Source organism: Pseudophryne corroboree, chromosome 3 (genome assembly GCF_028390025.1).
Source record: "Pseudophryne corroboree isolate aPseCor3 chromosome 3, aPseCor3.hap2, whole genome shotgun sequence".
In the NCBI taxonomy this organism is placed as follows: Eukaryota; Metazoa; Chordata; class Amphibia; order Anura; family Myobatrachidae; genus Pseudophryne; species Pseudophryne corroboree.
In genome coordinates, this window is record NC_086446.1 from 746796793 (window position 1) to 746940971 (window position 144179).

General features: G+C 46.8%; 1 long non-coding RNA gene across 4 annotated transcripts; it reads left to right on the forward strand.

Moving 5' to 3' along the window:
• The first annotated feature begins 3237 nt into the window (after positions 1 to 3237).
• LOC135056759 (uncharacterized) lies at positions 3238 to 102708 on the forward strand. 4 transcript variants are annotated; one of them, XR_010244066.1, is made up of 7 exons: positions 3238 to 3605; positions 10825 to 11006; positions 33056 to 33203; positions 36156 to 36237; positions 41261 to 41709; positions 43668 to 43843; positions 46221 to 46803. It is a non-coding gene; the product is annotated as an uncharacterized LOC135056759 (long non-coding RNA). The 4 variants fall into 4 exon arrangements; XR_010244065.1 differs by lacking the exons at positions 41261 to 41709; positions 46221 to 46803 and adding an exon at positions 102453 to 102708 and having other exon boundaries at positions 3248 to 3605; XR_010244064.1 differs by lacking the exon at positions 41261 to 41709 and having other exon boundaries at positions 3249 to 3605; positions 46221 to 46802.
• The last annotated feature ends 41471 nt before the right edge of the window (positions 102709 to 144179 follow it).

Consider the following 144179-nt stretch of genomic DNA (forward strand, 5'->3'; position numbering starts at 1 on the left):
TCAGAAATTGGTCGATCCTAGATTTAATTTTGGGAACCGGATTGGTGGTTAATTTCTGGTAGGTCATATCATCTGATAATTGTCGGTTGATCTCAATGTCATAGTCTGTCCATTATATGGATATATGGGTCGCACTCACGTTTAGATCACAATCCATCCGCTGGGGTGTCATCTCACGAGCATCCAATTGTAGAAAGCAAATAAATGGAGCACTCACCAGTCTTAGTCCTTAAACATGCACCAGATTTATTGACAGCATAATTCAGCTGTACCTTACAGCATATAGGGTATCTCGAACGTTTTCGGTCCCACACAGACCATCATCAGGAGAATATCAACCGTTGTCAGAAAAAGCTGTCTTATCCACACCCCAAGTCATCAGCTGCATATTTGGCCATGCCTCACCGGCTCCTTAAATACCCTAAACTTCAAAAAACGCGCCAAAAGGCGTCATAATGACATCACTATATGGGCGGAGCCACAAAGCCGCACTCGTTTATTACCAGTCAATATGTTAACCCCATCTATTATGTATCACCTACTACTTACTGCACCTCACATTACCCTTAATCGCGTGGCTAGTCCACATACCAAATGTGTATCCACCTTACCTCGTGGTGCCACGCTCGTCCATGGATGCCTGAACAACTCGCCGGGGATCGCGTAGCTACTTCCTATACCCAATGAACCGCAACACGTGACCTTCGGGTCACGTGATCACGGAAATGACATGCCGCGATAGGTTGCTAAGCAACCACCAGCTGGGTATGAACAAAACGACCCAGTCTATTACTACTCAGTGTCACATGACCATTGGGGATACATCCCCTACTGGTCACAGAGCAAACCCTACAACGAGATTAACAAGGATACATTCAAGGCAATGCATCTTATCCATATAATACTGGAAGGGAAATCCCTTTCATTCATTGCACGGGGTTATGATTTTAAATGCACAACCTTACTTGGGACTATATACCCCAATTGTTATTCCCACGGGCTATCTAAACAATAAATGTGCGGGTAAGGAGCAATGTCAGGACCTCAAATAAAGACAGTTTAAATTTTTTGTCTAAGCTTTTAAGAAAATTTTTATTATTTTTTATATATATAAATTTTTTAAAAAAATCTCTTTTTTAAAAAAATTTTTACTTTTTTTTTACTTTTTTTACTTTTTTTTACTATTTTTACTACTATTATTTTACTGTGCATTGGTCCTAAATGTATTATCTCAAAAAGACCCCTAATGGGTTATTTTCATTGAGTCCATGCATGAATATTTATGCATGAATATGAGTCAATGAATATTCATCCTAAGTTTGGTTGTAAAATACAATATTATAAAAGATTTATAGATGACATATTCCTCTTATGGAATGGCACCAAGGGAGAGTTTTTTCAAATGTTAGATGAGCTCAATTCTTTAGAGTCTACAGTTCGGTTTACTGGGGCATGTGACTCCAAATCCATCAACTTCTTGGACGTGACAGTCTTCCGTGTAGGAAAGAGACTGGGTACAACTTTATTCCGAAAAGAGACTGACAGAAACACGTTCTTGCATGCAACCAGTAATCATCCACCCGCCCTTAAAGCAAGCCTTCCAATATATCAGTTCATGAGGGTACTCCGCAATAACACGGATCCAGTAATGGCCGAGTTGCAGATTACACAGATGAAGGTGCGGTTCCTTGAGAGGGGATATAAAAAGAACGTCATAGAAAGCTGTCTTAATAAAGCACGGAAGAGACTTACTCAGAAACGAGATCGTCAACAAGGACGAATGATCTTTGTAACGCAATATGACAATATGTCTCCCGTGATCTCTAAAACCATTAAAAAACACTGGCCGATAATTCAATCTGAGCCGAGGTTTAAGGGCACTATGAATAAACTACCAATGATGGCCTACAGACATGGTAGGAACCTTAAACAGATTTTGATGCAACCGGCAAGATCTTTTGTACCACGAGAGGACAGCACATGGTTAAATTCCAGAAAACCTGGATGCTTTAAATGTGCGGGATGTATAACGTGTCGATCATTGTTGCCTGGGAGTACATTTCCACATCCACATACTGGCAGATCTATACAGATTCGATACAAATTGCATTGCAGACTGAGTTATGTAATTTACATGCTCTTATGTCCCTGTGGATTAGCATATGTTGGAATGACGACATGTAGTTTCAGAGAACGAATGGCGAACCACAGGAGTTCAATCCATCAGGCAATTCTCTCGGGACGGACAGATAAACCTGTCGCCCAACACTATCTGACAGTAGGGCATCAGGTGTCTGCACTTAGATGCAGATTGATTGATTGATTGGGTACCGGACCCTATAAGAGGAGGTGACCGAGCGTTGATCCTGAAGAAATTGGAGGCCAGATGGATCTTTAGGTTGGGGACATTGGCCCCGCATGGACTCAATGAAAATAACCCATTAGGGGTCTTTTTGAGATAATAAATTTAGGACCAATGCACAGTAAAATAATAGTAGTAAAAATAGAAAAAAAAAAGTAAAAAAAGTAAAAAAAAAGTAAAAAAAAAAAAGCGAATTTTTTTTTAAATTTATATATATAAAAAATAATAAAAATTTTCTTAAAAGCTTAGACAAAAAATGTAAACTGTCTTTAGATAGGATATTAGACAAAAAATTATTTTGTTTAACAATGTGGAATTTTATGTTATGTGTTATATGATGTCCGCGATGTTTCACCGGCTCCTTGCCCTTTATATAGTTGAATTAGTATATGTTTACCTGATAGTATAGGCTATTTGAGGTCCTGACATTGCTCCTAACCAGCACATTTATTGTTTAGATAGCCCGTGGGAATAACAATTGGGGTATATAGTCCCAAGTAAGGTTGTGCATTTAAAATCATAACCCCGTGTAATGAATGAAAGGGATTTCCCTTCCAGTATTATATGGATAAGATGCATTGCCTTGAATGTATCCTTGTTAATCTCGTTGTAGGGTTGCTATGTGACCAGTAGGGGATGTATCCCCAATGGTCATGTGACACAGAGTAGTAATAGACTGGGTCGTTTTGTTCATACCCAGCTGGTGGTTGCTTAGCAACCTATCGCGGCATGTCATTTCCGCGATCACGTGACCCGAGGTCACGTGTTGCGGTTCATTGGGTATAGGAAGTAGCTACGCGATCCCCGGCGAGTTGTTCAGGCATCCATGGACGAGCGTGGCACCACGAGGTAAGGTGGATACACATTTGGTATGTGGACTAGCCACGCGATTAAGGGTAATGTGAGGTGCAGTAAGTAGTAGGTGATACATAATAGATGGGGTTAACATATTGACTGGTAATAAACGAGTGCGGCTTTGTGGCTCCGCCCATATAGTGATGTCATTATGACGCCTTTTGGCGCGTTTTTTGAAGTTTAGGGTATTTAAGGAGCCGGTGAGGCATGGCCAAATATGCAGCTGATGACTTGGGGTGTGGATAAGACAGCTTTTTCTGACAACGGTTGATATTCTCCTGATGATGGTCTGTGTGGGACCGAAAACGTTCGAGATACCCTATATGCTGTAAGGTACAGCTGAATTATGCTGTCAATAAATCTGGTGCATGTTTAAGGACTAAGACTGGTGAGTGCTCCATTTATTTGCTTTCTATATATATATATATATATATATATATATATATATATATATATATATATATATATATAAAGAGTCTGTTTGAAAGAGATTTATCAAAGCTTGGAGAGAGATAAAGTGGAGAGAAAATAAGAATTTACTCACCTGTAATTCTATTTCTCGTAGTCCGTAGTGGATGCTGGGACTCCGTAAGGACCATGGGGAATAGCGGCTCCGCAGGAGACTGGGCACAACTAAAAGAAAGCTTTTGGTCTAACTTGTGTGCACTGGCTCCTCCCCCTATGACCCTCCTCCAGACCTCAGTTAGGATACTGTGCCCGGAAGAGCTGACACAATAAGGAAGGATTTTGAATCCCGGGTAAGACTCGTACCAGCCACACCAATCACACCGTATAACTCGGGATACAATACCCAGTTAACAGTATGACAACAACTGAGCCTCTCAACAGATGGCTCAACAATAACCCTTTAGTTAAACAATAACTATATACAAGTATTGCAGACAATCCGCACTTGGGATGGGCGCCCAGCATCCACTACGGACTACGAGAAATAGAATTACCGGTGAGTAAATTCTTATTTTCTCTGACGTCCTAAGTGGATGCTGGGACTCCGTAAGGACCATGGGGATTATACCAAAGCTCCCAAACGGGCGGGGGAGTGCGGGTGACTCTGTAGCACCGAATGGGCAAACTCTAGGTCCTCCTCAGCCAGGGTGTCAAACTTGTAGAATTTAGCAAATGTGTTTGACCCCGACCAAGTAGCTGCTCGGCAAAATTGTAGAGCCGAGACCCCTCGGGCAGCCGCCCAAGAAGAGCCCACCTTCCTTGTGGAATGGGCTTTCACTGATTTAGGATGCGGCAGTCCAGCCGCAGAATGTGCAAGCTGAATCGTACTACAGATCCAGCGAGCAATAGTCTGCTTTGAAGCAGGTGCACCCAACTTGTTGGGCGCATACAGGATAAATAGCGAGTCAGTCTTTCTGACTCCAGCTGTCCTGGAAACATGCATTTTCAGGGCCCTGACTACGTCCAACAACTTGGAAGCCTCCAAGTCTTTTGTAGCCGCAGGCACCACGATAGGTTCAGATGAAAAGCTGATACCACCTTAGGGAGAAACTGGGGACGAGTCCTCAATTCTGCCCTATCCATATGGAAAATCAGATAAGGGCTTTTACATGACAAAGCCGCCAATTCTGATACACGCCTGGCCGAGGCCAAGGCCAACAACATGACCACTTTCCACGTGAGATATTTCAATTCCACGGTTTCAAGTGGCTCAAACCAATGTGACTTTAGGAAATCCAACACCACGTTGAGATCCCAAGGTGCCACTGGAGGCACAAAAGGGGGCTGAATATGCAGCACTCCCTTAACAAAAGTCTGAACTTCAGGTAGGGAAGCCAGTTCTCTCTGGAAGAAAATCGATAGAGCCGAAATCTGGACCTTAATGGAACCCAATTTGAGGCCCATAGTCACCCCTGACTGTAGGAAGTGCCGAAAACGGCCCAGCTGAAATTCCTCTGTTGGGGCCTTCCTGGCCTCACACCACGCAACATATTTTCGCCAAATGCGGTGATAATGGTTTGCGGTCACTTCTTTCCTAGCTTTAATCAGCGTAGAAATGACTTCCTCCGGAATGCCCTTTTCCTTCAGGATCCGGTGTTCAACCTCCATGCCGTCAAACGCAGCCGCGGTAAGTCTTGGAACAGACAGGGCCCCTGCTGCAGCAGGTCCTGTCTGAGCGGCAGAGGCCATGGGTCCTCTGAGATCATTTCTTGAAGTTCCGGGTACCAAGCTCTTCTTGGCCAATCCGGAACAATGAGTATAGTTCTTACTCCTCTTCTCCTTATTATCCTCAGTACCTTTGGTATGAGAGGAAGAGGAGGGAACACATAAACCGACCGGTACACCCACGGTGTCACTAGAGCGTCCACAGCTATCGCCTGAGGGTCTCTCGACCTGGCGCAATATCTTTCTAGCTTTTTGTTTAGGCGGGACGCCATCATGTCCACCTGTGGCTTTTCCCAACGGTTTACAATCAGTTGGAAGACTTCCGGATGAAGTCCCCACTCTCCCGGGTGGAGGTCGTGTCTGCTGAGGAAGTCTGCTTCCCAGTTGTCCACTCCCGGAATGAACACTGCTGACAGTGCTAACACGTGATTTTCCGCCCATCGGAGAATCCTTGTGGCTTCTGCCATCGCCGTCCTGCTTCTTGTGCCGCCCTGTCGGTTTACATGGGCGACTGCCGTGATGTTGTCTGACTGGATCAGTACCGGCTGGTTTTGAAGCAGGGGTTTTGCCTGACTTAGGGCATTGAAAATGGCCCTCAGTTCCAGAATATTTATGTGTAGGGAAGTCTCCTGACTTGACCATAGTCCTTGGAAGTTTCTTCCCTGTGTGACTGCCCCCCAGCCTCGAAGGCTGGCATCCGTGGTCACCAGGACCCAGTCCTGTATGCCGAATCTGTGGCCCTCTTGAAGATGAGCACTTTGCAGCCACCACAGCAGAGACACCCTGGTCCTTGGAGACAGGGTTATCAGCCGATGCATCTGAAGATGCGATCCGGACCACTTGTCCAACAGGTCCCACTGAAAGGTTCTTGCATGGAACCTGCCGAATGGAATTGCTTCGTAGGAAGCTACCATCTTTCCCAGGATCTGCGACACCTGTTTTGGTTTTAGGAGGCCTCTGACTAGAGATGACGGCTCCTTGGCCTTCTCCTCCGGGAGAAACACTTTTTTCTGTTCTGTGTCCAGAACCATCCCCAGGGACAGTAGACGTGCCGTAGGGACCAGCTGTGACTTTGGAATATTTAGAATCCAGCTGTGCTGTTGTAGCACCTCCCGAGATAGTGCTACCCCGACCAACAACTGCTCCCTGGACCTCGCCTTTATCAGGAGATCGTCCAAGTACGGGATAATTAAAACTCCCTTCTTTCGAAGGAGTATCATCATTTCGGCCATTACCTTGGTAAATACCCTCGGAGCCGTGGATAGACCAAACGGCAACGTCTGGAATTGGTAATGACAATCCTGTACCACAAATCTGAGGTACTCCTGGTGAGGATGGTAAATGGGGACATGCAGGTAAGCATCCTTGATGTCCAGTGATACCATGTAATCCCCCTCGTTCAGGCTTGCAATAACCGCCCTGAGCGATTCCATCTTGAACTTGAATTTTTTTATATATGTGTTCAAGGATTTCAAATTTAAAATGGGTCTCACCGAACCGTCCGGTTTCGGTACCACAAACATTGTGGAATAGTAACCCCGTCCTTGTTGAAGTAGGGGCACTTTGACTATCACCTGCTGGGAATACAGCTTGTGAATTGCCTCTAACACTGCCTCCCTGCCTGAGGGAGTTGTTGGTAAGGCAGATTTGAGGAAACGGCGGGGGGGAGACGTCTCGAATTCCAGCTTGTACCCCTGAGATACTACTTGAAGGATCCAGGGATCCACCCGTGAGCGAGCCCACTGATTGCTGAAGTTTTTGAGACGGGCCCCCACCGTACCTGGCTCCGCCTGTGGAGCCCCAGCGTCATGCGGTGGACTTGGAGGAAGCGGGGGAGGACTTTTGCTCCTGGGAACTGGCTGTATGCTGCAGCTTTTTCCCTCTACCTCTGCCTCTGGGCAGAAAGGACGCGCCTTTAACCCGCTTGCCCTTATTGGGCCGAAAGGACTGTACCTGATAATACGGTGCTTTCTTTGGCTGTGAGGGAACATGGGGTAAAAATGTAGACTTCCCAGCTGTTGCTGTGGAAACGAGGTCAGAGAGACCATCCCCGAACAACTCCTCACCCTTATAAGGCAAAACTTCCATGTGCCTTTTAGAATCTGCATCACCTGTCCACTGCCGAGTCCATAACCCTCTCCTGGCAGAAATGGACATTGCACTTATTTTAGATGCCAGCCGGCAAATATCCCTCTGTGCATCTCTCATGTATAAGACTGCGTCTTTAATATGCTCTACGGTTAGCAATATAGTGTCCCTGTCTAGGGTATCAATATTTTCCGACAGGGAATCTGACCACGCAGCTGCAGCACTGCACATCCATGCTGAAGCAATAGCCGGTCTCAGTATAATACCTGTGTGTGTATATACAGACTTCAGGATAGCCTCCTGCTTTCTATCAGCAGGTTCCTTTAGGGCGGCCGTATCCGGATAACGGTAGTGCCACCTTCTTTGACAGGCGTGTGAGCGCTTTATCCACCCTAGGGGATGTTTCCCAACGTGACCTATCCTCTGGCGGGAAAGGGTACGCCAGAGGATAGGTCAGTTTCTTATCGGGGGAAGCCCACGCTTCTTCACACACTTCATTTAATTCCTCAGAGGGAGGAAAAACTACTGGTAGTTTTTTCTCTCCAAACATAATACCCTTTTTTGTGGTACCTGGGGTAACATCAGAAATATGCAACACATTTTTCATTGCCTCAATCATGTAACGTGTGGCCCTATTGGAAGTTACATTAGTCTCATCGTCGTCGACACTGGAGTCAGTATCCGTGTCGACATCTGTGTCTGCCATCTGAGGTAGCGGGCGTTTTAGAGCCCCTGATGGCTTTTGAGACGCCTGGGCAGGCACAGGCTGAGAAGCCGGCTGTCCCATATTTGGTATGTCGTCAAACCTTTTATGCAAGGAGTCGACACTGTCGCGTAATTCCTTCCACAAAACCATCCACTCAGGTGTCGACCCCGCAGGGGGTGACATCACATTTATCGGCATCTGCTCCGCCTCCACGTAGGCCTCCTCATCAAACATGTCGACACAGCCGTATCGACACACCACACACACACAGGGAATGCTCTGACAGAGGACAGGACCCCACAAAGCCCTTTGGGGAGACAGAGAGAGAGTATGCCAGCACACACCAGAGCGCTATATAACACAGGGATTAACACTATAACTGAGTGTTTTCCCTTATAGCTGCTTATATCATATATTGCTGCGCCTAAATTTAGTGCCCCCCCCTCTCTTTTTTACCCTTTTGTGCTTGAAACTGCAGGGGAGAGCCAGGGAGCGATCCTTCCAGCGGAGCTGTGAGGGAAAAATGGCGCCAGTGTGCTGAGGGAGATAGCCCCGCCCCTTTTTCGGCTGACTTTTCTCCCGCTTTTTTTATGGATTCTGGCAGGGGTATTTATCACATATATAGCCTCTGGGACTATATATTGTGATTTTTTTTGCCAGCCAAGGTGTTAATATTGCTGCTCAGGGCGCCCCCCCCAGCGCCCTGCACCCATCAGTGACCGGAGTGTGAGGTGTGCATGAGGAGCAATGGCGCACAGCTGCAGTGCTGTGCGCTACCTTGTTGAAGACCGAAGTCTTCTGCCGACGATTTTCAGGACCATCTTCATGCTTCTGGCTCTGTAAGGGGGACGGCGGCGCGGCTTCGGGACCGAACGATCGAGGTCGGGTCCTGTGTTCGATCCCTCTGGAGCTAATGGTGTCCAGTAGCCTAAGAAGCCCAAACTATCTCCAGTCAGGTAGGTTCGCTTCTTCTCCCCTTAGTCCCTCGTAGCAGTGAGTCTGTTGCCAGCAGATCTCACGGAAAATAAAAAACCTAACATATACTTTCTTTTCTAGGAGCTCAGGTGAGCCCCTAGTGTGCATCCAGCTCAGCTGGGCACAAGATTCTAACTGAGCTCTGGAGGAGGGTCATAGGGGGAGGAGCCAGTGCACACCAGTTAGACCAAAAGCTTTCTTTTAGTTGTGCCCAGTCTCCTGCGGAGCCGCTATTCCCCATGGTCCTTACGGAGTCCCAGCATCCACTTAGGACGTCAGAGAAATACAGGGGTCTATGTACTAAGACTTGGAGCATACTTGCCTACCTGACCCTCTCCATGAGGGAGAAAATGCTCTGTTCCTGAACTTTCCTGGTAATGTATGATTGCCATCACCTGTGGTGAGCTAGTTAATTGATAAGAAAGGTGTTTCTCCACAGGTGATGGCAATCATACATTACCAGGAAAGTCCAGGAACAGAGCATTTTCTCCCTCATGGAGAGGGTCAGGTAAGCAAGTATGCTGCACAGCCTTGCTGCGTAGGCAGGTGGATTAGTTGCCCATACCTCCCAACATGACCCTCTCCAGGAGGGACAGAATGCTCTGCTCCTGAACTTCCCTCTTAATGTATAATTGCCATCACCTGTGCTGAAACACCTTTCTTATCCATTAACCTGTTCAACACAGGTGCCGGTAATCATAGAGAAAGGGAAAAGTCCAGAAGCAGAGCATTGTGTCCCTCCTGTAGAGGGTCATGTAGGGAGGTATGCGTTGCCATTTTTTCTCAAGATAGGCTGAGTGTGATGTCACGTAGCTATCCTGAAAACGTTCATGACACGCCCCTGTTTTGCCCACCACGCCCCTTGCAGTGCCATGTCACCCCCTACCCAACAGCCGCCATTTTCAATCACTGCAAAGTGTAGGGTCTGCTTTTCTTCTCTAGGCTAAAGTATTCTTTTCTTAGCCGCTTGAATAGTTGATATTGCAGCAAGTTATATTTTCAGCTGCCTCTCGCTAAGTATAAGTACACCAACACCACCCACTACTAATTTCCCTTTCTGTTCCAGGTTTATTAGTTGTATTTATGAACTGCCAAATCCCAGAGAGGGGTGGGGGGAAGGGGGGGACTCTTACTGAAAACGGTCCCTTAATATATAGCCTATAAAACAGTAAGAGCATAGGCATAGCAAGTGACCTGTCAGGATCCTGTATACTGACCATAAAACAAGCAGCCGGGACACAGTGAAAGCGAGGGCTCATAAATTATACTTGTGTGTGTGGCAGGCAATTAAGGAGAGAGATGAGAGAGACATTCTGTCAGTCACAGGTTACATAGTATAGCATTAATGACACCTACAGCACATACATTATGTATAAAAGCATTCCTTATGTCATTATGCCATGGTGGGTTGTGTCACCGTTACAGACCCATGTGAGTATCACTTTACTTCATATCATCCACTTATCGGCCAAAACTTGGTTTCCACTTATATTGTTTCTGTAATCCAGACTGACTATTGTTTATATGCAACGTTATTCACAGACATTAAAATGTCTGGGATTTTTTGGGGGTTCTTTAACCACTTAAATGACGATTATTCCCTTCAAAATTGTTAACAACATTGTTTTTTAAAATGTATTTTATTTAATAAAGTTGAAAAAGTATTTTTTAAAATATTTAAACATTATATTATGCACATCTGCAGAACGGATCTCCTCGTCAAAAACGTGGGGACAGGCTGGGACGGCGCAGTTGCATGAAATCTGACCATGCCAGTTAAGTGAGCCAAGACACCGCAACCCCAACCTCTGGCTAATTTTATTGCCTGGGAGTTATTTATTTTCTTGGATGCCCTTTGAACACCGATCTCACATAAAGACTAACCAGGTGACATTGGAAAGCTTGTATACTGTATTTATTGGGGAAATGAAAAGACACCGTATCGCTGCAGATGTTGTATAGTTCACAGTGTTGTGCCCTCGGAAAATAAGATGCTACTTGTATTACTTTACCAAGCAAGGCTGTGGAATTAGGATGAGTGAAAGATAAGAGATAAATGTTTGTTCCTTGCATCTTATTTGTGAACTAACATAAGCTTGGTACTTTATCTCTGTCCACTTTATCTCTCTCCAAAGCTTAGTACATAGGGCCTCATTCAGAGATGGATGCAGATCTTGCTTCCCAGCACCACCTCACGATGCATCTGCAAATTAACTGCGGATGCATCGATCTGAGGTTGACCCCTGGTTGCGCACGCAGGTGATCCGTTGCCATTTTTTTCCAGAGTGTCTGCGTGTGACGTCACGCAGCCACCCTGAATATACTCCTAACATGCACCCACAATGCCGTGTCGCCGCCTCCCCGACGTAAATGCAAACGCAAAAATTCCAGTTGAATCGCGATTTGCGATCCAACCTGGATTAGGCCCATAGTGCATATTTGTGATTTTATTTGACACGTTTAACTGACATTTCCATTCAGCGAGTTATCTCAAATGCTTCTTGCTCCATTTCACGGATTCTGATACAAATCAACGCTGGCGCATATTTAAAAAAGTGCAGCTTGCATTGCAATTGTATATGCATATAAATCTTATTCATAGACACTATGTGGTTTCAGTGTATTTCAAACTGCCAATAAAAGATACTGTACAGGCGAACACCGAAATGCTAACACACAGTATTAGCAAATGAGGAATATATATAATGCAGTGGACAACTCTAATTATATTCTTTCTTAAGTCAATATGTCTTCTTTTGTAAGCGTTCCTTGTTTAACTTGTTGGGATACTAAGCAGTGATTGGTGCACCCGCTGTTTTATAATACTATATAATTTTTCTGATTACCGTCTTCTGCTTTCACTTTCAAGTAACACGCTCGTTTAAAAATCCTATAATTCTTTCTGAATGGAGCTTCTGCAGAGTTTTATCACAGCCATTAGTCATACGGCAATTTCACACGGAATCGCTGGCGTAGAAGGTCATCCATACATAAAAAATAGTAGTTTCACATTCTGAAAACAAAATATCCATCAAGTCTGATTTTAACTGTGTTTCTTCACGGGTAGCAGTCACATCCAAATACATGGCGATTGTATTCAAACAGAATGCTAACACATAATGATTGCTGATTTAAAGGTATTGCTGGCCTTGGATAAGCTACCAGAAATATCGTTTTGCATAACAGCCACAAATATTAAGACTTTTGTTGATAATACTGGAAACTGTAATTAACTTCTCTCACAAATGGAATTACTGCAATTTTAAGCTTTCCCGACTTTATTTGTGATCAAACAATTTGAGGAAACGCAGTAAGAATGCAGGTGTGCATGTAAAGACGCATGCATTAAAAAGTGCAGTTCATATGTTCAGTCGGATGCATCCGAAAGTAATACTTGCCTACTCCCAATTTTTCTAGCAGTCTCCCACACCTACATACTGTACGAGTGCCCGCATCTCCCGGATCCAGCAAAATGAGATTATACAGGAAGCTTGCATTGCCACATGGAGGAGGCGGGGTTAAACGATGCAAATCTCCCAGCATCATCTAACCCCTCCCTGTGCCTCGTGAATCACTGCAATCGGTGGACGAGGCCTTGGGACCTGCAAGACAGTCCTGCCCCTACCAGAAGCAAGCAGCATCTCCTCTTCAGGCTTCTCCTGCAGAGCCGGCCCTAACCAATATGATGCCCTAGGCAAGATTTTGGCTGGTGCCCCCTAGCACCACCGCTAGTTCCGCCTCTGACCTTGCACCTCTTTCCCAGCACCATCACCCCTCATCCATAGCAGTCCTTATTTTGGGGTTTGTACACCTTATTTCTCTATCGTCCTAGTGGATGCTGGGGTTCCTGAAAGGACCATGGGGAATAGCGGCTCCGCAGGAGACAGGGCACAAAAAGTAAAGCTTTCCGATCAGGTGGTGTGCACTGGCTCCTCCCCCTATGACCCTCCTCCAGACTCCAGTTAGATTTTTGTGCCCGGCCGAGAAGGGTGCAATCTAGGTGGCTCTCCTAAAGAGCTGCTTAGAGAAAGTTTAGCTAGGTTTTTTATGTTACAGTGATTCCTGCTGGCAACAGGATCACTGCAGCGAGGGACTGAGGGGAGAAGGAGTCAACTCACCTGCGTGCAGGATGGATTGGCTTCTTGGCTACTGGACATCAAGCTCCAGAGGGACGATCACAGGTACAGCCTGGATGGTCACCGGAGCCGCGCCGCCGGCCCCCTTGCAGATGCTGAAGACAGAAGAGGTCCAGAATCGGCGGCTGAAGACTCCTGCAGTCTTCTAAAGGTAGCGCACAGCACTGCAGCTGTGCGCCATTTTCCTCTCAGCACACTTCACACGGCAGTCACTGAGGGTGCAGGGCGCTGGGAGGGGGGCGCCCTGGGAGGCAAAATGAGTACCTATAAAGGCTAAAAATACCTCACATATAGCCCTAGAGGCTATATGGAGATATTTAACCCCTGCCTGATTTCTCAAAATAGCGGGAGACGAGCCCGCCGGAAAAGGGGCGGGGCCTATCTCCTCAGCACACGGCGCCATTTCCTCTCACAGCTCCGCTGGTCAGGACGGCTCCCAGGTCTCTCCCCTGCACTGCACTACAGAAACAGGGTAAAACAGAGAGGGGGGGCAAATTTATGGCGATATTTTTATATAACAAAGCAGCTATAGGGGAGCACTTATTATAAGGCTATCCCTGATATATATATATATAGCGCTTTTGGTGTGTGCTGGCAAACTCTCCCTCTGTCTCCCCAAAGGGCTAGTGGGTCCTGTCTTCATTAGGAGCATTCCCTGTGTGTCTGCTGTGTGTCGGTACGTGTGTGTCGACATGTATGAGGACGATATTGGTGTGGAGGCGGAGCAATTGCCAAATATGGGGATGTCACCTCCTAGGGGGTCGACACCAGAATGGATGCCTTTATTTATGGAACTACGGGATAGTGTCAACACGCTAAAGCAGTCGTTTGACGACATGAGACGGCCGGACAATCAATTAGTGCCTGTCCAGGCGACTCAAACACCGTCAGGGGCTGTGAAACGCCCTTTGCCTCAGTCGGTCGACACAGACCCAGACACAGGCGATGACTCCAGTGGTGACGGTGACGAATCAACCGTATTTTCCAGTAGGGCCACACGTTATATGATTTTGGCAATGAAGGAGGCGTTACATTTAGCTGATACTACAGGTACCACTAAACAGGGTATTATGTGGGGTATGAAAAAACTACCTATAGTTTTTCCTGAATCAGAAGAACTAAATGACGTGTGTAATGAAGCGTGGGTTGCCCCTGATAAAAAGCTGATAATTTCAAAGAAATTATTGGCATTATACCCTTTCCCGCCAGAGGTTAGGGAGCGCTGGGAAACACCTCCTAGGGTGGACAAGGCGCTAACACGCTTATCTAAACAAGTGGCGTTACCCTCTCCTGAGACGGCCGCACTTAAAGATCCATCAGATAGGAGGATGGAAAATATCCAAAAAAGTATATACACACATGCAGGTGTTATACTACGACCAGCTGTAGCAACTGCCTGGATGGGCAGTGCGGGGGTAGTTTGGTCAGAATCCCTGATTGAAAATATTGATACCCTGGACAGGGACAATATTCTACTGTCGTTAGAACAAATAAAGGATGCATTTCTTTATATGCGTGATGCACAGAGGGATATATGCACACTGGCATCACGGGTAAGTGCTATGTCCATTTCGGCCAGAAGAGCTTTATGGACGCGACAGTGGACAGGCGATGCGGATTCAAAACGGCATATGGAAGTTTTGCCGTATAAGGGGGAGGAGTTATTTGGAGTCGGTCTATCAGATTTGGTGGCCACGGCTACAGCCGGGAAATCCACCTTTCTACCTCAAGTCACTCCCCAACAGAAAAAGGCACCGACTTTTCAACCGCAGCCCTTTCGTTCCTTTAAAAATAAGAGAGCAAAGGGCTATTCATATTTGCCACGAGGCAAAGGTCGAGGGAAGAGACAGCAACACGCAGCTCCTTCCCAGGATCAGAAGCCCTCCCCGGCTTCTACAAAAGCCTCAGCATGACGCTGGGGCTTCTCAAGCGGACTCGGGGACGGTGGGCGGTCGTCTCAAAAATTACAGCGCGCAGTGGGCTCACTCGCAAGTAGATCCCTGGATCCTGCAGATAATATCTCAGGGATACAGGTTGGAATTAGAGACAGATCCACCTCGCCGTTTCCTGAGGTCTGCTTTACCAACGTCCCCCTCCGAAAGGGAGACGGTGTTGGAAGCCATTCACAAGCTGTACTCTCAGCAGGTGATAGTCAAGGTACCTCTTCTGCAACAAGGGAAGGGGTATTATTCCACTCTTTTTGTGGTACCGAAGCCGGATGGCTCGGTAAGGCCTATTCTAAATCTGAAGTCCTTGAACCTGTACATAAAGAAGTTCAAGTTCAAAATGGAGTCACTCAGAGCAGTGATAGCGAACCTGGAAGAGGGGAACTTTATGGTATCCTTGGACATCAAGGATGCGTATCTCCACGTTCCAATTTACCCCTCACACCAGGGGTACCTCAGGTTCGTTGTACAAAACTGTCACTATCAGTTTCAGACGCTGCCGTTCGGATTGTCCACGGCACCTCGGATCTTTACAAAGGTAATGGCCGAGATGATGATTCTTCTTCGAAGAAAAGGCGTATTAATTATCCCATACTTGGACGATCTCCTAATAAGGGCGAGGTCCAGAGAACAGCTAGAGATGGGATTAGCACTGTCTCAAGAAGTGCTAAAACAGCACGGGTGGATTCTGAATATTCCAAAATCCCAGTTAATGCCGACAACTCGTCTGCTGTTCCTAGGGATGATTCTGGACACGGTTCAGAAAAAGGTTTTTCTCCCGGAGGAAAAAGCCAAGGAGTTATCCGAGCTTGTCAGGAACCTCCTAAAACCAGGAAAGGTGTCTGTACATCAATGCACAAGAGTCCTGGGAAAAATGGTGGCTTCTTACGAAGCGATTCCATTCGGCAGATTCCACACAAGAATTTTCCAAAGGGATCTGTTGGACAAATGGTCAGGGTCGCATCTTCAGATGCACCTACGGATAACCCTGTCTCCAAGGACAAGGGTGTCTCTTCTGTGGTGGTTGCAGAGTGCTCATCTATTGGAGGGCCGCAGATTCGGCATACAGGATTGGATCCTGGTGACCACGGACGCCAGCCTGAGAGGCTGGGGAGCAGTCACACAAGGAAGAAACTTCCAGGGAGTATGGACGAGCCTGGAAACGTCTCTTCACATAAACATTCTGGAACTAAGAGCAATATACAATGCTCTAAACCAGGCAGAACCTCTGCTTCAGGGAAAACCGGTATTGATCCAGTCGGACAACATCACGGCAGTCGCCCATGTGAACAGACAGGGCGGCACAAGAAGCAGGAGGGCAATGGCAGAAGCTGCAAGGATTCTTCGCTGGGCAGAGAATCATGTGATAGCACTGTCAGCAGTGTTCATCCCGGGAGTGGACAACTGGGAAGCAGACTTCCTCAGCAGACACGATCTTCACCCGGGAGAGTGGGGACTTCATCCAGAAGTCTTCCACATGCTGGTAACCCGTTGGGAAAGACCAATGGTGGACATGATGGCGTCTCGCCTCAACAAAAAACTGGACAGGTATTGCGCCAGGTCAAGAGATCCGCAGGCAATAGCTGTGGACGCGCTGGTAACGCCTTGGGTGTACCAGTCGGTGTATGTGTTTCCTCCTCTGCCTCTCATACCAAAAGTATTGAGAATTATACGGCAAAGAGGCGTAAGAACGATACTAGTGGTTCCGGATTGGCCAAGGAGGACTTGGTACCCGGAACTTCAAGAGATGATCACGGAAGATCCGTGGCCTCTACCTCTAAGGAGGGACTTGCTTCAGCAGGGTCCCTGTCTGTTTCAAGACTTACCGCGGCTGCGTTTGACGGCATGGCGGTTGAACGCCGGATCCTAAAGGAAAGAGGCATGCCGGAAGAAGTCATTCCTACTTTGATTAAAGCAAGGAAGGAAGTAACCGTGCAACATTATCACCGAATTTGGCGAAAATATGTTGCGTGGTGCGAAGATCGGAGTGCTCCGACGGAGGAATTTCAACTGGGTCGATTCCTACATTTCCTGCAATCAGGATTGTCAATGGGTCTCAAATTGGGATCTATTAAGGTTCAAATTTCGGCCCTGTCGATTTTCTTTCAAAAAGAGTTGGCTTCAGTCCCTGAAGTCCAGACCTTTGTTAAGGGAGTGCTGCATATACAGCCTCCTGTGGTGCCTCCAGTGGCACCGTGGGATCTAAATGTGGTTTTGGACTTCCTAAAATCTCATTGGTTTGAACCACTAAAAAAGGTGGATTTGAAATATCTCACATGGAAAGTGACCATGCTTCTAGCCCTGGCTTCTGCCAGGAGAGTGTCAGAATTGGCAGCTTTATCTTACAAAAGCCCATATCTGATTTTCCATTCGGACAGGGCAGAACTGCGAACTCGTCCGCATTTTCTCCCTAAGGTGGTGTCAGCATTTCATCTGAACCAGCCTATTGTAGTGCCTGCGGCTACAAGTGACTTGGAGGACTCCAAGTTACTGGACGTTGTCAGAGCATTAAAAATATATATTGCAAGGACAGCTGGAGTCAGAAAATCTGACTCGTTGTTTATATTGTATGCACCCAACAAGATGGGTGCTCCTGCGTCTAAGCAGACGATTGCTCGTTGGATCTGTAGCACAATCCAACTTGCACATTCTGTGGCAGGCTTGCCACAGCCTAAATCTGTAAAGGCCCACTCCACAAGGAAGGTGGGCTCATCTTGGGCGGCTGCCCGAGGGGTCTCGGCATTACAACTTTGCCGAGCAGCTACGTGGTCAGGGGAGAACACGTTTGTAAAATTTTACAAATTTGATACTCTGGCTAAGGAGGACCTGGAGTTCTCTCATTCGGTGCTGCAGAGTCATCCGCACTCTCCCGCCCGTTTGGGAGCTTTGGTATAATCCCCATGGTCCTTTCAGGAACCCCAGCATCCACTAGGACGATAGAGAAAATAAGATTTTACTTACCGATAAATCTATTTCTCGGAGTCCGTAGTGGATGCTGGGCGCCCATCCCAAGTGCGGATTATCTGCATAAGTTGTACATAGTTATTGTTAACTAATTCGGGTTATTGTTAAAGGAAGCCATCTTTCAGAGGCTCCGCTGTTATCATACTGTTAACTGGGTTTAGATCACAAGTTGTACGGTGTGATTGGTGTGGCTGGTATGAGTCTTACCCGGGATTCAAAATCCTCCCTTATTGTGTACGCTCGTCCGGGCACAGTACCTAACTGGAGTCTGGAGGAGGGTCATAGGGGGAGGAGCCAGTGCACACCACCTGATCGGAAAGCTTTACTTTTTGTGCCCTGTCTCCTGCGGAGCCGCTATTCCCCATGGTCCTTTCAGGAACCCCAGCATCCACTACGGACTCCGAGAAATAGATTTATCGGTAAGTAAAATCTTATTATTTTAAATAAGAACAGTTCGCACATTTGGCGCACAGCCCAAAAAGTGTTTTTGCTGGCAAGGGGCATGGCAACACAATAGTAACCCCAATTCCAATTACGCCACACAGTACTGCAACTTTATTCACATTTAATCATGCGATAGTGTCCATAATTCATATTACATCCCACAGTAGAACCCCTTATTCACATTACATCACACTGAATTGCTCCTTATTCACATCAGACCATACCCTATTGCTCTACATTATTAATGCACTTATACACATAATGACACACATACTGTAGTGCCCTCTACACATTTGCTGCACATTATTAGTGCCCCTATACACATAATAACACACATACAATAGTACCGTTACACATATTCTGCACATTATTAATGCCCTTATACACATAATGACACACATAGTGCCCCTTACACATATGTTGTACATTATTAATGCATTTTTACATGACACACATAATGCTTCTTACACACAACACTCACACTGCCACTAACACTGTGACCTCTGCCACTGCTTGGATACAGATGTGTCCTCATAAATCTTGCCTCAATGCTAACGTTGGGCACCTTTTTTATGAAAATGCATCTTATTTGCATTGCTATGTGGCTAGGGTGCACAAGCAGCTTCTGCTGATTAAAATGATATGCAGCATGCCTATATACTGTGTGAGACTGTGGCTGTATCTGCATATGAAATGCTACACATAGAATATAGGCATGCCGCATATCATTTTAATCAGCAGAAGCTGCTGATGCCCCTAGGCATATCAAATGCCCTAGGCAATTGCCTAGTTTGCCTATGCCTATGGCCGGCTCTGTTCTCCTGGAAAGGAGACTTTAAATGTAGGCAAGTATGCTAAGTTGTGGCCAGATCTACAACGCCAGCCAGTGGCATAACTACTGTGGGTGCAGGGGGTGTGCGATTGTTACGGGGGCCTGTACCGCCAACAGGGCCCGCCTCCCTCTGCACCTTGTTATACTGTCGAATAGAACACAGGGGATTGCTGGGACCAGGGCCGCCATCAGGAGCTTCACCTATATGTGACAGCAGCCTCCAGCGGTGCTTGCTTTGCCGGAGTCTGTGGGATGCGGTGCTCCGGCCATGAAGCGGGTACGTGTGGTTATGCATGTGCTTGAGTAGGCGGTGAGGTTATGGTTATGCCCTGAAGTTTCCGACTGCGCAGCGGTCAGAGCAGGAGGACGCCATCAGACTCGAAGCCTGCGGTGCAGTGGCATGACTGTTGGGGGCGGAGCTTTGGGTTAGTCAGCGGTGGCTCCTGGAGACCTGTTGTATATGGGGGTGAGTGTCTCCACTCATGTATCTTACAAAAAATAGGTATTCAGTGTGTGCTGGGAGTGAGACAATGAGTGCTGAGAAAGGGTCATCAGTGCATGCAGGGAGAGGGCTGATGAATGCGGAGAAGGGGTTAGTTTGTGTGTGTGTGTGTGTGTGTGTGTGTGTGTGTGTGTGTGTGAGGGGAGCAAAGAGTGCTGAGAGGGTCAATTCATGCAGGGAGAGGGTCTTGAGTACTGAAAGGGGTTTGTGTGTTTTGAGAGAGGGCGGTGTGTGCTGGGAAAGGGGGGGGGTGATGAGTGCTGAGAGCAGAGCCAGATTTAGGGGTCAGGCCGTTTCTAGGGACAATGATATTGGCCTCCTCCGTCCCCCCCCAGGACAATGATAATGGCTGCTGAACATGCAAACTCCCCCCCCCTCCCCCGGCTTAATAACTAACTAGCTGTACCTTTGCTGGGGTGCTCGGTGCTTCTACAGCCATTCCTCCTGACCTGCGTGTCCATCTGCCCTCCATCCACTGCTGCTCTGATGTGGAGAGGGGGGGCGGGGACTGCTGTATACACATTGCGCCAGGTAGCTTCTTCTACACATCGCACCAGGTTGAGCCGCTTATACACGCTGCACTAGGTAGCCCCTTATACACGTTGTGCTAGGTAGCCCCTTATACACATTGTGCTAGGTAGCCCCTTATACACATTGTGCTAGGTAGCCCCTTATACACATTGTGCTAGGTAGCCTCTTATACATGTTGTGCTAGGTAGCCCCTTATACACGTTGTGCTAGGTAGCCCCTTATACACGTTGTGCTAGGTAGCCCCTTATACACGTTGTGCTAGGTAGCCCCTTATACACATTGTGCTAGGTAGCCTCTTATACATGTTGTGCTAGGTAGCCCCTTATACACGTTGTGCTAGGTAGCCCCTTATACACGTTGTGCTAGGTAGCCCCTTATACACATTGTGCTAGGTAGCCTCTTATACATGTTGTGCTAGGTAGCCCCTTATACACATTGTGCTAGGTAGCCCCTTATACACGTTGCACTAGATAGCCCCTTATACAGTATGTGTGTGTGAGTGTGTGTCTCGTTTCGTTCTGCGGACAGTTGAACACTATCAGAGGGCCGGATTTCCGGACAGCGGGGGACATACAGCATAACTCCCAACTTGTGAATCAGTGCAGACGGGATCTGCCGCTCCCGAAAAAGGGACGGGCATCAAAAGAAGAAGTGGGACTCATCCGACGGGGGCTTTACAGCACGACCCCGTTTTTGCCATTTTGGGGGGTGTGCCCAGTGCTCCTTGAGCAGCTGGGCAGCTTCCGCCTCACTTCATGCGCTGTTTAGCATGTGCACGGCATCGAATTCAGTGATCACTGGCTACTTTGCGCCAGCCTTCCCCCCACCCGCGGGACACTGCGACCTGCAGGTGGGACAGCGGGACAGTGTCCGAATAACGGGAATGTCCCGCTGGAATCGGGACTTTGGGAGGTATGATACAGCGCAGCCTGCGATCCTGACGGATGAATGCTACGACCTCATCACTGGCCGGAGTACGGATTTCGGACAGCACGAGACAGCCTCTCGCTGCCAGCCAGACTGTGTAACAAACAACTCAGTGTTCACACCGCACAGAAGCCCCGCCGCACGTGCAACACGAAGGGGTGGTGGATTCTGTGCCGCCTCCAGCAGGCGTGCTCTGCAGAAGCACTGTAGCACCTTAGAAGTAGACAATAATAATAATATGTAGTACATTTTCAGAAACTTTTTTTTTTTAATGATGTCACTGATTTATTCCTGTTTCAGGAACTAGTAACAAGTAACACAAATTTTAAGTTACACCAAAAAAAGGTGCCAGTACTATTGTATGTACCATTATGTGAAAACATCAGCAATGACTGCCTATTTTTGCACACACAGAGGCATGCGTGGCCACACAAGGGGTGACGGCAGCTACCCAGGTCTGGGTAATTAGCACACATCCCACCCCTCCCCCCTTCCTTGCAGGCTATGTTTACCCACTCCTGCCCCCTCTGCAGTTGTAAAGAGTCATTAGTGTAAGAGGCGACCGAATCTGTATATTGACTTATTCATATGGAAAATATATACGTTAAGTACAAATAACATACTAAAGTACTACTCCACATGAACCCCAACGTGTTCTCAGTTGCGCAGAGAGTTGAGGGGAGCGGGTACAATTTACCCGGGCCTGTTGGAGGGTCCCGGGTCTATCTGCCCCCCCCCCCTTTCCCCGATGTAGACAGTGTCGGCATGAAGCCGGGAGAGAGAGGACACTGCTGTGTGCTGCGCTGGGGAGAGAGGCAGCTGCAGCAGTGCCCTCTCTCTCCCTGCTTGACGTGCGGCACCCAGCAGCCCCCCAGGAGCTGTCCCTTCCACCCCCTGCTGCTCACCCAGCGACCCCCTCTCTTTCTGGTCTAGCTTGTGTTTCACAGTCGCACATAAACTTTATTTTTAAAGAAGGGGGGTTGGCCACACCTCCTTGCATTGACTACGCCCCCCACCCTTATATTACCTAGGCCCGGCACAGTTGCGGCGGGTGCTCCTGCATTGTCCTTTATACATTCCACCTCCAGGCGTCCTCACAAGGTGTATAAAAAATGAGCACAGCTGCTGATCAGTCAGATCACTGCAGAATGCACTATACAGTATATGCATACCTCCCAACTTTGTCCTCCTATGAAGAGGGACACACGCGCGGCGAAGCCTCCCGCGCTCCCGAAAGGGGTGTGACCTACAAAAAGGGGCGTGGCTTCATGGGAGGTCCCCGTTTTTGTCACTGAGGGGGCATGCCCAGCGCTCTGTGAGCTGCTGGCATGGTAGCGTCTAGTTTACCTTCGTGGTGAGGACCTTTCCCATAACCCCCTGGGTCCATGTCACAATCTATTTGGAATAGTAAAGTGTGGCGAGCGAAGCGGAGCGGTGCAAGACACCGAGCCCGAAGCGTGGCATGCGAAGCGAGGGTCCAATGCTGCATAGAATTTTTTTTTTACCCCAAACGAACGGAGATCGGAGAAAACATTTAGGTGCTGTAAGGGCGGAAGTTCTTTCCTGCCCTCCCGTTTTGTCACTTCCAGGTCCTGAGCACGAAGGTAACATAGACACAACCCTGCTGGCTCCCACTGTCTGCTCTGAATAGACTCTGCTAAGCAGAGCAGCGAGTGCAGGAGCCTCCCAACTGCCCCCACCGTGGGACACTGCGGCCCGCGGGTGGGACAGCGGGACAGTCCCAAAAAAAGGGACTGTCCCACGAAAATAGGGACAGTTGGGAGGTATGTTACTGGCACATGTGACTATATACCGAATACTCCTGAACATTTGCCTGGCGATCATGACTTAGCGGGAGATATCCTTCCAATAACATTATTTAGAAACTATTTATCCCGTGTAGCCACAGAAGACACTTTTTAAAGCTCTTTTTCCCAGGCTTGCTCAGCCAAAACCTTTGAGCTTGTGATTAACACATTTGTGCTTACACAAGGGTATTCCAGAAACATGTCAGGCGGCAGGCGGCCACATGCCGGGACCTCATAACACCTGCTACAGTATATACGATTTCACAGACTGATACGCCATGGCAGAGCTCAGTGAGCTGTCAGCTCTCACTTACGCTTATTGGGCAAGTTGCTAAGTGCGACAGATCGTACAGATCCTCTGTAAATATTCCATGGAAAAAGCAAAGTGAATAACTCAGACTATTCTTTATTACATTGCTCTATGCTAGTGCTCGTGATAATAAATCATTTTGTTATACCCCATACATTGTTCCATGTGTTTATTTCATGTCCATATGATTTATGATGGTGAACACTTCACATCACCATTGGTATAACGCCTAAGATAAGGCTGGATAAGGCGTAATGGTGTACATATACTTATTGGAATCCAGCTTGCAGAACAGAGTTTTTGATACAAGCGCCAAAGTTTTTCCTATTCAATTGCCAGGGAGAAATACAACTGCTGTAATTTTAATAAGCGTTAACGCCACTTATTTCTCGCAGCAAAAACACACACACACACACCCCACCCACTCCATAGGTCCAAAATAATTGATGCTCCCCATTTTTGTATTTAAAAATGCCAGGAACATGTTAAGTACACCCCCCCCCCCCCCCCCCCCCCCCCCATGGCTAATTAGGCAATTGGAACCGAACTTCCCAATCTGGGCGGAGATCCGAGTCCGGCTCGGGTTTTCCCATCTGATTCGGATTCCAAAACAAAAAAAAACGTTATCCTCTCGCTGTCAGATTTTTGTGGGTTTTGGCTTCTATAAAGGTCCCCAGTGATCTCACCATGCCACTATGGTGTTACACCACCAAGAGCAATTGTCACTCCACCATGATGTCACACCACCAAGAGCATTCATCATACTACCATGGTGTTACACCACCAAGAGCAATCGTCCAACCACCAAGGTGTCACACCATTATAGTGTCACCCCACTAAGAGCAATTGTCAAACCACTATGATGTCACACCACCAAGAGCATTTTTCATGCTACAATGGCGTCACACCACCAAAAGCAATTGTCACACCACCGTGGAGTCACACCACCAAAAGCAGTTGTCACGCAACCATGGTTAAATAAGCAAACAGAAATCCCAATACAGAAAATTAAAAATATTTATACAATTGTAGCTGAGTTGTTTTTCTGTATTAATAAATAAATACATTAATTAATTAATTAATAAATACATAAAATAAATTAGTTATGATGAAGCCTAATTTAACTTTCATGACCTCAACACTAATTTCTGTAGCGGTTCTGGAAACACAATCCCAACAGAATTTTTTTGTGTCACCAAACTAATATTGAGTTTCATATAGCTTCCCAACTAACTGTTTTATATTTACCATGTCAAATCCAATTTGTAATCACATTTTGGATTTCCAAGTTTCTTTCCAATTCCCTTCCTAATTTTCCATTCGAAATTCCAAGTCCAAGTTTCTTTTTTTTAGCTAATAAATCATAGATAAAATGCAGAAAATTGTCTGTGCTCTTAGTAAAACATTTTCTAAGAGTTATTATAGAATGATACAAGAATTAATTTATTATTATTTATTAACAGTTTCTTATATTGGGGGTAATTCCAAGTTGATCGCAGCAGTAAATTTTTTAGCAGTTGGGCAAAACCATGTGCACTGCAGGGGAGGCAGATATAACATGTGCAGAGAGAGTTAGATTTGGGTGGGGTGTGTTCAATCTGCAATCTAATTTGCAGTATAAAAATAAAGCAGCCAGTATTTACCCTGCACAGAAACAATATAACCCACCCAAATCTAACTCTCTCTGCACATGTTACATCTGCCTCCCCTGCAGTGCACATGGTTTTGCCCAACTGCTAACAAAAATCCTGCTGCGATCAACTTGGAATTCCCTCCATAGTGCAGCATATTCCGTTGCGCTTTACAATTGGAACAACAGTAATAGAGCAGAACTGGGTAAAAACAGGCAGGAAGGCCCTGCCTGCAAGCTTGCAATCTATAGGGTCTAAAGGGGGGTACTCACGGAGCGATATTCTAAGCAATCTGACTAGATTGCTTAGAATATCAGCATGATCGCTCCGTGTGTAGCCCCCTCAGCGATAGCGATGCGCGGCCCCGCACATCGCTATCGCTGCTGCTAGATTGGCCTGCATGCAGGCCAATCTAGCGGGTCGCTCACTTCACCCGCCGGGTGAAGTGAGCGGCCCCCCCGTCTCCCCCCGCACGCTCAGCACAGATCGCACTGTGCTGAGCGGCAGGAGAGATGTGTGCTGAGCGGTTCGCTCAGCACACATCTCTCCTGCATCGGCCCGTGGGTACTGGGCTTTAGGCATTGATACACAAGGATAGATGGATGCTACCTATTGCATAATGGCCCTCATTCCGAGTTGTTCGCTCGGTAATTTTCTTCGCATCGCAGCGATTTTCCGCTAATTGCGCATGCGCAATGTTCGCACTGCGATTGCGGCAAGTAAATTTGCTAAGAAGTTTGGTATTTTACTCACGGCATTACGAGGTTTTTTCTTCGTTCTGGTGATCGGAGTGTGATTGACAGGAAGTGGGTGTTTCTGGGCGGAAACTGGCCGTTTTATGGGAGTGTGTGAAAAAACGCTACCGTTTCTGGGAAAAACGCGGGAGTGGCTGGAGAAACGGGGGAGTGTCTGGGCGAACGCTGGGTGTGTTTGTGACGTCAAACCAGGAACGACAAGCACTGAACTGATCGCACTGGAAGAGTAAGTCTCGAGCTACTCAGAAACTGCACAGAGAAGTCTTTTCGCAATATTGCGAATCTTTCGTTCACAATTCTGCTAAGCTAAGATTCACTCCCAGTAGGCGGAGGCTTAGCGTGTGCAATGATGCTAAAAGCAGCTTGCGAGCGAACAACTCGGAATGAGGGCCAATGATCCACCAGATTGCTAGGTTCTTAATGGGCTGTATGATATGGTCACCTAGTAAAGTTGGCCAAGGGTCAGGAGGGTGTGAAAGTGAAGAAAGATAAAATAAGATTTTACTTACCGATAAATCTATTTCTCATAGTCCGTAGTGGATGCTGGGGACTCCGTCAGGACCATGGGGAATAGCGGCTCCGCAGGAGACAGGGCACAAAAGCAAGCTTTTAGGATCACATGGTGTGTACTGGCTCCTCCCCCTATGACCCTCCTCCAAGCCTCAGTTAGGTACTGTGCCCGGACGAGCGTACACAATAAGGAAGGATCTTGAATCCCGGGTAAGACTCATACCAGCCACACCAATCACACCGTACAACTTGTGATTTGAACCCAGTTAACAGTATGATAACAATGAAGTAGCCTCTAAAAAAGATGGCTCACAACAATAATAACCCGATTTTTTGTAACAATAACTATGTACAAGTAATGCAGACAATCCGCACTTGGGATGGGCGCCCAGCATCCACTACGGACTATGAGAAATAGATTTATCGGTAAGTAAAATCTTATTTTCTCTAACGTCCTAGTGGATGCTGGGGACTCCGTCAGGACCATGGGGATTATACCAAAGCTCCCAAACGGGCGGGAGAGTGCGGATGACTCTGCAGCACCGAATGAGAGAACTCCAGGTCCTCCTCAGCCAGGGTATCAAATTTGTAGAATTTTGCAAACGTGTTTGCCCCTGACCAAGTAGCTGCTCTGCAAAGTTGTAAAGCCGAGACCCCTCGGGCAGCCGCCCAAGATGAGCCCACCTTCCTTGTGGAATGGGCATTTACAGATTTTGGCTGTGGCAGGCCTGCCACAGAATGTGCAAGCTGAATTGTACTACAAATCCAACGAGCAATAGTCTGCTTAGAAGCAGGAGCACCCAGCTTTTTGGGTGCCTACAATATAAACAGCAAGTCAGACTTTCTGACTCCAGCCGTCCTGGAATTATATATATATATATATATATATATATATATATATATATATAATTTTCAGGGCCCTGACAACGTCTAGCAACTTGGAGTCCTCCAAGTCCCTAGTAGCCGCAGGCACCACAATAGGTTGTTTCAGGTGAAACGCTGACACCACCTTAGGAAGAAACTGGGGACGAGTCCGCAGTTCTGCCCTGTCCGAATGGAAAATCAAATATGGGCTTTTGTAAGACAAAGCCGCCAATTTTGACAATCGCCTGGCCGAGGCCAGGGCCAACAGCATGGTCACTTTCCATGTGAGATATTTCAAATCCACAGATTTGAGTGGTTCAAACCAATATGATTTGAGGAATCCCAACACTACGTTGAGATCCCACGGTGCCACTGGAGGCACACAAGGGCTGTATATGCAATACTCCCTTGACAAACGTCTGGACTTCAGGAACTGAAGCTAATACTTTCTGGAAGAAAATCTATAGGGCCGAAACTTGAACCTTAATGGACCCCAATTTGAGGCTCATAGACACTCCTGTTTTCAGGAAGTGCAGAAATCGACCTAGTTGAAATTTTTTTCCGTGGGGCCTTCCTGGCCTCACCCACGCAACATATTTTTACCACATGTGGTGATAACGTTGTGCGGTCACCTCCTTCCTGGCTTTGACCAGGGTAGGTATGACCTCTTCCGGAATGCCTTTTCCCTTAGGATCCGGCGTTCAAACCGCCATGCCGTCAAACGCAGTCGCGGTAAGTCTTGGAACAGACAAGGTCCCTGCTGGAGCAGGTCCTTTCTTAAAGGCCGATGCCACGGTTCCTCTTGGAACAGACATGGTACTTGCTGAAAGCAAATCCCTTCTTAGCTCCCGAGGCCATTAGTCCTCTGTGAGCATCTCTTGAAGTTCCGGTTACCAAGTCCCTCTTGGCCAATCCGGAGCCACGAGTATAGTTCTTACTCCTCTATGTCTTATAATTCTCAATACCTTGGTTATGAGAAGCAGAGGAGGGAACACATACACCGACTGTTACACCCACGGTGTTACCAGGACGTCCACAGCTATCGCCTGAAGGTCTCGTGACCTGGCGCAATACCTGTCCCATTTTTTGTTCGGGCGGGACGCCATCATGTCCACCTTTTGGTCTTTCCCAACGGTTCACAATCATGCGGAAAACTTCCCGATGAAGTTCCCACTCTCCCGGGTGGAGGTCGTGCCTGCTGAGGAAGTCTGCTTCCCAGTCGTCCACTCCCGGAATGAACACTGCTGACAGTGCTATCACATGATTTTCCGCCTAGCGAAAAATCCTTGCAGTTTTGCCACTGCCCTCCTGCTTCTTGTGCCGCCCTTTCTGTTTACGTGGGCGACTGCCGTGATGTTATCCCACTGGATCAATACCGGCTGACCTTGAAGCAGAGGTCTTGCTAAGCTTAGAGCATTATAAATTTGCTCTTAGCTCCAGTATATTTATGTGGAGAGAATTCTCCAGACTTGATCACACTCCTTGTGTGACTGCTCCCCAGCCTCTCAGGCTGGCCTCCGTGGTCACCAGCATCCAATCCTGAATGCCGAATCTGCGGCCCTCTAGAAGATGAGCACTCTGTAATCACCACAGGAGAGACACCCTTGTCCTTGGATATAGGGTTATCCGCTGATGCATCTGAAGATGCGATCCGGACGATTTGTCCAGCAGATCCCACTGAAGAGTTCTTGCGTGAAATCTGCCGAATGGAAGCGCTTCGTAATAAGCCACCATTTTTACCAGGACTCTTGTGCAATGATACACTGACACTTTTCCTGGTTTTAGGAGGATCCCGATTAGCTCGGATAACTCCCTGGCTTTCTCCTCTGGGAGAAACACCTTTTCCTGGACTGTGTCCAGAATCATCCCTAGGACCAGCAGACGTGTCGTCGGAACAACTGCGGTTTTGGAATATTTAGAATCCACCCGTGCTGTCGTAGAACTACTTGAGATAGTGCTACTCCGACCTCCAACTGTTCTCTGGACCTTGTTCTTATCAGGAGGTCGTCCATTTTCTTTGAAGACGAATCCTCCTTTCGGTCATTACCTTGGTAAGGACCCGGGGTGCCTTGGACAATCCAACGGCATCGTCTTGAAACTGATAGTGACAGTTCTGTACCACGAACCTGAGGTACCCTTGGTGAGAAAAGGCAAATTTTGGGACATGGAGGTAAGCATCCCTGATGTCCCGGGACACCATATAGTCCCCTTGTTCTTTGCTATCACTGCTCTGAGTGACTCCATCTGGATTTGAACCCTTTCAAGTGTTCAAATTTTTCAGATTTAGAATAGGTCTCACCTAGCCTTCAGTACCACCATATAGTGTGGAGTAATACCCCTTTCCTTGTTGTCGGAGGGGTAATTTTATTATCACCTGCTGGGAATACAGCTTGTGAATTGTTTTCAATACTGCCTCCCTGTCGGAGGGAGACATTGGTACAGCAGACTACAGGAACCTGCGAGGGGGGAAACCTCTCGACATTCCAATCTGTACCCCTTGGATACTACTTGTAGGATCCAGGGGTCCTGTACGGTCCCAGCGTCATGCTGAGAACTTGGTAGAAGCGGTGGAGGGCTTCTGTTCCTGGGAATGGGCTGCCTGCTGCAGTCTTCTTCCCTTTCCTCTATCCCTGGGCAGATATGACTCTTATAGGGACGAAAGGACTGAGGCTGAAAAGACGGTGTCTTTTTCTGCAGAGATGTGATTTAGGGTAAAAAACGGTGGATTTTCCAGCAGTTGCCCTGGCCACCAGGTCCCATGGACCGACCCCAAATAACTCCTCCCCTTTATACGGCAATACATCTTTGTGCCGTTTGGAATCTGCATCACCTGACCACTGTCGTGTCCATAAACATCTTCTTGCAGATATGGACATCACATTTACTCTTGATGCCAGAGTGCAAATATCCCTCTGCGCATCTCGCATATATAGAAATACATCCTTTAAATGCTCTATAGTCAATAAAATACTGTCCCTGTCAAAGGTATCAATATTTTTAGTCAGGGAATCCGACCAAGCCACCTCAGCTCTGCACATCCAGGCTGAGGCGATCGCTGGTCGCAGTATAACACCAGCATGTGTGTGTATACTTTTTAGGATATTTTTCAGCCTCCTATCAGCTGGCTCCTTAAGTACGGCCCTATCCGTTGATGGTACCGCCACTTGTTCTGATAAGCGTGTGAGCGCCTTATCCACCCTGAGGGGTGTTTCCCACCGCGCCTTAACTTCTGGCGGGAAAGGGTATACCGCCAATAATTTTCTATCGGGGGAAACCCACGCATCATCACACACTTCATTTAATTTATCTGATTCAGGAAAAACTACAGGTAGTTTTTTCACCTCACACATAATACCCTTTTTTGTGGTACTTGGAGTATCAGAAATATGTAACACCTCCTTCATTGCCCTTAACGTGTGGCCCTAAAAGAAAATACGTTTGTTTCTTCACCGTCGACACTGAAATCAGTGTCCGTGTCTGGGTCTGTGTCGACCGACTGAGGTAAATGGGCATTTTACAGCCCCTGACGGTGTTTGAGACGCCTGGACAGATACTAATTTGTTCGCCGGCCCTCTCATGTCGTCAACCGGCTTGCAGCGTGTTGACATTGTCACGTAATTTCCATAAATAAGCCATCCATTCCGGTGTCGACTCCCTAGAGAGTGACATCACCATTACAGGCAATTTGCTCCGCCTCCTCACCAATATTTTCCTCATACATGTCGACACACACGTACCGACATACAGCACACACATAGGGAATGCTCTGATAGAGGACAGGACCCACTAGCCCTTTGGGGAGACAGAGGGAGAGTTTGCCAGCACACACCAAAACGCTATAATTATCCAGGGACAACCTTTATATAAGTGTTCCTTTTATAGCATTTTAATATATATACATATCGCCAAATCAGTGCCCCCCCTCTCTGTTTTAACCCTGTTTCTGTAGTGCAGTGCAGGGGAGATCATGGGAGCCTTCCCACCAGCCTTTCTGTGAGGGAAAATGGCGCTGTGTGCTGAGGAGAATAGGCCCCGCCCCCTTTTCGGCGGGCTTCTTCTCCGGAGTTTTAGATATCTGGCAGGGGTTAAATACATCCATATAGCCTCAAGGGCTATATGTTATGTATTTTTCGCCATACAGGTATTATACATTGCTGCCCAGGGCGCCCCCCCCCCCCCCCAGCGCCCTGCACCCTCCGTGACCGCTGTGTGAAGTGTGCTGACAACAATGGCGCACAGCTGCAGTGCTGTGCGCTACCTGATGAAGACTGAGAGTCTTCGGCCGCCTGGTTCCGGACCTCTTCATCTTCAGCATCTGCAAGGGGGGTCGGCGGCGCGGCTCCGGGACGAACCCCAGGGCGAGCCCTGTGTTCCGACTCCCTCTGGAGCTATGTCCAGTAGCCTAAGAATCCAATCCATCCTGCACGCAGGTGAGTTGAAAATCTCTCCCCTAAGTCCCTCGATGCAGTGAGCCTGTTGCCAGCAGGACTCACTGAAAATAAAGAACCTAAAAACTTTTTCTAAGCAACTCTTTAAGAGAGCCACCTAGATTGCACCCTTCTCGGCCGGGCACAAAAACCTAACTGAGGCTTGGAGGAGGGTCATAGGGGGAGGAGCCAGTACACACCATGTGATCCTAAAAGCTTGCTTTTGTGCCCTGTCTCCTGCGGAGCCGCTATTCCCCATGGTCCTGACGGAGTCCCCAGCATCCACTAGGACGTTAGAGAAAATATGTGAGGTTATGTGTGGACTGTACAGAGAGGATGAAATTAGATAGGGAAGCATTGAAGGTTATGTGGGTGGGTCTGGAATTTGATAGGCTTGCCAGAAGAGGTGAGTTTTCAGGGAACGTTTAAAGGTTTAGAGAGTAGAGGTGAGTCTTACTGTGTGTGGGAGAGCATTCCAGTGTGGGCACAGCTCGGATAAAGGGGGTCTTTCCGACCCGATCGCTCGCTGCAGTTTATCGCAGCACAGCGATCGGGTCGAATCTGCGCATGCTGCGCCGGCGCATGCTGGACGGCTGAAGGCCATTGCACTGTAGCGATCGCCTCTGCCTGATTGACAGGCAGAGGCGGTCGCTGGGCGGGAGGGAGCGCAGTCCAGCCAACGCAGGCATGGCCGGACCGTTGGGGGAGGCGGGCCGTGGCGGTTGCGTGACGTCACACGCAGCCGCTGTGACCCGGGCAGCGAAGAGGTTCTCCCGGCCAGCCGCAGGAGCTGCGCTGGCAGGGAGTTACCCCTGAAATGCAAAAGCATCACCGCTGTGCAATGCTTTTGCATTTCTGCAGGGGTAGGGGGGGGGGGGGTGCGGTACTGACATGCGGGACGGGCTAGCCTTGTAGTGGCGAGAGCCTATGTTTGAGAAGACCGGTCAGGAGACTATTACAATAATCAATGCGGGAGATAGTGAGAGCATGGATCAGAGTTTTTGCTGTGTCTTGTGTAAGGTATGATCGTATTTTGGATATGTTTCTTAGATGCATGTAACATGACTTTGAGACAGACTGAATGTGGGGAACAAAGGGTTGATTTTTATCAACAGTAATAGAGATATCAGGTTGGTAACTATTACTGGCCAGTGGAAATAAAATAAATTCTGTTTTGGAAATATCAAATATTTATGATAACCCTTGGTGGTCAAGCTATCAATGTATAATTAACTGTATGTTATATTTAGCAGATTCTTAAAGGCTAATTATATTTTATCCACTAGTTGCAAATGCGTTTTGCAATGCCGTCAAACATGAATCTAAAATATTACTTATTTGGGGTCCAGATTTCCACCCAATCATTTTCCGCCAATGCTCTCTTTGCTTTGAGGCGTCCTTTCCATGAAGGTAGAGTTTGGTTGACGGGAGTATTTCCGGACGGTGGCAGACATCGAGCATCCTGGCATTTAAGGAGGAATAACAGATACCAGATAAGTAATGATCTATAGATATGCCTGTCTTACGGAACTCCAACTAAAACCTGCTTACATATTCTACCATCTTTGTTTCACATATTTACACCATATTTGCACACAACCTAGCATTGTGCTTCTTATTGCTCTAGGCTGCTAGCACTGGCATTTCTACAATGGGTGCAATATGTGCGGTGCACACAGGCCTCTGGGTCCTGTGGGGCCCACACCGCACACATTGCACCCATGCTGTGTTAAAACTTACCTTAGGGAGTCCAGCGCCGTGACAATCCACCCCTAAATGGCCGCCGCGCATGCTCAGTAGCAAATTAGTTTTCGGAACATGGCGGGCGCCATGTTTCCAACTTTCCGGAGACTTGCGCATCCGTGGTAGACTCCGGCACATTGCCGGAGCCTACAGCGCAGTGGAGAGGAGGGGCCCTCCTGAAATCTGCACACGGGCCCCCTCCTCTCATGAAACGCCCCTGGCTGCTAGCAATGAACAATGATTAAAAGTATACTTGCCGACTCTTCCAGAACATCAAGGAGAGTCTCTGAAATAGTGGAGCAGTGCATTCCACTACAGGGCTTGTGTGATGAACTGCAGGAACCTAGAAGAAAGGGTGGCGTTATAGGGGGCCATTTAAAATGCTAGAAAATAGTGCTGCATACTGCTGTACTGTATATTTTAATGCATAGGCCGGGATATTGGCGTCCAAGTTTGCCAGAGGTGCGGCATGCCGGCCAAACTCTCATTTTTTTAAAGGGGCAATCATGTACTAAACCACGGTCCACAAGCCACCCCAACGGTCCAGGTTTTAGGTATATCCATGGCAGGGGCGTCTCTAGAGAGGAGGGGACCCGTGTGCAGACTCCGTGTGTGGGCCCCCTCCTCTCCCGTAACCGTCGCGCCGCTGATAGCGCTCTGAGCGCTGTTGACTCTGGCACAGTGCTAGAGTCTACAGCGCATGCGCAGGACTCTGAAAAATGGCCGCCGAGCCATTTTTTCTGAGTCCTGCGCATGCGCTGTAGACTCTGGCACTGTGCCAGAGTCTCTAGTGGTCAGTGCGCTAGCAGCGGCGCAATGGCTACGGGAGAGGAGGGGGCACGCACACAGTCAGCGATGGACTCTGGAAAGGTAAGTATAGGAGACATGGGTGCAGTGTGTGCGGTGTGGGCCCCCTGGGACTCAGCGGCCCGTGTGCACCGCACACACTGCACCCAGTATAGAATCGCCAATGATCCATGGGCTAATTAAGTCACCTGTGGCCAAGCATGGATATAACGTGTGCAGAGAGAGTTAGATTTGGGTGGGGTGTGTTCAAACTGAAATCTAAATTGCAGTGTAAAAATAAAGCAGCCAGTATTTACCCTGCACAGAAACAATATAACCCACTCAAATGCCACGGTGGGAAATAATATTGAGGCAGCTTTTGCGGTAGTTCCAGGAGACTCATGAATTTGGGGGAGAGTCTCCTCGCTAGTGGTCTTGCATACTGCAGGCCATTAACAAAGAATATGTGATTGAATCATCGTGGCACCGTCCCCATTACCACAAAGCTAGGAATAACGGCAGAACCTCACAGGGAGTGCAGGTGCTCCCAGATGGAGACTTGCCAGAGTCAGTAATACCGCATTCAGACCGCAAATGCCGGATCCTACCCGGTAAGACAAACGTGTACTTACCGGGTGGGATCCGGCATTTGCCCTTTTTTGATGGCTTTCTGACCCGGCAATATACCGGGTCGGTTGCCATAGCAGCGGAGGGAGCAGCAGCAGCGGGGGTGGAGGCGGAGCCGGGAGATGAGCTCATCTCCTGCGCCGCCTCTCCCTATGCTGTGAATGGGAACCGTGTCGCATCGACACGGCTCCCATTCACACAGCACCTGACCCGGTAATCAACCCGGGTAAAACCCTTCTTTTTTACTGGGTTGAATTACCGGGTCAGGCGACCCGCTAAATCGTCAAAGGACCTTTCACATCGCACACTGACCCGGTTCGACACGGCAATATGCCGTGTCGATACCGGGTTATTTGTGCGATGTGAAAGGGGTATAAGTATAACCTGAGTCAAACCCAAGTTGCATTCAGCTTGTTAATCAAATGATTCATGTACAGCAGGGCTGGCCAAACCGGTCCTCGAGATCTACCAACATTTCATGTTTTCCAGGCCTCCTGGGGATCTGTAGAATTGTCAGTTAGGAATGAATGCAGCACATCTTAATTAGTAATGACTACACCTGTGCACTAGCTAGGTTGTCTGGAAAATGTGTACTGTTGCTAGATCTCGAGGACTGGTTTGGCCAGCCCTGATGTACAGCATTGATTCTTGTGAGGCTTCCCCTTACAAAGCAGTCACCAGCCGATGAAGACGTCTGTCTCTTACTATGATGCTATAACACAGTGACAAGAAGATGCTCTGCATGCGCAGTACAAGGTAAGGGAATGAAGCTCCCTTGAGGACCCAACATGTACAGGGAGTAAATTTACTAGGATGGGAGTTCTATTTAAGATGGGATTTTGGCCATAGCAACCAATCAGATTCCAGGTAAAATGCATGGAGATAATGTACCAGCCAACCAGCTCCTGTCATTTTTCCCAGCCTGTGACCTGGTAGTTAGGAGCTGATTGGCTGGTATTTTATCTCCATCCATTTTATCTGCATCCAAGGATTAGTAAATAGACTCCATTATTTACTAAGGTGGGAATTCTATTTAAGATGGGATGTTGCCCATAGCAACCAATCATATTCTAGAAGGTGCTAGATAAATGAGGAGTAGAATCTAATTGGTCACTATAGGCAACTCCCATCTTAGTAACTTTATCCCCAGTATGCGCAGTAGCACTCATCATCTTCAACATTTTTAAGTATTGTCATAAATATATAATATATATATATATATATATATATATATATATATATATATATATATATATATATATATATGTGCATCTGGTTTGTTCCTAATTTCAGATGCTCCATTCATCTTGGGTGCTTCCAGGTCTCTCGCAGTGCACCCACGCTTTCAGGCGTACTCCAGACGCTAATGACAAAGGTACGTTAATGGGATAGAGCCGTAGCTAGACTTGCGTATGCGACCAACTCTTAATAGGTCGCAAAAAATCCACTTTTCTCCAGACACATTTTGCAATTCAGTTTGTGTCCAACACTGAATAATTCCTGGGTATGGAGTCTCTTGTTTGTGCTGTACAGAAGCTGCGTCTGCTGCTAAACAGAAGCTGCACTCCTAGGCCCTGCTGGCAGATGCTATTGTCTCTGTGTATGATATTTCCTCCTATTGGAATGTTCGGATTACAGCTGCCAAGGAGAATGATTTTCTGTCATTCAGAATTAAATCTATTCTTTTCTCGTTGCTTAGTTTACTTATAAAACCCAGTTTTCAATTCAGATGCCTAAAGGGCCCTACACACTTGGCGATATTGAAGGGCGATATGAACGATATCATTCAAAAATTAACGATAAATCATTCATATTGTTCAGTGTGGATGCATCAACGACAAACAATGCGCATCCCTACAGTCGTTCATCGTTGGTTGATCATTGTTTATTCATACAAGCCAATTTGGATGATATCTATGTAATGTAACGTCATATCGTCCAAATCGGCCATAAAAATCGTTGATGAAAAATCGGCCAACGATAATATCGTTGGTCAACAAAATCGGACAAATTGCCAAGTGTGTAGGGCCCTTTAGTCTTCTGTTCATGGCCATATCATAGACTCCACTATTTTATTGCATATATTCTGCGTCTCTATTTCAAAGTGGCAAACAGAAGATGCTGATTTAATGATATAACGCCTTCATAAACACCCTAGCAGCAGAAGTCAGAACCATCATCAATACAGTAAAACCTTTAACCTTAACTTATCTAAAATAAAGACACAGACAATGGGATGGCATTTAAAAATCAGCCAGCGGCCTTTATTTAAATATCAAAGAATAAACTGACCCTACTGGTGGCGGAGAGATAGGACGGCACTTGACAAGTGGCTACCATGACTTATGTCAAACCTCTATCCTCCACCATACTTGCAGGGCCATTTGCCCTTCTCCACGGCTGGTAATACTGGGGTCACCACATCTCCTACCAATACACGCAAATGCCTGGCCAGTTAGTCAGTGCTGTGGGCCCCATTAGGGTGCAATCAGCCTACCACTGTATTGAAACAGAGCACAACCCAGATGAAAATTAAGCAAAATAGCCACTGTACTGCCGCTCATTCCAGCCACATCCATCCTCCTACCACCACCAAGATGAGCCACTAGCCTCAAACCAAAGTCACTAACACCTTGAAACACTCTCTAGGAACAGAAAATTACCCTCATGTGTCAGGTGGACACCGTCAGGACAAAACAAATTCATAACTCAAAAATGAATCAGAGGGTGCTTGACAACCAATCCACCCATCTCAAAAACCTTCTGAGACACCAGAGACTTCACCTTTTGTTTATCCTTATCCATAATAACCACTGGAACATACTCCCACCAAGAACGCGGAGGAATAACAGCTGACCACACAAAAGGATACCATGGCCACCAACCAAAAATTGTCTCAATGTCGTGAACCATCGCATACAACTCAAATCCAAAGATGAACTAAATCCTATGTCATTCCCACTTAAATGCACCGCCAAAACAGCCAGGGTACTAAACCTAAGGGGTGCCTCATATAGACAAATAAGAAGCGAATTCCATAGCATACCCTGCTATCCGAGTCAATGAATGTGGTCAACCACCACAAACAACTCAGGGGTCTATTTACTAAGCCTTTGATGGAGATAAAGTCGCTGGAGATAAAGTACCAGCCAATCACCTCCTAACTGTCATTTTTCAAACCCAGCCTGTAACATGGCAGCTAGGAGATGATTGGCTGGTACTTTATCTCCATCCACTTTAACTCTATCCAAGGCTTAGTAAATAGATCCCTCAGCATCATATGTACAGGCCAACTCAGAAGCCCAATGCACATAGTAGTGACCCGCGAACCAAATTGAGCGACAAGATATAGCACTGAAAAATCTTCCAAAACTGATATACTGTCAATGGAGAACCATCGCAATCCATCAGCCAAGAGCCTGCAGAAGCAGGCCAACATGCCAGGTAGTCCTCAGTCAACACAACCGGACATACTCTAGAATCCGCGCATGGCACCAGTGACAACCAGCGACCCCGTCCCAGCTGATCTGTTTTTGAGCGCCATATCTTGAGTAAAACTCAATCTGACACAAGGATATGGGTTTGCAGGAGGAACGTACGGGAAGCGACCAACAGCTAGCTGACATAAAAGGCTCCATGAATGGCCATAGAAAACACAACCAGAAACACAAAGCTTTCATAAGAAGACTGACAAACCGACAGGAAGAACCATAGCTAAATGATCTAACAAACCCAATGTAAGAGGCCAACGTGGGTAATCAGGAAAGGGTGCCAACCTGGCCCAGCCTGTAATGGATCACTATACTAAAAACCATGTAATTTCCAGATGACCCTGCAAGTGCAAGAAAAATGACACACCAGCAGTCACGCTTTCCACAACCGTCCTGAACTTACCAAAGACATAAAGCCCCCAAACAAAAGATAAAAACAGCTGGTAACAGGTGCTTACCTCTGCCATGGTTTCATGAAAGAAAAGCTTCCCACCTCCTCCAAGAAGATTGGTGTGACCACAAAGTCCCAGGGACTAATGACTGCTGAGCTAACCCCTCCATTGTGGACAAATAACCTGCCAGCAATGAGCCACACAAATGTCACCAATCAATGCAGTAGATGGTGCGCTGACGTAACCATTAATAACTTTTCATATTGACATAATCTGTCATATCGGCTGGTCAGTCGTGACACCTCCCTTACTGTCCCAATTTTGGCAGGACAGTCCCATTTTTTGGACACTATCCCAGGGCACTGGGCATGCTCCCACAGTGGCAAAAGATAGGGGGCGTAGATTGCGGTTGTCCCTACTGATCGATGGAGCTGGGAGGTATTCTTCTCCATGTGCATCTACATCCACGTTGTCTTTCTCCGAGGCTTAATGCATACCCCTGATTGGATGGTACTTTATCTCTCTCCAAGATTTGATACATCTCCCCCTTTAGCTGCTTACTGCTCCCCTCTCACCCTCACTGCTCTCTCTGTCAGACACTGTGATGCTGCTGCTCCACTCAATGTGCTTGTCTCTTCCCTTTATCTTTGCTTCCGCTGCTGTCTCTTACTGCCTCTGATGCTTTCTCTGTCTCTCCTGCCTGACACCACCACTTACTGCCTCTCCTCTGCCCTCACTCTTCTTTCTGACCAATTTCCTCCGGCTTTCAACTACCACTTACCACCCAAGTCCGCCTATGTGCTGTCCTCCTGACGTCTGAGCAGCTGGAGTGTCTGCCAGGACTTTTAGTAAATGGTCTGTCCATGTGCATTCGCTAATGCTGCCATATGCGATGCATAGTAGTTATATTTGTCCGTCAGGGTGTGATGGTATGCAACAAAATGGCGCTTGTCTCCTCCATTTTACTTTTGCTGTTCTACTTTTATGAGTTTGTTTTGTCTGACATCCACACACAGACACGACTGTAATGTCCCATGATGCTAAGTGTCTGCGGTGTAATGGAACATCTTTCTGTTCCACTGGTACTTGCACCTGCTTTGAGATTGCTTTAGTGACTGCTAAAGATGCTTATCCAATTATATGCTTACGATCATGTTTATACCTTATATGTATGTGGTATCCGGGCATTGGTGGTCATTTCGAGTTGTTTGCTCGCTGTCGATTTTCGCAGTGCAGCGATTAAGTGAAAAAATGGCAAAAATGCGCATGGTACACAGCGTGCATGCGCTAAGTACTTTCACACAAAACTTTGTAGATTTACACAAGCTCGAGCGACGTTTTTTCATCGCTCGAGTGATCGTAGTGTGATTGACAGGAAGTGGGTGTTTCTGGGCGGAAACTGGCCGTTTTCAGGGAGTGTGCTAAAAAACGCAGGCATGCCAGGTAAAAACGCAGGAGTGGCTGGAGAAACGGGGGAGTGGCTGGCCGAACGCAGGGCGTGTTTGTGACGTCAAACCAGGAACTAAACGGACTGAGGTGATCGCAGTCTAGGAGTAGGTCTGGAGCTACTCAGAAACTGCAGGGAATTATTTAGTAGCAGTTCTGCTAATCTTTCATTCGCTATTCTGCTAAGCTAAGATACACTCCCAGAGGGCGGCGGCCTAGCGTGTGCAATGCTGCTAAAAGTAGCTAGCGAGCGAACAACTCGGAATGAGGGCCATTGTTCTCTGAGCTATATAAACTAGGGAGTTACACCAGGATGGGGTTGGCTAAAAGAGCCTCAGCTTTGTGTATCTTGGTGTGCAGCACAGCCGTCCCATTGAATGGACGTTCGTACTGCCAGTATCTTGCTGTATCAAGCTCATTTGTGCAGATTGAGGATGGGGTTCCTGGATGCCAGTGTCTAACTGAACCTATGAGTGAAGTGAAGACTACCGTTTGAAGCTAATGCCCTTATTTATCAATGAGTGATACATTTCACTGTGAGTGATAAATTGTACCGGCCAACCAGCTCCTGTCATTTTTCAAACACAGCCTGTGACATGGCAGCTCTTAACAGCCTGTGACATGGCAGTTAAGAGCTGATTGGCTGGTGCAATTTATCACTCACAGTGAAATAGATCACTCATTGATAAATGAGCCCATAAGTATATAATTAAATGCTTATTGATTATCAATTTTTCATATTTGCTAAAGCAATATTGAAGTGATAAATACTGCGTTGTTCGCTTACTTTAACTCCATGCAATTTAAAGAATTCACTTCCACAGGGAACACAGGGCCACCCTGCCACCAATAATATAAATGGGCCTCTATGTACGGTTCTCCATCTACATAGGGAGGATTCTTCAGCGGTAATGTGAATAAATGTGAAACAGCATGGCAGGAGACTGTCATCAGAATATTTATCGGGGGGTCTATATAACAAAATCCCTGGCGCAAGGCACCATTTTTTCTCCTAATTGAAGCCTTATTGTATATCCAGTTATTATATTGGATGTAATTTCCTTTATAGAAAATAAAGTGTGAAAAGCATCACAACCATTGCTTGATCCAACGTGGTGGTTTTGTAAATATGAAACACATGGAACCGTGGACGTCATCAGGGCAGATGGTCATAAAACTTTTGGATTTCATCATTCCCTTTATCAAATGATCATTGACGAAACTGTGGTCTGGCTATGCATGGAACACTTATACCAGTTATTAGGAAGAGGAGTGAAATTACATTGCGGATGTTACTCTCCATGTTGAGCAGGCCGGGCTGTCACTATGGGGAGACAATTACATTTTTGTCAATGTGCCACGAGCATCACCAATGCTCAACTGTGAACATATCGCTCACATATCGGTTATGGTATCGGTTATGGTATTAAATCGGTCTCACATGTCACACATGTCTAGCCGTAGCAGCTCATTTCATCAGCCAGTGCGATCAGGCAGGACTTGGAAGACGTGACAGAGGTAAGTAAATGTACTGGAGCCACTTATACTTGTTGTGACACCCCACTATTGTGACATCCCACTAGGATGTGTCTGGATCTTGCAACCTGAGGACCCTTTATCTAAGGGGCCCTGATGCTGCCTGTGTCAGGGAAGTACTGGCACTGCAGGGGTTACCAAACCTTACCCCCTCCCCCCCCGCCTAGTGATTTCAGCTCTTAGCAGGAAAGCAAGGGATCCAGCTACTGGCTGACCTCTGAACTTAGGGGAGGAGCCTGTTGAGAGGGAGATGCTCTGTGGAAATGGAGTCGAGAAGTGTGCGCTAGGGATGGCCATCGCCCATCAAGGATTCCTAATCATCAATGTTTTTTGGTCGATATAGAATACTTTTGCCATTGATGGGGGAGAACAAGATGGTTTCCCTCCATCGATGACATAGCATAACCAAATATTTTATTTCTATTTACTAGGTGCCGGAACCTGTAGTATAGTGTGTAGAAGGGTCAGTAATGTAGTGCAGGGTGTAGAAGGGTCAGTAATGTAGTGGTGGAGGGTATAGATGGGTCCCTTATGTAGTGTAGGGTGTAGGGGGGGGTCAGTAAAATACTAATCCCAAGTACTTAGCACACTGTTATTGAATTAAGATTCAAAATGCAGGAAAAAGTACACAATCTGAGTAAAAAAGGCAAAAGGTTGAAGATTGGATATATGCCATGTGTTGCACCATGTATCATTATGCTTACATGGAGATATGTTACATTTTTTGTAGAAGGGGTGCAAAGGAAATGTTCACTCTGGGCTCTGCTTGGCACTGATTGACATCACAGTAGTGTGCGGTCACTGAATACGCTGTGTGGTAGGACAGTGTTTGGGTTCCGGTACAGAACATGGAACCCCCTAGATTAGCATAACTAAACTGCTTCAAAACATTATTAAACCTGTTCAGAACATTAAAATGTGTCCCCTCGCCGGCTTGCTCTGCTCACCACAGGTTACTACTATTCCCCATAGATGTCCACGTGATAGTAAACTGATAGCCCAGGCCAGGGCTTCCGTGTTCTGAAATTGAGTCCAGTGTTTGATATCACAGCTTGATTTGCTATTATTCCTAGTTATCATGCATTCACTGAAAAAACTTTGTATTGAGACAGTATTCAAAATCAGAGTATGATTTGCTACCTGGGCTGACAACAGGGGGCCCTGTCTATTTTGTCAGTCCCGAGCCCCACAATTTCTGATGGCAGCCCTGTATACACAGGCTACCCTCTTCTGTATTCTCTCCCCTCACAACCCCATCCCCATTCGCTGCACCCGCGTCCTTAGGAGTGCGCACAGGGTGTGCAATGTGTGCACAAGCACACCCTAATGCCTGTCATTTCAGGGTTGGATTAATGGGAGGTGATGGGGGGCAGGGCGGGTGAAAGTGATATGCATGGTGCTGCCCATTTACTTGGCGGGGCAGCCATAGAGATAAAGACATCACCGTTGGCACTTAAAAAGTGGCACCATCCGCCAGCTAATCAGAGTTCGTGGAACGGCAACCAATCAGGAGCAGCCACTCCTGATTGGCTGCTGGTCCGCGAGCTAGCCTCCAATTGGCTGAAGGCCCACACCACATTTGAAGTGCCACCGGTGAAGTCTTTGTGGACTGTTGACTAAGCAAGTTAACGCTGCAGTGTAGGCCCATTATAATGTAAGCTCTCACAAGCAGGGCCCTCTTCCCTCATGTGCTTATCTTTTTTACTTTAATAATCTTCAACTGCACCAAATCCAGCAGTCTTCTGCCACCTGATACTTATTCCAGTGTCATCTGCTGATGTAACTATGTTTATTTACCCTGTACTTGTCCTATACTGTCATCAACTGTAAGTTGCTGTTTTCCTGTTTGATTATTTGTTTATGTACTCTGTAATTGGGCGCTGAGGAACTCTTGTGGCGCCATATAAATAAAGGATAATAATAATAATAATAATAAATAGGCTCCACACACTCCTAGTACCTGTCGGGGGAGAAGATTGAACAGGAGAATGGGCTACAGGAGAGCCGTGCACCAACACACCAGGCCATCGCTGTCTGCTTGGGGCTTTCCGCACTCTGCAGCCCTAAGGGAGAAATCACAGAGACCACACCATTCGGATCCTGGCACTGCTAATAGGTAAAGGTTGGGACAGCTGCAGCACCTTCTTTTCTATACAGTGACAGTACGGCTCCAGTTACTTCTTCCAAAAGGAGCTACTGTATATACATTTAAACTGTGTGTGTCATTTATGTGTTTAGTGTGGTTCTTGGCATAATGTGTATAAGGGCTCTCTTGTGTGGTGTAATGTGTATAAGGGCTCTGCTCTCTAGCAAAATGTGTATAAGGGTTCTGCTGTGTGGCGTAAAGTGTATAAGGGCTCTGCTATCTGGTGTAACGTGTATAAGGGCTCTGCTGTCTGGCGTAACGTGTATAAGGACGCTGCTGTCTGGTGTAACATGTATAAGGGCTCTGCTGTCTGGCGTAACATGTGTAAGGGCTTTGCTGTCTGGCATAACGTGTATAAGGGCTCTGCTGTATGGCGTAACGTGTATAAGGGCTCTGCTGTATGGCGTAACGTGTATAAGGGCTCTGCTGTCTGGCGTAACGTGTATAAGGATTAAGGAGTATTACTGTGTGGTGTAATGTGAATAACGGACACTAGTGTGTGGTGTAATGTGAATAATGGACACTACTGTGAGATGTAATGTGCAGTGAATTTGTGCCGCTGCTCTGTCACTTAAGGCCCATACACACTAGAAGACTTGAAAGATGTGAAAGATGAACAATGTGGATATGAGCAATTTCCCTTGAACTCCCTGACAAACGAGATTGATACACACTGAGCTTTTTTACAAATGATTTGATCGACGAATGATCTGCCCTGCTGGAAATGAGGGGATTGAGCTGTATGCATGGACGACTGACAACCTGCTTCTAACGACCACGGGTACGCGCATCGTTCATCGTTTGCTGTGTACACACTAGAACGATCTGATCATTTACAACCGTCGTTGTCGCTCATATCTATGGAAATATCTTCTAGTATATATGGGCCTGCCCGCCGCACATCTCCTATGTGCTGCCATCGGGACCCTTCGCGACGGCACGTATCACACCCCTCTAGTTATGGCCCTGTGTACTAATCCCGCCTACTTTGGTGTTGGTTCCGCATATCATTGATTTGGTGCCACACACATGAGGCCACTTCATTAAATTTCTCCAGGGCCACTTTTAGTTCCCAATCCACCCCTGGACCCAGGAATCCTACCCAGGTAGCTACCTGGGTTGGACCCCGGAATGACCCGGGTAAGGGTGTAGTGTAAACAGGTTACCCGGGTCATCCGACTCAGGACCCGTTTACAGCCTGTTAAGAGCCCATACCTCCCTGACCACAGTGTCCCGCGGGTGGTCGGGAGGGACAGCGCATGCTGTCAGCGCTGCTGTCTGTCCTGCTATGCGGACAGCAGCGTTGACCGGGACAGTGTGTGCCGGAGGCTGGGGGCAGCCCAGCAGCTTCCAGAGTGCTGGGATTGACCCCAGCATGATGGCGGGAAGCATCGCATTGGCGGCGTGGCCTAATGGGACCAAGGCCATGCCCCGAGGGTCCCGATCTGCCGGTTTTCCCGGCACTTGGAGATGACTTCATCTCCAAGCGCCGGACAGAAGACACTGCACCTGGGTGCAGTGTAAACAGCGCTGACCCGGTATATTCCCTGGTCAGCGCCATTGTGGAAAAGGGGTCCGTCTCGGGTCTGACCTGGCTTGGAACCGTGTTCCAAATCGTGGGTCAGACCTGAGACTTCTAGTGGAAAAGGGGTATAACAGATCTTTATGTACTGTACCACTTTACTGGAAGATTAGGGAGAACGGAGGTTAGAAGCACAGCTCCAAATACACTGCTAAATACTTGTAGAGAGCCAGTTATTAGAGCCTATATTTGTATTGATGGAGTGTACGAGCTCTAAGGGTCTATTTTACACTTAATTCAGATAGCGACAGTTTAAGCCACTAGCATTCAACACGAGCAATGCTATTCTGAATGTGAGGAGACCTAGTGACAAAAACTATATTGTACGTGTGTTTATAGCAACCATGGGGGTAATTCTGAGTTGATTGCAGCTTCAAGTTTGTTAGCAATTGGGCAAAGCCATGTGCACTGCAGGGGAGGCAGATATAACATGTGCATAGAGAGTTAGATTTGGGTGTGGTGTGTTCAATCTGCAATCAAAATTGCAGTGTAAAAATAAAGCAGCCAGTATTTACCCTGCACAGAAACAAAATAACCCACCCAAATCTAACTCTCTCTGCAAATGTTATATCTGCCCCCCCCCTGCAGTGCACATGGTTTTGCCCAACTGCTAAAAAATTTCCTGCTGTGATCAACTTGGAATTACCCCCCATATGTAGTTCCATTTGCAGCGGAGTTTGATGAGATTGATTCTGGAGGCAGCTGCACATCTTAGATTATTGGCACCCTGGAACGTAAACCAGCTAAAATGTTTGTGCATTGCAGATCTCCAGTCTTCAGCCGACTTTGATGCATAAACGATCCTCAAAATCAGATTATATGATTACATCCAGACCCTTGGATAAAATGGAATTCAAGGTTATGATGGCTGTCAAAGTAGAAGCATAGGTTTTTTTTCAAATATATGTTAGGCTTGAATGTATTTTCCCTGATGTGCTGTTTCACTGGCGTATGTAGTTGCATGTGTTATTGGGTATAAGGCCTTAAACTGCACCTGTGTTACTGTTTATATGGCTTGTAAATAAATACATAATTGTCCACATACACATACTGTATATATAGATATATAGATAGATAGATAGATATACCATATGTAGATAAATATACAGTTGTGAATACTAACATTATGTCACAGTGGCGCATCTCTCCGCAACTCCACTGTTTGGAAATCAGTTATCACATACAAATTTGTCTCCAGTACAGAAGTCTTTAAGTTGGTCTTCAGAAAAATGGCTGCCACTTGCCTAACTCAGTACTAGTGACAACACATTATGATAAGGGTTAATATACTTGAAAAATATTTTCTAAAACTTTAATTGCCAACTTTCCCTAACAGAATAAAAAAACCTGGAGTTCTAGAACTATGCCACAGGGATGTCTTTATGTAATAGAGACAGATTTATACATGGTGGATGTTATTCTCAGTTTCTTGTATTGTGTGTGTGTGTGTGTGTGTGTGTGTGTGTGTGTGTGTGAGTCTTGTGTGTATGTATCTTTCTGTTTGTGCATTTTATGTGTGTCTCTTTGTATGTCTCGTGTTGTGTGTTCCATGCTCGTGCGACATTACATCAGAGCAATTCAATTGCTGCTCTGATCAGGCGCCCATTGCTTATTATTTACCTAGTAGATGGAGTACTGCCACGAAAATCTACTAATTCTGTCAAGACTTCTAGTTAGGGAGTTTGGGCGCCTAAACCACGGACTTGCACACACTTCTTCTTGCACCTCAGAAGACTACGAGAAGAAATGTCACCCCTGCTGCTAATGGACATCTAAATGGAGCAACAATTGAATTGCTCCATTTTGCTCCCCATAGTGATAACCATGGGGAAAACAATTGAATCCCAAGGCCCAAGGCAAGTCTTGTACATTTTGAAGATTATTATCATGTCAAAGAGATGTCTGTCAATAATTAACAAATTAATCGTTAAAGTTCCACATATAGAACATTTTCATGCATCACCTCTTGTTAAGTAATTGGAATATCGCAGGTCCAGATAACCTTTCAACATACGAATAAAAGATATATTTGCAATCAGGGGCAGAACAGTGAATCGCCATGCCACATTGCAAAATTTTGGTGTGAAAATGGCGATGCAACTTAACATTTCCAGGCCATGTGCTCTACCCTCAATGCGACAGACTGGGGCCACTTCTGATCATGTTCTAGACCAGTGAATGCTCTGAAGAGGCATGGGCCCTCATTCCGAGTTGTTCTCTCGCAAGCTGCTTTTAGCAGCATTGCACACGCTAAGCCGCCGCCTACTGGGAGTGAATCTTAGCTTAGCAGAATTGCGAATGAAAGATTCTCAAAATTGCAAATAGACACTTCTTAGCAGTTTCTGAGTAGCTCGACACTTACTCTGCCACTGCGATCAGTTCAGTCAGTTTCGTTCCTGGTTTGACGTCACAAACACACCCAGCGTTCGCCCAGACACTCCCCCGTTTCTCCAGCCACTCCCGCGTTTTTCCCAGAAACGGCAGCGTTTTTTCACACACACCCATAAAACGGTCAGTTTCCGCCCAGAAACACCCACTTCCTGTCAATCACACTCCGATCACCAGAACGAAGAAAAAAACTCGTAATGCCGTGAGTAAAATACCAAACTTCTTAGCAAATTTACTTGACGCAGCCGCAGTGCGTACATTGCGCATGCGCAGTTAGCGGAAAATCGCACCGATGCGAAGGAAAATAACGAGCGATTAACTCGGAATGAGGGCCATGGTCTTTTCAGAGCCCCTTGCCTTGGAGCCCTGCGGCGGCAGCACTTCCGGCACCCACTGCAGTTCCACCACTGTTTGCAATCTTAGGGCCCTATTTAACTTTGAGACATAACCCCTTTAGTACTCGCCTAAGGGGTTATGTCCTCTTTTAAGTCATTTACAAACAGCGGTAAGCTTAGCTTACCGCTGTTTGCCCCTGTACCGCATACACCATCTACAGATGTCCTCATACATCTTTGTTGTAGTCACCAAACAGCCCCTCTCGGCGTGCCAGGTCCTGTGAGACTGTTAACGGCAGACATCTTCTTTTGCATCTTTTTACCCAAAATTAGTGGTAATGTGATATGCTAATTAATTTGATATGTGACACTTGTACATCTGTGCGCAATTGAGTCTCTGAATCTGTATATGAAGTGCTATGATGCAACGGCTCTTTTCCATGTTACGTCGTGACTGTCACACACGGGTAAACAAGTGTCGCATATCACTGATACTAAACAAAATATACCACTGCTAATAAGACTTTTTCTTTTTTTTTTTACTGGTATATCACTGACTCTCCATTCAATGATCATACAAGATACAAGGGGAGATGTATCAAAGCTTGAAGAGAGAGAAAGTGGACAGGTATAAAGGGGTCTATTTACTAAACCTTGAATGGAGATAAAGTGGAGGAAGATAAATTACCAGCCAATCAGCTCCTAACTGCCATGTCACAAGCTGCATTTGAAAAATGACAGTCAGGAGCTGATTGGTTGGTACTTTATCTCCGTCAACTTTATCTCCACCCAAGGCTTAGTAAATAGACCACAAAGTGTTAAGCAATCAGCTCCTAACTCTCATTTTTCAAACACGGCCTGTAACATGGCAGCTAGGAGCTGACTGGCTGATGCTTTATCTCTCTCCACTTTATCTCTTTCCAAACTTAGTACATAGACTCCTTCATGTTTGGCTCACACAGATGGAGCCACGCTAATCATGGCTTAGTCTGTGCCTGGCACGCCCGCCTAGGCGCGTCTATCACAGCGTCTGGGCCGCTCGCGCGTCCATGACGCACACGCGCCCCATTCACTACAATGGGAGCATCTCTGTGCACTCCCATAGCGGGGCTAGGCGCCGGATTGCCTAGTCCCGCTGGGAGTACACGTTAGCGATGGAGCTGCACTAGATGAGCATGGCTCCATCTGTAGGGTTCTTTTTTTTTTTTTTTTAAGTTCTTACCAAAATGTCCTATCTTCAAGGAACTTTCTTCAGACCTGACCATTTTCCAACCTACAGTTACAATAAATATCCTTTAAATAGACAGAATTCTATACCTGGGAGTATTCACAGGGTTCCTAAAACCTTTTTTTTTTTTAATTCATCCAATGACTACCTCCTCCTAAAACTTGAATGTATATAGAGCAGCGCTTAACCAGTCAGTCAGCGGTTTTCATTTTTCACTGGAGTGTTATGATGGGGAGAACCAAACAACAGGCAAGTGAAGACGATGCTTTAAGACAAGGCAAACGTAAACAATGAGAAATAAACTGTGTATGTTTCAAGTAAACCTCACCAAGACAGAACCCAGAGGGTGAACGGTAGCCTGTGGCTTGAGAGTAGGCCTGAGTGATGGGTAACTCCAGCTCATTAGTCTTCACAAGGAGGGTGAAGACCCAACTGCTCCAAATCCATCCAACGCAAACGAATGTATACATTTATTCTAAAAATCTAGGGTTCAAAGAAGCTTTTTATTTCTTCTTCTTTCTTCGTTCTCCCAGCTGGCATGAATGATGAAGACGGGTGTCATCGCTCAAAATGTCTTGTGATTATTCATTTCAATTATTACACAACGGAATTTTCCATCCTTTACTTAAAGATGGATAAGTGGACAAAAGCTGGAGGTCCTCTTCCCGTTTCTCCTTGTTTACGTAAGAATATTCTGTTTACCTTTCGCCTAGTGCTCATCTTTCTTTATCATTTTTTAGAACTGTGTTAGGAAATCTCTTGCATGGATGTGTCTTGTTGTTTGAGCGGAGAAATGTAACATACCACCCAGGCACCAGAAGCCAGAACTTGTTCCGCAGAAGTCGTTCCAGACCTACAGCGTTTTTAGGAGCTCACATTTCCCCCATTAGTCACTGCTTTCTAATCTCTGCTTTTTTCAACAAGACTGAGACATTCAGATTTTTATTTTGAATTATTATGTTTTTTTTGTTTTTTTTACTGCTCAGACTAAGACATGTTCTTGAATGTTCTACTGGAAAATGATTTAGGAAAATCATATCCTTTCCAATCAGACTGAAGGCAGTCACAATGGCCTGGGCTACTGGAAACTTACTGAACGTTTTCATAACTCATTCACTGGCACCAACTGGAAGTAGTGAGGTTTACATCGTAGCAAAATTTAATAGGCACCTTGATATCAGGATTGTTCAGAGCTGTAAGTGGGCAGTAGTGGGTCCTTTGCCTTCCCCTTCCCCGAAACCTATTCTGTAATGATGTCATACCTAGGGGGTGGAGCCACCAGCTCCAAGCAGTTCCACAGACTGGTCGCTCCAAGGGGCTCTGCAGTAGCTGTTGGTTGGTGTTGGGGGTGGTGTCAAGGAGCATTCCAAAAAACAGGGGGCGTGTCAGCCCTGTTTTCTTCACGCACCGAAGCCAATGGCTGCGTACTTGGACACAGCTTCACTGGCCCCAGCAGCGTGATTTTGCCGGCCTTTCGAGTAACTTCAGGGTCAGTCAGATGTCCAGTGTTCGCGCAGTTGATCATTGTGGCGGGTAGTGGGCGTCTTTTTACTAAAGACGCCTCCTGCGGCTTTTGCATATTACAGCACAGCGTTTGTGTACAAAGAAGCAGCGTCTGTGTCTGTACCATACGTCATTGAATCAGGCCTTCTATCACATCCAATGTGAACAGCAATATACTATTCAAGTAATTTCACTGTGAAATCCCATTTCATCTAACATCATTGTTACATGCCATTATAGAACTCAAGATCCTGAATTCTAAAGATGCAGCCGACCTTTTAATGTTGTTATTTCCTCCCCTATCAAGCAGATCCTGATGAAGATCCCACGGGGCCTTGAGCACGAGACTGTTTTAGAGTCACTTTCCCTTTTCCTCAAAAAAAAAAGCAATCCATAAAAATGGGTTATAAGTACTCAGTGCCGCCTAGGGCCTGGGATGCTTGATGTATAATTTGTCCCTGCCACACTGGGGTGGAAATGCTTTTGGAGGAGGAACAGCAAAGTGCTTATTACAATTGAATTTGAGACCTTCACATGCTTGCTTGATATTTAATGAAGAATCGCCATGTTTGTACAAGGATCACTGCACAGACACGGCTCAAGACAATAGGGGAACGTTTGTGTAACATGTTGCATTGCTAACTACCAGAGGCATGCATAATGTCTGGATAGACCGCCATTGCAAATTAGGTTCTAAAGAAAGACACTTCCTTTGATATATCAGCTACATGTGACTTAAAAGCTACAGAGTATACTAAGGTCCTGATGTAGTAGATATTATAGTGCTACGTAAAAATTCCTTTACAGGAGATCATCTTAATAAAAAATAAAAACATATTTACTCTGCAGCTCTAGGTTTAATTAAACTGTAACAACATTGTTTCAATACAGTAAAACATTAATAGGCTAACCTTCAGAGCTGCACATTGGGGGTTGTTCCGAGTTGATCGTAGCTGTGCTAAATTTAGCACAGCTACGATCATTCACACTGACATGCGGGGGCTAGTCCGCCCCGCATGTCAGTGCCGCCCCCCCCCCCCCCTGCAGAAGTGCTTTGCATTTTTTACAGTAGCTTTAGCGTGCTGGCCGGGAGCTATTCATCGCTCCCCGGCCCGCAGCGGCTGCGTGTGACGTCACGCAGCTGCCGCGGTCCGCCCCCCCCCAACGGTCCGGCCACGACTGTATTGGCCGGACCGCTCACCCTAAACGGCGGCTTAACGCTGCTGTCCAGCTCCCTCCCGCCCTTTCTCAGAGGCGATCGCTAGGCAACGACGGCTGCCATGCGCCGGCGCACTGCGGCGCCGGCGCATGCGCAGTTCTGACCCGATCGCTGCGCTGCGACAAACTGCAGCGAGCGATCGGGTCGGAATGACCCCCATTACTCCCAGTAACATCAGTAGGCATATTAAACCATACCTCCCAACTGCTTCGGGTGGGAAAGTCACGCTTTTCTGAGCCAGTCAGACTTTTATAGGACTTTTACTAACTCAGATATTGGAAGGTATGATTAAATAAGTGTTACATATTATCCACACAGAATATCGACAGCAGAATGTTGACAAGGTCTGAATGTTAAGTTCTGAATGTTGTCAGAATGTTGACTTTAGTTCGAGAACCAGTCTAGGTATCTGATAGGGAGACTTATAACTGTACATTGTAATAAAACACCTGCCCCACTTACACAGCTGGTCAATCATACATTGGCATTTCTGCTTCAGCTTGGTGAAACTTATTGTGCTGAAAGTAATTACCCCAACACTCAGTTTAACTCACTAACAGGTCACAGGGGTCGGCAGGGGGAATGACGGCATCTGCCGCATGTCTGTCGTTAATGAGGACCTCCCTCGTCTGTACATGTTCAGACGAGGGAGGGGGTAGTTAACGGTGCGTGGCAGTGTGCATCGTTAACGACATTGAGTGTACACACTGGACGAGATTGTGAAAGATCTCGCTCAGATCGGCACTTCTGAGCGAGATCTTTCACTTTCTCATCTAGGGCGGGATGAACTAAAGCAAAAATGCTGTAAAACCGCCGAAAACGGGGGTTTTACAGCATTTTCATATTTACTAACACACTACCGCCGCGTTTTTGGCGTCCAGGGTATCGCCATCTCTGGATGGCGATACCCTATAGAAGCCTATGGGCTTATCGCCGACCGCCGCAACCCGCCGACACCGCCGCAGATGCCTCCCCCCCGGCATACCTTCCTCCAGGCAGCCTAGACCCAAAAGGTAGTCTCCTCCTCCCCCTAACAACGCAGCCGGACGTCTTTCCGGCTGCAGGGGGGAGGAGGAGGCGCCGGGGGCAGCCTGCTGCTGTTTCCCGGCGTCTAGCCAGTGTGGGGACCCCTGGGAGGTGACGGAGACCCCCCGCAGACCACCTAACAGGTATCGCGGGGGGCCTCCGTCACCGCATCGTGATGTTGATTGCATGTGTTAGTACATTTGCGATCAACATCGCTGCAGTAACCGGCGACTGGCGACAATGTATCTTTAATACATCCTGACCCTAGTGTGTATGGGGCTTTACATGCATCAAAAAAACATATCCAAAATATAACCATACTCGAATCCAGGCATTCCCAACGTCAGCCCTCAAGGCACACTGGGGCAGATGTATTAAGCCTGGAGAAGTGAAAAAGCAGTGATAAGTGCAAGGTGATAACGCACCAACCAATCGTTATGGGTTTCAAGAATGACAGTTAGGAGCTGACTGGCTGGTGCGTTATCACCTTCCACTTATCACTGCTTTATCACTTCTCCAGGCTTATTACATCTGCCCACTGACAGTGCAGGTTTTAGTGATATCCAGGCTACATCAAAATACAGATGTGTCCTTATATGTTGGCATCAGGTGTCATCCTTGACTCTGATCTGTCCTTTGTTCCCCTCATTCAATCTGTCTCAAAATCTTGTTACATACATCTAAGAAACATATCCAAAATACGACCATACCTTACAGAAGACACTGCTAAAACTCTAATCCATGCTCTCATTATCTCCCGTACTGATTATTGTAATAGTCTCCTGACCGGTCTTCCCAAACATAGGCTCTCGCCACTACAATCCATTCTGAATGCAGCTGCGAGGCTAATCTTCCTCGCTAGACATTCATCTTCTGCAGATCCGCTCAGTCAGTCCCTCCATTGGTTACCGGTATTCTACCGTATTCAATATAAAATACTTTTATTCACACACAAGGTCATTAACCAAACTACATCAATGTACATCTCTTCACTTGTCTCCAAATATCTCCCAACCCGAATTCCCCGCTCTTCACAACATCTACATCTCTCATCCACACTCATTAGTTGCTCTCATGCAGGACTTTCTTCGGGCTGCACCCACTCTGTGGAATGCCCTATGATGCACAATAAGACTATCCTCTAGTCTCCAGACCTTTAAACGTTTCATGAAAACTCACCTCTTCAGGCAAGCTTATCACATTCCAGAACCGCTCACTCAACCTTCATAAGCTCTCCTATCCGATTATATCCCCACTGTACAGTCCGCACATATCCTCCACATATTTTCTCTTTCTTCACTTTCCCTTCTTTCTGACCATGGTTCGTCATTGCTGTGATGTGATATCATACAGCCCACCTAGAACCTTTGCAATCCAGTGGACAAATATGCAATAGATAGCACCTTTCCTTGTGTATCAATGCCTATTTCCCTATAGATTGTAAGCTTGCGAGCAGGGCCTTCCTACCTCTATGACTGTTTGTTTATTATCCAGTTTTGTTTTATCATTGTGTCCAATTGTAAAGCACAACGGAATTTGCTGCGCTATAAAATAAACTGTTAATAACAATAATAATAATAATAATAATAATAATCATGTACCCACCAGCTCCCCCATTCAAATCTATAGGTAGTGGGAGCGTGCTTGTGCCGCGGCATGCAGTGTACAGATGGATAAGGACACATCTGTAACTGAGGTACTGGTTTAAAGGTCTATTTACTAAGCTTTGGATGGAGATAAAGTGGATGGAGATTAATGAGCAGCCAATCAGCTTCTAACTGTCATTTTTCAAACCCAGCCTGTGACATGGCAGTTAGGTTAGCTGATTGTCTGGTACTTTATCTCCGTCCACTTTATCTCCACCCTAGGCTTAGTGAATAGACCCCTTAGTCACCTGTGTCAAGCATGGATATCATTAAAACCTGGACTCTTAATATGCCTTGAGAAATGTCGGTTCTAATCCATGCACTCTGTATCTCCCGAATTAACTATTGCAATAGTCTCAACAAAAGAGTGTATAAGGGAGGGAGAGGAGTCAAGGATGACTCCAAGTAAACGCACTTGGGGAGTAGAGGAGATAGTTGATCCGAGAACTTTGATTTGAATATCAGACGAACAAAGTAACTACTTATTTATATCTATGTGCATTGTAGTAATCACAATATGACCGAACCTAACCCAACCCTAACCTCGGCTCTCCCTAATCATAACCCCTAACCCTAATACCTTAACCCAACTGCTAAACCAACTCTAATATCTTATCCCTAATCCAGTAAGCTAACCCTAATAATCTAACCCAAACCCCTAACCTAATACCCTAACCCAAACCCCAACCTAACCCTAATACCCTAACCTAACCCTAATACCCTACTCCACACCCCTAACCTAACCCTAATACCCTAACCCAAACCCCCTAACCTAACCCTAATAACCTAACCCATACCCCTAACCTAACCCTAATACCCTAACCCCTAACCTAACCCTAATACCCTAACCTAACCCTAATACCCTAACCCTAATACCCTAACCCAACTGCTAAACCAACTCTAATATCTTATCCCTAATCCAGTAAGATAACCCTAATAACCTAACCCAAACCCCTAACCTAATACCCTAACCCAAACACCAACCTAACCCTAATACCCTAACCTAACCCTAATACCCTACTCCACACCCCTAACCTAACCCTAATACCCTAACCCAAACCCCCTAACCTAACCCTAATACCCTAACCCAAACCCCCTAACCTAACCCTAATACCCTAACCTAACCCTAATACCCTAACCTAACCCTAATACCCTAACCCATAACCCTAATACCCTAACCCTAAAGGGCAGTTTGTATAGGCCATATTGTTTTTTTGCCATCAAATACTATGTTTCTATGTAACTGATTGGGTGTGGATCATAGGGTCGACAGTAACTACTGTAGGTCGACAGTGATAAGGTAGACCACTATTGGTAGACAGTGACTAGGTTGTCACCTGAAATACATTGACACGGTCATTAAGTCGACTATAAACAAGGTCAACATGGAAAAAGGTTGCCATGAGGTGTTTTTTTTAAATTTTTTGGTGTAGTTTTCTTCATAAAGTGACGGGGAACCCCAATTAGTGCACCGTGTCCCCTCACATGGGCAAGGTGCCTCGCACAGGTTACTATTCCCAATCGTAGTCCAAGGAGCAAATAAATGTATCAAGAAGAGATATTCCTATTCTTGGTGTTTGCACTGAAAATTTAGGTTTTTAAGGTTTATTAAATAAAGATTCTTGAGATCCGTAGCTAAAACAACATTAGAACTACAGTATTAGAACACATTATTTTACTAATATATGTACATAGTCTTGTCACTTACTTTAAATGTCCTCATCTAGAGATTTGTCCAGCGAGGATGAAATGACACCGCACAGAAAATCACTTGGCACTTTCTTAAAATGATGGATGTGAAAAAAACCATTACTGAGTATACAGTATATTTCCAGACATTAAAGTACGGTTCCAATGATGACTGTGCGAGACCTAAACGCTTACAAATTATTTATTGCAATTTCTGAATAAAACTGTTGTATGGCAGAATATTTATTCACACTTCATGAGCCAATAAGTCTTATGGTAATATTTAGTAGCTGAGAAAGCAAACATCTTGCGCTGCTTAATGCTTGGCTCACAGTGGACAGTATTACTTTAACCCCTTAAGGACCAGAGGGCGTCTGCTCCCTAATAAACCTAACAAGTTTTATTTATTTTTTATGCTTCGACGGGAATACATTTTATATTTGCAAACGTGAAGTGAATTGTTTTTGTATTTTTGGTGCATTTTGAATTAAATATATGTTTTATTTTATTGGCATTAAGGAATAATTGACCCAAAAAATAAAAATAAATTTCCCTGATGTCTTCCCATATTAGTTTTATGTATCCCCACAAAAGCACCCTAAAGTGTTATAATCATTTTCTGATTATGGGCCTAATTCAAGGTTGATTGAAAAATGACATTTACCCTAATGGCTAAAACCATGGGGGTAATTCCAAGTTGATCGCAGCAGGAATTTTGTTAGCAGTTGGGCAAAACCATGTGCACTGCAGGGGGAGGGCAGATATAACATGTGCAGAGAGAGTTAGATTTGGGTGTGGTGTGTTCAATCTGCAATCTAAATTGCAGTGTTAAATTAAAGCAGCCAGTATTTACCCATTTACCCTGCACAGAAACAAAATAACTCACCCAAATCTAACTCTCTCTGCACATGTTATATCTGCCCCCACTGCAGTGCACATGGTTTTGCCCAACTGCTAAAAAAATTCCTGCTGCGATCAACTCAGAATTACCCCCCATGTGCACTGCAGGTGGGACAAATGTAACATGTGCAGAGAGAGTTAGATTTGGGTAGGTTATTTTGTTTCTGTGCAGGGTAAATAATACTGCCTGCTTTATTTTTACACTGCAATTTAGATTTCAGTTTGAACACACCCCACCCAAATCTAACTCTCTCTGCACATGTTATATCTGCCCCACCTGCACTGCACATGGTTTTGCCAATTAGAGGAAAACATTTTTTGCAATCAACCTTGAAATAGGCCCTATGAGGAATGAGGATATAACTAAGGTGGTCATTTCGAGTCGTTATTTTTCTTCTCATCGCAGCGATTTTCCGCTAATTGCGCATGCGCAATGTTCGCACTGCGACTGCGCCAAGTAAATTTGCTATGCAGTTAGGAATTTTACTCACGGCATTACAAGGTTTTTTCTTCGTTCTGGTGATCGTAATGTGATTGACAGGAAGTGGGTGTTTCTGGGCGGAAACTGGCCGTTTTATGGGTGTGTGTAAAAAAAACGCTGCCGTTTCTGGGGAAAACGCGGGAGTGTCTGAAGAAACGGGGGAGTGTCTGGGCGAACGCTGGGAGTGTTTGTGACGTCAAACCAGGAACGAAACTGACTGAACTGATCGCAGTTGCCGAGTAAGTGTGGAGATACTCAGAAACTGCTAAGAAGTGTCTATTCGCAATTCTGCTAATCTTTCGTTCGCAATTTTACTATGCTAAGATTCACTCCCAGTAGGCGGCGGCTTAGCGTGTGCAAAGCTGCTAAAAGCAGCTTGCGAGCGAACAACTCGGAATGAGGGCCTAAGTCACTTATTTAAGAGTTTAAAATAAAAAATAATCTCCCCAGAAATTGAACTTACTCCCCTACTGTATTTTTTGCACAGGAAGTTGTAATTTTGTCGACAGTCCACACTGTATGTCGACTGTCATTATGCCAAAAGAGAATGTAGATAAGTTAATGCCAACACGGTTATACGGTTAGTTTACGCAGTGGTTCCGAAAGTTTTTTGGGTCACGCCACCACTAGGCCAAAAGTTTCTTACTGAAAAACTTAACCAAAATGATTAAACTACTGTAAGTAAATAGTACTTACCTGTATCTCTAGGGTCAGTTACGTGGTGGTGGATAGGTATTCACTTCTCTTTGTCCAAATATTTTATGACTGTCAGCCGTCAACACTGGTTTTGCATATCACATTAACCACAGATCATTTTGGGTCTATTTACTAAGCCTTCAATGGAGATAAAATGGACGGAGACAAAGTACCAGCCAATCAGCTCCTAAATGCATGTTACAGGCTGTGTTTGAAAAATGACAGTTAGGAGCTGATTAGCTGGCACTTTATCTCCATCCAAGGCTTCGCAAATAGATCCCTCAATTTGGTACGGGACCACCACCCTGAGGAACCCCTGCAAGTGCCCTGTGGTACACCAGGCTGCCTCGGGTCTACTATGTTATGCCGACGCTTAGGATCCCAGTGTAGCATACCGGCGCCGGGGGCCCGACCGCCGGCATGCCGGCAGCGGGGTGAGCGCAAAAGAGCCCTTTGCTAAACTGACCATATTATCCCTTTTACCTGGAACGCTCATGGATTACACAGGTTCTGTGGCTGGCTGACTTCAAGCCTACATTCCAGCTGGTTTTAATCAGCCACAGAACCTGTGCCACGGTGGCACAACGCTATTTATTCTCCCTCCACGGGTGTCGTGGACCCCCCAAGAGGGAGAATAGTTGTCGGTATGTAGGCTGTCAGGATCCCGACAGCCGGCATATCAAATGCCTCCCGGTCGGTGGTGGATTTAGACCTCATGGGGCCCTAAGCAAGATACAGATTTAGGGTCCCCCTCCCTCAAACAATCCATAGCACTATATTTTCATTCCTGATTTATGGCCTTTAAATTGTTTGTTGTTTTTTGCCTTATATTCTGTGACAGTATGTTACTTTCCCCTTCACTGATTGCACCATGTCCCCTCACCTCTAACTTATTACACCACTCAGTTACTGCATTGTAGATCAGTGCTCCCCTCACTGAATACAGTAGGTCCCCATACCCCATCATTACACCCTCACTCACTGACCGCATTCTATATGAGTGATCGAGGCTTACAACACTGCGGGACTGGAGACACAGGCATGTGCTGGAACCAGCATCCGCCAGCTGTCTAATCACGGACAGCCTGCTGGTAGTATTCAGCCATCCCAGCTCTCCAACATTTTAGATGGAGGTCATGGTCTGCTGGAAATGTCCTTCATACAGCCTTATCGACGGGCCCCCCTGGGACTCACAGGGCCCCCTGAGACACACAGGGCCCTAAGCAGGGCCAGCTCCAAGCCTACTAGCACCCTGAACAAGAAAATGTAAAAGCGCCCCCCCATGCGCGCGGCAAAGGCGTGCGCGCTCCCGAAAAAGTGGGCATGGTCTCGCAACTTCATATTATCAAACTATAAATAAATATATTTCACAACCCCTCTACGCACACAATTAGCAGCCTTACACATAACAGACAGAGTAGTGTTCCTTACACATAATGGGGGTCATTCCGAGTTGATCGCTCGCTAGCAGTTTTTAGCAGCCGTACAAACGCATTGTCGCCGCCCACTGGGGAGTGTATTTTTGCTTTGCAGAAGTGCGAACGCCTGTGCAGCAGAGCGCCTGCAAAATCTTTTTGTGCAAAACATGACAAGCCCTGTAGTTACTCTTTGTGTGCGTTGATTCTTATGACGGAGGGACGGCTTTTGACGTCACACACCCGCCCAGCGTTCGCCCAGCCACGCCTACGTTTTCCCCGACACGCCTGCGTTTTTCTAAGCACTCCTTCGCTAGAACCTGTGCAAAACCACAAAGGACTTTGTACCCGTACGTCGCGCATGCGCATTGCGGAGCATACGCATGCGCAGAAATGCTGATTTTTAGCCTGGTCGCTGCGCTGTGGCAACGACAGCTAGCGATCAACTCGGAATGACCCACAATGTCTCCAGTATAGTGCCAGATACACATAATGATCCCAGTAGTGTAGTGCCAGATAGACATGGCATGCCCCCCAGCAGTGCCAGATAGACACGGCATGCCCCCAGCAGTGCCATATACACATGATATGCCCCTCAGCAGTGCCAGATAGACATGATATGCCCCCTAGCAGTGCCAGCTACACATGATATGACCCCCAGCAGTGCCAGATAGACATGATATGCCCCCCAGCAGTGTCAGATAGACATGATACACATGTCCCTAGAGTGCTAGATATGCCCCCAGTGCCAGATGACATGTCCCCACAGTGCCATATATGCCCCCAGTGCCAGATACACATGGCCCCACAGTGCCAGATATGCCCCCAGTGCCAGATACACATGTCCCCACAGTTGCAGATATGCCCCCAGAGTACCAGATATGCCCCAATGCAGATACACATGTCTCCAGAGTGCAAGATATGCCCCCAATGCCAGATACACATGTCCCCACATAGTGCCTCCCCCTCCCCAAAGTGCTGCTCACCGCGCTGATGATGATGCTGCTACTGCTGTTTTCTTCGGCAGGGAGGAGAACGCAGCGTGCGCCTCTCCTTCCCCTCAGTCTCTGGCGGCGGTGCTCCAATTAGGCTCCGGTCCGCGAGCCAATCAAAGCTCGCAATCTGGCAGCCAATCAGGAGCCTTAGCTGACGGTCCACAAGCTCTGATTGGCTCACGGGCCGGCGCCACTTGCATGGGCGCTTGTGGGCAGCGGGACGGATGCTGAGACTGCACAGTGCAGGGACTTGGCTCCAGGGCAGGCTCCAATATGGCGGCACGAACTAGCGGCGCCCATTAAGTGTGGCGCCCTGTTCGGCCACTCTACTGGAACATGCCTGTAGCCGGCCCTGGCCCTAAGCAGCCGCCTTGGTTGCTTTGTGGTAAATCCTCCTTTGCTCATGGCTGCCACGGCACCCAATTTGGGAACCACCAAGTTAAGCATTTTATGCATGTTGGCATTATAACTTTAGACATGATGTTTTACAATCATGTTTAAAGTTATAGTGCCAACAAGGTTGAAATGCTTTAACTGAGAGCTGTGTCGGCATTCTCCTGTCGATATATTGACTGTCGACAAAACATGTGCATTCTTTCGGCAATAATAGATCCATATTAGATGTAGTGATGAGCACCGGAAATTTTTCGGGTTTTGTGTTTTGGTTTTGGGTTCGGTTCCGCGGCCGTGTTTTGGGTTCGACCGCGTTTTGGCAAAACCTCACCGAATTTTTTTTGTCGGATTCGGGTGTTTTTTTCAAAAAACCCTAAAAAACAGCTTAAATCATAGAATTTGGGGGTCATTTTGATCCCAAAGTATTATTAACCTCAATAACCATAATTTCCACTCATTTTCAGTCTATTCTGAACACCTCACACCTCACAATATTATTTTTAGTCCTAAAATTTGCACCGAGGTCGCTGGATGGCTAAGCTAAGCGACCCAAGTGGCCGACACAAACACCTGGCCCATCTAGGAGTGGCACTGCAGTGTCACGCAGGATGGCCCTTCCAAAAAACACTCCCCAAACAGCACATGACGCAAAGAAAAAAAGAGGCGCAATGAGGTAGCTGTGTGAGTAAGCTAAGCGACCCTAGTGGCCGACACAAACACCTGGCCCATCTAGGAGTGGCACTGCAGTGTCACGCAGGATGGCCCTTCCAAAAAACACCCCCCAAACAGCACATGACGCAAAGAAAAATGAAAGAAAAAAGAGGTGCAAGATGGAATTGTCCTTGGGCCCTCCCACCCACCCTTATGTTGTATAAACAGGACATGCACACTTTAACCAACCCATCATTTCAGTGACAGGGTCTGCCACACGACTGTGACTGAAATGACGGGTTGGTTTGGACCCCCACCAAAAAAGAAGCAATTAATCTCTCCTTGCACAAACTGGCTCTACAGAGGCAAGATGTCCACCTCATCATCATCCTCCGATATATCACCGTGTACATCCCCCTCCTCACAGATTATCAATTCGTCCCCACTGGAATCCACCATCTCAGCTCCCTGTGTACTACTTTGTGGAGGCAATTGCTGCTGGTCAATGTCTCCACGGAGGAATTGATTATAATTCATTTTAATGAACATCATCTTCTCCACATTTTCTGGATGTAACCTCGTACGCCGATTGCTGACAAGGTGAGCGGCGGCACTAAACACTCTTTCGGAGTACACACTTGTGGGAGGGCAACTTAGGTAGAATAAAGCCAGTTTGTGCAAGGGCCTCCAAATTGCCTCTTTTTCCTGCCAGTATAAGTACGGACTGTCTGACGTGCCTACTTGGATGCGGTCACTCATATAATCCTCCACCATTCTTTCAATGGGGAGAGAATCATATGCAGTGACAGTAGACGACATGTCCGTAATCGTTGTCAGGTCCTTCAGTCCGGACCAGATGTCAGCATCAGCAGTCGCTCCAGACTGCCCTGCATCACCGCCAGCGGGTGGGCTCGGAATTCTGAGCCTTTTCCTCGCACCCCCAGTTGCGGGAGAATGTGAAGGAGGAGATGTTGACAGGTCGCGTTCCGCTTGACTTGACAATTTTGTCACCAGCAGTTCTTTGAACCCCAGCAGACTTGTGTCTGCCGGAAAGAGAGATCCAAGGTAGGTTTTAAATCTAGGATCGAGCACGGTGGCCAAAATGTAGTGCTCTGATTTCAACAGATTGACCACCCGTGAATCCTTGTTAAGCGAATTAAGGGCTCCATCCACAAGTCCCACATGCCTAGCGGAATCGCTCCGTGTTAGCTCCTCCTTCAATGTCTCCAGCTTCTTCTGCAAAAGCCTGATGAGGGGAATGACCTGACTCAGGCTGGCAGTGTCTGAACTGACTTCACGTGTGGCAAGTTCAAAAGGGCAGCAGAACCTTGCACAGCGTTGAAATCATTCTCCACTGCGCTTGAGATAGGTGCATTCCACCTCCTATATCGTGCTCAGTTGTATAGGCTTGAATGGCCTTTTGCTGCTCCTCCAACCTCTGAAGCATATAGAGGGTTGAATTCCACCTCGTTACCACTTCTTGCTTCAGATGATGGCAGGGCAGGTTCAGGCGTTTTTGGTGGTGCTCCAGTCTTCTGTACGTGGTGCCTGTACGCCGAAAGTGTCCCGCAATTCTTCTGGCCACCGACAGCATCTCTTGCACGCCCCTCTCGTTTTTTAAATAATTCTGCACCACCAAATTCAAGGTATGTGCAAAACATGGGACGTGCTGGAATTTGCCCATATTTAATGCACACACAATATTGCTGGCGTTGTCCGATGCCACAAATCCACAGGAGAGTCCAATTGGGGTAAGCCATTCTGCGATGATCTTCCTCAGTTGCCGTAAGAGGTTTTTAGCTGTGTGCGTATTCTGGAAAGCGGTGATACAAAGCATAGCCTGCCTAGGAAAGAGTTGGCGTTTGCGAGATGCTGCTACTGGTGCCGCCGCTGCTGTTCTTGCGGCGGGAGTCCATACATCTACCCAGTGGGCTGTCACAGTCATATAGTCCTGAGCCTTCCCTGCTCCACTTGTCCACATGTCCGTGGTTAAGTGGACATTGGGTACAACTGCATTTTTTAGGACACTGGTGAGTCTTTTTCTGAGGTCTGTGTACATTTTCGGTATCGCCTGCCTAGAGAAATGGAACCTAGATGGTATTTGGTACCGGGGACACAGTACCTCCAACAAGTCTCTAGTTGCCTCTGCAGTAATGATGGATACCGGAACCACGTTTCTCACCGCCCAGGATGCCAAGGCCTCAGTTATCCGCTTTGCAGCAGGATGACTGCTGTGATATTTCATCTTCCTCGCAAAGGACTGTTGGACAGTCAATTGCTTGGTGGAAGTAGTAAAAGTGGTCTTACGAGTACGACTTACCCTCTGGGATGACCATCGACTCCCAGCAGCAACAACAGCAGCGCCAGCAGCAGTAGGCGTTACACGCAAGGATGCATCGGAGGAATCCCAGGCAGGAGAGGACTCGTCATAATTGCCAGTGACATGGCCTGCAGGACTATTGGCATTCCTGGGGAAGGAGGAAATTGACACTGAGGGAGTTGGTGGGGTGGTTTGCGTGAGCTTGGTTACAAGAGGAAGGGATTTACTGGTCAGTGGACTGCTTCCGCTGTCGCCCAAAGTTTTTGAACTTGTCACTGACTTATTATGAATGCGCTGCAGGTGACGTATAAGGGAGGATGTTCCGAGGTGGTTAACGTCCTTACCCCTACTTATTACAGCTTGACAAAGGCAACACACGGCTTGACAAATGTTGTCCGCATTTCTGTTTAAATACTTCCACACCGAAGAGCTGATTTTTTTGGTATTTTCACCAGGCATGTCAATGGCCCTATTCCTCCCACGGACAACAGGTGTCTCCCCGGGTGCCTGACTTAAACAAACCACCTCACCATCAGAATCCTCCTGGTCAATTTCCTCCCCAGCGCCAGCAACACCCATATCCTCCTCATCCTGGTGTACTTCAACACTGACATCTTCAATCTGACTATCAGGAACTGGACTGCGGGTGCTCCTTCCAGCACTTGCAGGGGGCGTGCAAATGGTGGAAGGCGCATGCTCTTCACGTCCAGTGTTGGGAAGGTCAGGCATCGCAAACGACACAATTGGACTCTCCTTGTGGATTTGTGATTTCGAAGAACGCACAGTTCTTTGCTGTGCTTTTGCCAGCTTGAGTCTTTTCATTTTTCTAGCGAGAGGCTGAGTGCTTCCATCCTCATGTGAAGCTGAACCACTAGCCATGAACATAGGCCAGGGCCTCAGCCGTTCCTTGCCACTCCGTGTGGTAAATGGCATATTGGCAAGTTTACGCTTCTCCTCCGACAATTTTATTTTAGATTTTTGAGTCCTTTTTTTACTGATATTTGGTGTTTTGGATTTTACATGCTCTGTACTATGACATTGGGCATCGGCCTTGGCAGACGACATTGCTGGCATTTCATCGTCTCGGCCATGACTAGTGGCAGCAGCTTCAGCACGAGGTGGAAGTCGATCTTGATCTTTCCCTATTTTTGGAACCTCAACATTTTTGTTCTCCATATTTTAATAGGCACAACTAAAAGGCACCTCAGGTAAACAATGGAGATGGATGGATACTAGTATACTTATGGATTGACGAGCGACTGCCGACACAGAGGTAGCTACAGCCGTGGACTACCGTACTGCATCTGCTGCTAATATAGACTGGATGATAATGATATAAAAAAATATATATATATACCACTACTGCAGCCGGACAGGTATATATTATATAATGACGGACCTGCTGGACACTGTCAGCTCAGCACTGCAGACTCCTAAAGTAAGCTACTAGTAGTATCAAGAAGATAGAAAAAAAAAAACACCACAGGTAGGTGGTATACAATTATGGATGGACTAGCGACTGTCGACACAGAGGTAGCTACAGCCGTGGACTACCGTACTGCGTCTGCTGCTAATATAGACTGGATGATAATGATATAAAAAAAATATATATATATATATATCACTACTGCAGCCGGACAGGTATATATTATATAATGACGGACATGCTGGACACTGTCAGCTCAGCACTGCAGACTCCTAAAGTAAGCTACTAGTATCAAGAAGATAGAAAAAAAAAAAAACACCACGGGTAGGTGGTACACAATTATGGATGGACGAGCGACTGCCGACACAGAGGTAGCTACAGCCGTGGACTACCATACTGCGTCTGCTGCTAATATAGACTGGATGATAATGATATAAAAAATATATATATATATCACTACTGCAGCTGGACAGGTATATATTATATAATGACGGACCTGCTGGACACTGTCAGCTCAGCACTGCAGACTCCTAAAGTAAGCTACTAGTAGTATCAAGAAGATAGAAAAAAAAAAAACCACCACAGGTAGGTGGTATACAATTATGGATGGACGAGCGACTGCCGACACAGAGGTAGCTACAGCCGTGGACTACCGTACTGCGTCTGCTGCTAATATAGACTGGATGATAATGATATAAAAAATATATATATATATCACTACTGCAGCCGGACAGGTATATATTATATAATGACGGACCTGCTGGACACTGTCAGCTCAGCACTGCAGACTCCTAAAGTAAGCTACTAGTATCAAGAAGATAGAAGAAAAAAAAAAACACCACGGGTAGGTGGTATACAATTATGGATGGACGAGCGACTGCCGACACAGAGGTAGCTACAGCCGTGGACTACCGTACTGCGTCTGCTGCTAATATAGACTGGATGATAATGATATAAAAAATATATATATATATATCACTACTGCAGCCGGACAGGTATATATTATATAATGACGGACCTGCTGGACACTGTCAGCTCAGCACTGCAGACTCCTAAAGTAAGCTACTAGTAGTATCAAGAAGATAGAAAAAAAAACACCACAGGTAGGTGGTATACAATTATGGATGGACGAGCGACTGCCGACACAGAGGTAGCTACAGCCGTGGACTACCGTACTGCGTCTGCTGCTAATATAGACTGGATGATAATGATATAAAAAATATATATATATATCACTACTGCAGCCGGACAGGTATATATTATATAATGACGGACCTGCTGGACACTGTCAGCTCAGCACTGCAGACTCCTAAAGTAAGCTACTAGTATCAAGAAGATAGAAAAAAAAAAAAAACACCACGGGTAGGTGGTATACAATTATGGATGGACGAGCGAATGCCGACACAGAGGTAGCTACAGCCGTGGACTACCGTACTGCGTCTGCTGCTAATATAGACTGGATGATAATGATATAAAAAATATATATATATCACTACTGCAGCCGGACAGGTATATATTATATAATGACGGACCTGCTGGACACTGTCAGCAGAATGCGTTTATAGAATAAAAACACCACACGACGAGTGTTTAACTTTTTCAGGCAGACAATCACAATATACTGGTGGTCAGTGGTCACTGGTCAGTCACACTGGCACTGGCAGTGGCACTCTGGCAGCAAAAGTGTGCACTGTTAAAATATGTACTCCTGCTATAACTGCTCCCCAGTCTCCCCCCACAATTAAGCTGTGTGAGCAGTGAGCACTCAGCACAGTCAGATATACAGTATTACATAGATGATGCAGCACACTGAGGGCACACTGAGGCTGAGCACAGATATGGTATGTGACTGTGTCACACTGTGTATCGGTTTTTTTCAGGCAGAGAACGGATTAATTAAACTGGTGGTCACTGGTCACACTATCAGCAAGTAGTACTCCGTCCTAATATGCTCCCCAAAATTAGTAAATCAAGTGTCTCTAGACTCTCTACTCTACTCTAAACGGAGAGGACGCCAGCCACGTCCTCTCCCTATCAATCTCAATGCACGTGTGAAAATGGCGGCGACGCGCGGCTCCTTATATAGAATCCGAGTCTCGCGATAGAATACGAGCCTCGCGAGAATCCGACAGCGGGATGATGACGTTCGGGCGCGCTCGGGTTAGCCGAGCAAGGCGGGAAGATCCGAGTCTGCCTCGGACCCGTGTAAAAAGGCTGAAGTTCGGGGGGGTTCGGTTTCCGAGAAACCGAACCCGCTCATCTCTAATTAGATGTAATAGTAAGTCTTACAGCAATTATTGTAATGCTTCACCAGGGACTTTGTACCCCATGATGTCAAATGATCATGTCAAGTTACCAATATGGATAAGCACAGCACCGCAACATGTAACACATTTGGCCACATATAGACATAACGGCATTTGCAGGCATAAAAATATGTGTTGCCGCCTTGGCTTGCTCATGTGCAAACACCAGCACTAACTGTATGAGCAGGGTCAGACTCATAACTAGGTTGTGCGAGCGGTGCCGTCACACAGAGTGCAGGGATTTGTGGGCGGCGCTGTCACTGCCCCATGGCACCTGCATCTGGCTTGAAGGGGGTTGCTTGGAACAGTACTGTGGAGTCAGAATCGCTGCTGCAGTGCCATCTGGCGCATTTGTTGCAGTGCTGTTATAGTGGAGCAGTTCTCATTGTACAGGGACTACTGGCATAGTACATCTCAAAGTAATGATTACCCCAGTACCCAGGGCCGTAACTACTTGTGTGCCAAGTGGGCTTGGCACACAGCGCAGTTGCCCTGAGGGCGCACGGCCAGCGGCATGTAATGAGTCAAATTGACTCATTACATGCCGCCTGTTCTGTGCTGTGCGCCGCCGCGCTGTGGAGGGGGAAGAGAGCAGCGCCGGGCCAGGGAGGAGGAGGAGGGAGGGGGACTGGAGCCACAGCAGCGCTATTTCATTGGTAGTAAGCGCCGCTGCAGCAGCCCCCTCTCCTTCCGTATTGGCTGCCTGGCGCTGCTGTGGATGCTGGGATGCGGTTCCTCCATCCCAGCATCCACAGCAGCGCCAGGCAGCCAATACGGAAGAAGAGGGGACTGCTGCAGCGGCGCTTACTACCAATTACATAGCGCCGCTGCGGCTCCAGTCCCCCTCCCTTCTCCTCCTTCTCACCTGCCTGCACCGAGGAAGCTGCACGAGGAGCCTGTCAGCGGGGAGATGGTAAGTATCTCTCTCTCTCTCTCTCTCTCTCTCTCTCTCTCTCTCTCTCTCTCTCTCTCTCACACCGTCTGCCATAATGTGTAAAAAGGGGGCCTGGCTGCCGCAATGTGTAAAAAGGAGGACCAGCTGCCGCAATGTGTAAAAAGGGGGACTGGCTGCCGCAATGTGTAAAAAGGAGGACCAGCTGCCGCAATGTGTAAAAAGGGGGACTGGCTGCCGCAATGTGTAAAAAGGAGGACCGGCTGCCGCAATGTGTAAAAAGGGGGACTGCTGCCGTAATGTGTGAAAAGGGGACTGGCTGCCGCAATGTGTAAAAAGGGGGACTGGCTGCCGTAATGTGTAAAAAGGGGACTGGCTGCCGCAATGTGTAAAAAGGGGGACTGGCTGCCGCAATGTGTAAAAAGGGGACTGGCTGCCACAATGTGTAAAAAGGGGGACTGGTTGCTGCAATGTGTAAAAAGGGGGACGCTGGCTGCTGCAATGTGTATAAAGGGGGACATCATCTGCCGTAATGTATAAAAAGGGGGACGCTGTCTGCCGTAATGTGTAAAAAGGGGGACGCTGTCTGCCGTAATGTGTAAAAAGGGGGACGCTGTCTGCTGTAATGTGTAAAAAGGGGGACGCTGTCTGCTGTAATGTATAAAAGGGTCTCTACCTGGTGTAGTGGCGCTACTGTGCAGCGTAATTTGAATAATGGAGACTACTGTGCACCGTAGTATGAATTGCTATTATTTTGTGGCCACGCCCCTTCCCCATAAAGCCACGCCTCTATATATTTTTTGCGCGCCTAAGGGCACCAATGTCGTTTCTTGCACACAGCACTAAAATGCCTAGTTACGGCACTGCCAGTACCCACAGCATCGGGGTGTTGGGAAGAGTTTCGCATCACATGGCTAGTTGCATCAGGGGAGATGCATGCTGTTTTGTTACTATATTATTTATTGTTTTATGCCACTTTCTGCAATAAAAGTTCCAAGCTGTTGCACTTACCAGGGATATGGTATTTACTTACTGTATAGCAGGGGCAGCTGCCGTCCGGCACAGTGTAATCCTGTTGTAGCAGGAAATATCTCAGATAGCATGTCTCATCAAAAAATGACTTACAGTAGAAGCTAGAAATGAATGCAGACCCCAGTGTTTTGGTTCTAAATCATCACCTTGTTTTGGTTTTGACAAATCTTCCTTCAATTGTTTTGGATATTGATTGTTTTAAAAAATGATAAAAACAGGCAAAAATCATGTCATTTGGACCTGTTTTTTTACCATCTATCAGCTTACAATACTGTTTTCACCAATATTGGTGGTCATTCCGAGTTGTTAGCTCGCTAGCAGTTTTTAGCAGCCGTGCAAACGCTATGCCGCCTCCAACTGGGAGTGTATTTTAGCTTAGCAGAAGTGCGAACGAAAGGATCGCAGAGCGGCTACAAAGTTTTTTGTACAGTTTTAGAGTAGCTCAAAACCTACTCAGCGCTTGCAATAACTTCAGACTGTTCAGTTCCTGTTTTGACGTCACAAACACGCCCTGCGTTCGCCCAGCCACGCTTGCGTTTTTCCTGGCACGCCTGCGTTTTTTCGAACACTCCCTGAAAACGGTCAGTTGACACCCACTTCCTGTCAATCACTCTGCGGCCAGCAGTGAGACTAAAAAGCTTCGCTAGACCCTGTGTGAAACTACGTAGTTTGATGTAATAGTACGTCGCGCGTGCGCATTGCGCCGCATACGCATGTGCAGAAGTGCCTTTTTTTTGCCTCATCGCTGCACAGCGACCGAAAAGCAGCTAGCGTACAACTCGGAATGACCACCATTGACCAAAGGCTTCTGTAAGCTAGTTGGCTAAACAAAGTGACAGAGCAGTCATGGCAGTTTAAAAGAATATAGCAGATCTGTGAAACATAACAGCACAGCAGTGGCAGACAGGGTGGCAGTTTAACAAATATATGACCCTATAGAATATTTTACTTAATTAAGAACTAATAGACTAAAAGTAAAAGCCTAGTAGAAAATATTTCCAACACACTTCTCCAAACAGCAAATCATAGGCTTCAGGCCAGTACAGGCAATTGCTGCTGGAGTAATGTCTATGTGAAAACTAGATCACCATCAAATTTACTCCAAGCAGCAAATCACAGGCCCTATGCCAGTACAGGTGATTGGAGGTGGAGTATTTAATGAAAGGTAAAACATTTCTTACTATAAGGAAAAGTAATCTGCAACATGATACAGTTACAGTAGTAAAACCAAGCTTCCGAATGTGAGTTTTGAATATAAACAGCAAGTCACAGGCCTCAGGCCAATACAGGTGATTGCTACCAGAGTGAAGTCTAGTAAAAAACTAGATCACCATAAAACTTGGAGAAGCTTGTAGCTAGAGGTGTAGAAAGAGGAGTCCGCTACTGCACCGACTCTAGCCTTCCTGTTTTCCAGAGAGGCTTCATGCCCTATCACAAGATGGCCACTGAGATCACTACTGAGCATGTGCAGGGACCATCTTGTCTTTTCACTATGTAGTGTGACAAGGTAGGAGTCATAAGGCTCCTACTTAGGTCCAGAGACACCTGTAATCACAAAATGTTCCAGAACCCTCTATCGCTACTCGTTTGCAGTATGCTCAAGCTCTGCTCCATCACCAGTGTACATGTAACAGTGAGTACAGCTGTACTTGCTATCAATAAACCAACATCACTGGTTAAGTAAATGGGCTGTTCATCCGCTAGTGTGTGCCCGCCTATATAACTGTAATATCCACACCTGTATACACATCACTTCCAACACCAGCAAGAAGAGGTTGTAAACCCAGATACTAACAATGATGGGTGCAGGTGCAGATTAAAAAACAGACATTCCATAGGCAGGCACGCAAATGCACAGCATACACAGGCGGATTCCTGCATTAGCATAATCTGCACCAAAATGTGAAAAATGTGGTCTCCTAGGGTGCAATTTTGGATACCCAGCAGTGAAAGGGTTAAAGCATTCATTAACATGCAACCATAAGCTCAGATGACATTAATACTATAATGTGATAACTAGAACTATACTATAAGATGATCTGGGTCTTACAAGAACCGGAGATTCACTCTCTAAGGTAGAAAGCCCTGGCTTGTTTTCTGATGACCCGGGGGCTCATTGTTACTGATGACACACAGTGATCTCATAGAGATGTGTTCAGAAAGTGACAGGACACTGGCTCCCAATGGGTACATAAGCCAGGAAGTGTCTGGAGGTCTTTCGTCTTGACTATTAGAGGTCTATTTACTAAGCCTTGGATGAAGATAAAGTGGACTGAGATAAAGTACCAGCCAATCGGCTCCTAACTGCCATTTTTTCAAACACAGCTTGTGACATGGCAGTTGGAAGCTGATTGGCTGGTACTTTATCTCCATCCAAGGCTTAGTAAATAGACCCCTAGTCGCCATTAGTTCTACAGTGGCTGATGCAGCAGGGTCTTAGGCTATGGTGCACCCTGAAATCTTTGGTGTCCAAATCCATAGCCTCCAGTAAGCCCATAGCTGGGTAACCTTACTTAGCTTTTTTAACTTATGTCACTGACGCAGAGCTGGAATATTCCAAATTACATGTCCCAGAGTCTTACTGTTTACCAGGAGCAGCAGCAGCAATGGTCTTTCAGTGTCTCCTCTATGTGGCCTTTCATTCTTGGGATGGAGATAAGCTTCAGCACTGTGCAAGCTCTAATTTCAATAGTCAGGAAACATAGAAGAAGATTGGATGAAGAAATCACCCTTCAAGGCATTGACAAAATGCAATCCATTATACAAAGGGTTATGTTGGTGGCCGAACCAGCAAAATAACTACCACCTCTTAGTGGTGAATACGGGTCATGGTTTCAATTTAGGGTAACGGGAATTTAAAGGAGCATTTTCCAGAAATTACACTATATTCATGGTACTGCAGTGCGCTGTTTGTCATAAGTGTATTAATCCAATTGTCTCATTCGTCAATACATTAAGAATTCCAAACTAACACCATCCCATGATAAATAACTGCTGAAGCCTCTGACAGTCCTGACATCAAATTATGATTTGTCTTCTAAATGTGTCAGCAACCTTTGGCACATTATGGCCCATGTACATCAGCGTCCCTCCATTCTCATCCATCATTCCATGTTACTGGATTCTGGGATGTTTTATAACTGTCAGTTCCCCGATAAATCACGTCCTCCAACAGCAGAACCATCCAGGACCCAAGAGCGAGGCCTTAACTAGGGATTGTCAAATATGTAGAATTCCTTTCCATGCTTTTAGAAGTATACCATTACAGCTAAATCATTGCAGATTCCTATCTCCCATTCCTGATGGAAGTGACTTAAAGAGAAGTGGCTATGTGCTTTATCTCAAAACATTTTACACTTCCAAAATAAATTCCAGACTGGTTAACACTTTGTGCAGTAAGATAAGAAAGGGATAGAATTTGTGCAGTAAATTTGAAATGGAGAATACTGTTTGTCACGGAATATATTACATGCAACAGCCGCTATATCTCAAAACAGTGGTACTAATAGTAGAATTGTATATTGTGAGCAAATATCCTATGCTTGATTTGGTAAAAATATTGCGCTCCATGTCATGGGATGTTTGTAATGTTGAAAGGGAGGCCTCATGCCATATCCCAAGATGGCCACCAAGATCTCTACTGAGCATGTGCATGGGCCAATTTTTTTTTCCCACTGTGTACTGCGATATGGTGGGGCACAGATGTCTCATATGAGAGAACTGGCTATTACCTGCTATAAAGCTGTTCCAGCATCCATGCACCACTACCTGTTTGCAGTGTATACTCACCAGCCGGGGAGCTGTCCGACTCCCCACTCTGTTCAAGGTACACTTCATCACCAGTGCACATGCAACAGTGAGTACGGCTGTACCTGCTATCTATCAATGAACCAACACCACCAGTTAAGTAACTGGGCTGTTCATAACATGAGTCATTCACTGATGTGTGCCTACTTATCTCTGCAATATCAACCACTGTACACACATCATTTCCAACATGTAATTTACCTGATTGACATTTTTTTTTTCATCAATAGTTTTTATTGAAAACAAGTTTTCTTTTTGCATGGGGAAGGGGTACAGAAAGAAAGAAGGAAGGGGCGGGGGGTACAAAGAACCAAGGGAACGGGATGTAAACATGCAAATATCAAAATTGTCAGAAGTCAAATATAACAATCCAATATAGATACAATAGGAAAAATACAAAGTCATCTTGGAAAAAGATACAGATAAAGATAAACACGGTCAAACATGAAAACATATCAATAAACAGATAATCAATAATAGACACAGGGCTAGTAAGGCACAGCCGGTGCATAGAACGGAAGTATAAGCCGAGTCAGTTAGGGGGAATGCGAAACACCCCCTCCAGCAGTGACGTAGTCATGCCATGCTCTCCATTTCACCATTGGGGAGGAGGCCGCAGAAGAGTAAGGCATGAACTCAGTTTCCATAGTAAAATGGAATTGAATTTTGTTGGTGACTAGTGATAGAGGAGGGGGAGAAGCTTGTTTCCAACTTTGGGCCAATGCAGCCCTGGCAGCTATACAAATATGCTCCACCAGATATCTCTGATGAGGTGGTATCTCAGCAGGAAAAATGTGGAGCAGGGCCATGGCCGGAGAGGGGGTGAGGGACAGGTGTAAGACCGAATTAATCAAAGCAAATATCTCGCTCCAGAAATGTCGAAGGGAAGGACAGGACCAGAAAATATGGAAAATATGGCCTATTTCCCCACAGTTACGCCAGCAATATTTGGAACAAGACTGCCAGAATGAGTGTAGCCTATCCGGTGTTAAATATGGTCTATTAAGGAGTTTGATATGCATCTCCGTGTGATTCAAGCACTTGGACATTCGGTAAGAAGAAATAAAAATGTGTTCCCATTGGGCTTCAGATAGGGGAAGTTCCAAGTCTTGTTCCCATTTCAGCTGCGCATTAGACTTAGTAGTAGTAAGCAAGCTGATAAGCGTCATGTACACAAACGAGATGTCCCCTCTAGAGTCACACAGAGATACACGTGTTAAGACAACCTGGGATAACGGGTTCGGGGGAGCCACCTGTCTAGCCAAACCTTTGCACCAGTGGTGAATTTGGAAATAATGCAATAATTCTCCACTGGGGAGATTATATCGAGACTGGAGTTGAGAAAACGATAGCATAACATTACCATCCATAAGGTCCCCCAAGACAGTCAAACCACAAACAAACCAGGTAGAGAGATTTAAATTAGGGCTATGGCTCGTAGTGAGATAGTAGAATATGGAAATTGATGTCCAGGCAGGCGAGTCACCAATTTATTCTAGATTTGTAAAGATGTTTCTAGTGGTGGGGAGGAGGGACAATAAGCGGGGTCTAGAGTTTGGGTGTATCTTAAAAAGGTCTTCTAAGGGAAGGTCCAAACTCCCAGTACGTTCAAGAGATACCCATCCCACTACAGGCTCCCCACTCAACCAGTATTTAAACTGGGCCAGCACACATGCCTCCTGGTAAAGGACCAGGTCGGGCATATCTAGCCCTCCCTTTCTATGAGGGAGAATCATTTTGGACCGAGCCAATCGGGGTGGCCGTGCCTTCCAGACATACCGTAGCATTATAGCACGACATCTATCAAGGTACGTTTTAGGGAAAAGAAAAGGTATGGTTCGGTATAAGTACATGAGTTTAGGTAAGAGAGTCATTTTGAAGGCTGCTAGGCGGCCAATCCACGAAATATCATAAGATAGCCAGGACTTAGTCAAGTCTAAAAAACTATTAATGAGAGGAGGTAAGTTAACATCAAAAACAGAGGCCGTAGAAGGTGGAATTTAGATCCCCAAATACTGAATTGAAGCCGAACGCCAGTTATATGGATAGTGTGATTGAAGGGTGGACACTATGGGAGCTGGGATATTAATGGGGAGAGCATCTGTCTTTGTCGTATTAATTTTATAAAAGGAAGCTTCACTATACTGTCCCAAGATAGCATGCAAACAAGGAAGGGAGGATAGCGGGTCCATGACAAACAGAAGGACGTCGTCTGCAAAGAGGCACAACTTGTGAGTAGTAGTGCCAATAGTCACCCCCGGGAAGACCCCAGACATCCTAATCTTCTCAGCAAGGGGTTCTATGCCCAATGTAAATATTAAGGGTGATAGAGGGCAACCCTGTCGGGTTCCATTCGTAATAGGAAATGTATCGGAGAGGAAACCGTTACTAAATACCCGTGCAGAGGGGGAGCTATATAGAGATAAAACCGAAGAAAGAATATGGCCACTAAAACCAAACTTGTCTAGAAATGAGGACATATATTGCCAGTCCAGTCTATCAAACGCCTTCTCTGCATCTAAAGAGAGCAGGAGAAGGCCAGTGTTAGAGGGAACGATATCAATCAAGTCAAAAACCCTACGGGTATTGTCAGATGCCTGTCTACCAGGCACAAACCCAACTTGGTCGTAGGCAATGAGAGATGGCAGAAAGACATTTAAACGGAAAGCGACAAGTTTGGCAAAATTTTTAATATCGCCGTTCAATAGTGCAATGGGCCTATAATTTTAACAATGCGCTGGGTTTTTACCTGGCTTGGGTATAGTGATAATTTGAGCCTCCAGCATTTCTGTAGGGAAAGCACCAAGAGAGGAGATTGAATTATACAAGGAGGTCAGGGTGGGCGATAGTTGATCACAGAGAGAAACATAAAATTCATTTATGAAGCCATCTGGACCGGGGGCTTTATTATGCGGGAGTGATTTCATTACTTGAATTACCTCGGAGGGGGTCCACGGGGCATTTAATGTCTCGAGCTGTTCCGCAGAAAGGGAGGGGAGTTTGACGTCAACTAGGAAGGATTGTATAGAATCAGGAGTGGGTTGAAAAGTAAGGGGATCAGAAGAAAGGTTGTACAGCTTGGTATAATATCTAGCGAATTGATTCGCTATGTCATATGGATTGGACACTTTACCACCCTGAGGAGAAATCAGATGTCTAATCCTATTACGAGCCTGGAGAGCACGGAGCTTGCGAGCCAGCATTTTCCCCGGTCTATTACCAGTCAGGTAAAATTTCTGTCTCAACCTATTTAAAGCAAACTGGGTCCGTCTCAGAAGGAGTTTCTGAAGTTGGCCTCGGATATCCTTTAATTCCCTACTTAGGGCCCTAGATGGGTGGAGCTTATTCCTATCTTCAACCTCCTTAAGTTTAGATTCCAAGTCTTGTTGTTGTTGGATAGCTTGTCGCTTGAGTATAGCACCAGCTTGGATCGCAGTGCCTCGCACAACTGCCTTAAGGGCACACCAGAAAGTCGTGACAGAAGTATCTGAAGGGGAATTAGTTTCCATATAGAGGGCGATGCAATCATCAATCGCTTTTTTAGATATAGGGTCCGACAGCAGGTGGGCAGATAGGCGCCATGGCCGAGGGGGGGTAAATTGGTGGCAAATATTCCAAGACCATAGGAGAGGAGCATGATCGGACCAGGAAATAGGTAGAACATCCACCTGTGCTGAGTGCTGCAAAGTCCACTTATCGCAAAGAATAAGATCTATGCGAGAGTAGGAATTGTGCACTGGAGAGAAATACGTATAATCTCTCGAAGTTGGGTTCTGAACTCTCCACAAGTCATACAGGTCATATTCTGCCAGCAAATTACGGAAGGCGAGTGACTGGCCAGCCGGAGCCGCAGACATCTGGGAAGAAGACCGAGGAGATCTATCTAATTTAGGATCAAGCACTAAATTATAGTCGCCCAACATAAGCAGGGCACCCTGACGAACCCTCGCAATAGTCGAGCAAACTTTTCTAAGGAAGGGGACTTGGTTAGAATTGGGAGCGTAGAGAGATACAATCAGAACCATCTTATCCTCCAATTTTCCAACTAGAATGAGGAAACGTCCATTCTTGTCAGCTATCTGGGACGGCAGTTCAAACGAAACAGAGCTCCGAAAAAGAACAGCCACTCCATTGCGCTTGAAGGGGCCATTTGCAAAAAAGCCAACTGGGTATCTCCGGTCTCTCAGAGCCGGGGGACCTGCTGACGAAAAATGTGTTTCCTGCAAGGCAACTATGTCAGCTCTGTGTTTATGAAAAGTGGTCAAGGCTAGCCTGCGTTTATTGGGGGAGTTCAACCCTTTAACATTCAATGAATATATTCGTACCATTTAAAATATAGAAAAAGCAAAAACAGCTGACATCCCAAATTGGGGTGGGGTTGTGGGGTGGGGGACAAACTAGGGAAAAACGAGGAAAAGACAGGCAGGAAAAACCAAAAGGGCCCATTATATTGGGACTGCATTGTACTGCAGGGGCAAGGTATGCAGTAGAAAAAGTATGGGGAGGTGGCGGAAGTATCACCACCCGGGGTACAAAAAGCACATGTATACCTGGAGCAATAACATATAGCCAAACTACAAGTACCAATAAGGGTACTAACAAGCACATCAACAAATAATGTAAGTGACTAGTAAGATACCCTCATGTGTACAGTAAGAAGAAAAAGAAAGATAAAAGAGATAGAATCAGAGGAAAATGCAGGTGCACATAGTAATATAAACAGCAAATGAAGGAACCAAAAGCATACACATATATAACAGATAAACTCACGTATCCGGTATGCATTATAAGGGGGACGGAGTCTTCAAACATGAAGATCAACCAGGAACTACATTAATTGGAACATTGAATACTCAGGTCACAGACCACTCACGGGTAAGTGGCAGGCGAGGTTTCAATGTAGAGGGCACTTTGACCGAAACATCCCAGTCATTTAGCAGCTTAACCCCAGCGTCCAGAGTGGCAACTACGTAGGAGGAATTCTCATGGGAAATCACCAATTTCACTGGGAAGCCCCATCTGTATCTAATGTCATGAGAACGTAGTGCCTCCGTGATAGGAGCCAGAGCTCTACGGTTAGAGATGGTCAGTGCTGAGAAGTCAGGAAATATTTGTATGCCTCCAAGCGTATCCGAATCAGACGCAGATCTGGCAGCTTGCATTATCCATTCCTTGGTCGTGAAGAAGTGAACACGGAGGAGGGTATCCCGAGTGTAGGAGGCGGAAACCGACCGTGGTTTCGGAAGCCGGTGAATGCGATCGATGAGAAGGTCTCTGTCGTCCGCCCCAGGTAGCTGTTTGCGGAAGAGGGACATAGCATAGTCCAGAAGTTCCGAATTGGCCACAGAGTCTGGGATACCTCGGATTTTAATATTATTTCTCCGCGACCTGTCCTCTATATCCGCCATTTTGTCTTTATACGTCTCGATCTCAGCTTGTTGTCGGTCATGGGCCGAAATAAGGTAATTATGAGAGGACACCAGTTCCTCCATTTTACGTTCAAGATGGTCTGTGCGATCACCTAAATCAGTTAGCTCCACTTTAACTTCACGGATAGCCAGAGAGAGGTCTTAAGTGAGCTCAGATTTAAAAGCCGCAAGGACTTGACACAGAGTCTTGACAGTGAGAGGATCCGTAGAATTAGAGTCCACCCCAGGGACCGATAAGGAATGGCCAGAACTCTCCTTAGGACGGTCAGGTTGGCTCGATGGGATGGAGCTCCCGGCAGGAGACGAGGAGATACGGGCCCCTTTTTGATTAGAGAAAGCCACCGGGGGCGGGAGTGCATCCTTAATTTTTTTTAGGGGGCATCGTTAGAGGGCTGCAGTAGAAGGAGTAGACGAGTGAAACTGGAAGGCCAATGCGTCACAGGCCCTGGAGGCAGAGTAGTATGCAGGTTCCAAACAGAAGCTACTATGTATGCATGAGAACCCCCGGGTGGAGGCGTAGAGAGGACAGAGCACATCACATCCCTATTCAAACATTATTACATGCAGAGAGATCTTTGCAGGGTCGGGGAGAAACGACAAATATGAGAGAGGCACAACAAATCCCAGCAAGGGGGTACTCACAGATCCAGTACAGGGGATTCCAACAGGAATCGGCAGCACTACCACATAATGGAATATACACCACAAGGGAGATGTAGTAGAAAAAGCTGGAGGAGAGCCCCAGGCAGATATCACTGGTCCTGGTCTAGCTCAGGGTTCAGTTTCAGCTTTAGAAGGAGGGGACAGAGCTGCAGAGATGCACAGACTGAAGAATCCATAAACCTCCTAATGCTAATGTGTGGACCTCCATTCTAAAAGTAAAACATTCTATACCCTTAATACCAAGAAATAATGACACGGAGACTTGAATTTGGCAGAAAACTGTTAGCTATTTATTGTACCCTAACCACTAGAAAAACCTGTAAAGGAAATATTAAGTTAGCATGTCGTATCAACCGACATATGGTAGCAGAAAAAGGAACGGCTACAACCCACTGAAGATAACCTCAGAAACATTAAAACTCAAACAATCCTAATCTACCACAAAAACCATACATAGGTAATAGGTGCCCGACTCATACCTCCACGCTGACTACCCATCCTGATGGGTGATGACGCTGCCCCCTGTTGTGTGATCTTGCGGCCTTAAAAGTCAATGGAGGTGAGTGCACCTAAACCACACCAATACTATAAAAACTGTGACTAACAAGTCAAACTAGAACCTGCCGTTCTTTTCCGCCAACAGCGAAAGACTCTTCCACAGAGTCTTCGCACCGCCACCATACCCTCAACCTAACTCCTGCAACACCTGAAACAGATCCTCCAGGAAAAACATCATCCCTTCCTTGGACAAATGCACACCATCAGGCCGAAAAAGGTGACTTTCACGGAACCGAATCCTAGGTTGGCGAACCACTTTCCCTCCGTGGGCCAATACCCACTTCGCCACCGCAGCGTTCACCTTTTGCCTGGCCTCATCAATAGGGCGACCGTCCGCCACTCCTCGCCAACGCAACCTTGGCACCATCATGGAGAACACCAAAACACAGCTGGGCCAAGCTGCGGCAACGCTGGCCGGATCTTCCATCATGGACCATCTCAGCTCTAAAGACGTCCTCTTCCCCAGATCGTTGCCACCCAAGTGGACAACCAGAACCCTAGGGACTCCATGCTCCCTGACTTGACTGACCAATCTACTCTTCAAATATTGCCACATCATTCCATGCCAACCAAGCCAACGAAAACCAAGCCAACGAACACCATGAGCCCGGGGAAAAATCGGCACCCCTTCCGAGGCCGAAAACCTGGCTGCCCAGTAAACATAACAGTGGCCGACCACCCATACTGACAAATCGTCTTCTACCCAACCTAAAGTGAAGGAGAGGAATAAAATTAGGTTAGTAAATATCCTAACATGAGCTTATTTCATGCATTAACCCTGAAGGATCTGCCAAAAGAAAAAAGGTATTCATTTCTTATTGAGTCACGGCCTAGCCGCTCTAAACAAGCTTCAAGCCAATCGAAGCATAACATAAAAACACAACGGGAAAGATAAAATAAAATAAAACCAAATTAAAAGGGGTGAGGTGTGTGTGTGGGGGGGGGGGGGGTTAAATGGGAAAAACATGTAAGAACTCAGCTGGAGGTGAAGGCATAAAAAACCTGCTGAGGGACTTTGTATTGAAACTAATCAGCCGAATTGTGTAAATTGAAATTCAGTCCGTCAGGTGTCATGCAAAAAATTGCAAAAGAACTCCAGACCCCCGCTGCCAGCAGCGGCAAGTAGCTAATCCCTGAGTAGGATGAACAGGGGAGACAAACAGACACAAACTGCACAATGATGTACTTAACCATCCAACATTAACTTATTAACGTTTATTAAAACTGAAAAACTCATGAAACCGGGCGAATATAACGTTTGTAACTGGAAGACTTCCAGCGCACCACCGCCTGAATCTCCGCAACGGAAAAACCCGCCGACGCAGCCGACGTCGCAGCCCCGATTCGGAAAGAATGCGTACCGAAAGCAGTGGGTGAAAGGCCCAAGCTGGCCAGACAGCGACTAAGCATCCAACGAAATTGATATTTCGTCAATGGTAAACCTTCATAGTGCAGCAGCCATGACCCTCTCACATCAGGCCAAACTGCTGCATATTTCAATGCCAATCTCACCGGGCAAATGCTCTCCTCCAGAGACGGTACCAAAGTGACCCATCTGCCTCTACCTACTTGGTCCGTCTTAGAGCGACGCAGTCTGCAGAGCAAAGACCTCTCACCCACCACCACGTCATCTTGAAGCATGCGCGAATCTGCCCATTTAGATGGCGCTACCAGCTCCGAGACCCGAAAGGCTCCGTGATAAGCCATGGAGAACGCCAACTGGAACAACAGCGACTCAAAAAGTGATGATGCGACACCGACTACAGCACCGATGACAGCTGGTAGCAAGGCCGCATCAATGGGGCGCCACCTATCTGGCGGCGCTGGCGCCACACGCGCCCACCCTTTCATCGCCTTCACAAGAAGCCCGCTCTTTGTCACGTCAGGAAGACCCTTGATTTTATTAAAAAATGAAATCCCTGCTAAGTACCGGGACACCACCGCTCTGGACCTACCCGTGACAAAAAGCTGCCAAATAAAAGAAAGCATTATCCGATGCCCACTCTTACCTTCTTGACCCCGTCCTCGAAAAAACTCTTCCCACTCACTCCAAGCTTGACCGTAAGCCTTGAGCGTGTTCGGAGCCACTGATCGCATCGCTAGGCCCTCCAGTCCGGTCCGATCACCTGCCAGACATAACCGGGACATTGAAACCCTCGCTCATCGGCCTCAGGTGCAAACAGCCGAAATCTTTCCCACTACCTGCGGGACAACGCGTCTGCAATTCCGTTCTCAATTCCTGGAACATGTTGCGCATTGAACCATACATTCCTACGCAAGCATGTCAGCAACAATTGCGCAAGCACCCTCAAAACCACCAGCGACTTCGCCCTCTGATTATTGATCGCATGCACCACGCCCAGATTGTCGCATCTGAACAAAATGCTGCGATCAGCCAGATGTTCGCCCCAAACCTCCAGGGCTACCATAATGGGGAAAAGCTCTAGCAGCAAAAGGTCCTTAGTGAAACCCTCGCGACACCATTCCTCCGGCCAAGGGGCCACACACCAAGATCCCTCTAGGTAGCAACCGAACCCAGAGGAACCCACCGCATCGGTTAACAGCTGTAATCCAGCATTGTCAACCGTTGTGGCCAACCAGATACGCACCCCATTGAAATCCTCCAGGAATGAGGCCCAAACGGCCAAATCCCTCTTAATCTCGGAGGACAAGCGAATGAAATGATGCGGTCTGGCACACCCCGCCGTCGACCTCTCCATCTTTCGGCAAAAAACCCTGCCCATCGTGATGACCCGACAAGCAAAGTTCAAGAGGCGCAGCAAAGACTGCGCCTGCAGCAGCTTAACTTTGCGCGATGCCACAAACTGCCCGATCACCTCGCAAAGCTTGGCAACCTTGGCCTGAGGAAGGCGACATGAGCCTGCCACCGTGTCGATTTCAATCCCCAAGAACGACAAACAGGGGACTGGCCCCTCCGTTTTATCTTCGGCCACAGGAACGCCAAAGTGATAAAACAGGGCTCGGATGCTGAACAACAAACCGCTGCAGCGCGGTGAATTCGCCAGGCCCACACACAGGAAATCATCAAGGTAATGCGCTACCCCATGACCTCCCGTAGAAGACTCCACGCACCAGTGTAAAAATGTGCTAAACTTTTCAAAGAATGAGCAGGAAACGGAACACCCCATCGGCAAACATTTGTCAATGAAATATTCCGTTCCGATCCGAAAACCCATAAAACTGAATGAGTCCGGATGCAAAGGGAGCAACCTAAATGCGGACTCTACATCAATCTTAGCCATCAGTGCTCCTGGGCCGTAAGTCCGAACAATCCCCAGTGCCTCGTCAAACGACTGGTACACCACCGAACATTGTTCTGGCGGTATTGCGTCGTTGACTGACGACCCTGACGGGTAAGAGAGATGCTGAATGAGCCTAAAAGCACCCGGAGTCTTCTTGGGGACTACCCCCACTGGAGAAATGACCAACTCATCCAATGGGGGCAGGGGAAATTGGCCCTCCATCCTACCCAGTCGCACTTCTTTCCCAACTTTTTCGCGCAAAACTGATGGGAAGGTGCGAGCGGATTGAAGATTCTTGAGGGCCTTGACTTTCACCTCGCCCGCAACCGGCAGGCGGAAACCAAACTTGAAACCTTGAAACAAAAAACTACCGTCCCGCCTATTGGGGTACCATCCCAGCCACTTGGACATGGCATCCAACTTAATCGGCGTTGAAGCCCTGATGAGCGGTCCCACTCCCGGGGGATTTACCATAGCCTTGCTTCCCCCCTTGGGCCCTGCCGATTCCCCTTAAAACAGTTGGAGGCCGGGTGTAAGCAGCCGCATTGCAGGCAGGAGTGTCGAAAACGACACTGCCTGCCGAAGGAACAGGTCGCATTATTATATGCGAAGCATTTCCCCCTCGTGGGTGCCTGTCCGCCCCCGCGATTAGCCGATCTTCCTTTCCTGCCCGGCCCCCCGCCGCGCTAAACCCCAGGGCGGATGACCCAGCGCGCTGCCCATCCGCCCCCAGATTCCGGGGCACCTTCGCAGCTTGAGAGGTCTGGGTGACCTGGAGCCAGACCTCCACATCTTTCCATCCAAAATCAATTATCTGCAAGCAGTCCTGCTTTTCCCGAAACTTCTCGTCATACATTCGCCATTCTATTCCTGTTGACGCTCGTTGCATGTCGTGTATCAGGTGCAAGTACCGGATGATGTTCATATGTTCATCCAGCCTATCCTCCAGATAACACGCCGCAAAGACGCAGAAACGAGCCAGCCAGTTGTCAAACGAACGGAAAGCCTCAGCTCCTATGCCCTTCTTAGCCTTCGCTGCCTTATACTCCTTCTTCGCATCCTTAGTCAGCACGAACAGATACACGTAATCACCTCTACTGATTTTTTTCCGGCAGCTATCCCGCAAACCCCTCAACACTGCCGTATAGTCACAGTGAACCACTCCGGGCAAATTACAGCGCTTCTTGGCCCTGCGAGCGCTCTCGCTAAGTCGCTTGCACCTCTTCTGCTTCTCCCGCTGCCCTGCTGCCTTTTTTGCGTACCTCGACGCCCGCTTCTTTGCTCTAGTCGTGCTACTAACCTCGGAAGCTTGCAACGATAGGGATGAAGAAGAGGAGGAACTGACAGAACTAGAGCATGCGGAGGAGCCCAATGCCGAATCCTCCATCTCACCTGACGTTGCCGACCACTCGGACTTGGACGGTCCCGCTGTGGAAACTTCGAAGTCCTCGTCTTCGCTCACGTCTACCGCGGCCTCACCACGAACACCTGAAAGAGACGACAAAGCACGGGACCCGGTAGCCACTCCCGGAGCATGCGTACTATTCTGGGGTACCTCCGCCCACGACTCGCGTCCGCGCTCTGTTCCTACCTGTTGGTTGCCTAACTGCGCCGCGGCCACCTCCAGGTCATGACAAGCGCACGCTATCTGCCCGACTGCCGACCCCGTCGGTGTGAAGGATGCCCCAGCTACTGTGCGCATGCCTGAATGCCTCGCTGTCCCCGGAGATGCGGCTGCGATCAATGGGCCCAATGCCGCTACCACCGATGACACTTCTGAGGCTAACCCCGCGGAAGCCACCCTCCGCCTACTGTCCTGCCGTCTGGTGGGCGCTGAGAAGGGCCCCACCCGTAAATAGTCTGCCCCTGGCGCGCGTGCCCTCCTCCTGCAGCCCGGAGCTCCCTCCGGCTGCAGGGAAGGCAATCCTATGGGGCCCAATGAGGTTATCATTATATGCCCCCCCTTGCCCCCCCCTCCACTCCCCGCCGGACTCCGGCTGTAAGGGAGACTGCAGGGGAGACTGAGAGCCTTGTGGCGCCGCTGCGCGTACACATGCGCGGTCGGCGCCACTAGCTGAGCGAACGGCCATGCGTGTCCCTTGCAGCACGCGCGCACCGCCACTCACAGACAGAGCCCCGGCGACAGCCCTTCCCCGCCCAGCTGCCGCACTCCGCCCGCCTTGCCGCCCTCGGCCGGCATCTGCCTGTGGCCCTGAAACAGAGGGTGGGAGGGAAGAGGGTCCGGGAGCTTCGGTATGTTGCCCACTCCGGCGTGCATGCGCGCGTCCACGGGTCCGCAACTCTGGCACCTCAGGAGGTGGAGGTGCAGGCTGAGGCCCGGCCATCTCACCTCCCCTCTCTTGTGCCCCGCGTCTCGCCCGCCGCCCGCGGCCGGAGATTACCTCCGGACCAAACTCCTGGGGCAGGGGAGACCGAGTCCACCTGGCAACCGCAGCGCGGGTACGCGCGCCGTCTCCAGGGAATGGGGAACCATGAACTAGGGACATAGGCCCAGCCGAGGCTCCCTCTCCCCCGCCCTCAGAGCGGTAACGAGATGGAACCCCGGCCGAACGGTGGGGGCGAGAGGCGGCCATACAAGCAGCACCTGCCCTCAGGGAATGCACTGGAAGGCAAGGGGGAGCAGGAGGGCAAATAACACCGGGCACAAGCTATACCTATACTGTTGTTAACTATAATAAACTTCTCACGCAGAAAATTTACCTCATATATAACCTGTTTAAATCCCTAATGAAATGCTCTAAAACTGAGAAACACTCACCAGCTAGAAGGCAAACTAACAGCGACCCCTAGATGACCTATACATCCCTATATATGCTGATCCCTCCCCTATCTACCATTGGCTGTAACCTTTCATAACAATTTGGTCCACACCCATCACAGGAGGTTAAACTCTCCATTCCCATGTCTGTCACTTCGTTCTCCAAATGGGCACTGGCTGTGAATGTCTCCTTCCCAGCTGGAGACAGAGGTAGATCCCAGGCACACAGGAGTAAAAACACAAGGGCCCACGGGTCCTCGGCCTCTGGGAGCTCCCAGAGACCCCCCAGGAGCCTGCAGGGAGAGGTAGGAGCCGTCCGGCGGAGCCACGTCCCGTTTTCTCGGGTCCCGGAAGTCTGGCCCGGGTAGGCTTAAAAATTTAGTCCCCGGCTTCAGGGCAGAAGGTAGGCCGCAATCTGCAGGAGCCTCCAGGAGTCTTTCCCGATTCCGTGGACCTCACCAACCGGCCAGCGCACAGCAGCAGGAGTGGGGGAGAGGGCACCAGGCTGAAAATAGCAGAGATGGATGTGCAGGGAGGGAGAGAAGTGCCAGAAATCCTGGACCTCTGCTGAGACACTTCCACTCACAGCAGCAGCTAGGCCACGCCCCTCCTGGTTGACATTTTTACAAACTAACATTTTTACAAACTATGATTTACTGAAGAGCCTGTTTAAGCAACCGAGCTTAAAATATTTTGACATGCTCCATTATACAACTTAGGTTTCAGCTTGCACACGGTTGGACGCATTGTAGGTGGGGGTGTGACACACTGGAGTATTTATAAGGGGTGCAGTGTGTGCGGTGCACATGGTCTCGCAACGTATTTGTAAAGTAACTTGCAGTAGTAGCAGCAGCAGCAGCAGTATCACGTGCATGGATAATGCAAAGCAAGCTCCAGCCTCAGTCACATACTGTGTAAATTTGCCTCTCCACTTGTTCTCAAAATCTTAAGTGCACCGACGTAAGTACTGGCCAGTGAAGACTATAAAGTTAACCTGTTCTGTTCCAAAATTTATTTTGCAAAGTTTAGATACCCTTATGGGTATTTTGTATGCATTACATTGCATTATTTTCCATCAATGTTACTTATGATATTTTGTGAATGTATTTGAATTATTAAAACACAATTGTTTTAGTAAATAGTGCCTCACTATATTTGTGCCTCTGTTTGCTGGGTGTATGTTATTGAGCCCAAGAGAAACGACAGCAGCAGACTGACCTATTCACCAGAGGGATGGCCATTCACATATTGGAAACTATTAATTTCTGTTTCTGACCTACATTATTTGTATCAGCACTGATTAAGATATATCTAATTTTTGTATTTTGTATTGTAGTTTAATTATTGCGCTATCATGTATCACATATTCCCACTATTGTGTATTAAGACCACGGTCTATCTTACTGTTGGGCCCTTGGTCACGTGACAACTTATTGAAGTACCAGGAGTACTGTGAAGTATAATGGTATTGAGCTCAATCAATACTATTGAATTGTTTACAAGTCATATTATTGAGATTTCACTAAGAAAGGGTTTGACTCCCCGGTAGGTGCGCAAAGTGGTAGGAGCAGCCTATATCCAATGCACAATAGGGGTATTTCCCTTCACCCCCAAAAAATGACTAATAATAGAAAGATATATGGATTGGACAATGGCGCCCTTCTGTCTCTATAAAATACGTATTCTCTATGATTATACAAGAATATACGTTCCTTTATATAACCTGTATCATCAGCATGTAATTAGTCAGGCTACTCTTCTGTCCATACAGCATCCCTTCTCTTGTTCGGTTTTCTCTCCAAATGCCCAGAAATAGAGGAAAATGGACAGGCAATAGTATAATACTGTTTTATTCAATTTAAAACACATCAAATATCCAGTCCAAATAAAAACTGACACACAAGTGATGAGAAAAATCCCAGATAGTGGAGGTAATGTAATTACCGGATAGTAGGAGAACCGATCAAAGTTCTCAAACTCGCATAAGATGTAATGGCAATCACAGGCAGCCACCCGGGTAACAGCTCCCTGGAACCGGCAATAACCCACGTCCACAATCGTCTGGATAGTCCTCCTCACGGCACCGACGCGTTTCAGGTCTATTCCAGACCCTTTTTCAAGGTAAGTGTGTCTCCATACAGTCATCCGGTCTATTTATCCCAACATCCCCCAATCAGAGTGAATTTACAAATTTTTAATCCATATCACCTGTTACAAACATGGCAGCTTACATATAGTTTAAACACGTAGTCATAGTAACCACCTCTATCCTCCAATAGTGTGAAGCCTCATAGTCTCATGACCTTTAGTCATGTGATCCCAGGTCATGTGACTTGTGTCCTTTCCCTTTTCCTGTCAATATTGTGGTATGGGCATTTCCGCCCTTAGTTGACGTTTTCCTCCTAATTCACATTTGTAATAGATGGGCCCGTCATCTTCCCTATTATATATATGGTGATACTCTTAATGTCTATGAGGTATTTCACCTCAGTAACATTGTCTCCTCTCTCCACCGGGTGTATATAACGGGCACCATCCCGTTTCTAGTACTTCCGCCCTTACTCCCGGCGGTCCGTATGTCACATCCGCTGACGTCACCTGGCTGTGTTGTTTGTTCTCGGCGGGATGTTAGTGCTTCCGCCATCCGCAGTGTACGTATTGCCAGTCACTCCTTTCTTGACTTCCTGGGGCTGGTAGTGTGTGCACTTCCGCCCTTACATGCTTCAGTCCTATATTCCATATCCGCCCTGGATCTGTGACATAAAAATAGGTTGATGGAGTGGGATCATAGCGGTATCCATAGCCCATAGGGAAGAACTTTGCCATAAATGTGGTGGTTCATTGATTTATCCTCCATTTTCAATGGTGGCATAACGTAATGTTTCTTGATGATTTTAACTACAATGTAAATAAAATACATTTTTAAAATATTATTGATAAAAAACCCCATTAATGGGGATGAAAAATCCTTCATATATATAGATAATAAATAAGAAATAAAATACAAATATCATAATAAAAGAAATTTGATTCCTATATGGAAACCTCAACTTATGATGGGACATGAATATACAATAAAACAGTCTGTACGATACATATCTGCATAATAATACGAAAAAAGGTCTATAAAAACCACTTTAGCTCAAAATCTGAGTTTAAACCATGAGGTATCAATGTATTATATTTATAAATAAATTCCATCTCCATTTTCGCCAGGCACTTTGCCAGATCTTTATGCCTGCGACCACTCTCCACCCTTTTGATGCCTACAAATCTTACGATTTGTTTGGGGTCACAGTTATGGTGTTTTTTAAAGTGGCTGGATAACGCATGGGTTTCTAGTCCCCTTCTGATGTTCCTAAGGTGCTCTCCTATCCGTATTTTGACCTGTCTAGAAGTACGCCCGATGTAAAAAAGGTGGCAGGAACATTCAATGGCATAAACCACATTTTTTACGTTACACGTAATAAAATCACGTATTTCGTGGATGAATCCATTAATCACTAAATTTTCTAATTTCTTCCCACTATCCGTGGTGATTTCCCTACATCCCACACAAGACCCGCACCTGTGAAACCCTTTTGTGCTCCTAATGCCTTCTTTTTTCATTGGAGGTAAATCACTTCTCACTAGTGTGTTTTTCAGGTTGGGTGCTTTTTTATAAATGAACAGAGGTTTTTCTGGTAATACACTTTTCAAAACAGGATCTTTCCTCAGTACCCCCCAATGTTTTCTAAATGATTTTTCTATCATTTTATGCTGAACATTATATTGGGTGATAAAAGCATATTCGAACTTGTTGGATGTTTCTGTTCTCTGTTTATCTTCCAATAGAGTTTCACGTTCCAAAAAAATGACGTTCTCCTTCACTTTTTTTAGCGAGGCCGCCTCATATCCGCTGTTTATGAATCTCTCCTCTAGTTGTTCAAATTGTTCCCTACAGACCCCCTCATCAGAACAATTCCGTTTAATTCGTTTGAATTGGCTATTCGGGATGGAATTAAGCCAATTCCCATGATGGCAGCTGTTTCTGTCAATGTAGGTTTGTGAGTCGGTGGGTTTTGTAAATGTCTTGGTACATAGGACACCATCCTTGATATATAGACTGATGTCCAAAAAATTGACTTCAATATTGCTCACATTGAAAGTAAATTCAATATGACACGGATTGTCGTTAAGATAGATACAAAATTTATCAAGTTCTTCCCTTTCTCCTTTCCACAGAAAGAGGACATCATCGATGTACCGCCTCCACGACACCAGGTTCGCCCCAAATGGGTGGGAGTTCCATACAAAGTCGGTCTCCCATTTCCCCATAAAGATGTTGGCATAACTTGGGGCGAACCTGGTGCCCATGGCGGTACCAACCCTCTGTGCAAAAAAATCCCCGTTGAACATAAAATAGTTATTCTCCAGAATGAACCGAACACTTTCAATCACAAATTCCTGAATGTTGGCCTCCATACTACTTCTACTTAGAGAGTCTGCCACTGCCGTGAGGCCAATCTGATGGTCAATGATAGTATACAGCGACTTTACATCAGCTGTCACCATATACATATCGCTTTCCCATGTCAATGTCTGCAGCCAGTTCAAGAGATCTTTTGTATCTCGTAGATGTGATTCGTTCTTCATTACTAATGGTTGCAGATGAAAATCGATCATTTCTGAAAGGTTCGCAGATATTGATCCAATTCCGGAGACAATGGGTCTACCGGGGGGATGCTGTGCGTCCTTATGTACTTTCGGCAGAAGATAAATGACCGGAACTATCGGATCTTTATTCACAATAAACTCCTGCTCTTTTTTCGTGAGCACCTTCAAATCACCGTATTTTTTGCTTAGATCTTCTAGCTTGGTTAGAATTCTTGCTGTGGGGTCTGTTCTCAGCTTCTGATAGGTATCTCTATCACTCAGATGTTTCTCCACTTCAGAGACATACCAACTCCTATCCATCACCACTATACCTCCCCCTTTATCCGCTGGTTTGATGACCAATTCTTGATTGTTCTTGAGTTGTTTTAATGCTTCTCTCTCTTTTACTGTGAGATTGCACTTGACCCCTTTGGTGTTAATACCCTTTAGGTCATCCTGTATAAGTGTGGAAAAGGTCTCAACAAAGTTTCCTTTCATATGTTGTGGAAAAAAGATGGATCTTGGTTTAAAGGGGGTGGTGGCCTCTATATTGTTCATATCCATATCCGGTGTACATTCTCTTGTTAAGAAAAATTTCTTTAGGCACAATTTCCGGATAAATTTGTGTATGTCAACGAATGTGGAGAATTTATTGACAGAAGTAGTGGGGGCGTATTTCATTCCCTTCTCGAGAACTTTCGTCTCGTATATAGACAAATTGTGAGAGCTGATATTAAAGATTTTAATGCCCTCTTTTTTCTGCTGATTCTTCCCCTCCTCATCAGAGGTAACCGGGGCAGGGATTATTCCTATATCCTGTTGTGTGTTATTTCTAGCTTTCTTCCTTTTAGGTTTCTTTTTTGGTTTCTTCCTCCCCCCCCTTTTGCCCCTGTTTTTCTTAATCTTAGAGTTTAATGGGGGTTGTATTCCCTCCTCCCCCTCTCTAAAAAACGGTCCTCTCTGAATTCTCTTTCCATTGGAGAGTATCTATCATTATATTCGATTGGTGGATTATTTCTGTAATTCGATTGGCCCCTTCTTCTTCGGTGGTCCCCTCTATTTGGCGTTCTCTCATTTCGGTGATTATATTGTTCTTTCCTCATTGGTCCTCTGCTGTAATCCTCCTGTTTTTTTCTATCCCAGAATTTTACTTGACCTGTATTCCTGTTCTGATACCTAGGTCTATTCTGTGTAGGGATGAAAGTATTGCCTCTATCTCGATCATTAGAAGGATCTAATTTTCTTGATCTATTCTCCTGTCCCCGCCCCCTATTTCTTTCCACGGGGGAATAATTGGTTTGTGCCTCAAATGATAGTTCGGGGTCTTCATCCTGTCTAATTTTTTCTTGCTTTTCTTTTTTATCCCTGATGAATTTCCTTACTTTTCTGTCTACCAGTATCTTCTCTGATTTTTTTAAATTAGCCTCTATTCTTTGTTCTAGATATATAGGGACCTCATCAATCCATTTACAAGCAATAGCGAGTATAAGGATCTAGAACAAAGAATAGAGGCTAATTTAAAAAAATCAGAGAAGATACTGGTAGACAGAAAAGTAAGGAAATTCATCAGGGATAAAAAAGAAAAGCAAGAAAAAATTAGACAGGATGAAGACCCCGAACTATCATTTGAGGCACAAACCAATTATTCCCCCGTGGAAAGAAATAGGGGGCGGGGACAGGAGAATAGATCAAGAAAATTAGATCCTTCTAATGATCGAGATAGAGGCAATACTTTCATCCCTACACAGAATAGACCTAGGTATCAGAACAGGAATACAGGTCAAGTAAAATTCTGGGATAGAAAAAAACAGGAGGATTACAGCAGAGGACCAATGAGGAAAGAACAATATAATCACCGAAATGAGAGAACGCCAAATAGAGGGGACCACCGAAGAAGAAGGGGCCAATCGAATTACAGAAATAATCCACCAATCGAATATAATGATAGATACTCTCCAATGGAAAGAGAATTCAGAGAGGACCGTTTTTTAGAGAGGGGGAGGAGGGAATACAACCCCCATTAAACTCTAAGATTAAGAAAAACAGGGGCAAAAGGGGGGGGAGGAAGAAACCAAAAAAGAAACCTAAAAGGAAGAAAGCTAGAAATAACACACAACAGGATATAGGAATAATCCCTGCCCCGGTTACCTCTGATGAGGAGGGGAAGAATCAGCAGAAAAAAGAGGGCATTAAAATCTTTAATATCAGCTCTCACAATTTGTCTATATACGAGACGAAAGTTCTCGAGAAGGGAATGAAATACGCCCCCACTACTTCTGTCAATAAATTCTCCACATTCGTTGACATACACAAATTTATCCGGAAATTGTGCCTAAAGAAATTTTTCTTAACAAGAGAATGTACACCGGATATGGATATGAACAATATAGAGGCCACCACCCCCTTTAAACCAAGATCCATCTTTTTTCCACAACATATGAAAGGAAACTTTGTTGAGACCTTTTCCACACTTATACAGGATGACCTAAAGGGTATTAACACCAAAGGGGTCAAGTGCAATCTCACAGTAAAAGAGAGAGAAGCATTAAAACAACTCAAGAACAATCAAGAATTGGTCATCAAACCAGCGGATAAAGGGGGAGGTATAGTGGTGATGGATAGGAGTTGGTATGTCTCTGAAGTGGAGAAACATCTGAGTGATAGAGATACCTATCAGAAGCTGAGAACAGACCCCACAGCAAGAATTCTAACCAAGCTAGAAGATCTAAGCAAAAAATACGGTGATTTGAAGGTGCTCACGAAAAAAGAGCAGGAGTTTATTGTGAATAAAGATCCGATAGTTCCGGTCATTTATCTTCTGCCGAAAGTACATAAGGACGCACAGCATCCCCCCGGTAGACCCATTGTCTCCGGAATTGGATCAATATCTGCGAACCTTTCAGAAATGATCGATTTTCATCTGCAACCATTAGTAATGAAGAACGAATCACATCTACGAGATACAAAAGATCTCTTGAACTGGCTGCAGACATTGACATGGGAAAGCGATATGTATATGGTGACAGCTGATGTAAAGTCGCTGTATACTATCATTGACCATCAGATTGGCCTCACGGCAGTGGCAGACTCTCTAAGTAGAAGTAGTATGGAGGCCAACATTCAGGAATTTGTGATTGAAAGTGTTCGGTTCATTCTGGAGAATAACTATTTTATGTTCAACGGGGATTTTTTTGCACAGAGGGTTGGTACCGCCATGGGCACCAGGTTCGCCCCAAGTTATGCCAACATCTTTATGGGGAAATGGGAGACCGACTTTGTATGGAACTCCCACCCATTTGGGGCGAACCTGGTGTCGTGGAGGCGGTACATCGATGATGTCCTCTTTCTGTGGAAAGGAGAAAGGGAAGAACTTGATAAATTTTGTATCTATCTTAACGACAATCCGTGTCATATTGAATTTACTTTCAATGTGAGCAATATTGAAGTCAATTTTTTGGACATCAGTCTATATATCAAGGATGGTGTCCTATGTACCAAGACATTTACAAAACCCACCGACTCACAAACCTACATTGACAGAAACAGCTGCCATCATGGGAATTGGCTTAATTCCATCCCGAATAGCCAATTCAAACGAATTAAACGGAATTGTTCTGATGAGGGGGTCTGTAGGGAACAATTTGAACAACTAGAGGAGAGATTCATAAACAGCGGATATGAGGCGGCCTCGCTAAAAAAAGTGAAGGAGAACGTCATTTTTTTGGAACGTGAAACTCTATTGGAAGATAAACAGAGAACAGAAACATCCAACAAGTTCGAATATGCTTTTATCACCCAATATAATGTTCAGCATAAAATGATAGAAAAATCATTTAGAAAACATTGGGGGGTACTGAGGAAAGATCCTGTTTTGAAAAGTGTATTACCAGAAAAACCTCTGTTCATTTATAAAAAAGCACCCAACCTGAAAAACACACTAGTGAGAAGTGATTTACCTCCAATGAAAAAAGAAGGCATTAGGAGCACAAAAGGGTTTCACAGGTGCGGGTCTTGTGTGGGATGTAGGGAAATCACCACGGATAGTGGGAAGAAATTAGAAAATTTAGTGATTAATGGATTCATCCACGAAATACGTGATTTTATTACGTGTAACGTAAAAAATGTGGTTTATGCCATTGAATGTTCCTGCCACCTTTTTTACATCGGGCGTACTTCTAGACAGGTCAAAATACGGATAGGAGAGCACCTTAGGAACATCAGAAGGGGACTAGAAACCCATGCGTTATCCAGCCACTTTAAAAAACACCATAACTGTGACCCCAAACAAATCGTAAGATTTGTAGGCATCAAAAGGGTGGAGAGTGGTCGCAGGCATAAAGATCTGGCAAAGTGCCTGGCGAAAATGGAGATGGAATTTATTTATAAATATAATACATTGATACCTCATGGTTTAAACTCAGATTTTGAGCTAAAGTGGTTTTTATAGACCTTTTTTCGTATTATTATGCAGATATGTATCGTACAGACTGTTTTATTGTATATTCATGTCCCATCATAAGTTGAGGTTTCCATATAGGAATCAAATTTCTTTTATTATGATATTTGTATTTTATTTCTTATTTATTATCTATATATATGAAGGATTTTTCATCCCCATTAATGGGGTTTTTTATCAATAATATTTTAAAAATGTATTTTATTTACATTGTAGTTAAAATCATCAAGAAACATTACGTTATGCCACCATTGAAAATGGAGGATAAATCAATGAACCACCACATTTATGGCAAAGTTCTTCCCTATGGGCTATGGATACCGCTATGATCCCACTCCATCAACCTATTTTTATGTCACAGATCCAGGGCGGATATGGAATATAGGACTGAAGCATGTAAGGGCGGAAGTGCACACACTACCAGCCCCAGGAAGTCAAGAAAGGAGTGACTGGCAATACGTACACTGCGGATGGCGGAAGCACTAACATCCCGCCGAGAACAAACAACACAGCCAGGTGACGTCAGCGGATGTGACATACGGACCGCCGGGAGTAAGGGCGGAAGTACTAGAAACGGGATGGTGCCCGTTATATACACCCGGTGGAGAGAGGAGACAATGTTACTGAGGTGAAATACCTCATAGACATTAAGAGTATCACCATATATATAATAGGGAAGATGACGGGCCCATCTATTACAAATGTGAATTAGGAGGAAAACGTCAACTAAGGGCGGAAATGCCCATACCACAATATTGACAGGAAAAGGGAAAGGACACAAGTCACATGACCTGGGATCACATGACTAAAGGTCATGAGACTATGAGGCTTCACACTATTGGAGGATAGAGGTGGTTACTATGACTACGTGTTTAAACCATATGTAAGCTGCCATGTTTGTAACAGGTGATATGGATTAAAAATTTGTAAATTCACTCTGATTGGGGGATGTTGGGATAAATAGACCGGATGACTGTATGGAGACACACTTACCTTGAAAAAGGGTCTGGAATAGACCTGAAACGCGTCGGTGCCGTGAGGAGGACTATCCAGACGATTGTGGACGTGGGTTATTGCCGGTTCCAGGGAGCTGTTACCCGGGTGGCTGCCTGTGATTGCCATTACATCTTATGCGAGTTTGAGAACTTTGATCGGTTCTCCTACTATCCGGTAATTACATTACCTCCACTATCTGGGATTTTTCTCATCACTTGTGTGTCAGTTTTTATTTGGACTGGATATTTGATGTGTTTTAAATTGAATAAAACAGTATTATACTATTGCCTGTCCATTTTCCTCTATTTCTGGGCATTTGGAGAGAAAACCGAACAAGAGAAGGGATGCTGTATGGACAGAAGAGTAGCCTGACTAATTACATGCTGATGATACAGGTTATATAAAGGAACGTATATTCTTGTATAATCATATTATTGAGATTGCCAAGTTTAACTAAAGTAAGGCCCAATAGTGTTCCTATAGCAATGGCCAACATTCAGAGTACTACAGTATTATACTAATTGTTACCCACGTTGGTTTTAGCAATTGAAAGCTTATTTTATATTACATATATTACTGATCATTTTACATTTGAACAAATTTATAGTAACAAAGCTTATATGTATCCTACTTGCTAACTTTCAGGTTGACCTATTTGGTGGGAGGTGCTGAGGCATGGTGCAGCCAGGTGGGAGGTGCAGGGGGCATGGGATAGCCTGCTGGCTAGTGCTTGGGTGCATGATTGTGGCCCCACCCTCCACTATATATGGGCACTACTCCCGCAAAGAGTGTAGCGAAGCCACAATGGCGCAATTCAGGGCAAAGTGTGTCATCAAGCCACCACTTCTTGCGGGAGTTTGGGAGAGCCACCCGAGCTTGGGGTGTCCCCCAGATGTTACTGGAGAGTGGGTAGGGACTATAGTATATATGCTGGTCTAGGGCCTCCTCCTCTCTAGCCGGTGATGCAGTCTACTGCTAACACGCTGGTCTCCAGGAAAATGGCCACTACACCATTTTCTTGGCGATTTACGCAGCTTCGCCGATGAGACACTCCAAAATGGTAAGTATTAAACATGGGTGTAGGTTGTGCAGTGGGGCATCCGTTATAAAATCTGCCACTGGTAATAATGCCCCTTCCAATCCCATTCCACCGCTCCAGTTGTGTAAATATGTCCAGAATGTGTTACATTACGCAAAATGGGGATGTGTGCCAGTCGCAGGTGTCTGGTCAATGTAATATTGCGGTATTGTTTAGCATTCGCTACCCTATAAGTACTCCAGTCACTTAGTACTTAGTTAATTTAGTGAAAAGAAACAGGAAAATATACTGTGAAATGTCTGCGGCAGATGGGATCCAACACTTAATTAGTCCTGGGATTTTATTTCTTAACTTATTTTGCCATCTGTAATGCTGAATTTATAGACTTCACTAAGCCAATAAATATTGGCTCTTTGTTCACCTTTCCTGGTGGATTCTCTGAAGCACTCATCACATTCTGCTGACCAGTAAAATACTCCTCTTTGCAGTATAAACATAAAAAGTTAATTAGCTGTTTAACACAATACATAAATATTCTCCAGTAGAACACCCACTTGTGGGAGGCTGAACTTAATGACCCCTAGAACTGATTATCTGCATGCTAATTAGACCTTCAGTCTTTTCATTAGGCAATAATGGTGATGTTGAACATCTTTCTTCTGTTAAAACAGGTGAAACATAAGACTTAATACTGAGTGGAGATTGCACAGTGTCAGTACGCTATATTTTCCTTCAGTATTACACTTAAGAATCTTAAACGTAATATTTTCTAAACCGCTGCTGTAGAATGTTCCAGATCCCCTTGTTAGGAAGATGGAAAGTGGTGGAATTTCTGACAGGGCAACTGGAAGCATGGTCTCAACACACCGCCTCCTAACAACTCTGCCATGCCCCCCAGCAACCGCCTATCACGCTGTACCTGGATGAGAAAGATGCAGAGGGGAACTGTGTATGGGCAGAAGGCACCAGACGGAGGTTGGGCCCCTGAAGCCACACTGGGTCCTAATACCTGCCAACTACAAGAGGTAACAGAGGTAGCACAGAGTGTGACTCCAATAGTCTGAATGCGGCTATCCCTCATTCCTCCCTTCTCAGTGCCCCCCCTGACAGCAGGCATCCGGAGCCCAATATACTATGGCCTTCTGGAGTTATGCCACTGAAGAACAGCATTCCCACATTGGGGGTCATTCCGAATTGTTCGCTCGCAAGCTGCTTTTAGCAGCTTTGCACACGCTAAGCCGCCGCCTACTGGGAGTGAATCTTAGCATATTAAAATTGCGAACGAAAGATTAGCAGAATTGCGAATAGACACTTCTTAGCAGTTTCTGAGTAGCTCCAGACTTACTCTGCCAGTGCGATCAGTTCAGTGCTTGTCGTTCCTGGTTTGACGTCACAAACACTCCCAGCGTTCGCCCAGACACTCCTCCGTATCTCCAGCCACTCCCGCGTTTTTCCCAGAAACGGTAGCGTTTTTTCGCACACTGCCATAAAACGGCCTGTTTCCGCCCAGAAACACCCACTTCTGTCTATCACATTATGATCACCAGAACGAAGAAAAAACCTTGTAATGCCGTGAGTAAAATTCCTACCTGCATAGCAAATTTACTTGGCGCAGTCGCACTGCGGACATTGCGCATGCGCATTAGCGACTATTCGCTCCGTTGCGACAAAAAAATAACGAGCGAACAACTCGGAATGACCCCCATTGTCTCCTTTTCCTCATCTATTGGTCCTCCAGCAGAGTTGACACTGGACATAGGGGGTAATTCAGACTGCATTGCTGCAGCGGCAGCGATCGCAGTCTGAATCACTTTGTGGAGCGTGTGTACCCCGCGAGCCCCGTGAGATGCTAACAGCATCTCACTGGTGCGATCGCCTGTGCCTGATTGACAGGCAAAGGCGGTCACGGGCGTGCCAACGGCGTTAGAACGCCGTTGGTGGGATGCGGTCCAGACAACGGAGGCGTGTCCAGACCATGGGGGGGGGGGAGGGGGCAGGGAAAGGGTTGCGGCGGCTGCTTGATGTCTCATGCAGCCATTGCGACCCGGGCCGCGGCGAGTAGCGGCCTGCCAGCGTGCAGGAGATGCGTTGGCAGGGAGCTCCTCGCCAGGTACAAAAGCACCGCCGCCGTGCGATGCTTTTGTACCTGTGCGGTGGGGGTAGGGCCTGACATGCGGGGCGGACTAGCCCTGTTCTCAGAGCCGTCCTTAGGCAAGATGCCCTAGGCAAGATTTTGGCTGGTGCCCCCTAGCACCGCCGCTAGTTCTGCCTCTCACCCTGCACCCCTTTCCCAGCACCATCACCCCTCACCCACAGTAGTCCTAATTTTGGTGTTCCTACCCCCTATATTTTAAATAGGAACATTGCGCATTTGACGCACAGTCCAAAAAGGGGTGTGCTCTTGCTGGGAAGGGGCATGGCCACACAATAGTACCCCCAATTCAAATGATGCCACACAGTAGTGCAACTTTATTCACACATATAATGACCCTTACACATATGCAGAACACTACTGCACAACCAACCCACCCACACACATCACTCACATAGCCACTAACACTGTGACTTCTGCCTCTGCTTGGATACAGATGTGTCCTCGTACTTCTTGCCTCAATACGCCATGGAGCAGGAGATGCCTGGCGTGAGTCAGCTGGTAGCTCTGCTAACGTTGGGTGCCTTTTTTTTATGAAAATGCATCTTATTTGCATTATTATGTGGCTAGAATGCACAAGCAGCTTCTGCTGATTAAAATGATATGCGGCATACCTATATTCTGTGTGCGACTGTGGCTGTATCTGCATATGAAATGCTACGTTACAGTGATTTCCATGAATACACTGTAATGTAGCATTTTGTATGCAGATACAGCTGCTGTCACACATAGAATATAGGCATGCCTCATATCATTTCAATCAGCAGAAGCTGTTTGTGCCCCTAGGCATAATGCCCTAGGCATTTGCCTAGTTTGCCTATGCCTAAGGACGGCTCTGCCTGTGCTGGACGTCCCCAGGCATGTCAGAGTAAATGATCGTAGATATGCTAAATTTAGATCTGAATGACCCCCCCCCCCCCCCCCCCCATAGGTCATATATGAGAATGACTAGGGCGCCATTGTTCCAATGGGGTGTCAAGCAGGCATGGCATCCCTCTTCCACTTCATTTAGGGAGCACCAGCTAAAATCTTGCTTAGGGCATCAAACTGGTCAGGACCAGCTCTGTCCTTAAGTGTTACCAAGCATTAGCCTATCACTTAGAAGAAGGCTGCTTCTACGCAATGACATCTGGGCATATTATATTCTGGAAATTACTTGTGGGTAAAACATCTGTCATTGCACAGCCAAATCCCAACAGCAGTGAGAAGTGGCAGCCAACATTCGAAGGAGAAATGTTGGAAGGTTGTTCTTGAAGAGAAGTGTGAAAGTCCACATCTAAGACCTCTGGATTCATTATAATCATGGAATTCTTTGAGGGAGATCTATCAAACCTTCTAAGGAGGACAAGTGGAGTAGTTGCCCATAGCAACCAGTCTGTCACAAAGCAGCTACTTAAACCTTACCTGGCGCTGTCGATTCACCGGTTTGCACATGTCATCTGGTCAGCCATGTCAGGATTCACCTGTAGCTACTGTCCAGCGCAGAATGGGCACCGCCATTTTGCCTAAGGTCAGCTGAGCTATTCTAGCCATACACAGCGTCTCTACGCTCACATGACTTACACATCCAATACACTGCTAGAGCTTTCTACTGTATTTAAACTGCTTCTGACTACATGTACCTTGCCAGTGCTATATGTCTACTATTATGAGAACGTAAGTGATCACCTAGCGCACAGGTTCTCAAACTCGGTCCTCAGTGCCCCACACGGTTCATGTTTTGCAGGTCACCTGTAGATTTTTAAAATTTGACAGTTGGTGAGACACAGGGCACCTGCTGGGTGACATGGAAAATGTGAACCGTGTTAGGTCCTGAGGACCAAGTTTGAGAACCACTGACATTTTCCTGCCAGTACCTGAACTTTGTGGCAGTTGCTCAAGGGTATTTAAATGAAACGCATATCTCATCCTCGTTGGCTAACAGTGTAGAAGAAGTAGTGTGTCTAATCAGTAAAATTAAGTTGAGCACAGTCTGTGGGCTTTTTACTCTCCATAGTGGTGCCTCTCCTTGTCTGTGATAGGTTGGGATCCTGGTGCAGCACCTTGTAAAGTCCCCCGGCTCTGTTCTTATAGTTATATTGTATGGCCAGTATGTGCTGCTCTAGTTAACATTGTCTTATGTTATCTCAGGATCAGATACTTACCAGTAGTTTCCAGAGGTCTCTGCCACTGTATATTCCTTATCCCACTGGATGCATGCATAAGAATTATGCTCCATTCTATATTAGGGTGTCTATTCATGAAGCAGTGAAAACTGTGGAGAAGTGAGCCAGTGGAGAAGAACCAATCAGCAGTGAAGTAACATTTATAATTTGCATACTATAAAATCATACAGAGCAGCTGATTGGTTGCCATGGGCAACTTCTCCACTGGCTCACTTCTCCACTCTTTTCACTGCTTCATGAATAGACCCCTAGGTGACCAGCTGGCCTGGGTAGTGAACTGAAAACCTAGTCACTGATGAAAGGAACAGTAACTGCCACTTGTATATAGGGTACAATTAATTATTTAACAAGGTGTCTGCAGTTGTGATATTTATGTTAGTGTTGGCTTACAGTGATGTCATGGGAGGTAGAATAATAACCCACGCCAATGCTTGTTGGAAGGACTTGCCCATGCCCGGTTGAATGTTGCTGTGTGGCCACTGGCACCTCCTCAATTATTTAAACTTTTTTTTAGGGGATTTGGCCACGCCCACCTTAATACTCGAGCCTGTGAGCACTCTCGTCGGCCCTGGATGCGGAGCTGACAAGGGAGGTGGAGAAGCCGGAGAAGGTGTGCTGCGGATGTGTCGCTGAAAGTGGTTTAATTACTGCCAGGTATAGACAAAGCAAAAAAAATAAAAAATCAGAATCTTATTTTCATTTTCCGCTAAGTAAATCAGTTTCTATTCATACATTTATTCTCTTGTACAGGTATTTTGTAACGGATCCTATAATAAAACATAAATACAGTAGCACAAAATATAATGGTGGTAATGTTCTAATATTGGGCCTGAGTCATACAGTGACGCCTTCATGCTAATGCCACAGCCAATTTCTTTAAAAATTAGATGCCAAACGTGCAATGTCTTGCGTCTGTTTTAATTTATCTTAATGCATCCTTCAGACACACTATCGGTGCACCACTGGATGCACCATCAAAACCTGCACTAGCACACACCTTTCAGATGTTCTTATATCGTATAGCGTGCAACTCGGAACCAGTTACACTTTAAACGTCAGGTCCACAAGAATGGATTATGGATATGTCCCAACGTATTCTGATTGGAGGAAACTCGAGCGATACTAATGGGTTAAATAGTGGAACCTTTGTGCAAAAGAGAGAACATTAATTGACATAATCTTTAAATACCAGTTTGTCCTCACTATTCACCCTGCTAATCTGCTTATTCAGGGAGAATGGCACCCATCCAAAGCTTATACCACCATCGTTTCCAAAAACTCTTTGCAATAGAGTCTCTGTGGATCTATTCTTATCCATGCCTGTTCTCCCTCATTCTGTGCCTTTGGATGTCTGTCTGCTTCACAGTCTGGGGGCCGGTGTTTTGCTAATTTGTCCCATTCCCATGTGAAAAGGGGACTGACTGCTAGGAAAAGCAGATATACTCAGACACGCACTGCAGCCCGGCTTTATTCACTGGAAGAGGAAATTAACTCATTGATGCTCCTTCAAATCCAGGTTAAACAGGGAGAAAAAAGGGCAATTACTTGAGAATTGCAGCATATAAGAGGGTCTTCCAGCCCAGTGAACCTTTTTTTTTTTTTCATAGTACTTGGCTGTGGGCTGCTACAATAGCTAACAAAGCCACCCAGATGGGCTTTATTATATTACCTAGGAAGCTATATACAAACAAATGTGAACAGTCTACTTTAATTTGCATATGAACGCTATATCTCAATAGGTACAGACGGTGCAACACTGAGCTATTTAGAGGCCCAAGAGCGATGGCACTGCACTTGGTCACGTCACAATATTCCCTGCCACATTAACGATACAGTTTTCAAAATAGACAATCCTTCTCATGATATAAACACAAGGCTGAAATGCACAGGAAGAAGTGGTCATGCAAAATAATGTACTGGAGGAGTATATAGGATGGAGAAAGGCACCTGTACTTACAAACAAAGCAAATTGGAAACATATTTATTAGATATTATATTATATAAGTGAACTACATTGAAGAAATCATGTATACCTTTAGGCTACATTTTATAGGCAAGGCTGTAACAAGTGTACTTACTAACATTTATAAGTGGCAGGTGAAGGCAATAGCTGCAGATGTGTGCTAAACAATGCCACCTAGACAATACTCTGGCCAACTGTACATGCTTGAACCTAAATATACAGTACAGGGCCTGAAGATAGGAGAGAGGAGCACAGAATGGACATCTCTGCTAACATCTATCCCAAATCTTACTAGACTTATAAACTCCCCAATCTAAATTAAGTTATCAAAGTCTGACATTAATGTAATCATGTCGCAGTGCTTGGTCATTGCTACGTGTAACAACTTCCCCATCACACTTTATACACCGGATGGTATCGTAATCGGGTGTGATACGCTTTACCGGCGGTCGGGATACAGTGGTCAGAAGACTGAGAACGGCATCTCAATGGAGAGAATCCCAACAGGGGGTAAGTAAGTTTAATTACCATCCTTCAATTTCCCCCTAACCAACCTTCCTTCAAAGCCTAAACCTAACACTCCCCCCACCTCCCTGCAGCCTAACCTTAAACCTCTTCGGTGGTGTCTAAACCTAACCACCCCCTCCCCTTCCCGCATCCTAAACCTAAGCCTCCCTCCCCCGCAGCCTAACCCTTCCTTCCCTGCAGCCTATCCCTGCCTAACTGCCTAAACCCAACCTCTTCTCCATGTGGGCTAGCACTAACAGTAGGCCACATACTTACGTTCGGCATCCTGACCGCATCCCACGTAATCCCATCGGTCGGGATCCCAGCAGTCAGTCTGCCGACAGCAACACCCCAACGGATCCCGGTGAGTATTTTAATTGTACCCCAAACCCACACCTCCAGCAGTTTAACTGTAACCTGCCCCTCTCCGCAACCTAACCCTAACTGTCCCCTCCAACAGCCTATCCCTAACCCACCCCACCTGCAGCCTAACCCACCCCTCCCGCAGCCTAACCCTAACCTCCACACCCCTGCAACCTAACCGTAACTGTCCCCTCTCACAGCCTATCCCTAACCCACCTCACCTACAGCCTATCCTTAACCTCTACCCCCCTGCATCCTAACTGTGACTGTCCCCTCTCACAGTCTATCCCTAACCCACCTCACCTACAGCCTATCCCTAACCTCTACCCCCCTGCATCCTAACTGTGACTGTCCCCTCCCACAGCCTATCCCTAACCCACCCCACCTGCAGCCTAACCCACCCCTCCCGCAGCCTAACCCTAACCTCCACACCCCTGCAACCTAACCGTAACTGTCCCCTCTCACAGCCTATCCCTAACCCACCTCACCTACAGCCTATCCTTAACCTCTACCCCCCTGCATCCTAACTGTGACTGTCCCCTCTCACAGCCTATCCCTAACCCACCTCACCTACAGCCTATCCTTAACCTCTACCCCCCTGCATCCTAACTGTGACTGTCCCCTCTCACAGCCTATCCCTAACCCACCTCACCTACAGCCTATCCTTAACCTCAACCCCCTGCATCCTAACTGTGACTGTCCCCTCTCACAGCCTATCCCTAACCCACCTCACCTACAGCCTATCCTTAACCTCTACCCCCCTGCATCCTAACTGTGACTGTCCCCTCTCAAAGCCTATCCCTAACCCACCTCACCTACAGCCTATCCTTAACCTCTACCCCCCTGCATCCTAACTGTGACTGTCCCCTCTCACAGCCTATCCCTAACCCACCTCACCTACAGCCTATCCTTAACCTCTACCCCCCTGCATCCTAACTGTGACTGTCCCCTCTCAAAGCCTATCCCTAACCCCCCCACCTGCAGCCTAACCCTAACCTCTACCCCCCTGCATCCTAACTGTGACTGTCCCCTCCCACAGCCTATTCCTAACCCACCCCCCTGCAGCCTAACCCACCCCTCCTGCAGCCTAACCCTAACCTCTACCCCCCTGCATCCTAACTGTGACTGTCCCCTCCCACAGCCTATCCCTAACCCACCCCACCTGCAGCCTAACCCACCCCTCCCGCAGCTTAACCCTAACCTCCACACCCCTGCAACCTAACCGTAACTGTCCCCTCTCACAGCCTATCCCTAACCCACCTCACCTACAGCCTATCCTTAACCTCTACCCCCCTGCATCCTAACTGTGACTGTCCCCTCTCACAGCCTATCCCTAACCCACCTCACCTACAGCCTATCCTTAACCTCTACCCCCCTGCATCCTAACTGTGACTGTCCCCTCTCACAGCCTATCCCTAACCCACCTCACCTACAGCCTATCCTTAACCTCAACCCCCTGCATCCTAACTGTGACTGTCCCCTCTCACAGCCTATCCCTAACCCACCTCACCTACAGCCTATCCTTAACCTCTACCCCCCTGCATCCTAACTGTGACTGTCCCCTCTCAAAGCCTATCCCTAACCCACCTCACCTACAGCCTATCCTTAACCTCTACCCCCCTGCATCCTAACTGTGACTGTCCCCTCTCACAGCCTATCCCTAACCCACCTCACCTACAGCCTATCCTTAACCTCTACCCCCTGCATCCTAACTGTGACTGTCCCCTCTCAAAGCCTATCCCTAACCCCCCCCCCCCACCTGCAGCCTATCCTTAACCTCTACCCCCCTGCATCCTAACTGTGACTGTCCCCTCTCACAGCCTATCCCTAACCCACCTCACCTACAGCCTATCCTTAACCTCTACCCCCCTGCATCCTAACTGTGACTGTCCCCTCTCAAAGCCTATCCCTAACCCACCTCACCTACAGCCTATCCTTAACCTCTACCCCCCTGCATCCTAACTGTGACTGTCCCCTCTCACAGCCTATCCCTAACCCACCTCACCTACAGCCTATCCTTAACCTCTACCCCCCTGCAACCTAACTGTGACTGTCCCCTCCCACAGCCTACCCCTAACCCCCCCACCTGCAGCCTAACCCTAACCTCTACCCCCCTGCATCCTAACTGTGACTGTCCCCTCCCACAGCCTATTCCTAACCCACCCCCCTGCAGCCTAACCCACCCCTCCTGCAGCCTAACCCTAACCTCCACACCCCTGGAGCCTAACCGTAACTGTTCCCTCCCACAGCCTATCCCTAACCCACCCCACCTGCAGCCTAACCCACCACTCCCGCAGCCTAACTCTAACCTCCACACCGCTGCAGCCTAATCCTAGCCCATCTCTCCCACAGCCTAATCCTGTCTCCTCCCACAGCCTAAGCCACACTTCCCATAGCCTAACCCTAACCATCTCTTTAAGCAGCCTAACCCTCCCCCCTGCAGCCTAACCCTAACCTACCCCACCTACAGCCTAAACCTGACCCACCCCATCTGCAGTCTTACCCTAACGAACCCCTCCCGCGGCCTAACCCTAACCTACCCACCTACAGCCTAAACCTGACCCACCCCATCTGCAGTCTTGCCCTAACGAGCCCCTCCCGCGGCCAAACCCTAACCTACCCCGCCCACAGCCTAACGTTAACGAACCCTTAATGCAGCCTAACCCTCACCACTGCAGCCTAACCTTCCTCTAGTGCCTAACCCTAACCTCAGTACTTACTGTTAGGATTCTGACCATCGGGATGCCGCTGTCAGCATTCTGAATGTGGGGATCCCGACCGCCGAGATCCTGACAACGTCCTTTATAAACCTAGGGATCTTATTGCCCAGTGACATTATCTGCCGATACAGAATCAATATTGGAGCAATTTACAACAGAAAGACCTCCCTAAGGGCTGATTCAGAGGTGGACCCTGCTGTGTGCCGGGCTGCAATGTGGCCAGGATGGCTCTTAAAGTACAGTTTTTTCCTGTATTTTTTATGTGTGCATTGCCACGCCCTCCTGTGATTAGACCACGCCCCATGAATAGTACCTTGGCTCTTTACTGCCCTGGTACCAGCCTGCAGCGGAATGTGCCAGGACTGAAATGCCCACTTTCAGCATCTCTGCACACTGTAATACCGCCGGCACAACTGTGCACACCACCGTCACCTGCACCAGCTATATTGCAGTTGCATATAGTTTCAGATACAAGACCAGGTAAAAGACGCGGGTATAGGCCCAAACCCTCCAACTGTACCTTTTTAGCAGGTACAGTAGCTTTTTTTTATGTTCTGTACCCTTTTTGGCTATCCAAACTTCCATTGAAAGTATAGGAAAAGGGACGCGGCCACGCCCCCTTTTATATTTGTACCGATTTTTATGTGTAAAATATTGGAGGGTATGTAGGCCACACCCCATCTCTAAAGCACCATAACACTGAAGTCTACTAAAACACAAATATTGCTCCCGTCATGGGCCCTCATTCCGAGTTGATCGCACCAAGCAACTTGTTGCTGCTGGTGCGATCAACTAATCTCCGCCTACGGGGGAGTGTATTTTAGCATAGCAGGGCTGCGATCGCTTGTGCAGCCCTGCTATGCTAAAAAAGTTTCCTGCAAAACAAGACTAGTCCTGCACCTACTTACCCTGTGCGACGGATCCAGCGATGCAGGTCACGGCTGTGACGTAATACATCCGCCCTCCGTTCGCCTGGACACGCCTGCGTTTTTCTTACCACTCCCCGAAAAAGGCTGGAAACGGTGAGTATCCACCCCGGAACGCCTCCCGCCTGTCCATCTTCTTGCAATCGCCGCTGCGATCACATTTGTCGCTGGCGGCGTCGCTAGGCAACGTCGCGCGTGCACAATTCGTCCACCGCACATGTGCATTTCCGACCCGTTCGCACTGCAGCGAAGAACCGTTGCATGCAAACGGGTCGGAATGACCCCCATTGTCCTCCTCTTTATAGGCTCTCGTTAGGTGCTGCCTTCACAATCTCCTTGAAATCCTGTTTCAAAAGATGGAAAGGATGCCTAATATATATTTACGTATGCCCTGCTTAAACCTTAACGCCAGTCAGCACGCTGACAAGCAGGACCTTGTATGTTAATTGTTAAGGTCCATACACACTGACATCGCTGGGCTGAAAAGCGCTCAGTGCATACACACTAAACGCTTTTCCCCCCTGCCCAGCGATGTCAGCGTGGGTGAGCGGCTTTCCATAGCAGGACGCTATGGAAAGCCGCTCACCACGCCGTTCATCTACTGGTAACAGCAGTAGATGAACAGCGGCTGCCAGCGATGAAGTGGAAGCGCGCATCAGTGCCCACCGCTTGCTCATACACACTGGGCGGCTTTGAGCTGAAAGCAGCTCAACACACCAAAAGTGACCTGCTTTCAGCTCAACATCGCCCAGTGTGTATGGGCCTTTAGTTATGAATTTACTTGGCTGCTGCTATTTTGTAAATGTAATATTAGTGTAAAAATCTAGACAACTTTATTGTATGGCACGGAGAGCTAAAACGCTATTACCGTGTTGTCAAGTGATCAAAGAGTTTCCTAATAGAAGGCTGCAGTTATGGACTGAAATCAAAGCTACTTTATGATCTCTCCCTCTCAAATTGCTCTCTGCAGAATTACTGCTAGGGCTATTTGCACAGAATGTAATTATGTCGGTCTTGGTATTAAAGTATCTATTTTTGTTCTTTATTCCAATTTGCATTTCGCAGGCAGCTCATGGAAAAGTGATTTGAACCGATGCGATGGTTATATAATATGTGTTGTACGATGGTTATATAATATGCGTTGTACAAAGTTATCTGCATAGAGAACAAACGGGCTGATTCTTAGGAGTAAATTTACTAAGGTGGGAATTTTTTAGAATTGGTGATGTTACTCATAGCAAACCAATCAGATTGTATCTTTTATCTTCTAGAAGCAGCTAGATAAATGTTAAGCAGAATCTGATTAGTTGCTAAGAACAACATCAACAGTTCTAAGAAAAACTCCACGCTTATACCCCTTTCACATCGCACAAATAACCCGGTATCGACACGGCATATTGCCGTGTCGAAACGGGTCAGTGTGCGATGTGAAAGCTCATTTGCTGAATTAGCGGGTCGCCTGACCCGGTAATTCAACCGGGTAAAAAAGAAGGGTTATTACCGGGTTGAATACCGGGTCAGGTGCAGTGTGAATGGGAGCCGTTCCGATGCGACACGGCTCCCATTCACAGCATAGGGAGAGGCTGCGCAGGAGATGAGCTCATCTCCCAGCGCCGCCTCCACCCCCGCCCCTGCTGCTGCTGCGCGCCTCGCTGCTATGGCAACCGACCCGGTATATTGCCGGGTCGGAAAGCCAGCAAAGGAGCGCAAATGCCGGATCCCACCCGGTAAGGACACGTTTCTCTTACCGGGTGGGATCCGGCATTTGCGATCTGAAAGCAGCATTAGTAAATTTACCCCTTAGTCGGCCGAAGCTCCTTTCATGGCTGTGAATAGAAAACTAAAGCAAAGTACCCTAACCATGCGCAGATACTAATTTACATATTTTTGCATTTCTCGAGGCGATTCTGTATTGGACAGATCTTTGCTGGATCTCTCTTTGGGGGAGATTTATAAAAGTTTGGAGAGAGATAAAGTACCAACCAATCAGTCATTTTTCAAACAAAGGGCTCCATTTATCAACGAGTTTAACTATTTAAAACTCATTAGGTGCTCCAGCCAATCAGCTCACAATTTTTCAAACACATGACAGTTAGGAGCTGATTGGCTGGGGCACCATTTATAATACTTAATGAGTTTTAAAAAGCTAAAACGCATTAATAAATGTGCGTCTTATTTACAAGACTGAAAATCAGCTGTCCCCGCGATCCCTAACAATGCCAGGCCTACCAGAGTTCAGGCATTTGCAATCTGCACCAGGGACTCAGGACTGGAGGGATCTGATTGGATTATTTTTTCGCAACCCAGACTTCCCTCCCATAGTGAGGAGCGGGGGCTTCTGGAACAAGTGCCATCTGCAGATGGCGCAGGTTTCAGTAGGCAACCTCTGAAAACTTTCAGTTGTGTGCCTGCCCATTAGTGATAGTAACTTGGCTCCTTAACCTCACACCTGTTTCCTACCTTACTTGATCTGGAAGCGGTCCCTCCTCCCCGGCCAGTGCCATGTTCCCAGTGATATTTGGGAAGATGACCCTAGCCACTAGAGAGCAAAGACTGTGACACAGTGTCAGAAACTTTGCCTTCTACGTCTGGCGCAGTCTTCCCGAAGATATCACCGGGAAGATGACGCCGCTACCGGCTACAGCACAGGTATACTGGGGGGAGGGGGCAGCGGACTCAGGCCCCTGCCGCCCCCACCTGCAGCCCGGGTAATTTGTAGCCGCTCCCCCCATTCTCTTGGCGCCAGTACCCACTCCCACCCCTCCTCCCCCCAGCCTCACCCTAACCGTCCCGCCTGCAGCCTAACCCTAACGTCAACATTCTGACAATGTCCACATTTCACCTGTCAACATTCTGAGAATGTCAACGTATTGTCTGTTGACATTTTAACAATGTCACATCATCATAACTATAAACATTGTAGTGTCGATGTGATGTGGACATTGATATTGTCGACCTTTTCACTACATCCCGATTCTGAGAGCAGCATCCAAACAATGGGGGTAATTCAGACCTGATTGGTAAGCTGCGTTTTCGCACAGCGGGCGATCAGGTCTGTACTGCGCATGCGTATGCACAGCAATCCACCGGCGCATCGGACGACTGCACCGGGCATCGGTGCATAGCGATGGGATGGTGCGAAAAAAGCAATCGCACGGGTGATCGTAAGGTGACTGACAGGAAGAGGGCGTTTGTGGGTGGCAACTGACCTTTTTTAGAGGCGTGTCCGGGAAAACGCAGGAGGGACCCAGCGTTTGGATGGAGGGTTTCTGATGCAAGCTCCGGCCCCGTATCATCGCAGCGTGTGAGTAAGGTCTGGGCTGAGCAGAGACTGCACAAACTCATGTTTGTGCAGCTCTCCAACAAATGCGATCGCACACCTGCACACACTCCATACCCTCCCCCTGTAGGCAGCGACTACCTGATTGCAAGGATGCAAAAAACGCACCCTAGCGATCAGGTCAGAATTACCCCCAATATCGCCAAAGAAATGGATGACAATTTACCTGTCTAATGATAAATGATACCGTGCAAAAGCTGCACCGATACAGACTCTGACCATGCACCGTGCTCTTACTGCAGCATATCAGGGAGAATGTAACACCCACCTCTCATTGTGCATTGCTGTCATACCAGAAGGCACTCCCTCCGCGCCGATACGGTGTGCAGTCATGGAGCACATGTCTTTAATATATTTCTATCAGATACTGAATCCTGCTGGCTGTGGTGTCTTGCTGCCAGCCACCTCCCTCTATCCTGTGTAACGCTGCTTAGTAACCACTGGGAAACAAGAAATAGTCTTCTCATATTTTTTTTACTTCTCTGTATTTTTTTTCTGGAGATTGTCTTGTTAAATTTGTTTTATCTTACATAGATATTCCAGATGTGCTCAGTGTACGAAAATGGAAAAAGACTGAAATGGCGTTCCTTTTATTTACCTCTCAAAAGCAATCATCTTTACTTACTGTGTATCTCACATTGGGACAAAGGTGGTCATTCCGAGTTGTTCGCTCGGTAAATTTCTTCGCATCGCAGCGATTTTCCGCTTATTGCGCATGCGCAATGTTCGCACTGCGACTGCGCCAAGTAAATTTGCTATGCAGTTAGGAATTTTACTCACGGCATTACGAGGTTTTTTCTTCGTTCTGGTGATCGTAATGTGATTGACAGGAAGTGGGTGTGTCTGGGCGGAAACTGGCCGTTTTATGGGAGTGTGTGAAAAAACGCTACCGTTTCTGGGAAAAACGCGGGAGTGTCTGGAGAAACGGAGGAGTGTCTGGGCGAACGCTGGGTGTGTTTGTGACGTCAAACCAGGAACGACAAGCACTGAACTGATCGCACTGGCAGAGTAAGTCTCGAGCTACTCAGAAACTGCACAGAGAAGTCTATTCGCAATATTGCGAATCTTTCGTTCGCAATTTTGATAAGCTAAGATTCACTCCCAGTAGGCGGCGGCTTAGCGTGTGCAATGCTGCTAAAAGCAGCTTGCGAGCGAACAACTCGGAATGAGGGCCAAAGTGCATAGAGACAAACGATCAGCTCCGAACTGTCATTTTACAAAACACAGCTTGTAACATGTCCCTTATGAACTGATTGACCGATACTTTATCTCTCTCCGCTATATCACTCTCCAAGGATAAGGGGTCTATTTACTAAGTCTTGGAGAGAGATAAAGTACCAATCAGCTCCTAACCGCCATGGTACTGGCTGTGTTTGAAAAATTACCCCTTAGTACTGTACCATAACTCCCAACTTTTGGAATCCCGATGTGGGTGCGGTCGGAAAGGGGGTGGGGCCTCATGGGAGTGGGTGGGGCATCGGCAGATGGGGGCAGGGCATCACACTATGATCCCTGGTTTTTGCCATTTTGGGGGCGTGCCCAGCGCTCCTTGAACAGCTGGGCAGCCCCTTCCTCTCCTCCCTGGGCTGATCAGATGCCGTGCGCATCTATTCAGTGATCACCGGCTGCTTTGCAAAGCAGAGCAGCGGTGATCACTGGTTTCCCCAGCTGCCCTCCCATCCGCGGGACACTGTGACCCGCAGGAGGGACAGCGGGACAGTGTACAAATAGCGGGACTGTCCTGCTGAAATCGGGACAGTTGGGAGGTATGCTGTACATTAACATAAAATGTGCACAATACTTACCTACGTTTTCTCTGTCGTGGTAGGGTGGGGGTGTGGCAACAGGAATAATATTATTGTGGCCCCACCCCTGTGGTGTAATTTGTGCAAACAGGTTGCCAGGGGCAGGGCCATGATAATGCTATTTACATGTGTCACTGGCGTAGTCGGCGGGGTTGCAGGAGGGTTGTTTACTGTCAAGGAGCCAAAGAAAAGCCCCAAATTTGGCCTTCTCCCCCTCAGTGATTGGGAGCTGGGTGCTGCACTGTGACATTCTCATGCAGCGCTGACAGTGATGCCGCGCCTTCAGTCTCAAACCAGTCTCACCTAAAGGTGGGTACACAACAGGATGACAGGTAATCGGGGCGATTAGTCTGGCTGAATTTCCTTTCGCCCAAACCATGCCTGATTGGGATACGGTCATTAGACCGACACAGCTTAGGTCGACAGTCATTAGGTCGACCACTGAAGGTCGACATGCATTAGGTTGACATGGTCAATAGGTCAACATGGGCATTAGGTCGACATGTACCAGGTCGACAGGTCAAAAGGTCGACATGAGGTTTTTTTAAAAAAAAATTCCATACTTATCGATCCACATGGACTACGATTGGAAACGAGCCATGCAAGGGGACACAGTGCACTAATTGGGGTACCCCGGCACTTTACAAAGAAAACGTATGTCGACCTATTGACCTGTTGACCTAGTATATGTTGATCTAATGACCATGTTGACCTATTGTCCCTGTCGACCTAATGCATGTTGACCTTCCATGGGCGACCTAATGACGGTCGACCTAAGTTGAGTCAACCCAACGACCCATATGCGCCTGATTGCCCGTACACACCAGGAAAATTTAATGAATAACGGAACAATCACTGTTCCCAGAGGCAGAACTCTGGGAGGCAACGGAGTCATCTGCCGCCGGGCTCCTGCTCTGAAGGGGGGCACCTCTCCTCCCATTCTGTGACACCATTGAATTAAGTTAATTGATAGCTGTTGCTGTCTTTTCAGTGGCCGACTTCCTCACTGGTCCCTGCACCTTACAAATCACACCCTCTTTATTATACTGAATATACACATTTTACAAGTATCACACCCAGGATAAGAAACCACAACCTATTACACTGGAAGCAGACACCTTGCTGATGAAGCTATTTGCTCCTGTATAGGAAATATGAGAATTTTAACTATATGAAGATACTTCTCTGACAATTACACATAACTTCATATGGTTAGAATTCTCATGCTTCCTGTACAGGAGCAAATAGCTCCATCAATAAAGTGTCTGCTGTTAGTGTAACAGGTCATGGGTTCTAATCCTGGGTATGACTGCTAAGAAATGTGTGATTTAAAATAAAAGACAATTAAATGTATAAATACAGTATATACATTTTTCAGATCACTCCACACACACACACACACACACACACACACACACGCGCACATATACATACATATATTTATCTTAATATAGGAAATGGGGGGCACCAATATTTATCTTGCCTCCGGGCAACTGTGATGAACTTACGCCACTGACTGTTCCGTCCTTTATTACTATGCAGTGGTATGCGATATCTTCTGATTGGCCGTGCAGCAGGTCCGGCCGGAAGATGTGGCAGGAGCATGCAACGGCAGATACACATTGAATGATGTAGACGATTTATCATGCTGTTGCAGCAAATCTTCCCGACATCGCGCTATTGTGTACCCACCCTAGGTCAAGTACAACAAAAGGATGGAGCCTCAGCAGCAGCAGCTCTATATTTGTATTTGCAACTGATTCGCAAATTTGGTTGCAAAGATCCAAAGATATTTTCAGATGCATTTTGCTCCCCTGTCCCTGACTAAGGCCCCTTATTACTTGCTACAAGCTGTTTGTGAGGTTTGAGTCATATACATTTTTAAAGACAGATTTTTTTAAACCTTTTAGCACAGACCAGTTTTGGAAAGCTGACACATTGCTAAAATTGTAATGTTTTACATGATAAATTAGTATTTAATCAATTATCCTACTCAGATCATGGTCATTTCCAACATCTGTTAGGAACAAATTTTCAATTGTTCCCGTAGAGACAACAGTAAACCACCAAATAAACATATTAGCTATATAAACCATAAAAGAATGTTGCTTGCACTAAAAATTGCATCTTTAAACTGGATTTCAGAGGAGACCCCAGAAACAATATGATGCGGCAGATTGCTCTATAATTGCCAACTACAGTAACTGAACATCTGGATTATAAAAAAAGCCAAGAATTTCAGCAGCAAAACAAAACAACACATAGGAGCATATTCAATTAAGGTCAAAACTGCCGTTTTGTCGAAAAGGTGGCAGTTTTCGACTTTTTCAGGTCGGAAAGGGGTTCCGACCTATTCAGTCCCCAGCTTTTTATTCGACAAGTCGGGGAATTCGACATGTCGAATAGTACGTGAATCAGCGGTATAGCTGCCGAATCACGTGCTTCTGAGGGAAACAGGCCAAATTCAACAGGTTTTTACCCCGTTTCCGACCATCTCAGTCCGACTTAAAAAAAGTCAAACTGATATGAGGGACCTGAGAGGGGGGAGAGCCGCGGACAGACGGGGGAGAGCCGCGGGCAGAAGGGGGACAGCAGCGCTACAGCACAGCGCTGCAGGAGGATGTGGCACAGCCGCCACTCACGGCAGCGTCCACTCAGCTCCAGCGAGTGAGGTCCCACTTGCTGGAGCCAGGTGGACGCTGCCGTGATCCTCCTGCAGCACTGCTGTCCCCCGTCTGCCTGTGGCTGTCCTCCGTCTCCCCGCTGGTCTACCCCTCTCCGGTCCTTCATCTCAATTCGACTTTTTTAAAGATGGGACTTTTTTAAAGATGGGCATCGAATATCCCTTGTCGGATCCATTCCGAAAAATGCATATCGGAATGGATCCGACCTCAATTGAATATACCCCATAGTGGTAAAAGTAATAAAGCGCGCAATTTCTGTGATTTCTGCTGGGAATGTGTGCGCAGTTTTGTGGATGAGCAGAGTACTGTACACACAAGTGGTTATAATGTAGGCCCAGAGGTTCCCAAACGCGGTCCTCAAGGCACCCCAACGGTCCTGGTTTTAAATGTATCCATGCTTGGCCACAGGTGACTTAATTAGCACCTTAGTCAATTTGATTTAACTATCTGTGCTGAGCCATGGCTATACCTAAAACCTGGACTGTTGGGGTGCCTTGCGTTTGGTCCAGTGACTTTGGGGTTTATTTACTAAGCCCTGGATGGAGATAAAGTGGACGGAGATAAAGTACCAGCAAATCAGCTCCTAACTGTCATTTTTCAAACCCAGCCTGTGACATGGCAGAAAGGGGTCTAATCATGAAGCAGTGATAAGAGTGGAGAAGTGAGCCAGTGGAGAAGTTCCCTATGGCAACCAATCAGCATTGAAGTAACATTTATAATTTGCATACTGTACAATTGTACGGAGCAGCTGATTGGTTGCCATAGGCAACTTCTTCACAGGCTCACTTCTCCACTCTTTTCACTGCTTCATGAATAGACCCTTTAGACACTGATTGGCTGGTACTTTATCTCCGTCCAGGCTCGTACTGGCCTGCCGGGGTACCAAGGCATCCATCGGCAGGTCCTGCCAGTTGATAGCCATGCCCATGTCTGCAGGGGGGTGGGACTTAGCCAGGCAGGTGGCAGGCTCCATTTCCAGAGGAGCACTGCGGGTTTGTAGCGTCATGACATCACACTGCGCTGCACAGTCCCGCTGTGGATTCCACCGCCACGGTCCGCAGGAGAAGAAGGCATGCCCTGGAGCTGGTGAGTGCTGTCAGAGGGCACCACCAGCGGAAGGGGGCTGAGGGGGTCCTCTGGTGACACAGATTAGGGGGTCCTCTGATGCTGTCAATGGTGGTCATTCCGAGTTGTTCGCTCGCTAGCTGCTTTTAGCAGCAGTGCACACGCTAGGCCGCCGCCCTCTGGGAGTGTATCTTAGCTTAGCAGAATAGCGAATGAAAGATTAGCAGAACTGCTACTAAATAATTCCCTGCAGTTTCTGAGTAGCTCCAGACCTACTCCTAGATTGCGATCACCTCAGTCCGTTTAGTTCCTGGTTTGACGTCACAAACACACCCTGCGTTCGGCCAGCCACTCCCCTGTTTCTCCAGCCGCGCCTGCGTTTTTACCTGGCATGCCTGCGTTTTTTAGCACACTCCCTGAAAACGGCCAGTTTCTGCCGAGAAACACCCACTTCCTGTCAATCACACTACGATCACTCGAGCGATGAAAAAAAGTTGCTCGAGCTTGTGTAAATCTACAAAGTTTTGTGTGAAAGTACTTAGTGCATGCACGCTGCGTTCCATGCGCATGCGCATTTTTGCAGTTTTTTTACTTAATCGCTGCACTGCGAAAATCAGCAGCGAGCGATCAACTCGGAATGACCACCAATATCGGGAACTTCTGCCAGCGGCAGTCCCAGTCCCCAGCTACTGTGAGCTGTTCAGTCTGCCGCCTACATATATATATATATATATATATATATATATATATATATACACACACACATATATAAACATGTGAGCAGCACTGTGGGGGCAGAATGTGTAACTGGCAGAGAGGGGGCATATGTGTATCTGTCACTGCACTACTGGGGGGTATGTGTATCTGTCACTGCACTACTGGGGGGTATGTGTATCTGGCACTGCACTACTGGGGGGTATGTGTATCTGGCACTGCACTACTGGGAAGTATGTGTATCTGGCACTGCACTACTGGGGTGTATGTGTATTTTGCACCGCTGGGGGCATATGTGTATCTGGTACTGCTGGGGCGTATGTGCATTTGGCACTGCTGGTGGCGTATGTGCATCTGGCACTGCTGGTGGCGTATGTGTACCTGCCACTGCTGGGGGTGTATGTGTATCTGGCACTGCTGGGGGTGTTTGTGTATCTGGCACTGCTGGGGCGTATGTGCATCTGGCACTGCTGGGGGCGTATGTGCATCTGGCACTGCTGGGGGGGTATGTGCATCTGGCACTGCTGGGGGCATATGTGCATCTGGCACTGCTGGGGCTGTATGTGTATCTGGCACTGCTGGGGCTGTATGTGTATCTAGCATTGCTGGGTGGCGTATGTGTATCTGGCACTCTACTGGGGTCGTTATGTGTTTCTGACAGTCTCCTGGGGTCATTATGTGTATCTGACAGTCCACTTGGGCCATTATGTATATCTGACAGTCTACTGGGGTCATTATGTGTATCTGGCACTCTGCTGGGGTCATTATGTGTATCTGGTGCTATACTGGGGGCAGTATGTGTATTTGGCACTCTACTAAGGGCATTATTTGTATCTGGCACTATAATGGGGTCATTATTTGTATCTGGCACTATACTGGGGGCAGTATGTGTATCTGGCACTATAATGGGGTCATTATGTGTATCTAGCACTCTACTGGGGTCATTATGTGTATCTGGCGCATATACCACTGTTCTCTCCCGGTTTAACCCAAGTACATACACAACAGCTTGAAGTGGGCAGAGAGGAAGAACGCTTTATATACTATGCTAGGTGGTACCTATAATGGCTGGCCACTCCTCTCTGGTAACGTGGCCACACCCCTTCCAGAATATGGCAACTCCCCTTAGTGGGCCCCTGTGATTGCATTTCCCTGGTGGGCCCTTCATGCCCCAATCTGACACTGTCTCCATCCAAGGCTTAGTAAAGAGAGCCCTTTGCGGTTTATTGGCTCAAGTGATTGTACAGCAGTACTCACTGTTGCACTGATATCGTTCTTACACAGTGACAAGATGGTGCCCCCCATGAGCAGATATACTATCGGTGGTCATCTTGGCTGTGAATTAAGTTTCCTTAAAGGAGCCATTTTGTTGGAGACTGTACCCTAACAGTTTCTACCTAGTGGTGAGTTTTTCTTGACTTTATTACAAAATTTTAATAGGTGGAAATTTAGAAGGTAACAATGTATTTCTCATGGGACCTTCATCAAGTGGCCTTGAAAAACTGCTCAAATCAGATGCCGAGTTTCATTACCTACTAATGGATGTAAGAAACCAGAAACCATTGTACGTATGCACTGTGAATTAAAAGCAGGCCTGACTATAGGGGTGGTCAAAGGGACCACCTATCCTGGGCCCCGCCGTTGTGAGGGGCCCAAAGGTCCGGCTGTGGCAGTATGGCACTGCAGCATGGATCCCAAGTCAGCTGTCCGGAACTCCGGATATTCCCGTGTGCAATGAGCTCACGCCAGTGGCGGAACTAGCGAGCAGTGGGCCCCGGTGCAACAAAATGCTTTGAGCCATCTCCCCCATCCCGTCCAAGTCCACACCCTCACCCCTGGAGAGGATCTGGTGAGGGGGACCTGCTCAGGGCCAGGGACATGGATACCTAGCAACAGTGCCGTAACTAGACATTTTAGTGCTGTGTGCAAGAAACAGCATCGGAGCACCCCCCCATGTAAAACAGGGGCAGTGTGCACCGTAGGCACGCAAAAAATATAGGGGCGTGGCTTCACGGGGAAGGGGTGTGGCAACAAAATAATATTAATTCGTATAACGGTGCACAGTAGTCTCCATTATTCAAATTACGCAACATAGTAGCACCACTACACCAGGTAGAGCCCCTTTTACAATTATGGTGGACAGATCCCCCTTTTTACACATTACGGCAGACAGTGTCCACCTTTTACACATTACAGCAGACAGCGTCCCCTTTTTACACATTACGGCAGTCAGCGTCCCCTTTTTTACACGTTACAGCAGACAGCATCCCCTTTTTACACATTACGGCAGACAGTGTCCCCTTTTTACACATTACGGCAGACAGCGTCCCCTTTTTACACATTACGACAGGCAGCGTCCCCTTTTTTACACATTACGGCAGACAGCATCCCCTTTTTTACACACTACAGCAGACAGCGTCCCCTTTTTACACATTACGGCAGACAGTGTCCCCTTTTTACACATTACAGCAGACAGCGTCCCCTTTTTACACATTACGGCAGGCAGCGTCCGCTTTTTTACACATTACGGCAGACAGCATCCCCTTTTTTACACATTACGGCAGACAGCGTCCCCTTTTTACACATTACAGCAGACAGCGTCCCCTTTTTACACATTACGGCAGACAGTGTCCCCTTTTTACACATTACAGCAGACAGCGTCCCCTTTTTACACATTACGGCAGGCAGCGTCCGCTTTTTTACACATTACGGCAGACAGCATCCCCTTTTTTACACATTACGGCAGACAGCGTCCCCTTTTTACACATTATGGCAGACAGCGTCCCCCTTTTTCCAAATTAAGAAAGAAAGAAAGCATTAGGCAGATGATGATCCTGGGCAGGCAGGGAAGGAGGAGGAGGGAGGGGGACTCGGGACTGGAGCCGAAGCAGCGCAATGTAATTGGTGGAGGCGCTGCTGCAGCTGTCCTCTCCTTCCACACAGGCTGGCCGTCGCTGCTGTGATGAGGAAAGCGCATCCCATCATTCACAGCGGCGGAGGACAGCCTATATGTAAGGAGAGGGGCAGCTGCAGCAGCGCCTCCATCAATTACATTCCGCTGCTGCGGCTCCAGTCCCCCTCCCTCCTCCTCCTTCTCCCCGTGGCGTGGCTGTGTCCCTGCGCTGAGTGCGCTCTCCTCCTCGGTGGCCCGCAGCACACAGCGGCATGTAATGAGTCAGTTTGACTCATTACATGCCGCGCTGGCTTTGGGCCCCTTCACAGTGGCGGGAACCAGTGCAAGGCACCGCTTGCACTGGTGGTAGTTCCACCACTGCCTCACGCGACACAGAGATATCAGTTTACTGGGCCCCAAGATTTCTGTTGCCGGTCCTGGGTAAAAGTGTTGAGAGTTTGACCTCATTAGCCCTGTACATAAACTTTATTTGTGCTTAATAAACTTTGAAGCCCAGAAGCTCAAATGTTGTGGAACATTCCAAAAAGATAAAATCATTTTGTGTGATATTCTGTAAAGATTTGAATGTTTTTGTGTATTCCCATTATGATATAAGTAAACATTAGTGTGTTTACACAAGTGCATACCTCCCAACTATTAGCAGGACAGAAGCTGGAATCCGCACCCGCCTGGAGAAAGGGTGTGGCCTCAGTAAAAGGGGGCGTGGCTCTGTGGTAATGCTGCGATCGGGAGCCCCCCTTTTCTGTCACTGTTGGTTGCATGGCAAACGCTCTGTAAGCTGATGGCCATGTCTCCAGTCCTTCTTGTCTCCGTGAATAGACGCTGTACCGCTGTTCTCCAGCAGAGCAGCAAGTAACAGACGGCCTCCTAACTGCCCCCCCCCCCCCCACACACACACACCGAGGGACACTGTGGCCCGTGGGTGGAACAGTGGGACAGTCTTGCGAAAATCGGGACAGTTGGGAGGTATGCAAATGTAGCATTATTTTTCTAAATTCATGTAGAACACACTTTATGTAAGAAAAGATGCACTTTAACAGTTATCATATACATAACATGCATTGCACTACATACAAAATAGCATACAAAATTAACCCATATACAGTACATGCATTTCTCTGAGCACAATTGTCAACACAAAGGGGACAGAGTAAGGGCAGTATGTCACATAGTAACACAAAGGGGGACAGAGTAAGGGCAGCACATCACATAGTAACACAAAGTGGACAGAGTAAGGGCAGCACGTCACATAGTAACACAAAGGGGACAGAGTAAGGGCAGCACGTCACATAGTAACACAAAGTGGACAGAGTAAGGGCAGCACGTCACATAGTAACATAAAGAGGGACAGAGTAAGGGCAGCACGTCACATAGTAACACAAAGGGGGAAAGAGTAAGGGCAACACATCACATAGTAACACAAAGGCCGAAAGAGTAAGGGCAGCACGTCACATAGTAACACAAAGGGGGAAAGAGTAAGGGCAGCACATCACATAGTAACACAAAGGGGGAAAGAGTAAGGGCAGAACGTCACATAATAACATAAAGGGGGACAGAGTAGGGGCAGCACGTCACATAATAATATAAAGGGGGACAGAGTAAGGGCAGCACGTCACATAGTAACACGAAGGGGGAAAGAGTAAGGGCAGCACGTCACATAATAACATAAAGGGGGACAGAGAAAGGGCAGCACGTCACATAATAATATAAAGGGGGACAGAGTAAGGGCAGCACGTCACATAGTAACACAAAGGGGGAAAGAGTAAGGGCAGCACGTCACATAGTACCACAAAGGGGGACAGAGTAAGGGCAGCACGTCACATAGTAACACAAAGGGGGACAGAGTAAGGGCAGCACGTCACATAGTAACACAAAGGGGGACAGAGTAAGGGCAGCACGTCACATAGTAACACAAAGGGGGACAGAGTAAGGGCAGCACGTCACATAGTAACACAAAGGGGGACAGAGTAAGGGTATAACATCACATAGGAGCAGTGGTAGGACTAGATTTAAAAAAATCTACCTTTTAAATTTTTTAAAAGGTATTGCTCTTCTAACGCAGCAAAAGTGTGATTTTATTTATTCTGAACCCACAGTAGCCAGTCCGACACTGATTTCAACATGCTCTAGAAAGATAAATATTAATTGGCTCTATGCTTTTTGTGGTTCAGTGAGAATTTTGCGCCTAAGCTCCTCTATGACCTATCCTATCCTCTCACCTGTCCACCAAGTCCCCTGACGGGATGTCATTTTTTACTTTTCACTCTACTTCACCCCCCACATTCATGCTACCACTAAATCCTACTGTTTTCACTTCCATAATATCTCCAGGATCAGAACTTGGAGGCTACCAAATCTCTTCCCATGCCAATGTTATCTCAGGTCCAGACAATAAACCTTCTACTTCCTGGTTTTTCTCTCTCCAACCTTTCCCCTCTTAATCTTTTACTAATGTGGCTGCTCATCTCACCTCACTGATAGCGGGATGTATTAAACTACATCGCCACCCATCGCAGCAACGCTAATCTCATATGTACTCTCAGCCCTGGGAGGTGATGTGTGCAAGGAGTCCCTCAGCTCCTCCCTGCAGCCGGAAGGAGAAATAGCTGTGTTGCGGGGGAGGAGAAGGTGGGGGATCGTGGAGCCAAACCAGGAGACTGACAGGATACAGGTGAGGGGAGGTCGGTAGGACCAGTGCTGGGAGGTGGGTGCAGCGGTGGGTGCAACGGTATGCGGAAAGAAGCCCATATGCTTCTATAGAGTATCGCCATAAAAAGATGGCGATACTCTCCGCAACAATACGCAGACGAACGGTTCTTAGTACATTTGAAAATGCAGTAAAACCCCCAAACGGGGTAGTTTTACCGCATTTTTCCTTTAGTACATCCCGCTATTGCACAGCAGCGATCCGGTCTGAATTACCCCCATTTTGTGCTGCCCCCTCCTTGTTCCCGGACCCTGCACAGGTGGTGCGGGGAGGATGTATCAAACCTTCAAGAGAAATAAAGTAAAGAACTTGGCCATAGTAACCCTTCAGACGTAATGGGTTCAATTCCCACCATGGCCCAAACTGTGTGGAGTTTGTATATTCTCCCCGTGCTTGCGTGGGTTTCCTCCGGGTACTCCGGTTTCCTCCCACAATCCAAAAATAAACTGGTAGGTTAACTGGTTCCCGACAACAAATGAACCTTAGTGTGTACGTGTGTGCGTGTATATGGGATGACTAGATGGGCCAAGCGGTTCTTACGTATCTGTCATCAAAATTCTATGTTTCTACACGTTATGTTTTTCTAAGGTGCGATACATCTCCCTGCAAGTGAGTAATGTTCTTTTATTTTCACTTAGGTTTGACTCGTGTTCCAAACCTATTGTTTAAAAACACACCAACTGTGGGGCCAGATTGGAGCTGAACGCAGCTCTGCAGCAGGTTTTTCAGCATTGCCTGCACAGAGTAAGGTTCATATTATACCGTGTACATACAGGATAGCCAAACGGCAAGGCATGTTATCAGGGTCATCAACATAATGCCTTATACACCATGAATAATATAATAAATGATACAGTATTATTAGTTTTGTATTAGCACATCTCAGCAATTGACACTTATCACAGACAGTTCTGGATAGTGGATATACAATCTTATTTATGTCATTATTCTGTCTGGGAATTGTATGCAGCATTTTCCATCAAAATAAATAATATCAGATCACTGAATCTTTCACATGAATGCAGATGAATACTGTAAGTTATGACAAATGATCAGGATTTAGTATAGAGGTCCCTGGCCCAAAGAGCTTGCAGTCTGTGCAAGAGAAAAAAATGAGAAACAGAAAATAAAGGCCCTATTTAACAACGATTCTTATTACCAGGTGACATAATAGACAGGAAAAAACAAATACCCAACCGACTTTTCAAACAATTGAATTCCACCCATTTTGTTTAGTATAGCAATGATGCTAACAAATGTGCCATTGGGATTTAACATGACTTACCTCTCCGGCAACACCCCCCTACTTGTCAGCAACCGACCTCCACGCTGTTGCTACCAGCGACGGGCTGTTGTGTCATGCACATATAGTTTATATCCAGTTTATATCCAGTGAGAGCAGGTTTTTGACGTGCATAGCATAAACGCCGACAGACATTTTGCTGTTTGCGGCGTTACATGCGAAACATAAGTTGGAGTTTACGCTATGCATAGCAAAACCTGTTCTCACTGGACAGAAACTATATACTCGATATACTATTGTATAAGCAAGGCTAATATTCATGTACCTGTGTGTGTGTCTGACGACAGGAGAAATTGGGCTTAGACCCATGAGGGAAATAGTTATGTGTGTGCCAAGTAGATAGATAGTAAGGGCTAAATTTACTAAAGCTTCTAAAAGTGAAAAGAAGTGATGTTGCCCATAGCAACCAATCAGCTCCTCTCTATCATTCCGTAGGATGCAATTCAGAAATGATAGAATCTGATTGGTTGCTAATGGGCAATATCACTTCTTTTCACTTTTAGAAGCTTTAGTAAAGTTACCCCCCAGTAGGCATTGACTTGCGAGGGACCTACATAGTGAATGCATGTTATTGCATATTTATTAAAATATAGGCCCTCATTCCGAGTTGTTCGCTCGGTATTTTTCATCGCATCGCAATGAAAATCCGCTTAGTACGCATGCGCAATGTTCGCACTGCGACTGCGCCAAGTAACTTTGCTATGAAGAAAGTAATTTTACTCACGGCTTTTTCATCGCTCCGGCGATCGTAATGTGATTGACAGGAAATGGGTGTTACTGGGCGGAAGCACGGCGTTTTAGGGGCGTGTGGCTGAAAACGCTACCGTTTCCGGAAAAAACGCAGGAGTGGCCGGAGAAACGGTGGGAGTGCCTGGGCGAACGCTGGGTGTGTTTGTGACGTCAACCAGGAACGACAAGCACTGAACTGATCGCACAGGCAGAGTAAGTCTGAAGCTACTCCAAAACTGCTACGTGGTTTGTGATCGCAATATTGCGATTACTTCGGTCGCACTTTTAAGAAGCTAAGATTCACTCCCAGTAGGCGGCGGCTTAGCGTGTGTAACTCTGCTACATTCGCATTGCGACCGATCAACTCGGAATGAGGGCCATAATTTGCATATTTCTCCTTACAATTACCAGCAGTGACTGGGTGGTGTGAATACTGTCACCACCACCATTCTCTGAATTAATAACAGTGATATTAAACACATCGATTGGTACCAAATTAATATTGAAGAGACATTTGTGTGTATGTGGTACAGTCACTGGGCACCATTCACAATACCTCCTCCTACATCCCACCTCTCAGAATCCTGAAAGTCACTGACCGCCATGAGATCTGTAGTTGACACTAAAGCTAAATTGTTCTATCTACCTGGACTACTCAAACACCACAAAACAGTGTATAAAACAAAAGACAAACACAGTGGTTAACTTACTATCGCTGTGTCATAAACAGTGTCGGACTGGGGCATGTAGGGCCCACTGGGGAAATGCAGTGGTAGGGGCCTGTGTTAGGGGTGTGGCCAGTCTGCTGAGGGTGTGTGGCCTACCACCTCATTGGTTTGACTAACCATTAGAGAGTGCAACGTCTGGGCCCCTTCATAAATATATACAGTAAATTCAGCTGCTGCATGAATGATAATGTGCCAGCAGGGTCGTAACTACGTGTGTGCCAAGTGGGCCTGGCACACAGCGCAGTTGCCCTGAGGGCGCACGGCCAGCGGCATGTAATGAGTCAAATTGACTCATTACATGCCGCCTGTTCTGTGCTGTGCGCCGCACTGAGGAGGAGAGCAGCGCTGGGCAGCGGAGAAGGAGGGGGAGGGAGGGGGACTGGAGCCGCAGCAGCGCTATTTCATTGGTAGTAAGCGCCGCTGCAGCAGTCCCCTCTCCTTCCGTATTGGCTGCCCGGCGCTGCTGTGGATGCTGGGATGCGGTTCCTCCATCCCAGCATCCACAGCAGCACCAGGCAGCCAATACGGAAGAAGAGGGGACAGCTGCAGCGGCGCTTACTACCAATGAAATAGCGCTGCTGCGGCTCCAGTCCCCCTCCCTCCCCCTCCTTGTCCGATGCCTGCACCGAGGGAGCTGCCAGCACGAGGAGCCTGTCAGCGGGGAGATGGTAAGTATCTCTCTCTCTCTCTATTTCTCTCTCTCTTTCTCGCTCTCTCTCTCTCTCTCAGGGGGACACCGTCTGCCATAATGTGTAAAAAGGGGGACTGGCTGCCGTAATGTGTAAAAAGGAGGCCTGGCTGCCGCAATGTGTAAAAAGGGGGACCCCGTCTGCTGTAATATGTAAAAAGGGGGCATGGCTGCCGCAATGTGTAAAAAGGGGGCATGGCTGCCGCAATGTGTAAAAAGGGGGACACCGTCTGCTGTAATATGTATAAAGGGGGCATGGCTGCCGCAATGTGTAAAAAGGGGGCCTGGCTGCCGCAATGTGTAAAAAGGGGGACTGGCTGCCGCAATGTGTAAAAAGGGGGCCTGGCTGCCGCAATGTGTAAAAACTAAAGGGGGACTGGCTGCCGTAATGTGTAAAAAGGGGGACTGGTTGCCGTAATGTGTAAAAAGGGGGACACCGTCTGTTGTAATATGTAAAAAGGGGGCCTGGCTGCCGCAATGTGTAAAAAGGGAGACTGGCTGCCGCAATTTGTAAAATGGGGGACTGTCAGCTGTAATGTGTGAAAAAGGGGAATCTGTCTGCCATAATGTGTAAAAAGGCGGACGCTGTCTGCCGTAATGTGTAAAAAGGGAGACTGTCTGCTGTAATGTGTAAAAAGGGAGACTGTCTGCTGTAATGTGTAAAAAGGGGGGCACTGTCTGCTGCAATGTATAAAAGGGGCTCTACCTGGTGTAGTGGCGCTACTGTGCAGCGTAATTTGAATAATGGAGACTACTGTGCACCGTAGTATGAATTGCTATTATTTTGTGGTCACGCCCCTTCCCCATAAAGTTACGCCCCTACATATTTTTTGCGCGCCGTAGGCGCGCACTGCCCCTATCTTACATGGGGGGGCGCCAATGTCGTTTCTTGCACACAGCGCTAAAATGCCTAGTTACGGCACTGTGTGCCAGATTAATAACAGCAATGCACTGTAGAAATTACACCATAGTCCAGTATAAGGTAACATATGTATAACTTATAATTCAAGTGCACAGTCTGGAACCTGATCCGAGGAGGAGGAGGAGGGGCCCCAGGCAGTGGGGCCCACCGATGGTTTCCCCTGTACCCCTGTGGGCCAGTCCAAGCCTGGTCATAAATATTCTGACAACAGAAGTCAAGACTCTCTAACGGGAATAAATATGATCAACCTGACATGTCCACCGATATACTTTTCAAGTGGAGTGTTATTGGACTCCTCTCCTATATAGTAAATTACAGTTGACTGCAATGCTGCTTGGGAAAGCACACCACTGTATGAATTGCCAAAATGATTCCCTCTGAAGTAGCAGAAGGTTTCCCAGTGTATTACTGAAACTGATACATTTATATCGTTACAGTCTACCCTTTGAAGGAGACAAGATATTGATACGCAACCTGTACGTGTATTATAAACACACGAGACACTACTTTTTCTGTAGAGAATATTTAGCATTGAAATACAGGAGCAGACAGAGCACACATAGCCTTTTTTAATCTTCTTTTCTCTATCGTCCTAAGTGGATGCTGGGGTTCCTGAAAGGACCATGGGGAATAGCGGCTCCGCAGGAGACAGGGCACAAAAAAGTAAAGCTTTACTAGGTCAGGTGGTGTGCACTGGCTCCTCCCCCCATGACCCTCCTCCAGACTCCAGTTAGATTTTGTGCCCGAACGAGAAGGGTGCAATCTAGGTGGCTCTCCTAAAGAGCTGCTTAGAGAAAGTTTAGTTTAGGTTTTTTTCTTTACAGTGAGTCCTGCTGGCAACAGGATCACTGCAACGTGGGACTTAGGGGGAAAGTAGTAAACTCACCTGCATGCAGAGTGGATTTGCTGCTTGGCTACTGGACACCATTAGCTCCAGAGGGATCGAACACAGGCCCAGCCGTGGAGTCCGGTCCCGGAGCCGCGCCGCCGACCCCCTTGCAGATGCTGAAGCGTGAAGAGGTCCGGAAACCGGCGGCTGAAGACTCCTCAGTCTTCATAAGGTAGCGCACAGCACTGCAGCTGTGCGCCATTTTCCTCTCAGCACACTTCACTGGGCAGTCACTGAGGGTGCAGAGCGCTGGGGGGGGGCGCTCTGAGAGGCAAATATAAACCTTATACAAGGCTAAAAATACCTCACATATAGCCCATAGGGGCTATATGGAGATATTTAACCCCTGCCTGACTGGAAAAATAGCGGGAGAAGAACCCGCCGAAAAAGGGGCGGGGCCTATCTCCTCAGCACACGGCGCCATTTTCTGTCACAGCTCCGCTGGTCAGAACGGCTCCCAGGTCTCTCCCCTGCACTGCACTACAGAAACAGGGTAAAACAGAGAGGGGGGGCACATTAATGGCTATATATATATATATTAAAGCAGCTATAAGGGAGCACTTAATATAAGGATATCCCTTGTATATATAGCGCTTTGTGGTGTGTGCTGGCAGACTCTCCCTCTGTCTCCCCAAAAGGGCTAGTGGGTCCTGTCTTCATTAGAGCATTCCCTGTGCGTTTGCGGTGTGTGTCGGTACGTGGTGTCGACATGTATGAGGACGATATTGGTGTGGAGGCGGAGCAATTGCCAAATATGCAGATGTCACCCCCCAGGGGGTCGACACCAGAATGGATGCCTTTATTTGTGGAATTACGTGATGGTTTATCTTCCCTTAAACAGTCAGTTGAGGACATGAGGCGGCCGGACAATCAATTAATGCCTGTCCAGGCGCCTCAAACACCGTCAGGGGCTGTAAAACGCCCTTTGCCTCAGTCGGTCGACACAGACCCAGACACGGGCACTGATTCCAGTGACGACGGTAGAAATTCAAACGTATTTTCCAGTAGGGCCACACGTTATATGATTTTGGCAATGAAGGAGACGTTACATTTAGCTGATACTACAGATACCGTAAAACAGGGTATTATGTATGGTGTGAAAAAACTACAAACAGTTTTTCCTGAATCAGAAGAATTAAATGACGTGTGTGATGAAGCGTGGGTTGCTCCTGATAAAAAGTTGATAATTTCAAAAAAGTTATTGGCATTATACCCTTTCCCGCCAGAGGTTAGGGCGCGCTGGGAAACACCCCCTAAGGTGGACAAGGCGCTCACACGCTTATCCAAACAAGTGGCGTTACCCTCTCCTGAGACGGCCGCACTTAAGGATCCATCAGATAGAAAGATGGAAGTTATTCAAAAGAATATATACACACATGCAGGTGTTATACTACGACCAGCTATAGCAACTGCCTGGATGTGCAGTGCTGGAGTAGTTTGGTCAGAATCCCTGATTGAAAATATTGATACCCTAGATAGGGACAATGTTTTACTGTCGTTAGAACAAATAAAGGATGCATTTATCTATATGCGTGATGCACAGAGGGATATTTGCACACTGGCATCTCGGGTGAGTGCTATGTCCATTTCAGCCAGAAGAGCCTTATGGACACGACAGTGGACAGGCGATGCGGATTCAAAACGTCACATGGAGGTTTTGCCGTATAAAGGGGAGGAGTTATTTGGAGTTGGTCTATCAGACTTGGTGGCCACGGCTACTGCCGGGAAATCCACTTTTTTACCTCAAGTCACTCCCCAACAGAGAAAGGCACCGACCTTTCAACCGCAGCCTTTTCGCTCCTACAAAAATAAGAGAGCAAAGGGCTTGTCGTACCTGCCACGAGGCAGAGGAAGAGGGAAGAGACACCAACAGGCAGCTCCTTCCCAGGAACAGAAGCCCTCCCCGGCTCCTGCAAAAACCTCAGCATGACGCTGGGGCCTCTCAAGCGGACTCGGGGACAGTGGGGGGCCGTCTCAAAAATTACAGCGCGCAGTGGGCTCACTCGCAGGTAGACCCCTGGATCCTGCAGATAATATCTCAGGGGTACAGGTTGGAATTAGAGACGGATCCTCCTCATCGTTTCCTGAAGTCTGCCTTACCAACCGTCTCTTCCGAAAGGGAGAGGGTGTTGGAAGCCATTCACAAGCTGTACGCTCAGCAGGTGATAGTCAAAGTACCCCTATTACAACAAGGAAAGGGGTATTATTCCACTCTATTTGTGGTACCGAAGCCGGATGGCTCGGTAAGGCCTATTCTAAATCTGAAGTCCTTGAACCTCTACATAAAAAAGTTCAAGTTCAAGATGGAGTCACTCAGAGCAGTGATAGCGAACCTGGAAGAAGGGGACTTTATGGTATCCTTGGACATCAAGGATGCGTATCTACACGTTCCGATTTACCCCGCACACCAGGGGTACCTCAGGTTCATTGTTCAAAACTGTCACTATCAGTTTCAGACGCTGCCGTTCGGATTGTCCACGGCGCCTCGGGTCTTTACCAAGGTAATGGCCGAGATGATGATTCTTCTTCGAAGAAAAGGCGTATTAGTTATCCCATACTTGGACGATCTCCTAATAAGGGCAAGGTCCAGAGAACAGCTGGAGACAGCTTTAGCACTATCTCAAGAGGTGCTAAGACAACACGGGTGGATTCTGAATATTCCAAAATCCCATTTAATCCCGACAACTCGTCTGCTGTTCCTAGGAATGATTCTGGACACGGTTCAGAAAAAGGTTTTCCTTCCAGAGGAAAAAGCCAAGGAGTTATCCGATCTGGTCAGGAACCTCCTAAAACCAGGAAAAGTGTCAGTACATCAATGCACAAGAGTCCTGGGAAAAATGGTGGCTTCTTACGAAGCAATTCCATTCGGCAGATTCCATGCAAGAATATTCCAAAGGGATCTGTTGGACAAATGGTCAGGGTCGCATCTGCAGATGCACCTGCAAATAACCCTGTCACCAAAGACAAGGGTGTCACTTCTGTGGTGGTTGCAGAAGGCTCACCTATTAGAAGGCCGCAGATTCGGCATTCAGGATTGGATCCTGGTGACCACGGACGCCAGCCTGAGAGGCTGGGGAGCAGTCACACAAGGAAGAAACTTCCAGGGAGTATGGACGAGTCTGGAAAAGTCTCTTCACATAAACATTCTGGAACTAAGAGCAATCTACAATGCTCTAAGCCAGGCGGAACTTCTCCTGCAAGGAAAGCCGGTGTTGATTCAGTCGGACAACATCACGGCGGTCGCCCATGTAAACAGGCAGGGCGGCACAAGAAGCAGGAGTGCAATGGCAGAAGCTGCCAAGATTCTTCGCTGGGCGGAGAATCACGTGATAGCACTGTCAGCAGTGTTCATCCCGGGCGTGGACAACTGGGAAGCAGACTTCCTCAGCAGACACGATCTTCATCCGGGAGAGTGGGGTCTACATCCAGAAGTCTTCAACATGTTAATAGACCGTTGGGAAAGACCAAATTGTAGACATGATGGCGTCTCGCCTCAACAAGAAACTGGACAAATATTGCGCCAGGTCAAGAGATCCACAGGCAATAGCTGTGGACGCACTGGTAACTCCTTGGGTGTACCAGTCAGTGTATGTGTTTCCTCCTCTGCCGCTCATACCAAAGGTATTGAAGATCATACGGCAAAGAAGAGTAAGAACAATACTAGTGGTTCCGGATTGGCCGAGAAGGACTTGGTATCCGGAACTTCAAGAGATGCTCACGGACGAACCGTGGCCTCTACCTCTGAGAAGGGACCTGCTACAGCAGGGTCCCTGTCTTTTTCAAGACTTACCGCGGCTGCGTTTGACGGCATGGCGGTTGAACGCCAGATCCTAAAAGGGAAAGGCATTCCAGAAGAAGTCATTCCTACCTTGATTAAGGCACGGAAGGAAGTCACCGTGAAACATTATCACCGCATTTGGCGAAAATATGTAGCGTGGTGCGAGGATCGGAGGGTTCCGACGGAGGAATTCCAACTGGGTCGTTTCCTACATTTCCTGCAATCAGGATTATCTATGGGTCTCAAATTGGGATCCATTAAGGTTCAAATTTCGGCCCTGTCAATATTCTTCCAAAAAGAATTGGCCTCTGTCCCTGAGGTCCAGACTTTTGTCAAGGGAGTACTGCATATACAGCCTCCTGTGGTGCCTCCGGTGGCACCGTGGGATCTAAATGTAGTTTTAGATTTCCTCAAATCCCATTGGTTTGAACCATTGAAAAAGGTGGATTTGAAATATCTCACATTGAAAGTGACTATGTTACTAGCCCTGGCCTCTGCCAGGAGAGTATCTGAATTGGCGGCTTTATCTTATAAAAGTCCTTATCTAATCTTCCATTCGGATAGGGCAGAACTGCGGACTCGTCCGCATTTTCTCCCTAAAGTGGTATCAGCATTTCATCTGAACCAACCTATTGTGGTGCCTGCGGCCACTAGCGACTTGGAGGACTCCAAGTTGTTGGACGTTGTCAGAGCCTTAAAAATATACATTGCAAGGACGGCTGGAGTCAGAAAATCTGACTCGCTGTTTATATTGTATGCACCCAACAAGTTGGGCGCACCTGCTTCTAAGCAGTCGATTGCTCGTTGGATTTGTAACACAATTCAACTTGCACATTCTGTGGCAGGCCTGCCACAGCCTAAAACTGTAAAAGCCCACTCCACAAGGAAGGTGGGCTCATCTTGGGCGGCTGCCCGAGGGGTCTCGGCATTACAACTCTGCCGAGCAGCTACGTGGTCGGGGGAGAACACGTTTGTAAAATTTTACAAATTTGATACCCTGGCAAAGGAGGACCTGGAGTTCTCTCATTCGGTGCTGCAGAGTCATCCGCACTCTCCCGCCCGTTTGGGAGCTTTGGTATAATCCCCATGGTCCTTTCAGGAACCCCAGCATCCACTTAGGACGATAGAGAAAATAAGAATTTACTTACCGATAATTCTATTTCTCGGAGTCCGTAGTGGATGCTGGGCGCCCATCCCAAGTGCGGATTATCTGCAATACTTGTACATAGTTATTGTTAACTAATTCGGGTTATTGTTAAGGAGCCATCTTTAAGAGGCCCTTTCTGTTGTCATACTGTTAACTGGGTTTAGATCACAAGTTGTACGGTGTGATTGGTGTGGCTGGTATGAGTCTTACCCGGGATTCAAAATGCCTCCCTTATTGTGTATGCTCGTCCGGGCACAGTACCTAACTGGAGTCTGGAGGAGGGTCATGGGGGGAGGAGCCAGTGCACACCACCTGACCTAGTAAAGCTTTACTTTTTTGTGCCCTGTCTCCTGCGGAGCCGCTATTCCCCATGGTCCTTTCAGGAACCCCAGCATCCACTACGGACTCCGAGAAATAGAATTATCGGTAAGTAAATTCTTATTTTCATTCTGTTTGCACATATTCTATTGGCCGGATGTAATGGAGTGTGAGACGGCCGGAGCTCTGAGATTCCAGCTGAACTCGCAATTTTTTTTAAAGCGACAATCATTTACAAGGGGCCTTGTAAATGATTGCTGCTTTAAAAAAATGGACAAGTTCGGCCAGAAACGTGAAGCTCCGGTCGTCTCGCACTCCATTACATCCGGCCCTATATCTGCATTTTAGTTCACTGGTTTTAACATTTTTGTTTTCTAAAAATAATAATCAAAAATAATAAATGTTACAGGTTATGTTGTCACCACTTGTGCACCACATATGAGGATTCTGTCCCACATTCCTTATACTGTGATCATTTACAGCTGTTCGTGGAAACACCCCTTTTAATACTAATTAGAAGAAAAAAAAAGCTATAATAGAGGTTTTATTTGTATACTATATTGTGAACATATATCCTGTGCGATTGATTGAAACATACTGTATACAAATGTTTGTTAAATACTGAAAGGAGGACATATCCCCTTTAGTGAGTGATAAAGCAGTTATGTTTCATTGTTAAATGGAGCCCTAAGGGGCCGATGTATTAAGCCTGGAGAAAGGATAAAGAAGTGATAAGTGGAAAGTGATAATGCACCAGCCAATCAGCTTCTAACTATCATTTTTTCAAATCCGTAATGATTGGCTGGTGCATTATCACCTTGCACTTATCACTGCTTTATCACTTCTTTATCCCTTATCCAGGTTAATACATCTGCCCCAATGTCTGGTAAGTTATCTGGAACTATACCATGTGGCTCTATGCCTTCTACATGCCCCCTTTACACTGTACCTATATACAACTGTCCCATTACACGCCACTGAAGCCCCTTCAGCTGCAAGTGGAGATGCGACTAAATTACATACAAGTCAACATCCCTCAGAGTTTAGTAGGCTTGGCTCTGGTCAGAGCCATTTCTTGGGGCGAGCGAGGCGTGCATTCGCACGGGGCACCCGCCGCGGCTCTTGCTGCCTCAGTTTGTGCTTCCCCTCCTCCCCGTTATTACTATTCCGCTCGGGGCGGCGGAGTTTCGTGTAAAGACGCGTTTGCGTCGTGATGTCACGACGCAAACGCGTCATTAAAAGAAACTCCACCCCTGAGCAGAGTGCTGACGACGGGGAGGTGGGGGAGCCATGACACGGCGGGCAAGCCAGGAGGAGGGAGAGGCGGGCAGACGCAGGCCGAAGAGCAGGATGGAAGATTACCTCTGGCCGGCGGATGCTGCTGCAGTGCAAACGTGAGTATAACACACACTTTCTCTTTGCTTTCTCTTTTCTCTCTCTCTCTCTCTCTCTCTTTTTGTAGAAGGGGACTCTGCCTGCTATAATGTGTAAAATAGGGACTCTTGCCTGCCGTAATGTGTAAAATGGGGACTCTTGCCTGCAGTAATGTGTAAAATGGGGACTCTTGCCTGCAGTAATGTGTAAAATGGGGACACGTGCCTGCTGTAATGTGTAAAATGGGGACTCTGCCTGCTATAATGTGTAAAACGGGGACTCTTGCCTGCAGTAATGTGTAAAATGGGGACTCTTGCCTGCAGTAATGTGTAAAATGGGGACTCTTGCCTGCTATAATGTGTAAAATGGGGACTCTTGCCTGCAGTAATGTGTAAAACGGGGACTCTTGCCTGCAGTAATGTGTAAAATGGGGACTCTTGCCTGCAGTAATGTGTAAAATGGGGACTCTTGCCTGCTATAATCTGTAAAATGGGGACTATTACCTGCCGTAATGTGCAAAATGGGGACTCTTGCCTGCCATAATGTGTAAAATGTGGATTTAATGTATCAAGGACATTGCAGTGTGTGGCATAATATGGTGTAGGGGGCATTACTGTGTGGGGCTTAATATGGATTTTTTTTCCCCTGTGGTGGCCGTGATCTATTGGTGCAGGGTCAAAAACTGGGGTGTAGGTAGTCTCTTCAGACGAGGCCACACCCATCCTAACAAGGCCTATGGCATGCTCAAATTCTTTAGATTTTATATCTATGGTGGGGGGACACCTTTTTTTATGTTGGGGGGAGGGTCGCATTTTTAAATCTCGCACTGGGAGCCAATTGGCTAGAAACAGCCCTGGTTCTTGTGCATGCATAGTGCAAAAACAAGCAAGATACGCACTCCAAATCTACACCCAGCTCAGTCAGCATCAGCCCAAGTATAAGAAGAGGGGGGAGGGGGGGGGGGGTCACAAGACAAGAGCTGCAATGCAAATAGGACAAGAAGAACATCACGTTTTGGGAGCTAGACTGGATGTTCTTTATTTTATATACCACTGAATGGAGACATTTTTTAGAAGAGGCTGAGTTTATGCATGTAGGAGTATTATGCACAGACTGTAACAGAGTGAGAGATACGAGAGTCTATTAACGAGTAAGAAGAAAGTGCAATCATGTATAATAGGAGAGTATTATCTAAGAAAGCTGCTGGTTACTAAGCTGGGAAGATGACAGCTGTGTCTAGTGTAATTCCTAGAGAGTGCGCTTCCGAGATCAGATATATGGTGACATCATTACTGCGATAAAGAAATAGGTTTCCAGGGAGGATGAGCAGCCCTGTCTTCTACATGTTTAGTCTGAGATAGCTGTCAGGGCTTCTCTACTAGAACATTGATTAAATAGATATAGCTGGGAGAGAGATTTCTGCAGCTTGGTGTTAGAGATATTCTGTATGTAGAGCATTCAGTTGTTAGACTCTGGTGCAAAATCTGCCTATAGATAACCTGTGCGTGTGATCATATACTGTAGTACCAGGCCAGTGCCGTTTCTTGCGGCGGGCGAGCTGTGTGATCGCACAGGGCACCAACTGTGGCACTTTGTGGCTCCTTCTGCTCACCCATCTCCCTCTAGCATAGTACTCCGCTCGGGGGGTGGAGTTTGCGGAATTACGCAGTTGCATTGTGACATTCCGTAAAACTCCACCCCCAAGCGGAGTACTATGGTCGGGGGGGGGGGTGCATCAGAGAGTATACATACACCCTTGGCAATGTGCATGACACCCAGCGTATGAAATCCCTGGCAACGAGCATGACACCCAGCGCATGAAACCTCTGGCAATGAGCATGACACCCAGCACATGAAACCCCTGGCAATGGACATGACACCCAGTGCATGAAATCCCTTCCAACAAGTATGAAACCCTTGGCAACGAGCAGGTAATTAAAAGTAATTAGAAACTTTACTGTAGGGCATAATGTATTACGGACATTGCGGTGTATGGCATAATATGGTGCAGGGGGCATAATATGGTGCAAGAGGCATTACTATGTGGGGCTTAATAGTGGAATGTTTTTTTTACTGTGGTGGCCGGGTCTGTTGTTGTAGGGTAAAAAACTAGGGTGTAAGGTAGTCTATTCCTGTGGGGTCACACCCATTTTAATGAAGCCAAATCCATTTTTGCAAGGTTATTTTTATGTCTATTGGGAGGCGCATTTATTTTAATGCTCACACTGGGAGCCAAATTATCTAGAAACAGCCCTGTACCAGACAACAATAGTGGCGCCAGTACTTTTATAGACTGAAGTAGGGATGAACGGGTTCGCTTTCCTGAGAACCAAACCCACCGAACTTCACGCTCCGAGTCCGGATCCGAGTATAAGTCAAGTGGTGCTGCTGTATAAGTCCAGGGGTACTGCCGTATAAGTCCAGTGGTACTGCCATATAAGTCATGGGGTACTGTTGTATAAGTCCAGGGGTACTGCCATATAAGTCCAGTCCAATGGTGCTGCCGTATAAGTCCAGTCCAGTGGAGCTGCCGTATAAGTCCAGGGGTACTGCTGTATAAGTCCAGGGGTACTGTCATATAAATCCAGTCCGGTGGTGCTGCCGTATAAGTCCAGTCCAGGGGTGCTGCCATATAAGTCCAGCGGTACTGCGGTATAAGTCGAGCAGTACTGCCGTATAAGTCCAGTGGTGCTGCTGTATAAGTCCAGGGGTACTGCTGTATAAGTCATGGGGTACTGCCGTATAAGTCCAGTGGTGCTGTCCTGTGCTGTATATTATTTACTTCAAATAAAGGGGTTATTAATATTTAATCCAAATAATTTTTACAGGGTTTGTCTTGTGTGGTGTAGGGGTACGCTCTCCTGTGCCGCATATTGTTATATAACTCCAGAAAAATAATGGAGAACAAAAATTGAGAATAAAATAGGGAAAGATCAAGAACCACTTCCTCCTAGTGCTGAAGCTGCTACCACTAGTCATGACATAGACAATGAAATGCCATCAACGTTGTCTGCCAAGGCCGATGCCCAATGTCATAGTAGAGGGTATGTAAAATCCAAAAAGCCAAAGTTCAGTAAAATTACCCCCAAATTTTTTTTTAAATGGTCTGAGGAGAAACATAAACTTGTCAGTATGCCATTTACGACACAGAGTGGCAAGGAACGGCTAAGGCTCTGGCCTATGTTCATGACTAGTGGAGAAGAGTTAAGCTGGCAAAAGCACAGCAAAGAACTGTGCGTTCTAAGATGGTATCACAAATCCCCAATGATCCAAGTGTGTCGGCGGTTGCGATGCCTGACCTTCCCAACACTGGATGGGAAGAGGTGGCTCCATCCACCATTTGCACACCCTCTGCAAGTGCTGGAAGGAGCACCCACAGTCCTGTTTCTGATATTCAAATTGGAGATGTCACTGTTGAAGTACACCAGGATAAGGATATCGATGTTGCTGGCATGGAGGAAGAAGTTGACGAGGAGGATTCTGATGGTGATGTGATTTGTTTAAATCAGGCACCGGGGGGATACACCTGTTGTCTGTGGGAGGAAGAAGCCCATTGTGATGCCTGGGCAAACTACCAAAAAAGCCACCTCTTCGGTGTGGAATTATTTCTCCACAAATCCTGACAAAAGGTGTCAAGCCGTGTGTTGCCTTTGTCAATCCGTAATAAGTAGGGGTTAAAGACGTTAACTACCCAGGAACATCCTCCCTTATATGTCACCTGCGGTGTTTTCAACAGAAGTCATTGTCAAGTTGTGAAACTTTGGGTAAGAGCGTAAGCAGTCCACTGACACCTAAATCCCTTCTTCCTCTTGTACCCAAGCTCCTGCAAGCCACATCACTAACTACCTCAATGTCAATTTCCTCCTCAGTCAGGAACGTCAGTAGTCCTGCAGGCCATGCCACTGGCATGACTGACGAGTCCTCTCCTAACCGGGATTCCTCCGAAGGATCCTTGAGTGGTACGCCTACTGCTGCTGTTGCTGGGAGCCGATCGTCATCCCAGAGGGGAAGTCGGAAGACCACTTGTACTACTTCAACTAAGCAGTTGACTGTCCTATACTCTGCCTCTTGATAAAGCCGCCCCAAAGTGCAGAGAAACGCGTTGAGAAAACGGAAAGGAGACCTCTGGAGTGACGGACCAATGAGACAAGGCACCTGCACACGGTCCATCTCAACTTATGCATAACTATTACCTATTTATCAACCTGTGCCTGTGACGGTTTTCTGCAATAAACCCTGTGCAGCGCCATATCCAGAAGCTGCATAAAGTGACTGTCTGACATCAAATCCGTCCGGGATACCAGCAGCTGATTCAGCGGCAATCAGCATTTCTATCTGCCGCTTAAACGTACGGGTGAACATACCCCTCTGACGGACCGGGTGCCGGATGTAGCAGCCACACTCAGCACTTACTAGCATCACCGCATCTAATACCCTACTCAGCGGCATTACACCTCCGGGTAAGACTCCCACCATTCTTAGCAACGGCATATGGTTCCGGTATTTGCTGAATTACTGACAGCACAGCACTCTTATTTACCATCTTCATATGGACATAAGCGTTGAGAGACTGAACTATACTGAGAGTCTCCACTTGCTACATGCTGCACTGGTAATTATTCTCAGTAACCACTTTCTATCTTTCACTCCAGAGACTCCAAAAGTTATAAATTATTTGTATCAGCTTGGTCACTACAATACATTGTGATTCAGACTGAATATCTTACATTTTAATTGCGTCTAGTATATGCGTATTTGTGTCAATTTAAGGGTTATGTTATGTGTATATAAATTGTATTATTTTTAACTACCTTGGTCAAGCGCCTGCCTGGTATATCTATTGTTTTTAGGCACGTTAGCATGGAAGCCATTTTTTCACTGCAATACCGGGTAGTGATTTGCGCAGAACCGCTGCTGTCGACGTGGGACTTCGGAGATGTACTGTAAGTAATAAAGGGCATGGGTGCAGAATCAACGATGTGGGTCCCACTCACACCCTACACCCATTCTAGACACGCCTCTGTTATTGTCACTCACCCCGCGCTACATGTTCATCACCTTTCACTCAAGAGTGGTGCCCAAGTGCCACCAAGTGGTTAGTAGCCACAGATATCCAACACAAGGAAGGCGCTCTGAACCATGGGGGTAATTCAGACCTGATCGTAGCAGCAAATTTGTTAGCAGTTGGGCAAAACTATGTGCACTGCAGGGGGGGGAGGGGCAGATATAACATGTGCAGAGAGAGTTACATTTGGGTGGGGTGTGTTCAAACTGAAATCTAAATTCCAGTGTAAAAATAAAGCAGCCAGTATTTACCCTGCACAGAAACAAAATAACCCACCCAAACTCTCTCTGCACATGTTATATCTGCCCCCACATGGTTTTGCCCAACTGCTAACAAATTTGCTGCTACGATCAGGTCTGAATTACCCCCTACAGTATATCTAGTGCGCAACATGGCCACTGGTTGCCGAGCTTTACTGCCCAGCACATGCAAATAGGAAGGGCAGGTGAGAAATTCCAAAAGACAAGGGCCCTCATTCCGAGTTGGTCGCTCGCTAGCTACTTTTTGCAGCCGCGCAAACGCATAGTCGCCGCCCATGGGGGAGTGTATTTTCGCTTTGCAAGTATGCGATCGCATGTGCAGCCGAGCAGGACGAAAACGTTTTTTGCCGTTTCTGAGTAGGTCTGAACTTACTCAGCCCTTGCGATCACTTCAGCCTGTCCTGTCCCGGATTTGACGTCAGACACCCTCCCTGCAAATGCCTGGACACGCCTGTGTTTTCCCTACCACTCCCAGAAAACGGTCAGTTGACACCCATAAACGCCCTCATTCTGTCAATCTCCTTACGATCACCCGTGCGAATGGATTCGTCGCTAGAAGCATTGCCCAGCAACAATGCTGTCTGTACCCGTACAACGCGCGTGTGCATTGTGCTGCATACGCATGCGCAGTAGTAACCTGATCGCTGCGCTGCGAAAATCGATAGCGTGCTATCTACTCGGAATGACCCCCAAAGTGGCTTGAAACAAAGCCTATCCACCTAAATAAACACTGCTAGAATAAGCTGCCTGTTCTCAATTTATATCCCACATCTATATATATAAATGCGAAAGCCTTCACTCACTGACTCACTCTCTGACTCACTCACTCACTCACTCACTCACTCACTGATCACTGATTCCCTTACTTCCCGATATGTTAGGAAGATGAAATGTAATACAGGTTGAGTATCCCATATCCAAATATTCCGAAATACGGAATATTCCGAAATACGGACTTTTTTAGTGAGAGTGAGATAGTGAAATCTTTGTTTTCTGATGGCTCAATGTACACAAACTTTGTTTAATACACAAAGTTATAAAAAATATTGTATTAAATTACCTTCAGGCTGTGTGTATAAGGTGTATATGAAACATAAATGAATTGTGTGAATGTACACACACTTTGTTTAATGCACAAAGTTATTGAAAATATTGGCTAAAATTAACTTCAGGCTGTGTATATAAGGTGTGCATGTAACATAAATGCATTCTGTGCTTAGATTTAGGTCCCATCACCATGATATCTCATTATGGGATGCAATTATTCCAAAATACGGAAAAATCCGATATCCAAAATACCTCTGGTCCCAAGCATTTTGGATAAGGGATACTCAACCTGTATAGGCATTCTTCAGGTGGGAAATAGGAAAACTATGTAATTAGGATTTTAATAAACCTCCCCTAAGGGGATGAAAAGGGGGTTGACATAATGACATGGTTACCGATGCGTGGCTTGCGTTGCGTGAACGATAACGCCCAAATGGACAATCAGATCTAAATTTGGATTGTACCTCCAGTGTGTAGAATTTAATAATCCACAAAAATGGTACTGACACTTTTTACCGTATCTGCTACGGGTGCTTTCCCTGGTAACGCCAAGAACCATGGATTAATATTTACTTACATTAAGACGTCTCAAATTTACATCTCTATAGATTTACCAAATCTTTAACACTCCTTTATATTTACAACTGTGAAAATCAGAAACTCCCGTGTGAAGAACGGGTAGAACAGCTAGTCAGCAATAAAATTAATTCTTTACCAAATAGACTAAACAGTGTCATGTTAACAAACTTATACTTAATCAGTCTTCTGTTATTCTTTTCCATTGCAGATGTACGTTTTCCATGAACTGCGCAGGGCAGGATTATAGGTTACTATATTGGGAAGATCTGCCTATAAATCAGAGGATTTGTAGATACATACCTTCCAACTGTACCTTTTCTCTAACGTCCTAGTGGATGCTGGGGACTCCGTCAGGACCATGGGGAATAGCGGCTCCGCAGGAGACAGGGCACATCTAAAGAAAGCTTTTAGGATCACATGGTGTGTACTGGCTCCTCCCCCCATGACCCTCCTCCAAGCCTCAGTTAGGTTTTTGTGCCCGTCCGAGCAGGGTGCAATCTAGGTGGCTCTCCTAAAGAGCTGCTTAGAAAAAGTTTTTTTAGGTTTTAAATCTCAGTGAGTCCTGCTGGCAACAGGCTCACTGCATCGAGGGACTTAGGGGAGAGATTTTCAACTCACCTGCGTGCAGGATGGATTGGAGTCTTAGGCTACTGGACATAGCTTCAGAGGGAGTCGGAACACAGGTCATCCTGGGGTTCGTCCCGGAGCCGCGCCGCCGACCCCCCTTACAGATGCTGAAGATCGGAGGTCCGGAAACAGGCGGCAGAAGACTCTTCAGTCTTCATGAAGGTAGCGCACAGCACGGCAGCTGTGCGCCATTGTTGCTACACACTTCTCACTGACCAGTCACGGAGGGTGCAGGGCGCTGCTGGGGGCGCCCTGGGCAGCAATATTAAATACCTTTAGTGGCAAAGAATACATCACATATAGCCATTAAGGCTATATGTATGTATTTAACCCAGGCCAGATTTCTCAAAACCCGGGAGAAAAGCCCGCCGAAAAGGGGGCGGAGCTTATTCTCCTCAGCACTCAGCGCCATTTTCCTGCTCAGCTCCGCTGTGAGGAAGGCTCCCAGGACTCTCCCCTGCACTGCACTACAGAAACAGGGTAACAAAGAGAAGGGGGGCATAAATTGGCGATATTTATATATTAAAAGCGCTTATAACAAAAACAACACCTTTTAGGGTTGTTTATATACATTTATAGCGCTTTTGGTGTGTGCTGGCAAACTCTCCCTCTGTCTCCCCAAAGGGCTAAGGGGGTCCTGTCTTCGATTAGAGCATTCCCTGTGTGGCTGCTGTGTGTCGGTACGTGTGTGTCGACATGTATGAGGACGATGTTGGTGTGGAGGCAGAGCAATTGCCGGTAATGGTGATGTCACCCCCTAGGGAGTCGACACCGGAATGGATGGCTTTAGTTATGGAATTACGTGATAATGTTAGTACATTACAAAAGTCAGTAGACGAAATGAGACGGCCGGAAAACCAGTCAGTACCGGCTCAGGCGTCTCAGACACCGTCAGGGGCTGTAAAACGTCCCTTACCTCAGTCAGTCGACACGGGTACCGACACAGATGAATCTAGTGTCGACGGTGAAGAAACAAACGTATTTTCCAACAGGGCCACACGTTATATGATCACGGCAATGAAGGAGGCTTTGCAGATCTCTGATACTGCTGGTACCTCAAAAAGGGGTATTATGTGGGG